Raw genomic sequence first — 144179 nt, forward strand, 5'->3', positions numbered from 1 at the left:
TCAAATAGGAGGTCACTCCCAAGTCCCCTTTGACTTCTGTTACAATCAACTGGTAATTAGAAAAGGTTTTAGGGTTAACGCGCACGCACGCACACACACACTTTGCAAACACATTTTCCCTAGCTACTTTTAAAACGTGTCTTATGAATAAAAAGTTCAATTTCATCAAGCCATGTTTGCAAATGGGCTCTGCTTCAAAGACAACTTTGTTTGCATTTGAGATTACTTACCAGACTGAAAAACATTCCTAATGTGATTTATACAAATGTAATTACACTAAAACATCTTCTGAAGTGAGTTTAGCTCATGTCTGAAAGCAGAGAAAAGCCTTTTCTACCACATAGAATTGCCTACAGCGAAAAATGTAAGAATACAACAGAGATAAGCAACTGGAACCTGGGCCCCTATTCATAAAGCATTTCAGAGTGCTGATCTATAGGATCAGTTTGTTTTAGCCTTTCAGACTATAATGAATATGAACAGGTGGGACCTGATCCTAGATCAGCACTCCTACTTTGAGACTCTTTATGGATACGGGCCCTGGTTTGTTTCAGACCGATGGTCATATGGTTCATACTAGCTAACCCACATCCTGGTCTCTCCACATGTTAGAGATGTGACAGGCTGCTCTCATTATATTCTGGTGACTTAACGCATCATATGTTTCTACCATCCATCTTTTCTGGTGGCCCAGACAGACACCCACGCTAGACTTTTTCTATTCAGCGCTCATAACATGGTCATGTGTGTAAGATGCGGATACGTTGTTCATTCCTTTATCATGGGGGATTGGAGCACTGTTGCATCATAGACCCTATATAGCGGTTTACAGTGTAGTCGGAAAGTATTCAGACCCCTTGACTTTTTCCACATTTTGTTACCTTACAGCCTTATTCTAAAATGTATTCAAATAGTTTTTTTTCTCAATCTAGAATTTTTTGCAAATGCATTAAAAGTAAAAAAACAAAAATATAAGATTTACATAAAGTATTCAGACCCTTTACTCAGTACTTTGTTGAAGCAGCTTTGGCAGCGATTACAGCCTTGAGTCTTCATGGGTATGACACTTGGCACACCTGTATTTGGAGAGTTTCTCCCATTCTTCTCTGCAGACCCTCTCAAACTCCGTCAGGCTGGATGGGGAGCATCGCTGCAAAGTTATTTTCAGGTCTCTCCAGAGATTCTCGATTGGGTTCAAATCCGGGCTCTGAATGGGCCACACCTGGACATTCAGAGACTTGTTCCGAAGACGCACCTGAGTTGTATTGGCTGTATGCCTAGGGTCGTTGTCCTGTTGGAAGATTTTTGCTCTGACATGCACTGCCAACTGTGGGACCTTATATAGACTGGTGTGTGCCTTTCCAAATCATGTCCAATCAATTAAATTTACCACAGGTGGACTCTAAATCAAGTTGTAGAACCATCTCAAGGATGATAAATGGAATCAGGATGCACCGGAGCTCAATTTCGAGTCTCATAGCAAAGGGTCTGAATACTTATGTAAATGTTACATTTCCTGTTTTTTTATATTTTTAAATACAGGTCTAAACCAGTTTTCATTTTGTCATTATGCAGTATTGTTTGTAGATTGATGAGCAATTTTTAAAAATGTAATCAATTTTAGAACAAAGCTTTAACATAACAAAATATGGAAAAAGTAAAGGGGTCTGAATACTTTCCGAATGCACTGTATAATGTCTGCCTCCCAAAGACTCCCTATTTATTGCACTATTTTTGACAAGGGCCCATAGTTCTGGTGAAAAGTAATATGAGGAATAGGGTGCCATTTGGGACACAGGCAGTGTAAGGTCCTACTCGTGGTCAATCCTTGATGAGAAAACATGTCATGAACAATAACATGAAGGGTGTCTGAGGGTCACTCAGGGGATTTGTGCTTACCTTTCAAACACTCAGTACAGAGAAATGTGATGAGAGGACCGGTGCTCACTGGAAGTGTGTGTGGACAGAGACACGGTACAGTTAGCTGATTGTATTGCGAGACAAAGTATATGGTATAAAGCAGCTTGGTTGTCAACTCCTCAAGTCGTCAAGGGCCACACATCTGCAGTATCAATACACCCGATTGCCCAGGTGTAAATGAGACAAAGCAGCAGGAGTGCAGTCCTCAATGAGCGGAGTTTGAATCCCTGGTGTAAGAAGAGAAGTGTTTGTGTATGTTCCTGATAGATGCCTTCTTGGCCTTCGGAGACTCGATGACCAACAGACAATATCAGACAAGGGACCAGGAGTGCATTGGTGAAAAGGAGACTGAAGAAGAGTGTGAAGAGTGGAGGTAGAGAACGGAGAATGAAGAGTGGGTGCCATAGAGAGGGAACAACGCAGTGAAAACAGAGGTGGTGAGGAAATACATGCTCCATTTTATTAGCCCTTCTCGTGAGATGGGACAGAGGAAGTTAATTCATAATCACTACTACGTGTCAGGGGAAGTGATGTCATAATCAGAAGGCGTGGTGTCATAATTCAAAGAGGTGGAGTAAATCACTACAGTGACAGGAGGAGTGATGTAATAACTACTGAGTAATTTGAATTCACACAAACTGTCTACGTGCCTTTTAAGTACTTAAATTCATATTTTTTTTAGCTATAGCAACATCCCCCTGGGCACAGACGTCAATTTAATGTCTTTTCCATGTTGGTTCATCTTAATTTCATTGAAATGGTGTGGAAACATTAATTCAACCAGTGTGTGCCTAGTGGGATATTGTAATTAGGACTGTCAAATGACGAAAAAATGTAATCGAGTTAATTCCAGGATTTGCTGTGATTAATCACAAATTCTGAATTTGCTCAAATTGAGCTGTATTTTACGATTTTGTCTTTGATTTTGTCCAAAGTAACAGTATTCAAAATAAAGTAGATGAATTAAGCACACTTTCTTTAACCTAAATGTCAACTTGTTTTGACATCGCATTGTTTTTAGCTGAATAGGTGATGTATTTGGGATGTTTTCAGTGTATTTTGAACGCTTTCAGACAATGCTATTAGTTGTGAAAAAGAAATGTGTGCACTTAAATGACAAAACATTAACTCGAGTTAGCTGATTGACAGCCTTAATTATAATACATGGGGAAAATGATATGAATGTATAACTAAACACATAGTTGTGTCAAGATAAAGGACGATTGGACCGTTAGTATAGTATATATATATTTTTTGTAATTCTGAAAGAAAATGCTGAAACAGCTCTTCTCTGATTTCTCTCTGAACCTTTGGACATTTCATGCTCAGAGTAAAACAATACACCTTTTCAAACTGGAGTTAAATACTTTGTATAGTACCATAAAAACCATCTCAAACCAATGCTCAGGACTCAATCTGTTATTTATACATGATATTTACGCAAAGATTGAAGTCTCCCTTAATTCTTGCCGGCCTTCTTTCTTTCTCCCTTATTTCTTGCTGTCGGGGCTGAAGACACTTATGGTGAAGTCTGCGCTCTCTGTGCCGTACTTGTTCTTCACCAGGATGCTGTACTTTCCCGAGTCTGTCGTGTTCACCGTGGTGATGGTGAAGCTGGCGTACTTGCCCGACTCGAACTTCATGATGTAGTGGTCGTCCGACACTATCTCCCTCTCGTTCTTCAGCCAGACGACCTCAGGCACGGGGTCGCCTGAAATGTTACAGGTCAGGTTCAGGGCCTGGTGGGAGAGAGAGACGGGATCACATACATATACAGTAGGGTATATCTGAAATGGCACCCTATTCCCTCTATAGTGCACTACTTTTGACAAGAGCTCTGATCAAATGTAGTGAATACTAGGGTACTGTAATGGGACATTTTTTTAGTTCTCCTTTTCCTGTATTTGATATGTATTTGATATGTAATAAACATGATTGTATGTGCGGGGAGATGCATTCCCTTGGGGAATGGAAACAGGAGTTAACATTTTAATCAAAAAGTTAATAATAAAAAACTAATAAAAAGGCACGTGCATGTAAACAAAAACAAAAAAATGATTTGTCAAAAATATACTGGTGTTCTTTTGCCCATCTTCATATTTTATTTCTATTGGCCAGTCTGAGATATGGCTCTTTTCTCTCAGTTGAGGACTTGTGAGACATCTGTTTCTCAAATTAGACACTAATGTACTTGTCCTCTTGCTCAGTTGTGCATCGGGGCCTCCCACTCCTCTTCTATTCTGGTTAGAGACGTTTTGCGTGGTCCTGTGAAGGGAGTAGTACCCAGCGTTGTATGAGATCTTCAGTTTCTTGGCAATTTCTCGCATGGAATAGCCTTCACTTTGTTTCTGGACATTTTGAGCCTGTAATCGAACCCACAAATGCTGATGCTCCAGATACTCAACTAGTCTAAAGAAGGCCGGTTGTATTGCTACCTTCATCAGCACAACAGTTTTCAGCTGTGCTAACATAATTGCAAAAGGGTTTTCTAATGATCAATTTGCCTTTAAAAATGATAAACTTGGATTAGCTAACTCAACGTGCCATTGGAACACAGGACTGATGGTTGCTGATAATGGGCATCTGTACGCCTACGTAGATATTCCATTAAAAATCTGCCGTATGCGAATTGGAGTGGGTCTAGGGTTTCCGGGATGATGGTGTTGATGTTAGCCATGACCGGCCTTACAAAGCATTTCATGGCTACCGACATGAGTGCTACGGTGCATTAGTCATCTAGGCGGGTTACTTGGGCAAGAGTGATCATACAGTCGTTCGGAACAGCTGGTGTTCTCATGTATGGTTGGGTGTTGCTTGCCTCGAAGCGAGCATAGAAGATATTCCGCTCATCTGGTAGGCTTGTGTCACTGAGCAACTCGCAGCTAGTTTTTCCCTTTGTAATGATAGTTTGCATGCTCTGCCACATCTGACGAGCGTAAGAGCCAGTGTAGTAGGATTCAATCTTAGTCCTGTATTGATGTTTGATGGTTCGTAGGAGGGTTCTCCTTGAAAGAGGCAGCTCTAGCCTTTAGCTCAGTGCGGATGTTGCCTGTAATCCATGGCTTTTGGTTGGGGAATGTATGCCGTCGGGACAATGTCGTCGATGCACTTATTAATATGGTAAACTCCTCAATGCCATCGGATGAGTCACGGAACATATACCAGTCTTTGCTAGTGAAAGTCCTGTAGCTTAGCATCCGCTTCATCGGACCACATCCGTATTGAGTGCATCACTGGTACTTCCTGTTTGAGTTTTTGCTTGTATGCAGGAATCATGAGGATAGAATTATGGTCAGATTTACCATATGGAGGACGAGGGAGAGCTTTGTATGTGTGTCTGGAGTAAATTTGTTTTTTTTCCACCTCTAGTTGCTCAGGTGACATGCCAGTAGAAATTAGTTGACAGATTTCAGTTTTCCTGCATTAAAATCACCGGCCACTAGGAGTGCCGCCTCTGGATTAGCATTTTCTTGTTTGCTTATATACAGCTCGTTGAGTGCGGTCTTAATGCCAGCATCGGTTTGTGTTGGACAGCTTCGAAAAATATGGATGAAAACTCTTAGTAAATAGTATGGTCTACAGCTTATCATGAGGCATTCTATCTCAGGAGACCAGAACCTTGAGACTTCCTTAATATTAAATATTGTGCACCAGCTGTTGTTAACAAAGCGACCCACACCACTCCCCTTGAGCTTACTGCCATTCTGCCCTGCCAATGCATAGAATAACCAGCTAGAATATTATCCATGTTTTTGTTCACCAAATATCAGAGAAACACAGGATATTACAGTTCTTCTGTTCACATTGTTAGGATAGCCTCGAACGGAGCTCGTCCCATTTGTTCTCCAGTGATTGTACATTCGTCAATAGAATAGAGGGTAGATTATTTACTCGCCAGCGTAGTTTCATCAAGACAAATGCTATTCAATTACAGTAACGACAGGAGTTATAATTCGTTACTTTACACCTCTGTTTGCACCCGTTAGTCTATAATTATCTGTTGTTACTAAGTATTGACCTGTTTAACTGCCAGTATCAAATGTCTGCCAGTGTTGAAAGTTATGTTAAAAAGTTTGACACCAGACTAGATTCAAGGACACACTGATAATGTATCTGTGACACTGTGTGATTCTGTATTAGCTGATGTTATGATTTCCTACAAGCCTGACAGGCTGGTGTTTACAGAACATTCGGTGCTGTGTGATTAATATATAAAAGGGCCTTCTCAGAGAGGGCACTCTAGACATTTTCTCTGCTTCTGTTCTGGAGGTGCCTCCCTGTTGCAACTTGTATTCAACCAGATTGGCCATCTGTGATTGTTCTGCTCTTTTATTCACTTTGAAAATCCCTATTACAGGTACCATTTCAGATGCAACCATAGTAGTGTCATACACTATCAAGCCTGCATGGCCAGTTTGGGACTGTGGACATGCATAGACAGATACAGATCCATCCAGACACGGTTACCTTGAGCTCCTGTATGGTGACAACATCAGGCAGGCCTCCCGCCACACGAGCACGATCTGAAAAAAGGAGCACCAAAATTAGGCCACTGAGCTCAGATCAGTTTGAAAATATCAGTACCCACTAAAATACAGTGAGCAGTCCTCTCATCCCCATCTTATAATAACGTTTTTAAAAGTTGAGGTGTGTGCTTATGAGACAGAGAGAGTGAGAACTTACTTCTCTCTGCAATAGCGGCCGCTCTGACAGTGGAAGAGACAGAACAAATTGAAGAACAAAGATAAGAGAAACGAATGCAGAGAATGTGTTTGGAGCCAGGAAGCGTGTCTAAGCAAAGACTTCATCTGTCTACCCACTTCCCTTCCTCAAGTCCTATCAGAGACTACCTGCTATTTAAACAGTACATGCAAAGAGAGAGAGAGTGGCTGGGCAAACAGGGAGGAACACCAAAAATAGCAATGACATGAAAAGAAGGACAGCACTTACTGACACGTTCACAACACGTAGATAGGCTTACACAATGTGTTTTTGTTGTTGATGTACAAAAATCCACACATTTTTAGGTCACTTACTTGAGCCTCTGGAACTCAGCATATGCGTCATCAAATGCTGCAATAAAAAAAAAGATGCTTAATAAGCCTATCAAAGCATTGGTGTGGTGGGAAGCTGCCTAATTCAAACCTAGATGTAGGCCGCATCCCAAATGGCACCCTTTTCCCAACATAGTGCACTACTTTTGACCACAGCCTTATGGGCCCTTGTGAAAATTAGAGCACCTATATAGGGAATATAGGGTGAGATTTGGGAAGCAGATGTAGTCTCACCCTGGCCGGCCAACTCCACAGTCCTCTTCAGACCGCCCTTTCCATCGTGGAACTCAATGGCATATTTGCCCTTGTCTTTCTCTGTGGGTTCTATGATCTGTAGCCACAGCTGCTCTCCTACCACACCACTCTTAATGCGGTCTGTGAAGGCTATCGCTGAATCCCTACGAGAGAGGAAAACAGGTCACTGACTTACACACATATAGGCTGCATCAGACACTTTACTTGCAAATATACTCACAAATGCAGACACCACGCGCGTAACGGACTTCACACCGTTTGCTTAGCGAGTGCTGCTTCCTCCTGATTTCGGCTCACACCGAGGCTCAAACCCAGGACCGCTGCCTTGCTTGCACACATGACCGCTCTCCCGAAGCGTCTTAGCGGTCAGCACCACCGAAAAGCTAGCTATTCTGCAGTGCTAGTAGGGACACTTCAGGCTGAGGAGCATGTTTCAAAACATCTCCATGCACTACATTCACCCCCCAAACTTACAACACAGCGGCCTCAGTGTTGAGCTGAGCACAACTGCAAATCCGGGTCACGGCACCATCTGTAACTGACATCACGCTGCTTGCTTAGCAAGTACCGTTTCCTCCTGATTCACCTCACACAGAGGCTTGAAACCCAGGACCTCTGCCTTGCTAGCACACGTGAACGACATCCCAAAGTGTCTTACCAAGTCGGCGCCACCGAAAAGCTAGCTATTTGGCAGTGCAAGTGGGGACACTTCAGGCTAAGTCGTAAGTCTTTCTGTACTACACGCACACACACACACACACACACACACACACACACACACACACACCAGAGGATGGTGGGTTGAGCTATAGGAGGTCAGGCTCATTGTAATGGCTGGAATGGAATTAATGGAACAGAATCAAACACATGGGAACCACGTTGGACTCCGTTTAAATTCATCCATTCCAGCCATTAAAATGTGGCCGTCGTCCTATAGCTCCTCCCACCAGCCTCCATTGACAGACAAACACAGAGAAGTAAGGAGAGTACACACTTGTGGTGCCAGGTGACCTGGAGCGCTTCGTTGTAGTAGCTGACAAAGGAGTACAATCTGATGCCCTCCTCTGTGCTCTGGATCTTCAGTGCGGTGGAGGAGTTGGCTAGCGGAGGTTACAGAGACGTTACACAGTGCAACATTATAGAGAAGTTACAAAGTGCAACATTAAAGACTTTACACAGCACAACTTTACAGAGGGGCACTTTAGGGATGTTTTGAACACAAGTAAAAATTAAGATGATGCGTTTACTACGACAGTGACACATGTTCTTACCGATATGACTGAACATTTCATTCATCAAGTCTCTGAAACCTGGAGAACAGAAATGTGACCATAATATAACTTTGTAAAAATGACAGACTTGTGGCGTTACTGTACAGACAATGAGGTATGGCTTTGAGGGTTTAGTCACCTTGTTCTGTCAGATTCAACGTAGAAGTGTCCTTCCCTCTGTCATCCTTCATAACAATCTCATAGACACCGGCATCCTTCTTTGAGATCTATAAGAGAAGGCTAGGTTTGAGACACACATCTAAAATGCACAGCCACCATTTTGTAAATTAAGAAAATGAAAATCTCAAGCGAAAAGGCAAGCTTTTCTCCCCTGCTATGGGTGCTGCAGGACACATTTATAGGATGCGAAAGCAAAAAAGCATTCTCAAAACAAACAAAAAACAAGAAGATGGCAGAATGACCACTTTTGGCAGGGCTGGGCAATTATTTTCCACGGAGGGCCATATGTTTGCCATAACGGGCCAGAATCATATTACATGATTATACATAATGTGCATGACTGTGTTGACAGATATATCTACTGTAAATCATATCCAGATATAGTACTTATTTAACTTTTTTAACATGCAGAAATAAACCACATCCATGTTCTCCTTTTGATAGGAAGTTTCATTATTAAAACATGCAATGAACTACACTTAGGTAAAAGTACACTGTGCATTCAACACCACGGACAGAACTCTTGTTAACGGGTATACACAAAAACACAAGAAAGGGAGAGCAACATTACATTTAAAACAACCCAATCAGTGTGAGGAATGAAGTCTGATGGGCATTGACTAGAGCAGTGAAGTCAGGTATAGTTTCTGACGTCGCTATGCGCAGGATTGCTGAGAGGTGAGTCAGTAAGAGATGATCTGTGCCTTGACCTGTTATAGTTCCTCACAGAAAATGTCTGTTCATATACATAGGTTGGTGCAAACATCTCCTGAGCATGACTCATAATCTTTGGAAAGTTTTGCTCATCGAGAGATGCATAGAACCTCGTCAGTGACATTGGAGAACTATTCAAAACAATCACTGCAATCAGACTGAAGAACGATCAGCTCAAGTTGCAGGTCAGTGGGAGCGTTATCCACATTGAAGGTGGAAGGAGAGGAAACCAACAGCATGTCATTTTCCAACACTTCGAAATCCTCAAAACGACGAGAAAACTCAACTTTCAAAGCACGCATCAGCGATGTATACTTCTTCCGCTGGTCATCTGATAGGGAACAGACTAGTAGTCGGAAGGTGGGTGAGATTGTTGGCTTCTACCTGATAGGTCAGTAGGAGTCATTTTCCCTTGAAGGCTTTGATAAGGCTGTACATCTGAAGTGAAAAAAGTCCCTTCCCTTGTAGTTTGGAATTGGAGTTTATTCACGAGGGCCATGAAGGCAAAATCAGCCATTCTTTATCTTGCAGTTGAGGGAAATCCACATATTTTCCTTTCATTTGCCAAACTCCTACACCCTCTTAAGCACCTTCCCCAAACTCAGTCATCTCACGTTTCTGTGGTAGGGAAGATCTGCAGGACCCGACTGTCTCTTCAAACAGAGAGACTAACTGCCTGTGGTTTAAAGAATTAGCCACTTTAGTGACTGCATCCACAACATGGCTCGTTTTCAGAACACATTTACAGAGCACCTCCTGATGAGTAATGCAATGCAGGAAAATACTTTTCTGATCTGGGTCAGCTCAGCTAATTGATCTTGCATCCTTTTCAAAAAGGCCAACGTTTTTTTTCCTGTCAAGTTCGGTCACCCGTCAGTGGTCACACTCAAAACGCAGTCCCGGCATTACCACACACTTATATGAAACTCCCCCAATAAATCTTTCCCCGAGGTTGTGCTCTTCATTGACTGCACTGAAGCAAGCTCCTCTGTAATCTCAAAGTCTGGGGTTTTGCCTCGTAAAAATATCAACAACTGTGCCATGTCACGTGCATCACTGCTCTCATCCAGGGCCAAAGGCGGAATCTTGTCTTAAAACTGTTGTTCCATATTCTCAGTGACGATGTCCTCAACACACGCCGCGTGTCACTGTTCAACTTGACAGGGAAACATTTCCAAACAGCTCTTTCTTGTCGGGGCAAAGTATTGTTACCGAGTCAATTAAACATTCTTTAATGAATTCGCCCTCAGCGAATGGTTTGATATGTTTAGCAATTTTGTGGGACAGTACATAGCCATCTCTCGCTATTCCGTCATTTGCTGAATGCAGTTTTGTGAAAAGTCCTTGCTGCTTTTGTGTGCACGAGCGTTGCAAAATAAATGTACACATACGTGTTTTTCAATCATTGCACCCACACTGCTCGCGCCCGCCAATGAGCGTCTGTGTTGCCAAGCGCTAAAATAGAAGTCAGTTCTATTTGTGACGCTGAACCAGTGCAAGTCTTGCCTCTCCAATCTCCTCATTGGCTTTTAGAAGCACACACAGTCAAAACATTTCAGAACACATACTCATTCCAGGGTTTTTCTTTATTTTTACATTGTAAAATAATAATACAAGTGAAAACATCAAAACTATGAAATAACACATATGGAATCATATAGTAACAAAAAAAGTGTTAAACAAATCAAAATATAAGTAGCCACCCTTTGCTTTGATGACAGCTTTGCACTCTTGTCATTCATGGTCGATTTGCTGTAAGGAAACCACTACTAAAGGACACCAATAATAAGAAGAGTCTTGCTCGGGCCAAGAAACACGAGCAATGGACATTAGACCGGCGGAAATCTGTCCTTTAGTCTGATGAGTCCAAATTTGAGATTTTTGGTTCCAACCGCAGTGTCTTTGTGAGACGCAGAATAGGTGAACGGATTATCTCCGCATGTGTGGTTCCCACCGTGAAGCATGGAGGAGGTGGTGTGATGTGTCATCAGGGTGGCTACTTTGAAGAATGTCAAATATATTTAGATTTTTTGGGATACATGATTCCATATGTGTTATTTCAGTTTTGATGTCTTCGCTATTATTCTACAATGTAGAAAATAGTAAAAATTAAGAAAAAAACCCTAGAATGAGTAGGTGTGTCCAAACTTTTGACTGGTACTGTATAAGGATGTTAAATTATTTACAGAAGCGTGGCAAGAATGTGCCCCAAAAGCTGTCAGAATCACCGATTTCTGAAGATGTTAGGATCAATAATTGTTAAATTAAATTTTCATAATAGACGGGTTGGTTGTTTAGCAACAAAACCGACTGGGTTGGCTTAGATTGTTTTCATGTAAACTATATTTAGTCTCCAAACGTTTATTGAAAACATAAATACATTTGCACTTGTGGTCTCAAATACATTGTTGTGTTTGTTGTTTAACTAGCTACAGTAGTGAATCTTTTCCATATTATTAGCATAAACATGACATGAGTCAAAACAAGACATGGTAGCAATAACAAGCTACAACGAGCTGAAACGAGCCACATACGATTCCCCACATGACAACTTCTTGTCATTGTTGCTAGCTTATCTGACAGTTCAGAATCATAACGCCACATGGCTCATTGATGTGCAGGCACGGATCATTTTTGTGACCGTCAGCCAACCCCTCTACAGCAAGGACTGATGATTTGGTTAGCCAAACTAACAAGTCTGTTTGTTTGGTTACAAAGGCAACTACTGTAGCTACCTAGTACATTTGCTAGCTACTTCAGTGGACGTTGGAACACATTTCTAGCAGCAAATGGGTTACATTATAGTGTGGTATACGTTCACCTTCCATGTCATGCATTATTCTCCATAGAACACATAGCTAGCACCTCATAGGGTGGGGGGTTGGGTTAGATGCTGGGACTGGAAATGTGAGAAATGTTGAGAAATTCAGTTAAGAGTGACATATTTGGCTATTGTTTAAAGACATTTTTTTTTTTAAAGATTACTGTCAAATAAACTTCTTTAATATAGTAAACTTCAACCTCTTTAGACCACCTGATGCTCAACTTATCACCAATGAATCTTGTAGCCAGAAGATGGTATCCATGACGTGTGAGGAACATGTACAGTATTTATGATATATGAACATAGACGTGCAATGATACAGTTTCATAGTTACATACAGTATGCAAATGAACAACACATAATGTTTGTATAACATCACTAAAATATTCAATACGTAGTATGTTAATACATGTGCCGTATAATCATTGAAATATGATATTTTCCAACCTTTATCTAGCCTTTAATGTACACAAGAGCCATTCAAATAGTATACAGAAATCTGCAAAACAATACTCTCTAAGCTGTAAAGACAGGTGTTGTGCAGTATGGTCTTACAGTCCCTGTACTTTCTCATGTAGGAGGTGGAAGAAACATTAGAAATCCTCTCACCTGAGCAATCTCCAGGTTGAGAACTCCCTCTGTGAAGGTGAGATTCCCGTCTCCCTTGACCTCACGCCCATCCTTGTACCACAATGCAACCGTCTCCTTCTTTATGTTTCCAACCTGCGGGAGGCGAAAGACACCTATAATGTTCAGGTTGTTGTCCAGATGTTGCCCGGCTGCACCCTGGTAATACCATCTCATCTGGAAAGTTGAGAGCTGAGCTGGTCTATTTTCATAAAACCCATACTTCACTTTGTGTGTTCTTTTCCTACCTTGCACTTCAGGAAAACGCAGCATTCTGGGGTCACTTCATAACTCAAGTACTCAACAAAATGAGGGCCTGCAAAAAACAAAAACAAAACAGGAACTATTCAGTAGTCTACAATTTTGTGTCATAACATACCGCTATTCTATTTTCTTAATTTAAAAAAAAATCCCATACCTTGCTTTCTGTGCCACTCTTTGCACATGAACTCAGACTCCTTCTGCAGTCCTTTGAACACTGGGGAAAGGAAACAAAACTGTATCTACAAATCATATTAATCTTTCTTGTAATATAGTTACTATGATGTGTTTCGTACATTGATGTGGATATTATTTAAACAAATACATTTTTCATTCATTTGTATGTAGTTCATTCATAGTAATCTTTTACTGCCCCCTAGTGGAGTATGTTAAGATCTAACTTCTGATCCATAGTGGGGCTTATTTTTTTCTTTATAACAGAGGGGTGATAGCCTGGTCCCAGATCTGTCTGTGCTATTGCCTACTCCATTGCTGTACTTGTCAAGCCGTGACAAGGAGTTGGCATGATAGCACAAACTGGCACTCAGGCGAGAGTGAGAATGATGGAAGGTGATTGGAGGAGGCGAAAAGGACAGCCGGAGTTAATCCTACCTTCTCCAATCAGCACCAGGCTGGACTGGTTTGTGGCTTTTCCGTCCTGCAGCTGGAAGGTGAAGGTTCCCTCGTCCCCTTGGAGCAGAGACTCCATGATCATCTCAATCACACCTGTGTCCTTGTTAAAGTTCATCTTGTATTTCTGAAAATAAAAAAGGCCACAGACAGAGCATATTCAGTAGTCTAATATACTTTACCTGAACAACATCAATTACAGTAGTTTTTTAAACTCTATTTATTTATTCATCCAAGATGTCTGAGGTCAAGAAGACCCCTTTTAGACACGTCGGAGAGTATTTTTTCATTTCAGTCCCAAAGCGTGCCTACTTACCTCTCCCTGGGAGAGAGTGTTGTCGTTAAACACATATTCTATTTTGCCATTAGCAGAGATCTTCTCAGCCTGCAGCCAGAAGCGAACTCTGCCCTTCTCCTGCAGCTCCACAGCCAGCTCGGTCTTCAAGGGAATAACTGGAGGGGGGGAGGGGGGGGAAGAAGGAAAGTGCAACAGTACGTGAGAGCAGGGACGGAGGAACATGTAATAATGAACAACGGGAAACATTTTTGAAAACGTCGGTAATAATATGTTACTTACTGGGGAATTTGTGGTCATGGCTGATCTCCAGCAGTTTTTTCAACTCTGTCAACAAAAAAAAAGGACAAAGATTAATCAGAGATTAGAAATGAAACCAGAAGCAAATGGAGCTCTGCTAACCTCTTTGCCTGCTAAGTTAGCTTCCAAAGTGATAACGTGGACAGTGTTACAGTACCACGGACACACAGTGGGACTCACCCTCCGCTGAGAGGGTGTAGCTGGAGGATTCGCCATTGGTGACGGCACAAGAGTAAATGCCGATGTCATCCTCAGCAGGCATGTTAAAGATGGCCTTGGACCTGAGGGGATACAATTAACACAGGCTACTGTAGAAACGTTAGCAAACCTTATATTCTTTCACGCACACACACACACACACACTTCTCCCCACTGGTTGCCACAGTAATGCGGGTTTCGTCAGTGATCTCTTTGTAGTTCTTGGACCACACGAATTTGGAGTCTGGAGTCAGGTTTGAGCAGGCAAAGTTCATGGAGATCACGCCATCATCATCAATGTCCACAACAATCTCCGTAGTGCCTGAGAGAGAGAGAACACAACAAGAGTCAAATATGGCTGGAGACTCAATAGACACAAATATGCAAAGGTGCAGGATGACATAAAGGTCTGACTTTACTGGTATATCAATGTCATTCTCTGTCCATCCCTCTCTCCCACCTGCTCTGTTGAGGGGTCTTTAAAATGGTCCTACCTGGTTTGGTTTCAGCCAGGACTGGTTCTGTGGGCTCAGAGGCCTTGCCGACACCTGCCTTATTCTGAGCACGCACACGGAACACATAGGTCTCCCCCTCCTTTAGAATCTTAATCTGTTTATGAAAGAGTCACATTATAGACATGTTAGTCACATACAAACTGATACAAACTTTCTCACATAGAAAAGCAGTAGTGTTGAAAATCCCTTTACACGCACCCTCTAACTGACAAACACCTCCACCAATCACATCCTATTTACATGTCGACTATGTCACCATATTGCATCACACAATCTGGATTCAAATGTTTAATTAGAATGCTCAATGGTATGACTGACTAAGTGGATAGAAATAGTGTAGTTGCCCTTAGACGCTGATCCTGGGTCAATTTAGCATTTTCAACACTAATGGTTAAGGTTAGTATTGGGGGATGGGGAAGCTGAAATCTGTTACAGGGGAAACTTTAGTGATTGGAGTGATTGGAGGGGATAGGGTCCTGACCTTCATGTAGTTGGTGGAGATAGCCTTCTCATTGACTCCTCTCCAGGCCTCCTCCTCAGCATCAGCCTCCTTAATGTCAACGTAGAATCCGTTGACTGGGTCACGGCCCTGGTACACTGGTGGCTTAAAGAGCAACACCAGAGTGTTGGCGCGCACTTCTGTCACCTGCAGATCATGGGGAGGTCCTGTGGGGAATTAGGGGTAATTCGTTTCAGAGTTGAAGAAAACGGACATATCATAGGCTAGTGTCCCAACTCGCACCCTATTCCCTTTGTAGTGCACTACTTTTGGCCAGGGGCAATAGGGCTACCATTTGGGACGTAACCATAGACAAGGTAATGTACAGAAATAATGTCCTATTACCACAAAAGATTATAATACAAGTCAATGATTTCATTTTTTAAAAATGTATTTTTACACGTATCTTTGTACTGTGATGTGTTATTAATTGTTATATGTTAAAGTGTAATTATCATACTTCATCAGGTTTGCAAGTGAATTTTAGTGGCACTACCCACCTGGCACAGCAATGGTCCACTCCTCACAGATAAACGTCTCACTGGGCAGAGACGGGATACCCACACCTGCCATGTTGGCAGCGCGCACTTGGAACTGGTACTTCCTGTTCTCCTTCAAGTCGGACACCTGGACAGACAGTGAAAAATCATTCTCCCTTTTCTCCCGGTATGACAAAAGGTAGCTGAAAATTCAGGTTAAAGAGGGTAGCGAAATCACAAAGAAGCAAAATGGCTGACTCACTCGGTAGGCTCGGTCGCTAACAGCTTTGACATTGGCCTCGTGCCACTTCCCTGGCACCCCATTGATGACCTCACGGTAGTCCACGAAGTAGCCGGTGATGTCAGCACCTCCGATGAAGGTGGGCTGCTTCCAGGCCAACACCATAGAGTCCCGCACGCACTCCAGAACGCTGATGCCATAGGGTGGAGTAGGGGACGCTGGAACAGCAGAGGACTCCAGTTAGCATCATGCTGTGTCAACTCTGACACTATGAAGTCATGGGAGACGGAAGCGTAATGCTCTTGGTTGAGCTTTAGTCTTCCATCACTTAGACCTGCTAACATTCTCTTTTCTTAGAGCAAGTATTGGGCACTCATTCCCTTGTACATTTCTGAACATTCCACTGGGCATAGACGTCAATTCAAATGCTATTCCACGTATTTTCATTGAAATGAAACAGCATTGATTCAACCAGTGTGGGCCCAGTGGGTTGGTTGAAAGTTCTTTAAAATGTCAGTTAACATTATTATGCCATACAGTTTGTGTCACAGATACTTTTTGTAACATAACCTTAAGCTATGGTTCAACCAGACACTGTCATAACACATTGACACAATTTTGGGGACACACATTTCAGGGACCTTGACTGAATGGGACAAAATATTTTAGCCACAGGAGCTGTGAGGACACATATGATCTCAGTGGCTGGTCTTCGTGGGGGGGGATAATATTACATATAATAAATTGACCTGTCACACAGTCGTCACATGGACATGGTGTTCTCCATAATTTGGGGGTGGGGGTATGGCGAAGAATCTGACTTGGAAGTACACTACCAAAAAGGTCTCAGGTCATAGGTGTCCATTTCTGTCTTGTGATTGGCTGACCCACTTCAGAGACACGCTGTGATAGGCTACCTCCAGCTATGTCGCAGTGCCTGTGTGTTCATGTGCACTGATCTCCCAAGGTGACGGTGGGCCAAAAGAGCCCAAAGTGTGTGTGAGCCAGCCAGGCTGCAGTAAGTTGAGAGGTGGTCAGCACAGTGCCTGAACACTGAGGGTGTGGAGGGAGGACCAAAAGCCCCTCTGTGTGTGTGAGGCAGCCCTGTGCTAGAGGTGGCAGGTAGATCGCCTGAACGGCCACGTGACGGTGTAGTTAAACCTGTGAAAGCTGTTATAGAAACTTACCTTAGGGTAAAAACTGAATTTTACCAGTTGAATACTTTCACTATAGATATTGTTTTAATGATTTACCTGTGAATATTACAGTAGAACCACATGCATTCAAACTGTGACCACTATACTAATATTACAGTGGCAGATTATTTTTTCAAAATAGTCTTCTACCTTCTTACCAAAGTGATAAAAATGTTTCATGTTTCAAGACAGATTAATAAAACGGTTTAAAACACGAACAAAAATCCTTGAGGTGAAAAGACTACATTTTTATTTCAGATGATATAAGGGTTGGCGTGGCCTGACTGAGTGTAGTCCCATGTGGCTCAGTTGGTAGAGCATGGTGCTTGCAACACCAGGGTTGTAGGTTTGATTCCCACGGGGACCAGTACAAAAATGTATGCACTCACTACTGTAAAATCACTCTGGATACTAAAATGTACATGTTCTCACCTGAGTCTGTCCTGGGCTGATTCTTTCTCTGTCCCCTGTTTGGCTGAAGCATCTACAGAGGACTTACGTGTTTGCCTGGCCACTGGCACTAACCTCATTGGAGGTCTTGGCCTGACTCTGACCAGGCCACTGCCTCCCTTGCTTTAAATTACTGCAGCCTTGAGGAGCTTGAGCTAGTGGCCACAGGCACACTGTCATTCTGAGCATTGAACTTCAGCGTAGTGTAAGGGGGTTACTGAACAGCCTCATGCGTTCCCGTCCAGCGTTAGTCAGCCCATGTTACCACCCGTTGGTAACTCCCCCTCCGGCAACACACCGTGAGGAGTTAGCAGAGAAAAGCGAAAAGCCATTTTACACGGGCAAAGAAGAACAACCATTCACACAACCAAACGGGCTCAAATCAGAACACTCAGAAGGTAGAGAGAGCAAGAAATGTTACCAATACCCAATCAAATGCAGTAAAATATCTTCATCTGACAGACTATGAAAAATGAAGACAAGATGGCCAACAAGTGACATCTGTGTGAGGAAGCAAGTTGCGGAGTTAAAAGACAAAGCACGAGCGTGTGAGGGGAGAAAGTGAGTGTGTGCGGTCTTTGTGCCAACCCTTCATGAAAAAGCCACACTATATGCCAGTGGATTTCATTATATGCACTACATTGGCCTAAACTGATCAAGTGTATGTACTGGGAGACAACTATTGGAAATTGTTATGAGTAAGATCTATGGTACAGCTATTCTTTCCTAATATATTCTGATAACATGTGTGACAGAAAAGTTCACTAACAAAGGAAGGAAAGGGGATACAACGGAATACATTCAACCGAAAATGTGTCTTCCGCATTTAAAACCAATCCCTCTGAATCAGAGGTGAGGGGGCTGCCTTAATCGACGTCCACATCGTCAGACCCGGGGAGTAGTTGTTGTTGGGGGGGTTAACAATACTAACCTCGCCTCAATTGTGAGTATTATTTACCTTTCATTGTGTAAGACACTACCACAAATGGGTCTAAGCCCATCTACAAACTGCTATTGTTTGTAATGGACTGTGGGGAGAAATCCATTGACCTTGTCACTAAGTGTGGGGAGAACAGAGCCTGCTGCGCGGCACAAAGCTTGCCAATGACTGAGTGACGTCTCACAGCTGGAAGCCTGGTTAGTCACAGAGCAAACTGACATTATGGGACAACTGTGTAAAGGAGCAGGGCTGTCAGGTTTACTATATATCCCTAGCTCTGGTCCAGGGCATTAGTGCGCCTTGTATCACTGAGCCGCACTAATGCCCTGGACCAGAGCTAGTATTCCCAGATGAGAGTGAGTAGAATGGACAGACACACACAGCATAAATCAGGGGGATTGGTGGGGGGGTACCTTTAACAACAGGTGGGGTGGTGGTGGCTGACACATCTTGTGCCCAGGACAGGTAAGGGGTGGGGATGGTTGGTTGTTTGGGTAGGGGGTGGATTGCGCGTGACAGAGAAACCAAGGGGGGCTGGTTTGTAACAACCGCTGAGCTGGATCACACTGACCCAAGTTAGAGGAAGTCTACAACTCCTGACCCTGGCCACGCCTCAGGTTGTGCAGGGAGGGTGGGGATAGATTATGACTCATTGGGTGGGGGGGGGCATAGAAAATAACAGGAGTCTAATGCTGATGGTACACAGAGCTGACAATGTGATGTCTCGATGGACAGAAAAAAATAGAAGGGTACAACACATCAGCTCAACCCATGTTCAGTGTGGGCACATTGCATTTCTTTCATCATGAACATATAAACTAAAGAGTAACAGTGAAGAATATGCAGAAGACTCAATAATCAAATCTCTAAGAGGCTTCCCTGGTCCTACCATAACATCATACCTTACTGTAGATCCCTTCATAGTATTTCATCAAACATAAACAAAAATAGGTTCCTTGTATAGGCCTGTGGCTCGTCATAGTCTTCCTAAAAAACACTACCCATCCTATCCTGTTGTGAGGGTGTGCCATGACACCCTCTGTCTCACTCACCAATAGCAGCCTTCACCTTGATAGCCTCAGACTCCTGAGAACACTCGCTGAGCCCAGCGGCGTTCAGTGCCTTCACTCTGAACACGTAGCTCTCTCCTGTCACCAGACCGTGGCAGACAAACCTGTGAGACAGAAACGCTTTGAGAAAGACATGCTTTTTCGTTTTATACATTTTTGGACATTTTCATTTGAGTGAGGAAATTGTCTTGTCAAACTTGAGCTCAACATAATTTACGGTTTTAAAACCAAATTTCAGTTACGGTCAGCATTTCAGTAAAACAACAATTGAAACAGAGAGGACAGTTAGAAGGACCATTGTACCTGGTGGCTTTGACAGGCTTGTTGTTGCAGGGTTCAAACGTGTTGCTGCCCACGATGCTGGCCTCGATGTAGTATCCCACCAGCTCCTTTGCATTCCTGGAAGCCTCCCAGGACACCACCACGGACGTGTCAGTGTTCCTGGTGGGAACTACATGGCCTGGGGCAGATGGGATATCTGGGGACAGCAGAGGTTTATTCAACTAAGATCAAATGAAAGCACATTAGGATTCCATTTTGAATGAGTGCGTGTCAAATTAGAATTATAATGTTTATTGATAGCTTGCTAGAACCCAGGTAGACTGATAAGGAGGGGATTGCACATTAGGCAGAATCCTAACTTGAGGTATAGATGCATTGATCTAAATGCAGGATGTACAGGATGGTTTGTGTTACATGTGTATATTTGACATTTTATTCATTTAGCAGACGCTCGTATCCAGAGCGGCTGACAGTACAGTAGTGAGTGGATACATTTCTGTACTTTTCCTGTACTGTATAGAATGTTAGGATTCGGTCCATAGGTATTCGTGTTGCAGGGCCGGAGGTTGGTGCCGGTGGCGTGTGAAGTGTGACCTGTGACCCCTCACCCAGCTTGTCCCCGACAGTGGTGGCCTCGGTGGCCTCTGAAGGCTCGCCCACACCAGCGGAGTTGCAGCAGCGCACACGGAATCTGTAGGCCTTCCCTTCAGCCAGGTCAAACAGGGCGTAGCGAGGAGACTTCACCGGGATCTCGGTGTTCACCCTCTGCCAGCTGTCTGTACCAGACACACACTAACCACACAATGCAACACAAAGAAGTTAAGAGTAGGGCTCCAACCCTCCAAAAACCAACCCTCCAAACCTGCAGTACCACAGTATATAATACTCTATTTCCAGATAGAAACTCTGAAATAAAAAAAAATAACAGAATCATGATTACTTATTGAATTATTTTGATATGGTGGTTGTTATGGATTACAGTGATGGTTAAGTTGATCAGATGAGTCACGCTACAGATAAGGTATATGATTTCAGTATTTATTCCTCACCTTCTCCACATAGTACATGATGCCCTCGTGGCCTCGCTCTCCAGGGGGTTTCCAGCTCAGAACCACATAGTTCTTGGTGGCCTCAGTGACCTCCAGTTCTTTGGGTCTGCCAGGGACTACACCCTCTGATGGGAAGTAATGTGAAAAATAATGTATAAGGGGTTTGATCTCAAAGCCTGGTCCCAGATCAGTTTGTGCTCTTGCCTATTCCAGTGTCATTGTTAAGCCAAACGTGACAATTCCACAAGGAGTTGGCAAGAGCAACAGACTGGCAACCAGGCTATTGATCTAGACTAGAGCTTTCATTATCCTTCCAATCAAAGAACACTAGGTCTTTTTTTAGAACTATAGCAGCATGAGAGTATTGATCATCATTGAATAGTGCAAAAGCATTTCCTTCCTACCTGCAGGCTCCTCCTCAGTGACAATGATCTGGCCGGTCCAGGGTGCAGAGGTACCTGAAGGCCATGGGAAGAGGAGAATGTTACTGATGCATAGTTACAAACAAGAATAGATATGCATAATACTAAAACCATTTAGACATCACAAAGTTACATACTCACAACATAAGACTTTAGCAGTACCATAAGACAATGTGAGAGAAGACAGACAGACAGGGAGGGGCAGATGCCAGATCGGAGTGCCCACCATACCTCTCATACGCGTGCGGTCGGCAGGATCCATAGCTGCCACCACCTCAGAGGTGCGGGATGGCCGACTCATGCCAGACTTGTTGACGGCACGCACGCGGAAGGTGTAGGAGCGCCCCTCCACCAACCCCGTCACGGGGAAACGGGCAAACTTAATGGGGGTGTCATTACACTGGCTCCAGTGTGTGGTACCAACCTCACACCTGAACACAGGGCGCAAAGAGACAGAATTCATTCCATCAGACATTCGGTAACAAACTTGGTACAGGCTTCTTCATAAGGCCCGGAGTTAGGTCTATTGGTAAGATCGGGAAAAACTCTGGGCCCTTGTTATAGCCATAACGAGGTCATTTCACATGTTTTTTTAATTTTTTTAAGAGGTCAAGTCACATGATCAGGAAAAACATCTGTCCCTCTTCTTCTAGGTTATCTGCAGTTGTAATTGGAGTGAATGGCGGTACAAGGGGCGCTAAAAAGGGAGAGGAACGTTCTCCTAGCCGTGTCATGATAAGCCAAGGGTTTTTCCCTTCGACTCCACTCTTGAGGTCTCTCATCCGGGTGGCATTGTGGAGCCTAACCTTAAGGTTAGGGGCCCTACCAGAACGAGCATGTAGTGATGGGGGATGGTACTGACCTGTCCACAAAGTAGCCCAGGATGGAGTTGCCACCGTCCACAGCCGGCTGCTTCCAGGTCACGATGACGTAATCCTTATTGGCGTCTTGACACGTCACATCCAGTGGGGCACCAGGGGCTCCCTCCACCTCCGCATCGGCATCTGATACAGGAACATACACATTGCCAGTCAAATGTGCTGGTGTAGTATTTTCTTCCTCCCTTCTCAATAGTTCTCGCTCTCTCTCTCGCGCACACACACACACACACAGTAAAATATCTTATCAGACTAACACAAAACACACAACCAGAGTGTGTACAGAACACAGTTGATGTACATTTCCTTGACTTTTTTGTATTGAGTTATAAGGCATAGAATTACATATTGAATCCATAGTGCATTATAAGATCTCTATAGTGTACAGTACTTTGATTGAGGCTTGTTGTTTTGATGCAGTGCCGACATATAGTGCTGTACCCCGCCTGCTGAACTACGTGGCTCCACAGCTAAGTGCCAGGAATTCTACTAGCCTTTAAGTTAAACACATCCCAGTAATAGCAGCAGCGTGCCTCTCAGTTAAAGAGGACAAGAGAGGTGATGCTTAAAAAGACAGAACACATGCTTTCAATAAAGTGAGAAACAAAATTAGCCACTTATGTGGTCTGGGGACTGTATGTCTATGTATATGTCTACGTTAGCTGTATATACTGTAGGACTATATACTGCCTGGTATTATATTTTACTGTGTGTGCGTCTGTAAGATAGAGAGAGTGAAAGAGACAGATAAAAGATGGAGCGAGAACAAGAAAGGAGACTCAGCAGGCAATTGTCTCTCCTGGAAGAAGAGACATATACAGTATCATCTACCTCTGTTCCCAGCCAAACCCATTTCAGATCTGAGCTCACTGAGAATAGCCTAGCCTTGTCCGTCTCTCGACTGCAATGGGGTCTCTGTGTCCACAGAGAGCGACTGTACATGGCCTGTCCTTCACAGAGCAACCCTGAACCATGACAGAGAGAGCAAGGCCCATTTCCATCCACTCTACAGAGCACAAGTTTCATCTGTTAGCAAGAGAATGAGTAACATGGAACAACAGAGGTCAATACACTCTTAGAAAAAAGGGTGGTTCCAAGAGGGTTCTTCGGCTGTCCCCAATAGGAGAACCCCTTTGGGTTCCATGTAGGAAGCCTCTGTAAAAAGGGTTGTACATCACAGGAGGTTGGTGGCACCTTAATTGGGGAGGATGGGCTTGTGGTAATGGCTGGAGCGGAATCGATGGAATAGTATCAAATACGCCAAACACATGGTTTCCATGTGTTTGCAATTCCATTCGCGCCGTTCCAGACATTATTATGAGCCATCCTCCCCTCAGAAGCCTCCACTGTTCTACATGGAACCGAAAAAGGGTTATCTTATGGGGACATGGTTCTAGATAGAAAAAAAGGTGCTAAGAGTGGACCTTCATGAATAAATTGGCGGCGTCAGTGTGCATCATTTTTCCCATGTTATACAAAACCAGGCCAGAGATTGTGACAGGAGTTGATTGACTCTACTCTAGTCATAATGAGTGAGTTCCATTATATGCGGAGGTAAGTTTAACCAGAGACTGCTATGGTTCAACTCCAATGTATATATAAGAACACACACACACGCGGACCATGATTACATTGTTATCTGGTGCCAGTTGAGATGTCTGTGTGACGTTGACGATAAACTGTTAATCACACTATAGAACATGAGACAGGCCAATGGAAACAGAGTGGCCATACTGTCTGCACTCAAACACACACACACACTGTGAAAAATCAAATCAGTTAAACTTGCGAATCAGTAAACAAGGCATGTAATCGACTGAGGAGTGATAATGTGACAGAGCAGTGGTGTTCAGTTTTGCTCATGGTAAAGGTCCCCACCTCTGACAAAGACGTAAGCAGAATATGTCTCATATTTAGTCTTGGTGGTAATGCGCAGGGTGTAGAGCCCCTCGTCCTCCTTGTTCAGGTGTGTCAGGGTCAGCGTGGCCTTGTCTCCACTCCAGTGCATCTGACACCACTTGGAGGGCTGCAGAAGAACATCTGATAGACAAAGAAGCAAAGGAGCGAGATCAGGTTAAAATGGCTGCCCTACCATCGTCAGGGGCCTTCCTCATCAAGGAGCATCTCAAATAAATCCCATAGCCCAGGGACATATGTATCCACTAGCTCAGAATAGGTGTGCTGATCTAGGATCAGATCTTCTCTGTCCATGTAACCTTATTAAACCTCCGCCAAGAGTTCCTAGATCTCTGGGGCATCACCTACCGTCTCTGTACCACTGCACCTCGGGCTGGTAACGTGCCAGGTTGGGGGAAATGATGACCATGGCACCCAGGCTCATGGTCTCGCCCTCCCGTCCGAATGATACGCCAAACCCGTCCACGATGTGGGTCTCGAAGGTGATGCCATACTCAGAGACGATGCCATCTGACAGGAAGGAGCATCAAGTAACGTAAGGTTAGAGGTCAGGTTGCTATTTTGTTCCCATCATGCAACAGTATGCGTTGTGTGACACACCTCAAATTTAGGAAAAAGGAAAGGGGGATACCTAGTCAGTTGTACAACTGAATGCATTCAACTGAGAAGGTGTCTTCCGCATTTAATCCAGCCCCTCTGAATCAGAGAGGTGCGGGGAGCTGCCTTAATAGACACCCGTCTGCATTATTATTCAAATCAAAAGGGATGGACGAACAAAGAGCAAGTAAATGCTCTTAAAGGGATAGTTCACCCAAATTCCAAAATAACACATTGATTTCCTTCCCTGTGAGTAATCTATGAACTAGGTTAGACAGCAAAGCCATGCATTGGTTTTGTTTACCTGGCCACTGTCTCTTTGCATGTGTCCAACAACCAAAGTCAGTATCTCCTATAGCAGTGTCCACGAGTATCCTCAACAGGACACTTTTTTTGTAACTCTGGAAAAGCACACCTAATTTCACTAATTGAGGGCTTGATTAGTTGACGAATTGAAATCAGGTGTGCTTGTCCGGGGCTATAACAAAAAGATGTACTGTTGGGGTACTGACGAGTTGGGAAACACTGGCCTATAGCATTTTCTCCCATTCACATTTCATGTCCATCTTATAGTAATTTATTGAGCTACAAAATACATTTTAGACACTTTAGGATGATTGATGATGTAACTAAATATTATCCGGTAGCATTACATTTTACCCTTCCCCTCCCAAGAACAAGTGAAATAAAAAAGAACCCTACACAGACTCCGGCCAAGCTCTTCAAACAGACAGAGGCGTGTACAGGGAGACCATGTACCCGAAGGACAACACAAAACCCCCATTAACATCATTAAGTACACTGTTCAGACACTAAAGAGTCACTACAGATTGTGTACAAACAGCACTGGGGAAACTGGGGGAGGGGGTCACATCATGCAGTAGACAGTGATGCACATTTGACATATTAAACCCAGTAGGAGATAAAGACTTGAAACCTAAGTGTCCGATTTTAGAATCCAAGTCCCGTTTATGAATTAAAAAAGGGTAATGAATGTGACTAAACAACTACTAAGTGCAGTAATCTAGTCTCAAATCAATGATCCAGGTTGTAAACTACAGTGTATATGTCTCAATGTATTCTCTATGTCACTCTAGTTTACAGTATTTAACTTTCAAGGCTCTATGACTTGCATACAATTTCAAAAACCATTCACTTGCCAAAATGTTCAGGTATTCTGTTGTTTATGACAAATGTGTTGCTTTTTTTTGGGTCATGCTGAACCATCGGTGGGTCTTTCCCAGGCAATTGAAAGATATTATCACAGGATCTTTCCAAACAGATGCACATAATAGGGATCGTGCACACACATTGAGTGACACTCAGTGAATTCACCAAGTTGACCAAAACGTCATCAAACCAGCGCAGAGCTTCAGTGACCCTGTTACCTTCGTTGTCTGTTGACTTTCCTGCGCCCAGCGTCAAGGGAACGAAAAAGCTGTTCGTGCAATAGCACCCATAGCATCCCCAGGTCCCCCCCACCACCTCCCTCCAACCCCCTCCTCAAAACTCACCACAGTGTTCCAGCTTAGCATACTCTGAATAGGTTATGTTAATACTGTTTAGTAAGGTGGTATGCACACATCCATAAATACATATGGATGGGTATTAATAAAATATATTATTTTATGAGTATATTTTTCCAATAAATTATATTCCTCTGACTTACGTCTGGGCATGGGGAGAGCCTCCTCTACCTCTCCTTTGAATCCTAGAGTAGAATGAACACAGGTACTTAGTATTAGCATGTTATTGTGGTGTTGTACTCAACAGAAATATGTGATCCTTTCACACAGAGTAGACTTGAAACCGGACCGAGTTAAAGCAGCACTAAGAAAGATCGTAAACTAGGTTAAATCACTGTGTCAATGGGGTGATACTGGGGAATATTGTCTAGTTCATTGTGGAAGTACCAGACTTTGAGAACTATACTTTATAAACATACTCTTAACAACGACAGAGGCAAAGGTAGAGAGTTCTCCCCTGCTGTTCATGGCAGAAACACGATACTGTGCAGTATCATCAAAATCACATCTGAAACGAGAAGAGAGAGAAGACCAGCTGAATCAATGTCTCATATACACACACACGTTTCTGTCTCTTAATGGTTCAAGTGTACATAAATACCCCCACCCCTCCCAACTCAGCCATATAAATCAACACACAGCTATGTGAGCTGGGACTGTAAAATGCTCCAGAACTCCAGGCCGGGAATACTCTGGGAATAAATAGACACTGATGTCATAACGTGTCAGGTGGTATGGGTTTTTGTATGAAAGTTATGTGTGGTTAGATTCTGTCACGGAAACATGCTATCCAACTTTCCATGGCGGATTACCTATACTGCGCTTAGTACATACAACACATATGGTTGAGTTTGAGACGATGAGAGAACTTCAAAAGCTGTTCGGTCTGAAACAGCTCGAGACACTTAAGTGTTTAGTCCTTGGTGAAATGACTTAAAAAAACAAGCCACAACAGGATCCCTCTATCGCCAGAGAATTTATCTTTTGACGTCCTCTTTGTTATCAAAAAGGCAAGCAGCGAAAAGGCCCGGTTAATGTATGGCCTTCACCAACAGCTTTCTGGTGTCTGTCGATACACAACAGAGCAAAGGGCACTGACAGATGGACAGGCAGACGGACGGACAGACCGACAGATACAGTGTCAGTCAGAGAGGGGTATTGATTTCACACATTTCAAATCATATTTCTAACAACTGAAATCCACTGTCCCACGAGTTCACAGTGCGAGCCCATCCAAGCATTCCCAGGGTTGTCAGTCTGCCCACACACGCTGGCCTACTATGACCTTTCTTGAGAGGGGTGATTGTATTACACCATGAAGGGGTGAACTTCTACAGGATCGGTGGGTCCCTTGCAGGATGGTTGAGCTAACGTAGGTTAATGTGATTAGCATGAAGTTGTAAGTAACAAGAACATTTCCCAGGACATAGACATATCTGATATTGTCAGAAAGCTTAAATGATTGTTAATCTAACTGCACTGTCCAATTTACAACAATTATTTCAGTGCAATAATACCATGCTATTGTTTGAGGGGAGTGCACAGTTATGAAAATGTATTAATAAACCAATTCGGCACATTTGGGCAGTCTTGAGTCATCATTTTGAACAGAAATGCAATTGTTAATTGGATCAGTCTAAAACGTTGCACATACACTGCTGCCATCTAGTAAATTGCGCCTGGGCTGGCATAACATTATGGTCTTCTCTTGCATTTCAAAGACGGTACAAAAAGAAATACAAAAAATAACGTTTTTTTTCCTTTGTATTATCTTTTACCAGATCTAATGTGTTATATTCTCCTATATTAATTTAACATTTACACAAACTTCAAGGTGTTTCCTTTCAAATGGTATAAATAATATGCATATCCTTGCTTCAGGTCCTGAGCTACAGGCAGTTCAATTTGGGTATGTCATTTTAGGCGAAAATTGAAAAAAAGGGGGCGGATCCTTAAGAGACTTTAGGGACGCGGTGGTGACATCATACTGAAATTATACCATGGCCAGAGATGGCTGTTGTTTAATAGTATCTGTTAATTCACAGCAATGAGCCACCACAGAGAGAAGACCTGGCCCATATGAAGTGTCAAGTTGTTTCCACATATATTCTTCTTTAAAATAACTGATCTCAGTCCTCTTTAAAGTGAACTCTGGGGAAAAAAAAGAAGCAAAATAACTCCATTCTCTTTGTATTCACACTGCCCTTACCTTTGAATGAGGACTCAACTCTTTTGCTAGTTAACTTCACCTATGTTGTGGTCTGAGTCCTGTTTGCATTGACATTGCTATGTTTAGAAAGGAAACTAGATATTTTTCCAACATTCACTCAATGCCCCTCATTTTGGGGCGCCAAGTAGCCTAGCGGTTAGAGCGTTGGGCCAGTAACCGAAAGGTTGCTAGATTGAATCCCTGAGCTGACAAAGTAAAAATCTGTCTTTCTGCCCCTGAACAAGGCAGTTAACCCACTGTTTCTAGGCCGTCATTGTAAATAAAAATTTGTTCTTAACTGACTTGCTTAGTTAAATAAAAAGGTGAAATACAAGGTTAAATTAATCAACAACAAAAAAATGCACTCTGGGTAAATACACAGTGCACGACAAGCCATACCATCAGAACCTGTTATCAGACAGCCAGAGATGTATCTACATACATTTGGGAAGTTAATAGTTTGCATTCAGTTAAAAAAAATAAGACGTAAATATTATATTTAATTATAATTTGTATATGTAAAATGACTGGTAATAGGATAAATGGCAGAATAATAATTGCAGATTAAATAAAGCTTTAATTGAAAATTGTGTACTCCAAATTGTACTGCCAACCTGCACATTTGTTTTTGGCACCAATCTGATGGGTTATAGCAGGGAAAACTGTGTTGCAGTAGCCTAGTGCTAGGTGTGAGAATAATGATAAATTAACCTGGTAAGCTTTGTGTTCACATTCTACTAAAAAAGGGAACCAAACCGGAGACTTCAAGTGAACCGAACTCAGACCAGCCCTCGAGATGGTCTCAGTTTGGTTCGCTTTGGGGTTCTTTTGAGGGGTTTGAGTTCCTTTGGAGCATTCACACTGCACATAAATTTAAGCAAACCACACTCAGTACACAACAATTGGCTGAAAGGAACCAAAGTGTGAAAGCATCCTTAGAGTATGAATGCTGATCTAGGATCAGAGCTCCACTGTCCATGTAATCTAATACATTGTGATCTAAAAATGAAAAACTGATCCTAAATCAGCACTCCTACTCTGGGACGATTGACACATACTGAAAGACCCTGTGGCTTTGGGGGTGTGCCTACCTGTCGATCTCGAGTGAATGCACGTTGTAGCTGCTTTGTAGCTTATACTTGCCGGGGCGGGCCATTGGATCGATTGTCACATTGTTTTTGTACCTTGTTGTGAAATGAGGACAGGAGGAGACAAGAGAAGGCAAGGGAAGTAGAGAAGATTATGAAAAGGAGAAAAATAGAGTTTAAAAAGTACAGATCAGAATCAAGGAGAGACAAGACAGAGAAGCTAGGTAGACACCAGAGATGTATAGTGCGTTTTTTAGTGTTTTAGTGCAATGACATGAGGATAGGATTGAGAGGACAACAATTGCTGATGCTCTATCCATAAGGGATTGATTTGGTGTGTATTGTGTTAGTGATCAGTTGGTCATGTCAAGGTTTATCCAGGGTGGTGTGTGTGTGCGTGCCTAAGTGTGTATGTGTGCAGTACTCACCAGACAACGCGTGGGTCAGGCCATCCAGAGACGGTGCAGTGCAGCCTGACACACTGCTTCTCCCACACCGTGTGGGAGCGAGGCTTAATCACAAACTCCGGGGCATGCATCAGGCTATCCTCATTCATACACTTGTGGTACTCCTCGTTCTCATAGATCTGGGGATCAGTGTGTTCAATTAACCTTTATAGAGCCTTCGTGTGGCATTTATAGAGCCTTTACAATAACACATTCTCAGGTGCAACTGTAAAACACTATACCCCCAGAAGCCTGTAGAAAACATTTGAGGCATTCCCCATGAATTCATAACACATTTGCGATGCATCCTTGAAGCAAACAAAGCATTTACTAGGCATTTGCTTGGCAATTCATTTCTTAGAGCTGAATCCAATAACCCTCAACACATAATCCTATAATGCTCTCTGAACACTGAATGTAGCACCCAGTGGCATGACGTGCTGGCAGAAAAGTGATAGACTAAGTACAGTGTGTGCCCCAATCAAGGGACACTAGCTTTTATGATCCTCCTGAGTGAATGGGGCAGGATATGCCTTGACATAAACATTTGAATGAGGGACACAAGTAACCTTCCAAGGGAAGGGGAAGCAGAGTATAATTAATCCATGGAAAGAAACATTGCTCTTATGACAATACATTTCCTGTGATACTTTGCTAATAGATTTCTTAAGGTATTCTCATCTATGATAGTCATTTAGTGATTATTCTCCTCTGTGATGTCACAAAGGTGAAAAGGTCGTTATCAATATCATGTCATAGTGTAAAACAGTGCAGAGCGTTTGATTTGGCTGCTGGGGGCCAAGGAGACCCCAGCTCCGCTAAAACTATTGATAACTACGTGCCGTTTAAGGGATTGTTAAATAAATGTTATAACTACTTGGTTTTAATATCACCTTGAAGAAGAGTATAGTCAGAACTACGTATTTACGATTATTCCACATTTAGCTCTATTATACTGCATGCTTTTCATGACCAGTAAACATTCATTTATCATTTCTTTTCTATTTTAGAAGCCTTTTAAAACCTTGAATACATTACAAGTTTGCATTTACTGCTGTCTAATAAACAAAATGTTGATCAAATTAAGATCATACATTTATACTCTTCTCATTGTCGATGAGGGAAATAATGTCGCTCTGTGGTGTAACAAGAGAAGGTATTGTTCAGTCGGAAGTCAAACTACCCCATTATGATGTTACGAGGGAGAGCATTATCCAGCATTCCCCAATGTGATGTCACAAAGGAATTCCGGCATCTACTGTAGGGCTGCACATGGGCCAAAAAACCTAATTGCGATTTGTATTACCGAATATTGCGATTGGACATGCGATATCATTCCAAACACGTCGGCGAACTGTTGGAATTCTAGAAATACAATTATTTATATTTAAAGAAGCAATGTTCATGTTTGGAACAACACAGGGGTTTGATTAATCTCGCCTGGCACCTGTGTAGGCGTGATTTGCACCGGACAATAGTTGATTGCATTAGTTTTGGAACTGGGCTGACTCCCAGGCGTGAGCCAGGTGCCCAGTTCAAAACACACCGCGAAAATCGGCTCAAAACAAAGTGACGTAGAAGCAAGTGGAGTAATGAGTAGGATTCTCACTCAAAGAATTTTGAATTTTGTGTTTTCACATGCAAAAGTGATTGCCCTCAAGCTTTATCTCCCTTCCAAATGAAAACGAGTTAGAATTTTCATTTATTTTTTGGAAAAGAGATGGTGTATGTTTCTGGGCGATGCACCATGCTGCCTTGTTGACAAAATGTCAGAGCGGCACAGATCTGTTTGATTTGAGAATGGCGCTGACTGCGCTGCTTGAGTGACAGGGGGTGGGGTTTTGTGTGACGCAGCTACAAGAGGGAAGAGTGGGTAGCTGCAGTCCAATATTGCAACCGGAGTATGGGAGAGTGGGTGTGTCGAAAGGAAAGTAGTGGGCATGTGGAAAGAAGTGGGTGTGTCGAAAGTGCTCTGCTATAGGTTAGACGGTTTTGATTGAGCTGTGTTTTTTGTACTTACGTTTCTTACCATTAAAACAACCTTACATTGATCTACCATACCGCGAGAGATTGTACCTCTGTTTCGAAGCCAGAGGATGAGTCAGACTTCACTGTTAGTTTAACACAAATAATTATAAACCTATACATGTTTTTATTAAAAGTACTGATGGGTGTACTGTTGCTTCTTGAGTTTGCTTACTTTGACTGTTCCCTTGATTTAGGGTATTAGGTAGCTACTTCCCACGCCATTGCCAGACGGTAGTGCTTGTCAAGCTGGAGCGAAGGGCACTCTGTCCCATTTATTAGTAGGCTGTATGTAATCAAGGTGACATCTAGATGGTTATCAATATTAGTTATTTCTTGTGTAGGCTGCTAATTCTACTTGACATAAGATAATGTGAGAAAAAAAAAATTGGCACATTAGCTACCGCCGGCAACACGATCGTGATACCCAGTAAGAAGCAACTCGGTTCGCTCTGCAGCCTAATCAAACCCATAAAATAGTCTTGAGGGGCAACAAATATGCCCAATTAGCTGATTCGCTTTCCATACACCCACTCCTTTCGACACACCCACTCGCCAATACTCCGGTCACCAAATTGGGCTGCAGCTAGAGGAGAGCCTGTTACATGCGGCTGAGTGGCGTTTCAAAATATTGAACACTTCTGCAAAATGGATAATGCACATGTAAACATTGCGATTTTGATGTGAATTCGATTAATTGCACAGCCCTACTGACATCTATGACATGACAAAGACTCAATATTCCCATTATGATGTCAAGAAGGAGCGCATTATGCCGCATTCCTCAATGTGATGGGATAAAGGAAAACTTCCCTCTATGACATCAAACTCCTGCACTAACCCGCTTGCTCAGGGAGATGTGCTCGGCTGATTGGCGCGTGGACACCTTCCTAGACGTCTGCTCCGTCCTCTCCATCTCTAACCCACTGGTGAACAGATTCCTCCGGGCCATGTATCCAGCACTCTCCTTCATCCGGGCCTCCTCCGTATCTGAAAGCCCACTGGCATACTCCTGACTAAGGTGGTCGGAACAAAAGCCAGGGAGGAGAGTGGGCAGTGGGGTCATTTTCATGGTCATTGGTCAGAATCACTCACTGAAATCAAAATGTCCCTGACTTCTCCGCATCGCTAAGGCTCATAGGTGGTTGATTCGTTTACCTGCCCCTGAAGATGGGCACTACATAGCCGATGATCTGGTTCTCTTTGTCCATAGCCAGGTAGGTGGGCTTGGCTCTCTTGGGGATTGGGCTCAGTCTGCTCTCCTCCAGCCCAGAGTACGATGCACTAAGTCTAAGACACAGGATAATGTCAATACAGCAGTGTCAACCTAACTCAGTGTAATAACATCAAGTCATGCCAATGTAATCTGAAGGGCTGGATGAGGAGGAGAAAGGTTGTATTATTGGGTATATTAGTCATCAACAACGGAGGGTGGCTTGGATGGGTTTAGCTGTGTTTCTAATAAATATCTCAAACTGTGCAAAGAAGAAAGAGAAAACCCTTTGCACAGCAGAGCGATGACTGCCAACAAACCTGGTCTAGCTATAAGAGATATGCATTGCTTGTTCATGCTGTGTAATGACATGTCTGCAATGACAAAATAAAAGACTGAATTAAGACCGGGTCGATCGTCTGTAGTCACCAGTGTGCAGTTTTGAAACATCAAATTCTTTAAACATAGGACCAACAAAAAAAAAACTTTTAAAAAAGACCAATGAGATGGAATGAATCTAAAAATGAAACTAAACATTGTGGTCATATGAGAGTAGGTGTCCTGTCCTGTGAATTTTAAAAAATGGTGGCGATCATGACCAAATTTGCCCTCATGTACTGAACAAGCTTTTGAATGTTAATCTCCTTGATGTTCCTCACTTGAGGATGATAAAATCCCCAAAAAATAAACTCAGCAAAAAAAGAAATGTCCCTTTTTCAGGACCCAGTCTTTCAAAGATAATTTGAAAAAATCCAAATAACTTCACATTGCAGGCAATCAACGCTGTGCGTTACAGGGAAGACATCCTCCTCCCTCATGTGGTACCCTTCCTGCAGGCTCATTCTGTCATGACCCTCTAGCATGACAATGCCACCAGCCATACTGCTCGTTCTGTGTGTGATTTCATGCAAGACAGGAATGTCAGTACATAGGCAAAAAAAAAAAAAAATCTAGACAATATGAAACAGTGCCATATGTATCTCCTATGTGTGCATACAATGTACACTGAGTGAACAAATCTTGCTCTTTTCATGACAGACTGACCAGGTGAATTCTATGATCCATTATTGATGTCACTTGTTAAATCCACTTCAAACCAGTGTAGGTAAAGGGGAGGAGACAGGTTAAAAGGTTCTTATTCTTACTCATATTTTGTTTAAACTGCATTATTGGTTAGGAGCTCGTAAAGTAAGCATTTCACTGTAAGGTCTACCGCCTGTTGCATTCGGCACATGTGACTAATAAAAGTTAATTTGATTTGAAATTCCAAATCTGTCCCTCATACCATCATGGCTACCTAATCACCACCAGCTTCCTATTGGCTCATTTATCCCCTCTCCTCCCCCTGTAAATCTTCTCCAGGTCATTGTGGTAAAAGAAAATAAGTAATCTTACCTGGTAAAATAAAGATCAATACATAAATAAATGTTGATAGATTACGATAAGGATGAATGGGAATGCAGGCAAGGCAATCCCCATTCAATGAGTATTCCTTATGGAACAATTGGTATGTCTGCACAATACCAGGAAAATCTCCATAACTTCTGTTATGTCACCATCAAACTATATTAACAGCAAAAGGCTATTCAATTCAAACATCAACAGGGGCGAAAATGTCACTTACTGAGGCTTTTTGGTTTGATTTGAATCCGTCTTGTCAATACACCATTTCTATTCCCTGCCATAAGTACATTTCTATGTGACAAGGTAGAGTACTATGGTTCAACCAATGATGTCACTAATCATAAGGCAGGGAAAGCTGGGTAAATTCCTGACAGCATGAGGTTCAACCATAAAGGCCCAAATGAGGCACCATTCGCTTCACAGACACCCTTTGACCTCCTATGCACACTGTCAAGGCCAGTGTATTTAGAGATGCCAGGTGTTCATAAGAGTGAGACCGCCAATATTTCAACACATCATTCAATATAGTCACAACCACTGTTGTTAGGCCGGCCATAGATTGTCAGAATAGTCTCGTAAATACTCCTATATGTCATCAATAATTCCTTAAATAAAATAATTCAAACAGCAAATAACAAACCACTGAAAGAGATTAATGACCGCTGAATTCAACAGTTCTGGGAAATCCACAGGTGGAAAAAATCCACACCCCAAAAAAGGTTTTATGGTCACATACACCTGATAGGTGCAGTGAAATGTGTTGATTTACAGGGTCAGCCATAGTAACTTCACAGATCTTCATTGTAAAGGGTTTAAACACTGTTTCCCCTGGAGAAAATGTGGGTTAAGTGCCTTGCGAAAGAGCACATCGACAGATTTTTCACCTTGTTGGCTCGGGTATTCTAACCATCGACCATTCAGTTACTGGCCCAACACTAACCACTAGGCTACCTGCTGCTGACCCCAAATACAACTTTAACTCATAGCCAACTTCAAACCATGTCTCCAGATCACAACGCAGTAGAAGGCTCTAAGAGAAGCATGCTAAAAAGCCTTATGCACTCACGCAAAATAGCATATTTGTTAAGTGCGAGAGGAAGCCCCCAATGGATGTACTGGCTGAACAATGAACCAAAGTCATCGATCCAAGATGGCGTAGCAGTCGGAGGTCGGTTTTGTCTTGTCCCGTGTATATATCGTTTTCTTCGTATATATAATTTATATTTTTAATCTCAATTTCCATCTACGGACTGAACAGAGGTAACCCGCCTCTCCCAATGTGGTGCGGATCTGAACCCCCATCAGAAGCTAGCCAGCTAACTAGCTACTAGCTAGTAGTCAGTTAGCCACTGCTAGCAGTCATCACCATTAACTCAGACATCAGCCAGCCTCAGCCTGGTCAATTCCAGCCAGTCTGCACAGCATGATATCAACCCAGAGCATATCTGGACTGCCTTTTGTCTACCACATCTCCGGATTCCTACAGCAAGCTCTGAACCTTTACACCGGATCATAACAGCTAGCTAGCGAGTGGTTACTCCTGACTAACGCCTCTGTCCCGAAGCAAGCACCAGTTAGCCTGGAGCTAGCCTCGAGCTAGGCCCATCTCCCAGCTAGCCGAAGAGATCCTTCAGCCAATTCCTGGACTACAATACCTCCTTTGCCAATTGGCCTGGACCCTTTACTGCCGACACGAAGCCCCACCGATCCATCACGACTGGTCTGCCGACATAACCGTCTGAGGGGGTTTCAACAGGCTCTTCCGTTGCGAAGTCACCCGGAGGCCCATCTGCTAGCCTGCTAGCCCCGGCCTGCTAGCTGTCTGAATCGGCGTGTCTCCAGCTCGCCTAGCTACTCACTGGACCCTATGATCCCTCGGCTACACATGCCTCTCCCTAATGTCAATATGCCTAGTCTATTGCTGTTTTGGTTAGGGATTGTCTTATTTCACTGTAGATCCGCCAGCCCTGCTCAAAATGCCTTAGCTAGCCCTTTTGTTCCACCCCCCACACATGCGGTGACCTCACCAGGCTTAAATGATGCCTCCAGACTCTCATCGTCACTCAATGCCTAGGTTTACCTAAATTGTACTCACATCCTACCATATCCTTGTCTGTACATTATGCCTTGAATCTTTTCTTCTGCGCCCATAAATCTGCTCCTTTTACTCTCTGTTCCAAACGTACTAGACAACCAGTTCTTATAGCCTTTAGCCGTACCCTTATCCTACTCCTCCTCTGGTGATGTAGAGGCTAACCCAGACCCTGCAGCTCCCAGCATCACTCCCATTCCCCAGGCGCTCTCATTTGTTGACTTCTGTAACCGTAAAAGCCTTGGTTTCATGCATATTAACATTGAGCCTCCTAGTGCAGAGATAGGCTGCAGAGTTCTGTCATACTATCAAGGTCTGTGCCCAAACAATTTGAGCTTCTAGTTTTAAAAATCCACCTTTCCAGAAACAAGTCTCTCACCGTTGCCGCTTGCTATGGACCCCCTTCAGCCCCCAGCTGTGCCATGGACACCATATGTGAATTGATCACCCCCCATTTATCTTCAGAGTTGGTACTGTTGTTAGGTGACCTAAACTGGGACATGCTTAACACTCCGGCTGTCCTGCAATCTAAGCTAGATGCCCTCAATCTCACACAAATTATGAAGGAACCTACCAGGTACAACCCCAAATCCATAAACACAGGCACCCTCAGATATAATCCTGACCAATTTGCCCTCTATTTACACCTCTGCTGTCTTCAACCAGGAACTCAACGATCACTGCCTCATTGCCTGCGTGCGTAATGGTTCTGCGGTCAAACAACCACCCCTCATCAATGTCAAACGCTCCCTAAAACAATATACTCAGTCAGTTAGGAAAGCAAAGGCTAGCTTTTTCAAACAGAAATTTGCATCCTGTAGCACGAATTCCAAAAGGTTTTGGGACACTAAAGTCCATGGAGATTAAGAGCACCTCCTCCCAGTGGCCCACTGCAATGAGGATAGGAAACACTGTCACCACCGATAAATCTACAGCAATCGATCATTTCAATAAGCATTTTTCTACGGCTGGCCATGCTTTTCACCTGGCTACCCCTACCCCGGCCAACATTTCAGCACCCCCTGCAGAAACTTGCCCAAGCCCCCCCTTCTTCTTCACACCCAAATCCAGACAGCTGATGTTCTGAAAGTGCTGCAAAATCTGGATCCCTACAAATCAGCTGGGATAGACAATCTGGACCCTCTCTTTCTAAAATTATCCGCCAAAATTGTTGCAACCCCTATTACTAGTCTATTCAACCTCTCTTTCGAATCATCTGAGATCCCCAAAGATTGGAAAGCTGCCGCGGTCATCCCCCTCTTCAAAGGGGGAGACACTAGACCCAAACTGTTATAGACCTATATCCATCCTGCCCTGCCTTTCTAAAATCTTCGAACGCCAAGTTAATAAACAGATCACCGACCATTTTGAATCCCACCGTACATTTACATTTTACATTTAAGTCATTTAGCAGACGCTCTTATCCAGAGCGACTTACGCAATCTGGTTTCCAAGCTGGTCATGGGTGCACCTCAGCCACGCTCAATGTCCTAAACGATATCATAACCGCCATCGATAAAAGACAGTACTGTGCAGCCATTTCATTGACCTGGCCAAGGCTTGCGACTTTGCCAATCACCGCATTCTTATCGGCAGACTCAATAACCTTGGCTTCTCAAATGGCTGCCTCGCCTGGTTCACCAACTACTTCTCAGATAGAGTTCAGTGTGTCAAATCGGAGGGCCTGTTGTCCAGACCTCTGGCAGTCTCTATGGGGGTGCCACAGTGTTCAATTCTCGGGCTGACTCTTCTCTGTATACATCAATGATGTTGCCCTTGCTGCTGGTGATTCTCTGATCCACCTCTATGCAGATGACACCATTTTGTATACATCTGGCCCTTCTTTGGACACTGTGCTAACAAACATCCAAACGAGCTTCAACGCCATACAACATTCCTTCTGTGGTCTCCAACTGCTTTTAAATGCTAGTAATACTAAGTGCATGTTCTTCAACCGATTGCTGCCCGCACCATCCCGCCCGACTAGCATCCCTACTCTGGACTAGAGGTCGCCCGATTAATCGGAATGGCCGATTAATTGGGGCCGATTTCAAGTTTTCATAACAATCGGAAATCGGTATTTTTGGGCGCATATTTTGCAGATTAATATATATATATTTTTTTTACACCTTTATTTAACTAGGCAAGTCAGTTAAGAACACATTCTTATTTTCAATGACGGCCTAGGAACGATGGGTTTAACGGCCTTATTCAGGGAAAGAACGACAGATTTACACCTTGTCAGCTCGGGGGATCCAATCTTGCAAACTTTGTTAACTTGTCCACCGCTCTAACCACCTGCCTCTCATTGCACTCCACGAGGAGCCTGCCTGTTACGCGAATATAGTAGAATCCATGTTAAGTTGCTAGATAGCATTGAACTGATCTTATAAAAAACAATCAATCATAATCACTAGTTATAACTACACATGGTTGATGATAAGCTGGGGGGATGATTTAACAAAAGCGCGAAAAAGGACTGTCCTTGCTCCAATGTGTACCTAACCATAAACATCAATGCCATTCTTAAAATCAATACACAGAAGTATATATTTTTAAACCTGCATATTTAGCTAAAAGAAATCCAGGTTAGCAGGCAATATTAACAGGGCAAAATTGTGTCATTTCTCTTGTGTTCATTGCACGCGGCCAGGGTATTTGCAACAGTTTGGGCAGCCTGGCTCATTGTGAACTAATTTGCCCGAATTTTACATAATTATGACATAACATTGAAGGTTGTGCAATGTAACAAGAATATTTAGACTTAGGGATGCCACCCGTTAGATAAAATACCGAACGGTTCCGTATTTCACAGAAATAATAAACGTTTTGTTTTCGAAATGATAGTTTCCGGATTCAACCATATTAATGACCTAAGGCTCGTATTTCTGTGTGTTATTATGTTATAATTAAGTCTAGGATTTGATAGAGCAGTCTGACTGAGCGATGGTAGGCACCAGCAGGCTCGTAAGCATTCATTCAAACAGCACTTTCATGTGTTTTGCCAGCAGCTCTTCGCAAGCACAGCGCTGTTTATGACTTCAAGCCTATCAGCCTAATGGCTGGTGTAACCGATGTGAAATGGCTAGCTAGTTAGCTGGGTGTGCGCAAACGTCACTCGCTCTGAGACTTGGAGTAGTTATTCCCCTTGCTCTGCAAGGGCCGCGGCTTTTGTGGAGCGATGGGTAACGCTGCTTCGAGTGTGGCTGTTGTCGATGTGTTCCTGGGGCGAGGAGAGGGACGGAAGCTATACTGTTACACTGGCAATACTATAGTGCCTATAAAAACATCCAATAGTCAAAGGTATATGAAATACAAATGGTATAGAGAGAAATAGTCCTATAAATACTATATTAACTACAACCTAAAACCTCTAACCTTGGAATATTGAAGTCTCATGTTAAAAGGAACCACCAGCTTTCATATGTTCTCATGTTCTGAGCAAGGAACTGAAACGTTAGCTTTTTTACATGGCACATATTGCACTTTTACTCTCTTCTCCAACACTTTGTTTTTGCATTATTTAAACCAAATTGAACATGTTTCATTATTTATTTGAGGATAAATGGATTTTTATTGATGTATTATATCAAGTTAAAATAAGTGTTCATTCAGTATTGTTGTAATTGTCATTATTACAAATAAATAAAAATTGTCCGATTAATCTGTATCGGCGTTGAAAAATCATAATCGGTCGACCTCTATTCTGGACAACTACAAATACCTAGGTGTCTAGCTAGACTGTAAACTCTTCTTCCAGACTCACATTAAACATCTCCAATCCAAAATGAAATCTAGAATTGGCTTCCTATTTCACCGCAAAGCCTCATTCACTCATGCTGCCAAACACACCCTCGTAAAACTGACTATACTACCGATCCTTGACTTTGGCGATGTCATTTACAAAATAGCCTCCAACACTCTACTCAGCAAACTGGATGTAGTCTATCACAGTGCCATCTGTTTTTTGTCACCAAAGCCCCATATACTACCCACCACTGCGACCTGTATGCTCTCGTTGGCTGGCCCTCACTACATATTCGTCTCCAAACCAACTGGCTCCAGGTCATCTATAAGTCTTTGCTAGGTAAAGCCCCGCCTTATCTCAGCTCACGGGTCACCATAGCAACACCAACTAGTAGCACACGCTCCAGCAGGTATATTTCACTGGTCATCCCCAAAGCCAACACTTCCTTTGGCTGCCTTTCCTTTCAGTTCTCTGCTGCCAATGACAGGACCAAATTGCAATGTAGTTTTTTTTAATCAAATCACTGAAGCCTTATATCTATCTCCCTCTCTAACTTTAAGCATCAGCTGTCAGAGCAGCTTACCGATCTGTGTACCTGTACACAGCCAATCTGTAAATATCACACCCAACTACCTCATCCCCATATTATTGCTTACCCGCTTGCTATTTTGCACCCCAGTATCTCGACTTGCACATCATTATCTGCACATCTATCACTCCAGTGTTAATGCTAAATTGTAATTATTTCACCTCTGTGGACTATTTATTGCCTTACCTCCCTACTCTTCTACATTTGCACACACTGTATATAGATTTTTCTATTGTGTTATCGACTGTAAATTTGTTTGTGTAACTCTGTGTTGTTGCTTTTGTCGTACTGCTTTGCTTTATCTTGGCCAGGTCGCAGTTGTAAATGAGAACTTGTTCTCAACTGGCGTACCTGGTTAAATAAAGGTGAAATAAAATAAAATAAAATATCTTAATAGGGAAACAAGTCCTCAAGGAAGTAAACCATTAAAACTGGGGTTTAGACAACTAGGGCAGAGAATCTACACCACAGCTCACATTCCTAAAGACATGTTATGCATGGGTCAGGATGTTATTTCAGTCTATAGGTCATGGCAAAGGTCAATAACACTTCATTATGCAACACAGTGCATTCCTTTAAAGCTTGATTATACCCGGCCTGCACCAAACATTTATGACGACAGAGCCGATGTGAATCTGAGATGTTCTATTTCTGTTTAACTGAACTATAGTGGGAACTAGGAGAAGGTTGTCTTAAAAGAAAAAAAGTGCATTAGTTCAAAAGCAGACAGAGCAGTGTGCAACAGACACCGATATACACAGTATCCATGAAACAGGCTACTTGGGACTTCATGCAGGATTCACAGACATTATATTTGTGGAATGGTTTTAGAGAAAACAGATAAGGTTGAAGAATGTTACTGGGAGTGGTCAAACATTAATACCGCAAGTATAGAAGCAGGAAGTAGAAGAGTAATTATTTAACGCAGAGAAATTAGGGTTACTAAGCATGACCGACTGATTTGGAGGCCATGTATGGCATGGGAAAAGTTGCCAAAAGTATGAGATAGGAAGTAAGGTGGGTGGGGGTGATGGGGTTACAAGGGCAGCAGGGCCATCTTCTGACACCAGCATGGAGGGGATGCATGGATATGGGCCAGAGCTACTGTGCTGCAGGGCATCCTGTTCCTCCTTACCCCCTGCTGGCACTGAGACTGGCACTGGCTCTGCTGCGGGTGGCATAGCTGCTGCTGCTCGACTGGTACTGGCTAACAGCCGACTCCACCTCCTTGCTGCGGTAGCAACGGTCATAGTGGCGGTGCTGTTTCTGGTAGAAAGGTATGGATCCAGACATCCTGCACGGTGTTCCTGGCACGAGCACTGAATTCTCAGTCTCTTGTAGTCTGCCTAGCTAGTGTCTGAGAATGGTTTTGTTCAATACAGTTAAAGCATTGCTTCGAAATGTACTTTTGTAAGCTATTAGTTGTTTTAATGTTTCGGTTTCATTTACAATTGGTCTTGATGATACTTGTTGTTATTGTATTATGTTACTTGAAATAATCACAGAGGAAAGGTCATGACCTTCATTGTCTCTATTGGATTGGGGGGGATTATATTGATTGTGCCAAATCAATATCTTCATGCTCTGTACAAAAGTGTAGCCTACTATCAACATCAGTGCATAAGGAATAAAATACACAACTTTTTCTGATAGTAAAATTAGCCAAATTGATTTGGTAGATGTAGAATTCAAATATGTTGTGGGTTTTTCCAAATAACTTGACTGGTGTAGCCTAGGCCTATTTCCTATGAATGGAAATCAATACATTTCCAGATTCCATTGCTTTGAAAATACTTTATGGCTGTTCTAAACGGCAATAAGCATAGGATGTTAACTGACATGAGTGGAGGGCAACAGGTGCACTGGTTCAGTAGTTGTTCAATCCAATAGGGCATGATTTTAATATGAGAAGAGCCTGTGAATCTGAAATTCCTAATTGCAGTGTGCGACTGAGGCTGGCATAGCACAGGATTCACATTGCAAACAATCACACCATCAAAATGCACACTAAACATAAAATACTCAACAACGAATTATGAAAAAATGACCTCTGGTTACTTCTATTTAGCTGATGAATCAGAAATCGTATCAGATACTCGTATCGAGATAACTTACCTAGGCCCAAAAACCACCAACTGCTGCAAGCAAAGGAAAAAGTGATCCAACTCCAGGTGTAAGTCAACGAAGCTTGATATCCAGGCAACGCCGCAGGTAGGTGCGGTAGCAGAGGACAGGGCAGCCGTCTACACAACAAAAATAATATTGGCACTCTATGGAATAGCCAAACCGCAGTTACGTCCTTTTATGGCGTGGAGACCCGATAAATATAGACGAGTGCAGAGCGGATTGAAGCTATCGCAACTCCAGGAAGAGAGCGGCAGACCCAACTTAGTTCCAGCGACGTTTGAATATGTTGGTCATTGACGAGTGCGACTATTTGCAACGCCAAAAAATGACTCTACCTACCTGTTGGCCTATATTTTAGACAAGGCCTACTGTACAAACAATGTTTAGCCTTTCATCATCAGTCAGTGTTACTGTATTTTTGACACCACTTATTGGAAAGAGTATAGCCAAACTCATCATCAGTGTCCCAATAATGGAATACTTTATACATTTGGTATTTAAACATGGGTATTTCCTCTTACAGAAGACCTTAGATGTATTAATGACTATCAGGGTTTTTGTCATTGTATCATATTCACATTTAGAAACTTTAGGCCTCACACCTCAACATCTGGTTGCCTGGCAGCCCTATATACTACTCTGATCAATCTCATTGGGCTGACCCCATAACTTGGACTTTATCTTAAAAAGGAATAAATGGTGTAATTTCCATCTCATATTGTGCCAATGTTCGATATCCTACACTTCACTAGCGGTTATCTTGGCTGCTCACAATATCTAAGAGAGCTTCAGATGTGTCTGTGACTAACTATAGCCATGCTATTGTTGCCTGTGTCACATATAACAAATGCCAGTTAGCATTGTATGTGCTTGCATGAAAGAGAGAGAGCACATCCCCATGTTTTATCGTGTGGGTGGAGCCCTACTCCTTGCCTTTTGACCCTGCATGTGAAACTGACAAATGTGACATCCTCTGAGTAGTGATTGAATACTAAGGCTCCTGCTTTGATCTAACTTTATTTTCGTTTCAAATATTTTTTTGAACACACACAAGAAGGGTGTATAGGAAAACAAGACAGGTATACAATTCTTATCTAAACATAAAAGAGCAGACAGGAACAACAAGACCCAGAGTTCTACAAATAATACAAAACACGACATACAGAAGGACATGTAGAAAGAAAGAGGGTAGATGTCACCCCCACACTTATTCCCCTCCCCCCAACTGCTCAAAGGTAGATTAAAATATTACAATTGAGAGTGGGTTAATAAGTACAAATTCACAGCGCCGACTCATCCAAGTAGGAGAGGAAAGGCTGCCAGATTTTATCAAATGTTGATAATTTATTGTTCAGAATATATCAAAGGCTCCTGCTTTGTTATGAGGCGATGAATGATCTTACAGATTACAACAAAACACTATAAAACCACTAGTCTGTGATTCTTTCTTTGCTTGAACAACTTTCCAAGACCGGTCATCCACTTTTAGCCTTTTCCTTATTCCTTACATCACTATACACATGTCTTCGTAATGCTATTTCCAGAATACAGATCATTGAATGCATTTTTTGGTATCTTCAGTAGTTCCTACTGATAGAGAGAGCATTGACCAATCAGACACTTATGGAGGTACATTTACCATAGAACGTCATATTGAATCACATATCTCTATGGTACATACAACATAACAAAAGACCAGCTGTCTTTGTGTGACTGAACATCAAAGGAAATTGTCTTGCTTTTCAATAGGGTTTCAACTAAAACTACAGTAATTTACTCTAATCTAAAGATAACCCCCAATTACCTGACAGCATGGCAATCATAACTCATATGGAGGATATTTTCCTCAAAAAATTCTTCACTCTTCCATTTAAAGCTCAAGTGCCTTCCCAACCAGGAATGTGGGCTTTTGACTTCATCCTATCACAACCTGCAGTAAATCATTGGGATGATCTACTATGTTCTGTGTCCCAACTTGATTTAACTAGGCAAGTCAGTTAAGAACAAATTCATATTTACAATGAAGGCCTACTCCAGCCAAACTCCGATGACACTGGGCCAATTGTGCACCGCCCTATGGGACTCCCAATCACAGCCAGATGTGATACAGCCTGGATTTAAACCAGGTACTATAGTGACACCTCTTGCACTGAGATGCAGTGCTTTAGACTGCTGCACCACTCGGGAGCCCAAATGGCACCCCTATTTCCTATATAGTGCACTACTATTGACCAGTGGGTAGGAGTGGGTGTGTTAGAACATGGAAAGTCAGAATGATTTCATGTGAAACTCCTACTGGAAGTTGATTGATTGTAATGATGAATGGAAACTTTGTTTTAGTCCCCCCTATGAGACTAGTACCCTCAAGTGGTTGAATATGGGCAGTGCAATATGAGGTCATGTTTCCAGGCAAGATTCTTTGATTTTGGTCAGACAGGAACAACACACAAAATCCACTAATCAATGACTTATTAATGAACTGAATCAAGTGTATTCGTATTGGTTTAATGGTCTAGAGATTTACTATTATTTTATACATGTTAATGTTATTGTTTGTCTTCATGGATCCTAGAAATACTTGAAAAAATGTATTGTTGTTACTTGTTTAGACATAGCCTAGAGCTTGTTTTTTTTTGCGAATGTGAAACCATGTTAAGCTCTCCTCACCATCCCAGTTTGGAGCAGCGACCCTCTGTCTCCTTTCAGTAAACATGAACACATTATGGTCTCAAGATGAGTTCGCCATTGCTCATTCCTGTCATTGTAGTGGTTCCCATCTGCTGAACTTGCTGATGAAGAAAGTGTTATACTGTTCAACAGACTAAGAACCATTCCAGCTCTCTTGGGAACAGGCAGAATGCATTGCTTTTTCATTTGAAAGATGGTTATTGGATCATAGTAGTAAACTAGCAGTAGCTCATACCATGAACAACCAAACTTATAAGTAGTTAAATAGCACTATTATGGATAATTCTGGTCATCTCTGTATACCCGTCGCAAGAACCACTAGTTGATGCTTATTTATAAAACCCTCTTAGGCCTCACTCCCTGCTATCTGAGATATCTACTGCAGCCCTCATCTTCCACATACAACACCCGTTCTGCCAGTCACATTCTGTTAAAGGTCTCCAAAGCACACACATCCCTGGGTCGCTCCTCTTTTCAGTTCACTACAGCTAGCGACTGGAACGAGCTGCAACAAACACTCAAACTGGACTGTTTTAGCTCAATCTCTTCATTCAAAGACTCAATCATGGACACTCTTACTGACAGGTGTAGCTGCTTTGCGTGATGTATTGTTGTCTCTATCTTCTTGCCCTTTGTGCTGTTGTCTGTGCCCAATAATGTTTGTACCATGTTTTGTGCTGCTACCATGTTGTGTTGCTACCATGTTGTTGTCATGTGTACTGCCTTGCTATGTTGTTATCTTAGGTCTCTCTTTATGTAGTGTTGTGTTGTCTCATCGTGATGTGTGTTTTGTCCTATATTTATATAAACTCAGCAACCACAAAATAATGTCCCATTTTCAGGACCCTGTCTTTCAAAGATAATTTGTAAAACTCCAAAGAACTTCACAGATCTTCACTGTAAAGGGTTTAAACACTGTTTCCCATGCTTGTTCAATGAACCATAAACAATGAATGAACATGCACCTGTGGAACGGTCGTTAAGACACTAACAGCTTACAGACAGTAGGCAATTAAGGTCACAGTTATGAAAACTTAGGACACTAAAGAGGCCTGTTACTGACTCTGAAAGCACCAAAAGAAAGATGCCCAGGGTCCCTGCTCATCTGCGTGAACGTGCCTTAGGCATGCTGCAAGGAGGCATGAGGACTGCAGATGTGGCCAAGGAAATAAATTGCAATGTCCGTACTGTGAGACGTCTAAGACAGCGTTACACCGAGGCCTGTACTCTGGAGCGGGATCGATCTGTAGTGGAGGGTCCATCATGGTGGGGCGGTGTGTCACAGCGTCATCGGACTGAGCTTGTTGTCATTGCAGGCAATCTCAACGCTGTGCATTACAGGGAAGACATCCTCCTTCCTCATGTGGTACCCTTCCTGCAGGCTCATCCTGACTGGTGGCATAGTCTCCAGCATGACAATGCCACAAGCCATACTGCTTGTTCTGTGCGTGATTTCCTGCAAGACAGGAATGTCAGTGTTCTGCCATTGCCAGCGAAGAGCACGGATCTAAATCCCATTGAGCACGTCTGGGACCTGTTGGATCGGAGGGTGGCGTCTAGGGCCATTCCCCCCAGAAATGTCCGGGAACTTGCAGGTGCCTTGGTGGAAGAGTGGCGTAAAAGCTCACAGCAAGAACGGGTAAATATGGTGCAGTCCAAGAGGAGATGCACTGCAATACATAATGCAGCTGGTGGCCACACCAGATACTGACTGTTACTTTTGATTTGACCCCCCCTTTGTTCAGGGACACATTATTCCATTTCTGTTAGTCACATGTCTGTGGAACTTCTTTTGTCTCAGTTGTTGAATCTTCGTTATGTCCATACACATATTTACACATGTTAAGTTTGCTGAAAATAAACACAGTTGACAGTGAGAGGACGTTTCTTTATTTGCTGAGTTTATATATATATATATATTTATTAATCACAGTCCCTGCAGGAAGCCTTTTGCCTTTTGGTAGGCCATCATTGTAAATAAGAATGTGTTCTTAACTGGCTTGCCAGGTGAAATAAAGGTACAAATAAATAAGTAATAATAATTATGTTTGCTGTTCCTTTGGCCTATGACAAGGGGGTGGGGCTCAACTAGTGTAGAAGTGTTGAAAATGGCTTAACTATAATCATTCTATTTTTGTATATGTTTTGTGAAATCCGAGTTTTAATATAATTAAAATCGTGTCACCAAAGCAACGTTATCTTACTCATGATTAGGCACAGGAAGATGCATTTATTTTCTCCGTATTTGGGCATATGTCAAGAATGTCTTTTGAGAAAACACCATTACCTCGTGGGTGTTTTACCAAGGTAAAAATGAAATGATTTACGAGCATTTACATAAACTATGTATAGTCAAAGCTAAAAAAAAAACAAATCTTAAAGACATATCTAAATATGTATTTTATTGTACGGTGCAAAATATAATTGAATACAAATACAAATGATTTAGACATTGTAAAGTCCTCCCCATTTCCCGAAGTTGGTTTGGCCTGCATTTCCTGTGCGAAACCATTATTAGGAAGTTAGGGCGGTGGTTGAGAGAGAGGGTAGCACGGGCTAACTGACTATCAATTTTTTCGGAATTAGGTAAGTCTTATATATGCTTATTTGAACGTAAGAAGTATTATTTCACTTGTTAAGTCCATGCTACTTTTGAACTGTCAGTTATATAGCTTAAAATGTCGAAGCTACACGTGTGTTACTATCAATGTATGTGTTTTCTGGCTGATTTAGCTAGCGGGGTTAGTAAGCTAGCTATATCGGCTGGTTAGCTGCCAAATTTACAGTATTTCCTGCATGGGGAGAAATTAACATTTCGTTCTAACTAGCACATTTATCGTTTTAAATGACATATAACAGACCGTACGGTAGCTGGGTAAGTATTATTATAACGACGCAAATGTGTACCAAAACCAAGTAACTAGCGTAGCGGACGTCCTGGGATTCGTAATGTTATCTCAACAATGTCGCTAACGTCACCAGTGTGTTGCTACCCGCATGAACAGTGGAATTGGTGTTTGCCTTCAAAATAAAAGTTCCCCATTGAAACTGATGCAAACGGATAAAAATTGTGGAATCATGACACAATTGGACTTGATCATACTACCTACCCAAGGTTGGCATGTTATAAGTTCAACAAGCTACCGTTAGTTTGACCCCATAAAATAAAATCTGAAATCGCGCTGTGGGTGTATTTTAATTCAGAGTTGCATTGAGGTCATACTTCTATGCACTGTACAGTCTGTGCACCTATGAAATGGGTTATCAGCCTACTCAGTGACACTCAAGAAACACAACTGTAGAGTTTACGCACATGTTAGCGTCTGCTCTTATAGCCGGACATTGACTGTGGAATGCACATTGGTTGACTGAGTTTATTTCGCTGATTTCAGTCCCACAATAAGAGTTAAGATGCAAATACTTGTGGAAACCCTACATAGTTCTGTGTGTCTGCGTAGGGTGATAATCAATTTCATGGGTGCACATAGGTTAGGGTGTACATTGCAATATTAATGTTCCATACACAGGCTGACTGGGGTACCTCAGGATTTCGGCAATGAGTCAGATTAACTTGTGGATTCCATTTTTATGTCGGTCCAGTATGAAGGAAGTTGGCATTGGCTCACGAAACTATCTCTAACTAGTGTTAGAGGTCCATGGGTATCTGCTAGCATGACTTCCAGTGGCTGTTTCAGAGTCCGGCAATAAGAGCTAAAATGCTAATATTTGTGTAAACTCTACAAAGTTGTGTTCTGTCACTGGGTAGGCTGATACCCCATTTAATTGGAGAACAATTCATAGGTTAGTCTGTAGAGTGCTTATAAGTATGCCCCCCAATGAAATTCTGTATTCAAATGCAGTGGGACTAGATCATGATTTCATTTGTCATATTCTAACTATTTCTATAACTCTAAACAAAGTTTGAACGTTATCTAGTCCTATTGTGGCATGATCACAGTTGTAGCTGTTTGCATCAGTTTCAATGGGTGTCTTTTATTTTGAAGGCTAACTGCAGATTCCAGTATTGTTGTTCATGCTAATGTTGTTCAGGACACAAGTCCTAACGTCAGCTGTCTATCTGTAGCTTATTGCTCATAGTCATTCCAAATTTGTGAATTGATATTTGTGCTTAATGTTCATTTCTACGATACTATCTACATGACTTTAGGTTACGCAAGTATTAACAGCTGGCAGCAGTTTTTGGCCCCATTCATGACAGCCCTAACTTGGCTAAGTTATTTCTCAAAATATCATATAGAATGTTAATGATGCCTAGACTGTCACTAGATTTCTCACCTACCCTCAATAGAAAAGGATATGTGGTCTTGGAAAGAACTTCAGCCTGAATTCAGTCCCCCTATCATTGTTCAACCTCAAATTAGGTCACTGAATCGGTTTTATCCAGCTGTGTTGCCATAATAATGAATCAATGGCATGGACCACTGGCTCCCTCTTACTTGCTAGGAAGGGAGGCATATTCGAGGCAGGGGCCTTCTAACTCTTCGAATAAGACTGTGTTGAACTTGCCTGAAAAGGGAATTCTCACATCTGTAGTTTTTCCTATCCTGTGCAAAGGGAACAGCTATAAACAAACTTCACAGCAGTAGAACATTTCCATTTATAGCACAGTGAGGACACATCTCCGGGGAATAATTTGCCAGAGTCTGACATAGATTAGCCCATAGCCACAAAGCTGGGTATGACTAGTCAAATCTTATTTTGGGTAATGACACGAGCCAGGTTCCCTGTTTGTTTTTGTAGACCCTTATGTATCCTCAAATGTTAATGTCCCTAGAATTGAACTTCATTGACATCATAACATTATTTCTAAGTCTGATTGAAAGGGCAAGTAACTTTTTAGGATTTTACAATTCTGGTGCTATGGTATTATTCAGGAATGTTCTCTTTTCAGCCTCGCAGGTAAACAAAACAGCCATAATGTCGAGCAAAAGGGCCAAGGGAAAGACCACCAAGAAGCGTCCCCAGCGCGCTACCAGCAATGTGTTCGCCATGTTCGACCAGTCTCAGATCCAGGAGTTCAAAGAGGCCTTCAACATGATCGACCAGAACCGCGACGGGTTTGTCGACAAGGAGGACCTGCATGACATGCTTGCCTCACTAGGTGAGTCTCTGAAGCCCCCCTTAGCTGAGCTGAAAATCTGTCCATGGTTTTCTCTTGAACATTGAGTGAATTAATGTGAAACTGAGGCACTGGATGATTTGTGATATCTCTTGAGTGTGCTTGTGTTGGACTCCCTTTTAAATGATTGCATATCTCTTTTGTTTAATGCTTAGCGTTAAACTTTGTAGTGTTTGGCCCCAGTCAGTCTTGCTGAAAGGGTGTAGGTTTGTTATGTAAGGTGATGCAGTATATTTACCCCCAGGCTAAGGTTGGGTTTGTCTCCCACCTGGTAAGTTGGTTTTAGAAGAGAGGCATTCCATTGAAACAGTCGCGCATTCACAAAAAACATGCATTTTTCCAACATTCCCTACTACCCTGTTACCATTGTTTTATATGATTGAAACAATTTATGCTGATATTATTGTAAAACTAACGGCGTTGAATGCAATCTGTTCTAATGTGGCACTGTTTGTTCTTTAGGGAAGAACCCGTCTGATGATTACCTGGAGGCTATGATGACTGAAGCGCCTGGGCCCATCAACTTCACCATGTTCCTCACCATGTTCGGAGAGAAGCTCAACGGCACAGATCCTGAGGACGTCATCAGAAACGCTTTTGCCTGCTTCGACGAAGAAGGCACAGGTAAGCCTATAACAAATCATTGGGTTTTTCTTCAAGGAATTATTCCAAGTGGGAAGGAATATTGTCAGTGTCAGCCTGTGTTGATTCATACTGTTGTAGAGACTGATAATGGATGCTGTGGTTGTGTAGAGAACTTAAGTTTTATTAGTCCTATGCATGGTCTAACGAAATGCTAAGTTGCAAGTTCCTTCTCGACAATGCAACAATGACAAGTAAATGGCAGTAGAATAAAATAAGTTACACAGGAAGGTGCCATTTACAGTCAAATATTTCCAAGTGTAGTGGGGGGCAAGTGTGTAAATTGAGCAGTATAATTGTCTGCTGGCGGCAGTTGTGGTGTTTGTAGCATGAGTGTGCGTGCTACAGTGCAGAGAATCAGAGCAGGTGCTCAGTCCGGTTCAAGTGCTCAGTCAAATGGCTTGTGGATAGAAGCTCGCTGAGCCTGTTGGTATCAGACGTCATTCTTAGATGCCATCTGCCTGACCGGTAAGGGTGAGAATGTGTTTGTGGGGTTCTTGATGAAGATACAATTCCTGATGAGTCTGTCTTAGCTGCATAGACTGGATTTTTGGGCTGTCCTGGTAACATCTGGTCCGGTGGGTAAACCATGACTCCCAGGGGTTTATTCCCAAAATGATTAAACCAGAGGTGTATACTATGAAGCAAGCTAGATCTACTCAGGCTTTTATAAAGCTAGCCAGCTTCAGTTAGCTACACATTCCAGGTCAAGCTTCAGCCATACTACAATGGATGAGCAATATCCATTGTAGTATGGCTGAAGCCTGACCTGGAATTCTTGTATTTCTAGCAGGCTTGTAATTAATTGTGGGTGCATGTTGCACATGGCTAGTCGAACAACTTTTCGTTGAGACAATGTTGAAACATCAATCCATGGGCCACTCTGTCATTTTAATTTGTGGTGTTAAATGGGCTTGTAGAATTGCTGTTTTTTTTTTTTTTTTTTTACTTAATGCTGTCTTTGGCGTGCTTTTTCCCACTCCTTTCGCTCCTATCTGTGGAACACGTTGTGGCCATAGACATATCTATAGAAGGGTTTGGAACCTCCAACCCTGGCAATTTTAATAAAACTAGCCATGGCTGCCAGTCTTGATTTGAATGCAAACTGCCATCGATGGGTTATGTCTGGTTGGTTGGCTGTCAGTTATCCTTTCGCACATTTCTAAATACAATAGTGTGGAAAAACAGTTTGGAATGCAAATGCTGCCATTCAATGTGTAATGGGTATTTTAACAAATATTTTTACTTTAAATTGTAAATACTCTATCAGGTGTCTTTCTCAAATTAAGAGGATGATGACTATCTTTGCGAGAGGGAGGGTATCTGATTTCATTGGTCCCCAACTCATGGCTAAGAATTTATTCAGGATAAAGGGGGTTAGCCCGGAGTTAAACTGCCCCAGGATTTGTCATAGAAATTTACTAGGCTAAAAGGTGAGGGCTCTGGTCCATATGGGAAATTCATGCTTACAAATACACATTGGGCATTTTTGTTTTATTCCTTTAGTATCCCTACCCCGAAACTTAATTTCAAAATATCACCCTTGAGCGGGCTGTGGATTGTAAATACAGAAATATGCTTCTGTCAACTTCGATAAAATGTCTTGGTTAATGTTATTGTTTCATATTGGGTTGGCCAGATGCTTGGCATTTAAAAATAAAAAATGCTGATGGGTTGGTTGAGTCAACAAATGAATAACCCATGCATCACCACCCGATAGGAGTAACCATGACATGGGCATTTTTGCATACCTGTCTCACTGCATCACCCTGTCTGTCCTCAGGTGTCATCCAGGAGGAATACCTCAGAGAGCTGCTGACCACAATGGGTGACCGCTTCACAGACGAGGATGTGGACGAGCTCTTCAGGGAGGCACCCATTGACAAAAAGAGCAACTTCAACTATGTGGAGTTCACACGCATCCTAAAACACGGAGCCAAGGACAAGGATGATTAAGGCCACAGCCATGCCAGTCGTATTATGGTTTCTCTCTGACCCCTCTACTCTATTACCCCCAGCTAGACCATCTTGCTGCATGTATCAGCTCTAATAAATCCATGTTTAGCAAGGTGAAATCATGGCTTTGACCGTATCTGAGGTCTCATTTCAATACTGCCAGATTTGCACATCTGTATTGAGAATTGTAGCGGGTGATGGTGAATTTGAAAAACGGTGTACTTGTCTGTGACGTGAAATGGAAAATACAACTCTGGAAGCAAGCTCCTATGCTACTCAAATGGTCTGGTCTAGCTGAATTTTTACATTTTATAATAAATATAAGCTTTAAATAAATGACTATCAACTTGTATATTGCTCGTTTCTTTACCCTATTTAAATTATGAATTAACTGTTGAAATAATATGCTATGTTTAGTAAGCAGATGGTTCCCTTCCTCCTGTGCTGGTATGTTATTTCCCAACAAGGAATTTTCTCAGTCATTACCCTTTCCACCTAGCGTGTGTGGACGTGTCGAAGAGGGTTACAGTGACTGGGTTGGTTTGAAATTCCTAGATAATACTAAAATCGGTTAACTCTATATACAGTCATCTTAAAGATGGCAACCACACATTTCATAGGAATATCTAGGAAAAAGGATTGGTCAAAGATCTGAATTAAACTGCCTGTGTAAATGCAGCTTGGATGTTGTCTAGATACATTAGTGTAGTATCAGATCCTCGTCATTAATGAATTCCTAAAGATGCACATAGCAGCAGTCAATCATCTGGCACTGTTACAGCAAAAAAGACCAAACCATAATGTAACATTTGTTGCTTTACTAACAATCATTACCGCTTGCACTTAACTGTTTCTTCAATTATTTTGTTGCTATACTTAGTGAAATTTACGTTAACTTTCTCTAACACTTAATCTAACTTCAGTGAGCCTATTTTGGTAACTCTGGCATTGTAGTGCCCCCTAGTGGCTTAGTGAATGTTAACCCAGCCCATTGGTTAAATTAAAGGGGCCAATCACTACTGAGCACATGCATTACAGAACCACGCTGGACCAGTGGCTAGATCTTACACGTGTTTTGCGGCATCCCCTGTTAGATTATGGGTTGCACTGTAAAAGCTGACATTTGTATGAATTTTCTAACAGTATGACTAGGTCATGGTATGTTTAGTCACATGTTGCTTGTGGTTTCATAACCACCAGCAAGCAAAGGTTAATTTATGGAAAACACTTGAATCCAATGTGGGGCGGCAGGGTAGCCTAGTGGTTCGAGCATTGGCTGTGCACCTTTGGCCAGGCACTGTTGGCCCTGGAGGGCCCGGGCTGTGGGATGCTGGAGCAGGTACAGAGGCAGGAGCCAGGCCAGTGGAGCCTAGCAGAGCTCACTGCTGTATACGGACTGCTGCAGGCAGGAGTTGGGGAGGAGGGCAGCTACCAGGACCTCCTAAACGCTATGCACACTTCTTCTTGGTGGAGGTCATGGAGAGACACGTGCTCAAGATGGCTTTTACTTCCCACCCAGAGACAGTTACCAAGGTGATGCAGTACTCCTCAACCTGCTGCACTCCTACATCCTGGTAGAGAGGTTCCCTGTCAACTTTGTGTCCAAGGTCTTCAACCTCTACTTCCTCCAGAAAGTACAAGGTACTCTCATTGATAAGCCCACAGGGCAATTCCACTGTAACGGAATTATGCTGAGACTCACTTTAAAATGTATACCAAACAAAAACCATTGATTTCAAAGTTTAACAAACAATACTACTTTACCCACAATGACTACTTTGAACAATTTACACATTAAATAAAATAAAATATTTAAAATGTGATAACATAATTACGGTAAAATCAATTTTATTCTGTTACCAAACTTTGTATCTGCACAGTTCTTCCTGTAAATGTGTTTGTGTAAAATTGTCTGGAAATTGATAAAAGCTAGTCATTGTGCATAGTTATATGGTTTGTTAAACATTGAAAGAAATGTTTTTGTTTGGTATGTTTTTTAGTTTTTTACCCTTTTTCTCCCAATTTCAATTACAATCTTGTCTCGTTGCTGCAACTCCTCATTGGGCTGGGGGAGAGGCAAAAGTCGAGTCATGCGTGCTCCAAAACATGACCCGGCAAACCGTGCTCCTTAACACCCGCTTAACCCGGGAGCCAGCTGTGCCAATGTGTCGGAGGAAACACTGACGACCAAAGTCAGCCTTCAGGCGCACGGCCCGCCACAAGGAGTCGCTAAAGCGTGATGAGCCAAGTAAAGCCCCCAGCCAAACCCTCCCCTAACCCGGGTGACGCTGGGCCAATTCTGCGCCGACCTATGGTACTCCCGGTCACGGCCGGTTGTCACACAGCCTGGGATTCAACCCGGATCTGTAGTGAAGCCTCAAGCACTGCGATGCAGTGCCTTAGACCGCTGAGCCATTTGGGAGGCTTGTTTGGTACATTTTAAACAGAAAAATGTCCATTACCATGGAGTTGCCCCACACTTACTTTACTCTTCTTCATAATTGCAATTGTTGCAGTATCTTTGGTTTAACAATTGTAAATTAATTTGTGTTCCAGAGCAAGGCATGGGGGTTGACCGGATTGTACTGGCCCAACTGACCCAACTCTACATGACTGTGAAGCTTGAATGCCCTTTCTATGAGGTAACGAGTTACTACAAATCAATATTAATTACAGTTGAAGTCGGAAGTTTACATACACATAGGTTGGAGTCATTAAAACAAATTTTTCAACCACTCCACAAATTTCTTGTAAACAAGCTATAGTTTTGGCAAGTCGGTTAGTACATCTACTTTGTGTATGACACAAGGAATTGTTCCAACAATTGTTTACAGACAAATTATTTAACTTATATCATAATTTGTATAATTTGTACCCACTGTATCATAATTCCAGCAGGTCAGAAGTTTACATACACTAAGTTGACTGTGCCTTTAAACAGCTTGGACAATTCCAGAACATTATAATGGCTTTAGAAGCTTCTGATAGGCTAATTGACATCATTTGAGTCAATTGGAGGTGTACCTGTGGATGTATTTCAAGGCCTGCCTTCAAACTCTGGGACCGAGAGACTGGGACCGAGAGACAAAAAAAAAAAACAGCTTCTATCTCAAGGCCATCAGACTGTTAAACAGCCACCACTAACATTGAGTGGCTGCTGCCAACACACTGACTCAACTCCAGCCACTTTAATAATGGGAATTGATGGGAAATGATGTCAAATATATCACTAGCCACTTTAAACAATGCTACCTAATATAATGTTTACATACCCTACATTATTCATCTCATATGTATATGTATATACTGTACTCTATATCATCTACTGCATCTTTATGTAATACATGTATCACTAGCCACTTTAACTATGCCACTTTGTTTACATACTCATCTCATATGTATATACAGCACTCAATACCATCTACTGTATCTTGCCTATGCCGCTCTGTACCATCACTCACTCATATATCTTTATGTACATATTCTTTATCCCCTTACACTTGTGTCTATAAGGTAGTAGTTTTGGAATTGTTAGCTAGATTACTTGTTGGTTATTACTGCATTGTCGGAACTAGAAGCACAAGCATTTCGCTACACTCGCATTAACATCTGCTAACCATGTGTATGTGACAAATAAAATTGGATTTGATTTGATTTGAAACTCAGTGCCTCTTTGCTTGACATCATGGGAAAATCAAATGAAATCAGCCAAGACCTCAGAAAAAAATTGTAGACCACCACAAGTCTGGTTCATCCTTGGGAGCAATTTCCAAATGCCTGAATGTACCACGTTCATCTGTACAAACAATAGTATGTAAGTATAAACACCATGGGAACACGCAGCTGTCATACCCCTCAGGAAGAAGCTGCATTCTGTCTCCTAGAGATGATTGTACTTTGGTACGAAAAGTGCAAATCAATCCTAGAACAACAGCAAAGGACCTTGTGAAGATGCTGGAGGAAATAGGTACAAAAGTATCTATATCCACAGTAAAACAAGTCCTATATCGACATAGCCTGAAAGGCCACTCAGCAAGGAAGAAGCCACTGCTCCAAAGCCGCCATAAAAAAGCCAGACTACGGTTTGAAACTGCACATGGGGACAAAGATCATACTTTTTTTGAGAAATGTCCTCTGGTCTGATGAAACAAAAATAGAACTGTTTGGCCATAATGACCATTGTTATGTTTGGAGGAAAAAGGGGGAGGCTTGCAAGTCGAAGAACACCATCCCAACCATGAAGCACGGGGGTGGCAGCATCATGTTGTGTGGGTGCTTTGCTGCAGGAAGGACTGGTGCACTTCACCAAATAGTTGACATCATGAGGGAGGAAAATTATGTGGATATATTGAAGCAACATCTCAAGACATCAGTCAGGAAGTTAAAGCTTGGTCGCAAATGGGTCTTCCAAATGGACAATGACCCCAAGCATACTTCCAAAGTTGTGGCAAAATGGCATAAGGACAACAAAGTCAAGGTATTGAAGTGGCCATCACAAAGTCCTGACATCAATCCTATAGAAAATGTGTGGGCAGAACTGAAAAAGCATGTGCAAGCAAGGAGGCTTACAAACCTGACTCAGTTACACCAGCTCTGCCAGGAGGAATGGGCCAAAATTCACCCAACTTATTGTGGGCAGCTTGTGGAAGGCTACCCGAAACGTTTGACCCAAGTTAAACAATTTAAAGGCAATGCCACCAAATACTAATTGAGTGTATGTAACCTTCTGACCCACTGGGAATGTGATGAAAGAAATAAAAGCTGAACGAAATAATTCTCTCTCCTATTATTCTGACATTTCACATTCTTAAAATAAAGTGGTGATCCTAACTGACCTAAGATGGGGAATGTTTACTAGGGTTAAATGTCAGGAATTGTGAAAAACTGAGTTTAAATGTATTTGGCTAAGGTGTATGTAAACCGCCGACTTCAACTGCTTCAATGATAGCATTGCCACTTCTGCTCAACTGCAGTGTTGCAATCTTAGCACACTATCCTCTGATTCACCATTAACACCCAGTATTAACCCCAGGGCCCAAGGCTCCTTCCTATGTACCGTGTCAAGTTTGTCCTCACTCCTGGTCGGTCTCTGGAGATGCCGGTTGACGGACACCTCTACAACTATGTGAAAACTGGACTAGTGGATCTACTAGGGGCCCGTGCTTACTTCACTTCCAGAGTTCTCACTCCATACTGCTACACACTCGGTAATGCAGACGGCACATTTTAAGATACAACACATGTAACCTTTAATTCAATGCTTCAGACAATGTTATGGTTATACCTATACTGAAAATAAAGGTGCGAAGACAAATCCGGCCCCTATGTTTGTTTCAGATGTGGAAATAAAGCTGGATGAGGATGGATATGTATTGCCTGCCAGTGACATCGACGATATCTTCAAGAGGTAAAAACAATGTATTTTTCCACATTTTGTTACATTACAGCCTTATTCTAAAATGTATTCGTTTTTTTCCTTTATCAATCTACACTCAATATCCCATAATGACAAAGCAGTACATTGTTGAAGCACCTTTGGCAGCCTCAAGTCTTCTTGGGTATGATGCTACAAGCTTGGCAGACCTATATTTGGGGAGTTTCTCCTATTCTTCACTGCAGATCCTCTCAAGCTCTGTCAGGTTGGATGGGGAGAGTTGCTGCACAGCTATTTTCAGGTCTCTCCAGAGATGTTCAATCGGGTTAAAGTCTGGGCTCTGGCTGGGCCACTCAAGGACATTGAGACTTGTCCTGAAGCCACTCCTGTGTTGTCTTGGCTGTGTGCTTAGGGTCATTATCCTGTTGGAAGGTGAACCTTCACCCTAGTCTGAGGTTCTGGAGCAGGTTTTCATCAAGGATCTCTCTGTACTTTGCTTCGTTCATCTTTGCCTCGATCCTGACTAGTCTCCCAGTCCATGCCTCTGAAAAACATCCCCACTGCACGATGCTGCCACAACCATGCTTCACCATAGGGTTTCATCAGATCAAAGAATCTTGTTTCTGATGGTCTGAGAGTCTTTAGGTACCTTTTGGCTAACTCCAAGTGGGCTGTCACGTGCCTTTTACTGAGGAGTGGCTTCCATCTGGCCACTCTACCATAAAGGCCTGATTGGTGGTGCTACAGGGATGTTTGTCCTTCTGGAAGGTTCTTCCATCTCCACAGAGGAACTCTGGAGCTCTGTCAGAGTGACCATTGGGTTCTTGGTCACCTCCCTGACCAAGGCTCTTCTCCCCCAATTGCTCAGTTTGGCCGGGCGGCCAGCTCTAGGAAGAGTCTTGGTGGTTCCAAACTTCTTCCATTTAAGAACGATTGATGCCACGGTGGTTTTGGGGACCTTCCAATGCTGCAGAAATGTTTTGGTTCCATTCCCTAGATCTGTGCCTCGACACAATCCTGTCTCGGAGCTCTAGGACAATTCCTTCGACCTCATGGCTTGGTTATTGCTGCAGATGGACTCCAATTGAGTTGTAGAAACATCTCAAGGATGATCAATGGAAAGAGGATGCACCTGAGCTCAATTTCAAGTCTCATAGCAAAGGGTCTGAATAAGGTATGTTTTTTTATATTTGCAAAACAATCTGAACGTGTTTTTACTTTGTCATTATGGGGTACTGTGTGTAGATTGATGAGAAAAAATTATTTCATCCATTTTAGAATAAGGCTGTAACGTAACAAAATGTGGAAAAGTCAAGGGGCCTGAATACTTTCCGAATGCACTGTAGGTGATACAATTGTTCTACTATAGCTATTTTATTCAGGCGCATGCGCTCTGTTACTTTGTTGTGTACTTGCAGGATAGCCACAAGAGGTTTACTGTGAACACAAGACAGCTGCTGGGAAAAGAGGCCATGAGGCTCCTGGGATATGAAGTTGTTCAGGTCGGCAATGCATGCCGCAACCCTCAATACCCCATTTCACTGATGATTTGATCTTTTTGAGTGTTCTGTCTGCTGTAAATTCTGATTTCAGCCCCTTTGCTCGTGTTCTGCCTGTCTCTAGGCATCTACTCTTTCAAAAAAAGAGCATTTATTTGGATCTACTCTTTGCTCTCAGTGCTCCATCTGTAACTAATAGAAGTCTGTTTTTGTAGATTGCTTACTATGAATTTGAGAAGCTTCGGAACAAGACCGAGGTTGTTGAACATCTTCACAAGAACATCTTCCCCCTCAGCTACAGGCTCAAATAAGGCCTTTGTTGCTGTCATACAACTATAACACTGCGCTATACAGTTTGGGCACTGTTTTTGTCATCTCAAAGTGCCACATTGTCCAACATTTCTACCTGAAGAGAAAGCATAAAGAAATCATGTATTTATATCTTTTGAGTAATTGTAATTCTACACACTACTAGTGTTCTATTGTAGAGTGAAATTACTTATTTAGTCTTCTCTACTTTAATCCACCATGATGGACCACCACAATTTGAAATATATAATACATGTATATTTATTGGTAGTTGGCAATACAGTGCTGCAGTAGAAAGTTAGAACATCTAAATACCAAGAATCACCTTGGAGGGGGAAAAAAGTACATTTGTTCATACAAAGAACAATAATTTTGAACATAGCCAAGCATCACTATCGATTTTTGATTTATATTTTTGACATTATCAGTTATTCAATTAAGGTAACCTAATTAAGGCAAGTTGTTTCTCTCTGTCCACCACCATGTAATGCATGTCAGTCGGATATACACTGAGTATACAAAGCAGCCTCTTTCCATGACAGACTGACCAGGTGAATCCAGGTGAAAGCTATGACCCCTTATTGATCTGTGTAGAGATGAAGGGGAGGAGACAGGTTGAATAATTATTTATTTTGGGGGGGGATTGGGTATGTGGAGGGGGCACGCAATTCAATATTAGGAAGGTGTTCCTAATATTTGGTATATTCAGTGTATGTTGTAAAAAGGCTATACATAAAAAATAAAAAAAAGAGTTGGGATTGTTGCCATTGGTTTCTGCCTGCTGTCCATCCATTATGTAGCAGGGATCTGTGGCAGGCCAAATTCATCCACCAGAACTCCATCCTGTAAAACAGACAATAAATGACAATTTTGTAGGAAACTCCAGTTATATCTAAATGGGTGCAGAATGTGTCTTCATCCAATGTAATGTCCTAAAAACTAAAATGAACCCTTCGAACAATGCATCCGTCTTCTGTATTGACGAAACAGTGTCAGTTGTGATTGATTTTTAACATAATGCCCCAGTGAATTATTCAAGACTAAACTGGGTAAACATGAATACAGTGGTCAGAGAGAGAGAGAGAGAGATTTACCCGGTTTGGTGCCCTGTCACTGGGTATTCCCTCTGGGATGGAGGGGGCAGTGCTGGCCTCATCCAGGTAGGAGCTGTCATCATCAAGCAGGAGCTCATCTCCCAGGGCATCCAGCTCTGGGATCACACGCACACAGCCATTGATGCGCAGTTATTACATGCAGTCTATTGACATAAGGACTGCATTGACTGCTGTTGTATCACTGTGCTGAAGTAAACAGCACTTTACCTTGGCCAGGTCACAGTTGTAAATGAGAACTTGTTCTCAACTAGCTTACCTGGTTAAATAAAAGGTGAAATAAAAATAAAAAACAAAACTCTGTAGTGCGGCGGGAAATGATGAAATATTGACCTACAGCAATGTTCTAATATAGACCTATCCTGTACTGGAGCAACACCAACCGCGTACTGTCTCCCTTGTGGCTGTGTCATACTCTTACAGCACTGACCTGCTTCCAGGTCATCATCATCGATCTCTGGCGTCCCGTAGCTTCTGCTCATCGCCTCCTGCACCTCGTTGGCGTCCTCCATCATGTCCTCCAGCTGGTCTTGGAGATCCTGCATCAGGAAAACATGGAACTCTTAACCCAAACATCTCTCAATCACAATAGGCCATTCACGTTACCCGGATGAATTATGACCCAGATCAGATGGCTGAAATATGTTGAGTCTTTCAAGACGAGGGTCTGTAGTAAAACTACTGCACTTCTACGTTAGACCACCAAATGGTGTTGTAGTGTATCAGGACTCGAAAAAGACAAATACCTCAATCTGATCGATCTTCACGTTCTTGTATGCCGCCTTCATCTCTTTGGCTCCAATTTTCATGGCATCAACCTATAATGCAAAATCTGAGATTTTTAACCCAGAGAACAGCCTGGCATGACAACTACAGTAAATTGTGACTAAGTGCTATAGTCAGTACATTACTGTGGCCCCTTACTGTTGTTTTTGTGTCTTTGAGAGTTTGGATTGTGTAGTTAGCCTGTTCCATGTTGAAGGACTGCTGTGTGAGGTTGTCTCTCTGGCCCTCGTACCTGAAAAACAAGATTGAAATACAGATGTTTTTATGCGCTCATATCATGACAGTTTACTGCACCTTGATGTGGTTCATTAGGTTAATGTGATATGTGTCCTGATTGATTTGTGGTTATTGGTGCGTTGACAGACTCCCTTCATAAGTTACTCACATTCTTTTCTGCTTCAGTACCCTCATCGCCTTCTGCTTGACCATGTTCTGATGAAAACATTAACAGGAAACAATTCACGTGACATCAGACCTAGCTAGATACTGCTGAGAACAAGTGGGGCCATACTTGTGTATTGTTATGTTCAAGAACAGCATTAGCCTCCACGTGTAATAGAATGACTGAGGTAAACATATCTGTCTACTATCACAGCTCATCATCTGCTTCACTCAGGGTAGGGTTAAATCTTACTTTTGAAGGGCCATCTCTCATCTTCTTCATCTGATCCTTGTACTTGACCAGTTCAACATCTAGTCTGGCAATCTTCTTGTCAATAGATTCCGCTCGCGAGTCAACCTTATTAAGAGAGAAAGAACGGGCACAAGTTAACCATGTAGACTGTTTTCATATTTTAATGATCATGTAAGAGTCAAACATCTTTGTATGTTGGTAACAGAAAAAGTTATTTGAATACATATTGGTAATTATAATGATTTTTTTTTTTTTTTTAATCAATGTTATATTTTCCTTCAATCAATTTTATAGTCAATAGCACTAGCTTAACACCGGATTTGGTCAAACATAAAACTGGTTGGAGCAACACTCTTTTACCGTAAATTGGAAACCAGCATCACCCTACTGAACTCCCTATTGACGATTGGTCATCTAGCTAATTAGCTAGCTAAGTCACTTGGACACTGTTAAAACGCGAATCAAACTAACTTTCACGATAACATTAAGTAGCTAAAGAGTATTTTATGAGCTATAGGTCTTCAATGGGCTGTCACAACTTTCTCCCATTGTTGCTAGAACAATCAGCTGTCATTCAGTTAGTTAGCTAGCTAGCCAGCAAGCCAACTTATTTTGTTTGTCATTGACACTACTCTGCAAGTTATTTCCATATATACTTACATTCCCTATGCAGTCTGTGAGATTTGGTGGTGGTCCCTTCGGTTTTCCTCGGCCGAAAATACGGTTCATTTTGAAATAAATATCCAATAACTCAAAACAACAAAGAATCTACCTGAACGTCAGGGAAAATAAAGCAAACCCGGAAGCAACATAGAGCTGACGTCACATACTTCTTCTTCGATTCGGTTTCACAGCGGTTGGCATCCAAAAAATGTTGCATTTCTGCCACCTACAAAACTGGTGTATAACGCCCTTATACTGCAGCATACGACAATTTATGCACTACTCTAACACTGGAAACCTGCCTCTCTCGAACCGGACATTTCTGATTCCCAGCCCCATGGGCACCCCTACAATAAACTGGATACATGAGATTTTTAACAACGCTTTTTTTTCTGATAAAAACGAGTTTATTGCACGCCCACTTTTCGCCTGGGAACACGTTATTGTGACCCACAGCTTGATCGATGGCTGGCGCAAAGCCATCAAACATTTTATGGTCATGGTTAAACATATTTTTTTCAGAAAAAGGTGTAAACCTGAACAAAATGCATGTCCCTGTTCTCCCGAATACATTTTTTAATTAAGACCGAGTTTTTTTAACGATTTGTTGTTTCTAAATGGCTGCTGGATAATTTGATATGCACCGAAATCTGTTTGTTCGTAGGCATCAAATTGAGCGAATGCTGCGCAGGTTCACTGAGTTGCAAACCAAATGGACAGGTCCAGTTCCTTGATCTGTAGATCTGACGCAGTTGCTACCTCAGATTATGAACCTAACAAGTGTCACGAATGAGTTATGTAAGTACCCACAGAAGGCCACAGGGCGGAGCAAGAGCGCTTATAAAGCCATACAGTTTTTTTACCTTGAAACCCCTAACTCTAGGTATAACCTATTTTAGCCCTAACCCTGACTTGTAACCCAATGCACCTATATGTAACAACAGTATTGCTTCCGTCCCTCTCCTCGCCCCAACCTGGGCTTGAACCAGGGATCCTCTGCACACAGACAACAGTCACCCTCGAAGCATCGTTACCCATCTCGCCACTTGCAGAGCAAGGGGAACAACTACTTCAAGGTCTCAGAGCGAGTGACTTCACAGATTAAAACGCTATTAGCGCGCACCACCGCTAACTAGCTAGCCATTTCACATCGGTTACATATAGCTGTAATGGTCACCATTTTTCTAACCCTAAACCTAACCCTAAACCTTGATTGACATAAAATAGCATGCAACAAAAGACTATATGTCCCATGATTTTCTAAAATGGTCATTCATTACTTTACAGTTATACATATATTGTATTGGTTTTGGGAGAGAGAAAAAAATGAAGGAAAAAGGAAACCGCCCACCTCTCTTTATAGTATCACTGATCTTTAATAAGCTTACATATCGGCCTCACTGCCTTCCTCAGAGCTTTTGTGAATTTCTTAAAATTAGCACCCTTATGAAGACCTAGTCCCACCCACATTCGTTCTACGCATCGAAAGGGGTAGGTGGTCTTTTGAATTTAGAGAGAAAAAAAAGCAGGTATTGAACCCTGGCCAAATAATCACTAGTCAGATGCGCAAACCTCAACTCTAATATACATGCATTATGTAAGCAGCTTAATATCTCATAGAACCGTAATAGAAAACACAAAAGACAGCCCTCGAAAACATTACATCATGCAACCCTCGCAGATAACAAATTTACCTCAACATGCCCTTTGCTTGCCCGAGAAGGCAGAGGTGGTCGCTGCAACTGACAGCACGAGCTTTTGGCGGGGCTTGTTGAGCTGGCTTCTTGTGCGAGAAGGCAGAGTGGCTAGATCATGTTGGTTGATGAATTTGACAATGAACGTAATGGGATAATACGTTTCTCGACCAGTTGACTGAATTAATGTTCAGGATTATTGATAATAGTTATTGAAATATTAATCAAGTATAAGTATTCTATTGTCCAGCCTACCTACAATTAACACATACCACTGCTTTCCCCAATGCTACACATTCCTTTGTCTAAAGCCAGTGGGGCCTGTGGGGCAGACTTTGGAGCCCCACCTAGTATTTATTTATTTAGCCTGTTTTGCATGTTATTTTGGTAGAATGTGTCACATATCAGTTAGCAAACAATGTAAAATAAATCATTAAGGTTAATAAAGCCGCATACAACTTGGTCTCTTTTGCTTCCTTGAGTAAGGCAGCTCCAAAATGCAGGTGTTACATCCTAGCTCAGTGCTTTCTGTGGAGGTGGGGCAGCCAGCGGAAAATAGGTAGTGTAGGGGTTGGTAATGTTCTCTAGTTGCGCCTTGATTGGCTTAGTGTTCTGTCACTCATGGAGACACTACGTCACCACAAAATCTACGGGGAGAGCTTGCCCCTTGGGTGCTGCCATAGAGTTAAATTAGAAGTGCCCATCCAAGATGGCTCAAGGTCATTGGCCATAGATAAAATGACGTCAAATCACATTATATCTACAATAGCTTTGATTGGACTGACCATGTCAACATCGTACTTTCAAAATCTTAGCTAGAAAGCTACTGGCAAATCCTTTTCAATCCTTGTCACATGAAGATAAATAATTCAGATAAATTATAGATAAAACATATCGGTGGTCATTGGCCATTGGATATAAACATTACATTAAGTTTTAAGTCGCAAATTCAACAATGAGTGCTTTGAAAGGAATCAGTGGCTAACTGCAAGCATTGCAAAGAAATCACTAGCCTGCTATTCAGTGGATTGAGCGTGTGGTCCAAGTTTGGATTTAATGGTCTCTTTTCCAAACTTGAAAGGATAAACATTCAACAGTGGCCATGCTGTCAATCCAGCATGACTTCTGCTGCGCTCAAAAAAACTGGGAAATCTCTGACTTCAGAGAGTTCAAGACAACTGGGAACTCGACTGGGAAAATACGTTTTGAATGGTCATCCAACTCAGAATTGCAAGTCAGGAACTCAGGCCTCTTTCTAGAGCTCTGACCTGAAGATCACTGACGTCATCATGATTCGACCTTGTTTTTTTTTCAGATTCTGCCATTAAGCTCCCGAAGTTGCCAGAAATGGGCTACACCAGGGGTCGGCAACCTTTTCCATTTGCAGTGCCAATTTGTCTTCCCTTTTCTACTGATCTGCGTGCCAGTTATGATTTTCATATGCACATTTTCGTGGAGCAGTTTATTTATTTTATAATAAAGTCTTCGTATCTCAAAATCATTTATGTAATTAATACAAATTTTATCTAAATCGAAATATCTAAGTACGTAACTTTGTTGCCATCTTTGTGAAAATAGCCTACATAAATCCAACAAATAAAAACATTGCAGCCTGCAGGTAGAAAATGTCCTGATTAAAAATAAATCACATTGGCTACACATGGCCTGTCTGCTAGGAACTTGAAACATTGTATCAACTTGGTCCAGCCTGAAGCATGTGCTAACAAACTTGCAACATTTTATAAAATTGAGCTCCGGGCCTCACAGGTGGCGCAGTGGTTAAGGGCACTGTACTGCAGCGCCAGCTGCGCCACCAGAGACTCTGGGTTTGCGCCCAGGCTCTGTCGTAACCGGCCGCAACCGGGAGGTCCGTGGGGCGACGCACAATTGGCCTAGCGTCGTCCGGGTTAGGGAGGGTTTGGCCGGTAGGGAAATCCTTGTCTCATCACGCACCAGCGACTCCTGTGGCGGGCCAGGCGCAGTGCGTGCTAACTAAGGTTGCCAGGTGCACGGTGTTTCCTCTGACACATTGGTGCGGTTGGCCTCCGGGTTGGATGGCACTGTGTTAAGAAGCAGTGCGGCTTGGTTGGGTTGTGTATCGTAGGACGCATGACTTTCAACCGTCGTCTCTTCCGAGCCTGTATGGGAGTTGTAGCGATGAGACAAGATAGTAGCTACTAAAAACAATTGGATACCATGAAATTGGGGAGAAAAAGGGGTAAAATTCACACAAAAAACAACAACAAAATTGAGCTCCGGACAGACACAAATGTAGGCTATTTGCGCATGGGATAAAAAGTAATACATTTTCTTCCCCTTTCATGCACAGTGGTTATCAAAAGGGAGAGAGCTGGAAATATATATTTTTTAAATGCTACACTGAGGAACTATTGTCATTCTCAATGGATGTAAAAACAGATTTAGTTTACTTTTTGTTTGAGGTGAAGAAAAAAATACCTTGAGAAGTTCCACAGCCCATTAGTGGTGGTGAGTTAAGTCGATCATAAATACTATCAGATCCACAAATGGGCACATTTATAAGCCTACACATAGTACCAATCAAACGTTTGGACACACCTACTCATTTCAGGGGTTTTCTTTATTTGTACCATTTTCTACATTATAGAATAGTATTGAAGACATCAAAACTATGAAATAACACATATGGAATCATGTAGTAACCAAAAAAAGTGTTAAACAAATCAAAATACATTTTATATTTGAGTTCTGCACACTCTTAATACAGGGTTCTACCGCGCTAATCATAAAAAGGCCTAGATTCATAAAAGGTCCAATGGAAACAAGTCGAAGAACCCTTTATGGTTCTAGTTAGAACGCTTTTTTGTCTGAATGTAGTCCCTCTCTAACTGGGAGCCCAGACAGCCCTAAGTGCTTTTAGTAATGTGGGTGTATTTACATACAGTGCTTTCAGAAAGTATTCACACCCCATAACCTTTTCCACATTTTGTTGTGTTACAGTCTGAATTTAAAATGTATTAAATTGAGATTGTGTCACTGGCCTACACAAAATACCCCATAATGTCAAAGTGGAATAATGTGTGACATTTTTACAAATTAATAAAAAATGAAAAGCTGAAATGTCTTGAGTCAATAAGTATAACACCTTTATTATGGCAAGGCTAAGTCAGGAATAAAAATGTGTTAACAAGTCACATGATAATTTGCATGGACTTACTCTGTGTGCAATAATAGTGTTTAACATGATTTTTTAAATGACTGTCCCAACACATACAATTATCTGTAAGGTAAACCCAGATTCAACCACAAAGACCATGTTTTTTCCCCCAATGCCTTGCAAGAAGGACACCTATTGGTAGATGGGTAAAAAAAAGTAGGTGAAGTTCTTAACTGTACTTTGGATGATGTATCAATACACCCAGTCACTACAAAAATAGAGGTGTCCTTCCTAACTCAGTTGCTGGAGAGGAGGGAAACCGCTCAGAGATTTCACCATGAGGCCAATGGTGACTTTGAAACAGTTTCAGAGTTTAATGGCTGTGATAGGAGAAAACTGAGGATGGATCAACAACATTGTAGTTACGCCACAATACTAACCTAAATGACAGAGTGAAAAGAAGGAATCCTGTAAGGAATACAAAATATTCCAAAATATGCATCCTGTTTGCAATAAGGAACTAAAGTAAAACTGCAAAACGTTTGGCAAAGAAATGAACTTTATGTCCTGAATACAAAGTGTTATGTTTAGGGCAAATCCAACACAACACGTCACTGAGTACCGCTCTTCATAATTTCAAGCATGGTGGTGGCTGCATCATTTTAATTAAACGTCTTTTTAATCCCAGCCCCCATTCCTGCAGGAGGCTTTTTGCCTTTTGGTAGGCCGTCATTGTAAATAAAAAATGTGTTCTTAACTGACTTGCCTAGTTAAATAAAGGTTCAATTAAAAAATCATGTTTTGGGTATGCTTGTCATCGGCAAGGACTAGAACGTTTTTTTTATTATAAAAAGAAACAAAGCACAGGCAAAATCCTAAAGGGAAACCTGGTATAGTCTGCTTTCCAACAGACACTGGGAGACAAATTCACCTTTGCTTACCAAGACGACGTTGAATGTTTTGACTTAAATCGGCTTAAAAATGTATGGCAAGACTTAAATGGCTTTCTAGCAATGATCAACAACCAACTTGACAGTGCTTGAAGAATTATAAAAAATAATAATGTGCAAATATTGTACAATCCAGTTGTGGAAAGCTCTTAGAGACTTACCTGGAATTGACAATAGACCCACCTTTGGAAAGTTGACACTGCAAATGCTCTCAATGAACTAGACTGTACTATATGCAAACTGGAAACAGCATATCCTGAGGACGCATTTATTGTAGCTGTGGACTTTAATGAAGGAAATCTGAGGAAATCGCTACCGAAATTCTGACCAATAGGAGTCTATGCTTCAAGATGTTTTGATCACGACTTTAAATAAGTTAATTTATCCTACCCCCACTTGTATCAATACTTTTTTTGTTGTCACATTTGCTGGATGTCCTGTGGGTGTTAGACCATTCTTGAAACACATGGGAAACTGTTGAGCGTGAAAAACCCAGCAGCGTTGCAGTTCTTGAAACAAACCTGGCACCTACTACCATACCCACGTTCAAAGGGACTTCAATATTTTGTCTTGCCCATTCACCGTCTGAATGGTACACATACACAATCCAATAGGCAGGTAGCCTAGTGATTAGCATGTTGGAGTAGTAACTGAAAGGTAGCTGGATCAAATCCCTGAGCTGACAAGGTAAAAATCTGTAGTTCTGCTCCTGAACAAGGCAGTTAACCCACTGTTCCACAGTAGGCTGTCATTGTAAATAAGAATTAGTTCTTAACTGACTTGCCTAGTTAAATCAACAACAAAAAATTGTCTCATGTTTAAAAATGCTTTTTTAACCTGTTTCCTCCCCTTCATCTACACATTATTGAAGTGGATTTAACAAGTGACATCATTAAGAAGTGTATTGCTCCAAAATCTGCACAATTTAAATTATTTTATTTGTTTAACGGTAGGCTAAATTCAACTAACAATAATTGAAAGTCGCATTCACAATGCTTTTGGTAGTAGTGACATGTCTGCTGCTGGGGTCTGACTCCCTTTTATGGCTTGGGCACACTCTCCAAATGCAGCTATGAGGCTATTGTTAAACAAGGATGTCTGGGCCATCTCAACTTCCCTGTCTGCGGCACTGGCTGCTGCCTCATCTCCACGCATGAGGCCTCGGTCTCCCTCAGGTATTCGCTGCTTGTGCTCACAATGTGTTTTCTCTTCCCTGGGAAAATATATAGGCAGAAGTAATGTCATGTACAGTACAGGAGTGATACGGTACAGAGAAAATATTTAAGCAGAAGTAATGACATGTATAGTTCAGGAATGATAAAGCACATACTCCCAAAGGAAACCTGAGGGCAGCCAGTGTGAGTGCAGTTTTGTTCTCCATCCATGTATTGTTTCATCAAATGTATTGAATATTATCCAGCAAAGGCCAGTGTGGGACCAACCAAATCTACCAACCAAATACACCAATTATGCTAATAATAAATGTCCTGGGTCAGAATATGATTCATTTAATAATTGTGACAGTTTTATAAATATAAGTTTTATACAAAAATGATTAGTGAGCCCCCCCTTCTATTTTGGGACTGCAAGACCTGGCACACTAGCCTGCCAAAATTAAGGAAATTAGAAGGGGGGGAGGATTACGGCAAGGCTATTTTCTTCCCTGTCAAAATTCTCCCTCCTACCTCCTAATTTCCTTAATTTTGTGGCTAGAGTCAAATACTCTCTGTGGCACACATCAGAGTCAAATACTTTCCATAGAACAAACTTCACATCAGGATGGGCAACCGAAATTAATAATTGATGCATGTGTGTTATATTAAACATAGAGGAGGGTGTCAAATGTAGGCAAAGCAATAAACATTTCAGAACAACTACTAGTCGAATAAGACATGGGAGAGATGACGATTTTTGGCAAAGAGATTTATTTATAGAATAATACACTTGAAACAAATAGCCAAACCGAAAACTGCAGACATTACTAGTGCCTCCCCCGCGATCAAACCGACATAAAAAATACAATGAAACGCAGCGTAACGTGATCAGAAATCTCAACTAGCCAGCAGGTCGCAGCAATGAAGAATTGAGTGCGTGCGCGTTCACGTGAAGGTGGGAGGGATTCTGACAGGGGGGGGGGGGGGCTTTTCGGCACAACACCAGCTACCACCCGGTACACTACTCTCTAACTTAGAGACTGCTGCCCTATGTACAGTACCAGTCAAAAGTTTGGACACACCTACTCATTCAAGGGTTTTTCTTTATTTCTACCATTGTCTACATTGTAGAATAGTAGTGAAGGCATGAAAACTAGGAAATAACACATATGGAATCATGTAGTAACCAAAAAAGTGTTAAACAAATCAAAATATATTTTAAATTCTTCAAAGTAGCCACCCTTTTCCTTGATGACAGCTTTGCACACGCTTGGCATTCTCTCAACCAGCTTCATGAGGCAGTCATCTGGAATGCATTTCAATTAACAGGTGTGCCACGTTAAAAGTTATATTGTGAACACCCAAGGGGTGTAAGGGTGGGAAAGGCAGAAATCACATGCCACATCTCCAGGTCCAGCATAGCACGGAGCAGCTTGGAGTCCTGTCTTCTTAAATAGGTCTGTCTGCAGACCTCCTTTGGATCATCCTGATCCCATCAGCCCTCAATACAGCTCCTACAGTAACTGTGCCCACAGGGGATAGCCTTCAGTAGATCCAGATAGACAGAACAACAGAACTGGTCCAGCAGAATTCCCCGTTGAGCCATTTGGACTGTTGTTCACTCTCATACAGACAGAAACAGAAACTCTTAAGTTTTAGAAGGTTTGTAGGAGGGGGAGAGACTTTCTGGTTCTGCCAGGAGGTGGAGTTTGTTAAAGGGAGGGAGAGTGAGCAATGTAATCCAACACAAACATGAATATCCTGTGGCCTACGGGTCTAAACTGCTTCTTCACATACAAAATGGGTTCGAATCTGACCCACCACTATTTCAGCACACACTTCTATCTTTCCTCCAGAGCTACTCTACACTCTTAAAAGAAAAGGTTCCTGGAGTATTCTTTTATGGGTTCTTCAAATTGAAACTGTTGGGGAACCCCTATAAGTTCCTCAAAGAACCCCTTTAAATGGATCCTCTGAGAACCTTTTGGGGTACATTTTTTTGAACTACTAATGATAATATGCATAACAATAACAACAATAACACAATCTTTTAGTTGTCAGTGTTTACCATTTTAGTGGCAAAGCAGAATTTAAAAAAAAATGAAATATGAGGTAAACTTCCAGCAGAGCCCCAAGTCACATGGTATATCCTCTGGCTTGTTGATGTTGATGTGTTGATGTTCTCCGTATCCACAGCCAGAATGATTTCGCAGTGCATGGTGATTGAACAGGTTTCCTGTTATATTCATCAGTGTATGGAGGGTGAAGTCTGTGAATCCCCCCGCAAATTGTATTATAGAGATGTTCAACAAAACATGCACATGACAGTATGTATTACCTGCAGACAGAGACACAAAAGTGAGCAGTTCAGTCATCTGCACCCAATACAGCTAGCCTTCTACATATTCTTATAGCCTACATATTCTTACCTGTTTTTTTGTTTGGTATCCTTTGAATTTGGTCCTTTTTCTGTTTTTAGAAAGATTTGTAGATGACTGGAGGCTGCAAAGGGGGGACCAACTCCATATTACAGTTTTTCTCAATTGCTAAAACACAATTTCTGAAACCTTGCTTCCATTTCCTGAAAACATTCAACACAAAACCTCATCTTCAAGCACTATTTACATAACCTCTGACTCCTCTTGCAAAATGAAACATTCGCCTCAAAACAGTTTTTACCTGTGTTCAAAATCAAACACTGCTCTCAAATCATAAACAAAGTGATCAAAATGATATACACTCTCAAGCAGTCAGTAAACAATACACCGAAAAATAGAAAACACATTGTTCAGAACATACAATTCTCAGGGAGAAGTACATTTTTTATCAAAAAATATATTCATATTTTTCCGTCATTGTCTTCTGATGAACGGAAACATGTTCTATCATAGTAGCTCAAAATTGATCAGATATTACTACTCTGCTTTGCTCTTTGCAATTTAGTTTTTTGTTCTTCCTCCTCCTTGTACCCCTATTTGTACAGTACTGTACCCTGCATCTCACAAACTTGTCCTTTGTCTCTGTGATACTGTAATTCTTGTTCTTTGTTGATATGAACCTGCAACCAGTCAAAATCTATTGAGCAGTCAGTACTGTTAATAAATGGAAAGCAAAATGTTCAGGGCCATACAATTCATCCATTGTACAGTATACAGCCTACAATGCACTGTACTACAGTATCCATTCTCAGACTTTCTCCTTCCCACCTTCAACAACCTGTTTGCTCTCTGAACTGGCTTATATTTGTTGTGTCGCATCATTTGAAACAGGTTAAATCAATTTTGAGTGGTTGTGTTCAATCAATGACATATGTTCTCTATTTGTATTTGATTGTTGCCACTTGTGTTTACCAGTATGGATGACATGTGCATTAGAGTGCAGAATGTGTTTTGAGAATGAGAATGTGTCTAGAGTTTTGCGGAAAAATCAAAGTGAGATCTGCAAATGGTGTTTTATCATGTGAAATGGTTTAAGGTATTGACAACAGACTGCATAATTAGCTAAATGAGTGTAGGCAACTGAGAACTTTGTTCAGCCAATGGGTTTTTAGTGTTTTAGCAGTTGAGAAAAACTGTAAATGCCCATGATTTTGGAATGAGATGTTCGATGAGCAGGTGTCCACATACTTTTAAGAGAGTAACGTTTGCTTTCCAACAGGTGACGCTCCAGTAACACACATTATGTGCTCCAGAACTATTACAGCACCCTATTCACATAATACGTTTTGGCTCAAAGTGTAAATGAAACAAGTTATCCATACCTGAACTACATAATAGCCAGAAATAACTATACTGGATGTTGAAACAATGCGAATGACTGATTGGCCTCTGTGTGCAGAATGCTTTGTATCATCTACCTGATTGTGATCAACCACTTGAAAGTTGTTAGCCTACATAAAATGGATCATATCTAGATCCATTGTACACCCAGGTTTGACATGTCATTGTGCTGATGTCTACATTGTTGGAGTCTACTAGACAAAAATACGGTGCTGTACACTAGTGCATTATGATAAATCCAATACTATTTAAATGTCAGTTCTCTTGAGTCTTGATAAATCTATCCTTTATTCAAAACTAGTGGGAATATAGATAGCCTTTTCCTATATGTAAAAAATGTTTTTATATGAATGTAGCTATTTTGAGCCATTTAGAAAGCCTCTTGAACATTATGGCAAAATGTAGATTTCCTCCTAAATAGACATATCCAAAAGTAATTATTTTTTTGAGATTGTCAAAAACAATAACTAGTAATGCTGCATAGTTCCAGAAAGGTTTGGAATTCACCTTTCTGGTAAAAAATAGTTATAAATTGCTGAGGTATACTCACTCTTGATAACACAAACTAAAATATTATAAAAATATAAAAAATAATATGTATTTTTCCCCTATTCAACAAAAGTAGTGGAATAGGGCTTGAAATTGCAGATTTTTTATATGGTTACAATCAAATGATAAAAAACTAACTAAGATTTCACCTTTCTTTTAACTGTAAAATAAATATGATCATATTTAGTGACGAATTTCATATAACTGACGACAGGGCATTTTCTGCCACTCTGTCCTCTGAGCGACGCAGAGATACCATTCTGCAGACTTGTTACAACTTCATCTTTACACACAGTGATTTTGTCCCTCTGTGGCCAAGAGAAAGTGTTCGTGTTCAATTCTACGAACTTATTTAGTATTTTTTTCATGTTGAGAGCTCTAGATCCGTCTGGTAATATCACAGCAAGTTGAAGCCACGATTGCTGGATTTGCTAGACTGTTCCTTTTAATGTGCCATCTCCCAGGCCAGGCTCCATCGCTCAGAGGCAGAGGAAATCCATTATTTGTGTGGATTTACCAAGAAATGTGACACATCACTTCATATGCAAATGTCGGGTTTGAAACCTGACACTTCAAGTCAGGTCCATTGACAGTGGTAGTGGAAAGCAGACAGATGGGGCTTTCTGGCACTATACGGTACTGGACCCTGCGATGTTCACAGAGCGCTTTGTACACCAAAATGCCAGTCGGCACCGGTCCAGAACTGCTCAAAGTCCCATTACTAGGGGACTTAACACCAAAGAGTTAAAAGGTTAATTAAATGTCCACATGCAAATAGCCCTTGATATCTATGATATATTTGTAATAGTAAAAGGGAGAAGTTAATTGAGAGATAAAAATGATTAAAAGCTCGTCCCAGTCAATGAGATGTACTGTAGTAGATGAGATGACATTATGTTTTTATTTCATTAACTTTGTGCGCACACACACACACACACACACACACACACACACACACACACACACACACACACACACACACACACACACACACACACACACACACACACACACACTACACACACACTACACACAACGCACTCACGCTGCACCACTGACTTCAAAAGAGACATGGAGATAAAACAAAATGTATCTCAGACACATCAAGCCTCCCATGCCCTTTAAAGCTTAATTATACCTGTTGGAGTGTGTTGGAGTGTGTTGGCCTAATTGCACTCCTTCAGCTCCTTAGATATAGCAGACATATCCCCACAGGATCTGTTCACATTTGAAGAGACGCTTCCTTAGTAATGACTTTAATACTGAGTACTGCACTGAGCACCTTCTGTACATTTGACAAAAAACTGAACCAGTGAAGGAGGTTATGAAAGTGATATTTACAAAAATTGCAATGACACACGAGGACAAGTTCTATGATCATCACTGTTCTTCTTTTTCTGAATCATATCCCAAAGTCTTTTGTTGTCAGTAACTCTAAACGCATTTTAAAATGTTTTGTTCTTCCGTGTTTTCACAGGTAGAGAGGCTCTTATATAACTGTATGCATGTGCCTTTGTGATGACTAAAAGGTGATGGGGGGGAGGGGGGTGATCGCTGAACTAAGCTCAATCACAAGCTATATTCTTCAAGAATCAATGGTTATATATCATTCATTTAATAGTCCCAAAAAAATGGATGTACCAATCCCAGATTGCACCTTTAAAACTGAAGAGGAATGTATTTATTATGTACTGTACGGCTCTGAGAATGAACCACTTGTTATATCACATGCTATACGAATGCTATAGCTCTAAGAATGAATGACATGTAAGATACACAGTACATCTTAAAGTCATTGAATATACTGTACATTCCAAAGGGGTGGGCGTTAGAACATTTACAAAAGGAGTTGACTATCAAGCATTTACTTCCCTAACGTTGCTTGATCGAACAATTCAACTCTTAGGTTTGAGTTGAATTTATGTCCTGTTTGCAATGCTTATTGACATGATTGAAATACGGGTACATTTGATTGTAAAAAATGATGTCTGTGCAAAGATATATACATGTACCATACATACAGTATTTATTTATGTATATTTTATCATACAGTAATCTGAATATTCAACCACGTGCATGACAAATTCAAATAAACCAGTCTTTATTTTCTTAGATTGCATATACTTAGTTTCTCTACTGTAAGAATATGAATATCCAAATATGAATATGTGCATCCAGGCGCAAGCTATATAAACAGCACATGATTGTTATCCTAAAATTAGCAACTTGACATACAGGAGATAGCTCCAGATGTCAAAGATATGTAAGCCCTGTGTCAATAAATAAAATAAAAAACATTCAAATCCAGGATTTCCACAAGAGCCTGTCTCAAGTCACCTACAGTAAAGGTGTCCGCATACATAGGTTTGGTGTTCGTCTAGCAGAACTCAGCTAGGCGAAATTAACGTCTGTACTCGCATACTCCCTAAAGACCTTCACTTGAAAAAAAAAAAAAAAACGGCAATATTACTGTTGTTTGTCCCTCTTGGGCCACCGTAGCAACAACTGTTTCGATTGGAAAGCATACGGTAAGCTTAACCCTTCATTTTCTTAACGACCATGTTCCCAGTAGGCAAAATCAGTTGAATTCACATTTCCAACATCTTTTCAAACAAACAAAAAAAAAAAATCAACAAATTTAGCTCAAGGGGAAGTTAGTTGACACCAGTTTCCATGTTGTAGTATCAAATCTTAACTTTTGCCTGGAGATGTATCCCACTGTCTCCTGAACTGTAAAAGGCACATATGGCCTAGAAGTATACAGAAGGACAAATCTGTGTCTAAAATAGCAACCTATTCCCCAGCGTGTAGAAAAAGTACCCAATAGCCATACTTGATAACTTAATGGAAAGTTACTCGAGTAAAAGAAAATTCCCCCAGTAAAATACTACTTGAGTAAAAGTCTAGAAGTATTTGGTACTAAATATAATTAAGTATTAAAAGTAAATATAATTTCAAAAATATACATAAGTATCAAATGTAAAAGTATAAATAATTTAAAATTCCTTCTATTAAGCAAAGCAGGCGGCACCATTTTCTTGTTTTTATTTTATTTATGGCAAGCCAGGGGCACGCTCCAACACTCAGGCATAATTTACAAACGAAGCATGTGTTTAGTGAGTCTGACAGATCAGAGGCAGCAGGGATGACCAGGGATGTGCTCTTCAGTGTGTGAATTAGACCATTGTCCTGTCCTGCTAAGCATTCAAAATGCAACGAGTACTTTTGGGTGTCAGGTAAAATGTATGGAGTAAAAAGTATATTATTTTCTTTAGGAACGTAACGAAGTAAAAGTTGTCCAAAAATATAAATAGTAAAGTAATGTACAGATACCCCCAAAAAACGACTTAAGTAGTACTTTAAAGTATTTTTACTTATGTACTTTACACCACTGCTATTTCCTATATTCTGTAGTGTACTACCTTTGACCTTTGACATACTGTACTTTTGTCAAAAGTAGTGCACTTTATAGGGAGTAGGATGCCATTTGGAATTCAAAGAAAGAGACAGAAAAATATGTAGATACAATATAGATAGATATATTATTAATGGGAAAAAAAATAAACAGTCAATAAGATGTAAATAAATAGAGTACCACTACATACATTTATAGACAATAGCAAATAAAACTTGTAGCACTTAACATATTTTAGAGTGAATTCTCACCAGTATCTATATTACAAAGTAAAAATGTTTAACCCATTCTATGTCCCTGAGGATTTCACCTTTAAACAATTATAAACGATATTCTGAGTGACGCTCATATTTAGCAAATCTTTTGCCTCAACCAACCCAGCATCATGCAGAGCTGTGGCTCAACTCCATAGAATACACCAGTGGTCACCAACCGGTCAATCGCAATCAACTGGTTGATCTCCAAGGCATTCGTAGTCGATCGCTAAACATTTGGGTAAAAAATAAAAATGTTTCCTGTTTAGCGCTATTGGCGGTAGGTGCACTTGATTCAGCAGCCCTAGCGCCAGGAAGGCAATGTGTTCCCATTTTGAACCATTTCATGCGTCTGAAGTAGAACTCCACATACCCAGCAGGCCCAGAGAGCAAATCAAGTGCACCCATAGGCCTACCGCTGGCCAATCAGTTAGCTCAGATCACCATGTCTGCATAGTTTCCTCAAGCCATAGGCTGTAAAAATAAGCCTTGTGTGCACAGCAAAGTTGATACTGTGAGATTTAAAAGCTTTTAAAACCAAGACTAGAGAGAGACAATGAATGCAGCAAAGAGCCGCTGTTTTTAGACGAAAGTTAATCTTTAAGTTGTTATTCAGCACTGTCAACACAGCAATGTTCCATACTTTTTTATAAGCCATAAAATGCACGTTCTCCCTAATTCCACTCACACTGCAACCAGCACTGCAGCTGCAATGAATGAGTATAGCAAAGTGTTTTGATAAGCTTGCGTTTTATTATTAGATCTTATTAGTAGATCTCGGCTTGATTTTGGACTCTAAAGTGATCTTGACTCAGAAAAGGCTGGTGACCGCTGGAATACAGCCTTTCCCTAGCCCCGAATCCGAAGGTTTTTGTGTGCTCATCCCAAAAGGGTGTTGGAATCCCACAGGAGGTAATAGATCTCTGCACATGCACATTTTGGTTGGTGGAGACAGACATGACAAAATCGAATAGCCAAAAAAATGGATGTACCAATCCCAGAATGCCCCTTTAAATCTCTTCTCCAATCATTATTGATGTTTTGTCATAAACACGTCTCAAGATAGCTATTTAATTAACATGTCAAACTCATTCCATGGAGGGCCGAATGTCTGCGGGTTTTAGCTCCTCCTTGTATTTAAATGATGAATTAAGGTCACTGATTAGTAAGGAACTCCCCTCACCTGGTTGTCAAGAAAACAAAAAAACATCCATAGACACTTGGCCCTCCGTGGAATGAGTTTGGCACCCCTGATTTAATTTGATGGCAGGGGTAGAGGAGGGATATTGCAACTTGCAATCCATTCAGAACTGTGCAGGAGTAGAGGAGCCTAGGACAATGGAAAACAGAGTATAGGAAGGAAACAATCTCCTTAGTCATACCACTTCTCCAAGAAGAAGGCAGAACTGTAAAACAGAGAGCATGCATAAGGTGCTGGCACTCCTTTCCAAAGATAGAGAATTGCTTTGTTCACTAGGGTATAAACCCTGCATGATGATATAGCTGTCAGGACTGGTCATAAGCAGGGTGTAACTGCTGACCGTAAAGTCATCGAGGGGCTCGAAGATGAGGGGAAGGCCCTATTCCCTTTCTCCGTGTAGACGGAAGAGGGAAGGGTAGGCAACATAGGAGGGAAAGCATACGGCATCACCCAATTATTCCTGGGTGTGTCAGCTGAGCTCTTCCACCCCAAATGGTGTGTCACCGTTTTTGGGGGATGGGGTCTCCCAGGGCCCCTCACATGGTCGTGGCTTCTACCAGGCTGCAACAAGTCAGTCTGGATAGATATGGGAAGTGAGCTCTCTCGGGAGAGAGCAGCCAGCACTATGACATAAGACGTCATGCAATATAGCAGGAGGAGGAAGGAAACAGCTGCAGCGCAGCGTCCTAATCATGGGCAGTAGGACAGCTACGTAATAAATATGTCTTGGCCCTGCTTCATGGAGGAGTGTTGTCAAGAGCGAAGATATATCCTCAGCCACTTGCTCCCGTAAGATTGGGAGGCAAAGCAGATAGTGGCCCGGCTGCGTGAACCAATCGCTGTACAAAATGGGATAAGGAAAAAGCTAAAGCTGTGTGAAAGCTTTGTGGGAGTGCCAGATAGCTCTGACGCCTGCACAGAGAATAGGGGTTTGTCTTAACGGAGGCATGCCTTCCCACTGCTGTGGAAACTTCAAAGGGGGGAAGAGGTGGCAAATGTTAAACCTGAAGATAGAGGGTAGGGCAGGGAGCCCTAGGTTGGCCGACCCTTCTTACCTCCCGTAGGAGGGTTAGAGAGGTGGATCCTCGCTGCGGCTGCAGCATAGGACTGCTTCCCTAAAGATTTGGCCTGGTTCAGGTGCCTAGCCTGAGTTTTGGCAGACTGACCATCTCCCGAAAACATCTGAAACCCTACCTTCAAAGATTATCTTAAATAATCCCTCAGCACCCCCTTCTCCTGCTTTCTTGCATACCAGTCAAAAGTACCAGTCAAAAGTTTGGACACACCTACTCATTCAAGGGTTTTTCTTTGTTTGGACTATTTTCTACATTGTAGAATAATAGAAGACATTACAACTATGAATAACACATATGGAATCATGTAGTAACCAAAGAAGTGTGAAACAGATTAAAACATATTTTACATTTGAGATTCTTCAAAGTAGCCACCCTTTGCCTTGATGACAGTTTTGCACACTCATGACACTCTCTCAACCAGCTTCATGAGGTAGTCCTGTCCGGGGGTGTCCTCGGATGGGGCCACAGTGTCTCCTGACCCCTCCTGTCTCAGCCTCCATTATTTATGTTGCAGTAGTTTATGTGTCGGGGGGCTAGGGTCAGTTTGTTATATCTGGAGTACTTCTCCTGTCCTATTCGGTGTCCTGTGTGAATTTAAGTGTGCTCTCTCTAATTCTCTCTTTCTCTCTTTCTTTCTCTCTCTCTCGGAGGACCTGAGCCCTAGGACCATGCCTCAGGACTACCTGACATGATGACTCCTTGATGTCCCCAGTCCACCTGGCCGTGCTGCTGCTCCAGTTTCAACTGTTCTGCCTTATTATTATTGGACCATGCTGGTCATTTATGAACATTTGAACATCTTGGCCATGTTCTGTTATAATCTCCACCCGGCACAGCCATAAGAGGACTGGCCACACCTCAGAGCCTGGTTCGTCTCTAGGTTTCTTCCTAGGTTTTGGCCTTTCTAGGGAGTTTTTCCTAGCCACCGTGCTTCTACACCTGCATTGCTTGCTGTTTGGGGTTTTAGGCTGGGTTTCTGTACAGCACTTTGAGATATCAGCTGATGTACGAAGGGCTATATAAATACATTTGATTTGATTTGATTAGTCACCTGGAATGTATTTCAATAAACAGGTGTGCCTTGTTAAAAGTTAATTTGTGGAATTTCTTTCGTTCTTAATGCGTTTGAATTCATTAGTTATGTTGTGACAAGGTAGGGTTGGTATACAGAATTTCAAGAACTTTAAAGGTTTCTTCATGTGCAGTCGCAAAAACCATCAAGTGCTATGAGGAAACTGGCTCTCATGAGGACGGCCGCAGCAATGGAAGACCCAGAGTTCTGCCACAGAGGATCATTAGAGTTACCAGCTTCAGAAATTGCAGCCCAAATAAATGCTTCACAGAGTTCAAGTAACAGACACATCTCAACATCTGCTGTTCAGAGGAGACTGCGTGAATCAGGCCTTCAAGATCGAAATGCTGAAAAGAAACCACTACTAAAGGACGAGTCCAAATGAGAGATTTTTGGTTCCAACCGCTGTGTCTTTGTGAGTAGGTGAACGGATGATCTCCGCATGTGTGGTTCCCACCGTAAAGCATGGAGGAGGAGGTGTGATGGTGTGGGTGTGCTTTGCTAGTGACACTCTCTGTGATTTATTTAGAATTCAAGGCACAATAAACCAGCTTGGCTACCACAGAATTCTTCAGCGATACCCCATCCTATCTGGATTGCGCTTAGTCCCACTATCATTTGTTTTTCAACAGGACAATGACCCAACTCACCTCCAGGCTGTGTAAGGTCTATTTGACAAAGAAGGAGAGGGATTGAAGTGCTGCATCAGATAACCTGGCCTCCACAATCATCCGACCTCAACCCAATTGAGATGGTTTGGGATGAGTTGGACCGCAGAGTGAAGGAAAAGCAGCCAACAAATGCTCAGCAAATGTGGGAACTCCTTCAACTGTTGGAAAAGCATTCCTCATGAAGCTGATTGAGAGAATGCCAAGAGTGTGCAAAGCTGTCATCAAGGCAAAGGGTTGTTACTTTGAAGAATCTAAAATATATTTTGATTTGTTTTACACTTTTTTGGTTACTACAGTTGAAGTCGGAAGTTTACATACACTTAGGTTGAAGTTATTAAAACTCGTTTTTCAACCACTCCACAAATTTCTTGTGAACAAACTATAGTTTTGGCAAGTCGGTTAGGACATCTAGTAATTTTTTCAACAGTTGTTTACAGACACATTATTTCACTTATAATTCGCTGTATCACAATTCCATTGAGTCAGAAGTTTACATACACTATGTTGACTTTAAACAGCTTGGAAAATTACAGAAAAGGATGTCATGGCTTTAGAAGCTTCTGATAGGCTAATTGATATAATTTCAGTCAATTGGAAGTGTACCTGTGGATGTATTTCAAGGCCTACCTTCAAACCCAGTGTCTCTTTGTTTGACATAATGGGAAAATCAAAAGAAATCAGCCAAGACCTCAGAAAAAAATTGTAGACCTCCACAAATCTGGTTCATCCTTGGGAGCAATTTCCAAACGCCCTGCACATGGGGACAAATATCATACTTTTTGGAGAAAATGTCCTCTGGTCTGATGGAACAATAATATAACTGTTTGCCCAAAATGAACATTGTTATGTTTGGAGGAAAAAGGGGGAGGCGAAGAACACCATCCCAACCGTGAAGCACGGGGGTGGTAGCATCATGTTGTGGGGGTGCTTTGCTGGACGAGGGACTGGGACTTCAGAAAATAGATGGGGGAAGGAAAATTCTGTGGATATATTGAAGCAACATCTCAAGACATCAGTCAGGAAGTTAAAGCTTGATCGCAAATGGGTCTTCCAAATGGACAATGACCTCAAGCATACTTCCAAAGTTGTGGCAAAATGGCTTAAGGACAACAAAGTTAAGGTACTGGAGTGGCCATCACAAGGCCCTGACCTCAATCCTATAGACAATTTGTGGGCAGAACTGAAAAAGTGTGTGCGAGCAAGGAGGCCTACAAACCTGACTCAGTTACACCAGCTCTGTCAGGAGGAATGGGCCAGAATTCACCCAACGTATTGTGGGAAGCTTGTGGAAGGCTACCCGAAACAGTTGACCCAAGTGAAACAATTTAAAGGCAATGCTACCAAATACTAATTGAGTGTATGTAAACCTATGACCCACTGGGAATGTGATGAAAGAAATAAAAGCTGAAATAAAGCATTCTCTTTACTATTATTCTGACATTTCACATTCTTAAAATAAAGTGGTGATCCTAACTGACCTAAGACAGGAATTGTACGGAATTGTGAAAAACTGGGTTTAAATGTATTTGGCTAAGGTGTATGTAAACTTCAACTGTGTGTGTATATATATATATATATATATATATATATATATATATATATATCAGACTCTCGACATTGCTCCTTCTGATATTGCTTATATTAAAACATGTTTTTTTACTTTTTGGAACTTGCTAGGGCTTGCTAGGTGGTCAAAGCAACACCGTTTGTAAGAACAACATGTAGATGGCAGAGGCTAGCTAATTAGAAGTCTTGCGGCTGGTGGCTAGGAAATAGTAGCTCATGTAAACAGCGTAATAAGCTAGATAGTTAGAAGCCTTGTGGCTAACAGCTAGCAAAAATGAGCACATTAGTACGCTAAACCCAAGGCTAGTTGGGTGTTAGCTTGCAGCTACCTCTTGGTGAAGGTGTGGTGTGGCTAGCTCAGTGCTGACCGAAGGAAACTAAGTGGGGGCACTAGACAAGAGAAGGGAGCTAGCAATGCTACCGTGTTGCAGGTAGGATCTGCTATTGAGGTTAGCTTAGCTCTCAGCGAGATAGCCAAGTTAGCCTTGAGGTGCTCACCTCATTCACCACTCTATGGCTCGGTCTCCAACAACCACTTTTGATAGGTTCTTCCGAGAATAGGTGATTCTAGCGAATCCCCATTGTGAGATAGAAACAAATAACTGAAAGAGAAACAATGGAACATCAGTCATCTAGTCTGAGCTATTTACAAAGGAACAGTAGCACTGCTGTGCTCACATTCCTGATATCGCCTGGGTTAGGCCCAGATCATAAGAGTCTTCCTTTCCAACTTGAGAAATGAAAGACACTTCCATGGCTAGTCATGCCGGCTTTCTAGTCCCGTGTGGGTTCTCCAGTGGAACTGGGGCCTCCGGGGACCTTACGGTGCCTTTTGTACCCGACCCCTTGTCCACCTTCTTCAGCTTTGTCGGGACGCAGAAGTCCCTGAAGCATCTCTTGAAGTTCTCATCCAGGAATGCGTAGAGGACGGGGTTGAGGCTGCTGTTGGTGTAGCCCAGCGCTACGCAGAAGAAGTAGGCAGCCATGACGGCGGTGGTCTCTGGAACGCTCACGAGCGCCTTGACCAGGATGAAGATGTGGATGGGCGTCCAGCACACTACGAATACCACCACCACCACCATGACCAGGCGGGTGATGCGTCGCAGGTTGCGGTCCTTCTCCCGGGAGCCCGAGAGGAGACGCACGCTCTTGAGTCGTAGCACCATCAGGGAGTAGCACACGGTGATGATGAGCACGGGCACCACGAAGGCAAACACAAACACACAGATCTTCATCAGGGTGTCCCAATACACGTATGGCTCCGGGAATTGTAAGGCACACTCCGTGGTGCCTAGAGGGAGAGAGACAGAAGCATAAAGTAACCAGCGCAAACTGTGCATAAAATTTTCATGACGTTCTCTTCGGAAATGTGTGCGTGTGTGGATCCATGCGCATGCATTCTTTTGTGTGCGTGCTTCATGACTGTGTGTGTGTCTGCATGCTTTCTCACCATTGTTGGTCTGGGTGCCCCCCAGTAGCAGTGCTGGTATCCCGGCTGCCGACGACAGCATCCAGATACACACGTTGATCATCTTGGCATTGATGGGTGTTCGGAAATCCAGGGCTTTGACCGGGTGGCACACGGCCACATAGCGGTCAACACTCATCATGGTCAGGGTGAAGATGCTGGTGAACATGTTGTAGTAGTCGATGGATATGAACACCTTACACACCACCTCGCCAAACGGCCACGAGTTCAACAGGTAGTCAGTGCTCTGGAAAGGCATTGTCGTGGTGACCAGGGCGTCGGCCAGAGCCAGGTTGAATATGTAAATGTTGGTGGCCGTCTTCATCTTTGTATACCTGTTTCAAAAACAGCATAGAGTAAAGAATGTAGGGTAGAATGTGTAAGGTCCATACCTGAGTTTAAATACTATTTGAAATCATCTATCTGGGCTTGATTGAGCTTGCCTGCATGGCACAGTGGAAAGAATAGAATAGTGACGAGTGCTAACCTCGTCCATCTGGCAGACTAGAACCGTCTTTTTCAAATCTCTCCTCAGGGACCCCCAGACATTTGACTCATGGGTAACTGGAAGTCAACACAAGTGGGTGTATGGAAAGCGAACAGCTAAATGGGCAGAATTTAGAGAACGTTTTGCATGGCTGCAACTGTCCTGACAAAGCATCAGTATCACCACACAGGAACTGACCAATGAAAACACATTCAGAAACTAAAAACAAGGCCGCTCAATCAAAACAGTCTAACCAATCAAAGAGGGCTGATGTTACACCCATCGCCGATGATCCACCCACTTATTTTGCCACGCCCACTTTATTCACACCCCTTGAATTTTATTGTTTACAGCCTGTATTTCATTTTTATTAAATTGAGATTTTGTGCCAGTGGCCTACACACAATACGCCATAATGTCAAAGTGGAGTTATGTTTTTAGAATTTTTTACAAATTAATAAAAAATGTGAAGCTGTAATGTCTTGAGTCAGTAGGTACTCAACCCCTTTGTTATGGCAATCCTAAATAAGTTCAGTAGTAAAAAAAAAAAAAAAATGTGCATGTCAAATAGTTGCATGGACTCACTCTTTGTGCAATAATAGTTTAACATGATTTTTGAATGACTACCTCATCTCTGTGCCCCACACATACAATTATCTGTAAGGTCCCTTAGTCGAGCAGTGAATTTCAAAGACGGGAGGTTTTCCAATGCCTCGCAAAGAAGGGCACCTATTGGTAGATGGGTAATACAAAATTAATTACACTTTGGATGGTGTATCAATAAACCCAGTCACTGCAAAGATACACGAGTCCTTCCTAACTCAGTTGCCGGAGAGGAACGAAACCGCTCAAGAATTGCACCATGAAGCCAATGGTGACTTTAAAGTAGTTACTGAGTTGGATGGCTGTGCTAGGAGAAAACTGAGGATGGATCAACAACATTGTAGTTAGTCCACAATACTAACCTAATTGACAGTGAAAGAAAGAAGCCTGTACAGAATAAAAATATTCCAAAACATGCATCCTGTTTGCAACAAGGCACTAAAGGAATACTGCAAAAAATGTGGCAAAGCAATTCACTTTTTATCCTGAATACAAAGTGTTAAGTTTGGGGCAAATCCAATACAACACATTACTGAGTACCACTCTCCATATTTTCAAGCATAGTGGTGGCTGCATCATGTTATGACTATGAATGTAATCGTTAAGGACTGGGGAGTTTTTTTCAGGATAAAAAAGAAACGGAATGGAACTAAGCAGAGGACAAATCATAGAAGAAAACCTGGTTAAGTCTGCTTTTCACCAGACACTGGGATATGAATTCACTTTCAGCAGAACAGTAACCTAAAACACAAGGCCAAATATACACCGGAGTTGCTTACCAAGACGACATTGAATGTTCGAGAGTGGCCTAGTTACAGTTTTGACTTAAATTGGCTTGAAAATCAATGGCAAGACGGCTGTCTAGCAATGACCAACAACCAACTTGACAGAGCTTGAAGAATGAATCAAATGTGCAAATATTGTACAATCCAGGTGTGCGACGCTCTTAGACTTACCCTGAAAGACTCAGCTGCAATCGCTGCCAACAGTATTTGAAAGATTTCGAATGGTTTTTGAACCCAGGCGATTATTGTTATCGACAGCTGATGAAAGAACGAAATGAAACCCAAAGGAAAACTTTTCCATCTGTTAAACCTTTTACTGCAGTGGGCTAAATCAGGGTCACACAGAGGATTTCTTGGTAGTCTTAAACAGATCTACATTGACACAAAAGTATACACCTCACACACAGGTTATGGTCTTTAAAAAAGAATACACATGTACCATGTCAGATAGAGAGTTGAAATGTATTACATTTTGAGTTTCTATCCTAATATTAGACATTATATACATCACAAAAGACTGAAATATAACCAAACCGTTTGACAGAGAAATACTGGATTTTCAGCATTTAAAAAATAAATAATGTTTATTAATGATGAAAAATATGAATAACGTTCCACCCATGAGGCCACTAGAGGGCGATTTTGTCATTCGTCCGCAGGAATAAGTGTCTATCTCGCCATCCTCTGACCTGGTGATTTTCATTTCTATTGATAATCCCAACAACACGGGGCAGACTAAAAGTAATACAAAATGATCATACAAGGTCATTTGATATCTCTGAAAAACTATATCTGTAACTAGGGGAGAAAATGACACTTGGCAGGGCTAGCTTAGCAGCTGTCATACTTTTAAATGGTGTCCCAAACACGTAAGTGATCTACATTAAACAATTTATACTTTAAAGTGGCAATCTGCGATTGGTAAATACATTGACTTTCAAATACATTATACACTGAGTGTACAAACATGCTCTTTCCATGACATAGACTGACCAAGTGAATCCAGGTGAAAGCAATGATCCCTTATTGATGTCACCTATTTAATCCACTTCAAAAAGTGTAGATGAAGGGAGGAGACAATAATGATGTTTAAGCCTTGAGACAGTTGAGGCGTGGATTGTGTATGTGTGCCATTCACAGGGTGAATGGGCAAGACAAATCATTTAAGTGCCTTTAAAATGGGTATGGTAGTAGGTGGTAGGTGCCAGGCGCACTGGTTTGAGTGTGTCAAGAACTGCAACGCTGCTGGGTTTTTCACGTTTTTCAAGAATGGTCCACCACCCAAAGAACATTCAGCCAACTTCACACAACTGTGGGAAGTGTTGGAGTCAACATGGGCCAGCATCCCTGTGGAACTCTTTAGACACCTTGTAGAGTCCATTGAGGCTGTTCTTAGGGCAAAAGGGGGTGCAACTCAATATTAGGAAGGTGTTCCTAGTGTTTTATACACTCAGTGAATATTGCCATTGATTCTTGAAGAAAATAGGACAACTTATAAATGTCTCAAAAGTTTAATTCAACTGTCAGTAGCTGTCTCAACTGTCTAAGCTTCAAAACAAAAAATGCTGATCTCATGGATGGTCAGTCCTTGCATCCATCACTCTCTCTCATATGAGTGTGGTTACATTTCTCAAGCCCCATTCCTCAGCTGTTTACCCCATAAAGGGGTTGGGTGTCCCTTTGCTGTTGTTTGAATCCCAGATAATCTTTAAGATCTGAAATGGCTATAGCCATATATACAGTGCATTCGGAAGGTATTCAGACCCCTTGACTTTTTCCACATTTTGTTACGTTACAGCCTTATTCTAAAATGGATTGAATATATTTTCCCCTGTTGAATCTACACGCAATACCCCACAATGACAAAGCAAAAACGGGTTTTTAGAAATGTTTGATATGATATTTACATAAGTACTCAGACCCTTTACTCTGTACTTTGTTGAAGCACCTTTGGCAGCAATTACAGTCAAGTCTTCCTGGGTATGACGCTACAAGCTTGACACACCTGTATTTGGGGAGTTTCTCCCATTCTTCTCTAAAGATCCTCTCAAGCTCTGTCAGGTTGGATGGGGAGCATTGCTGCACAGCTATTTTCAGGTCTCTCCAGAGATGTTTGATTGTGTTCAAGTCCGAGCTCTGGCTGGGTCACTCAAGGACATTCAAAGACTTGTCCCGAAGCCACTCCTGCGTTGTCTTGGCTGTGTGCTTAAGGTCGTTGTCCTGTTGGACAGTAAAACCTTCACATTAGTATGAGGTCTCGAGTGTCCAGGAGCAGGTTTTTATTTTTTTTTAAATATAGTTAATTTTTGCATTTTCCAATTAAGAACATTCAAAACAAAAGTGAAAAGATATTAGACAACAATATGACAAAGTGACAGTAACAGACGAGTGTAAAAAAAAAAAATATATATATATACAAACATACAATAAATAAGTCATAATAAAGAGTAAAATAAAAAATTATAATAATGAGACATTGGATCATATACCTGCTGTATTCTACATATTATACATTACGTGTGAAACATCATGTGAGGATTATATAGAGATTCAATCAATGTGATGAAGGGTGAGATTCTCCACATAGTCAATAAAAGGTTGCCAAATTCTGTAAAATGTCTCTAACTTAAGCAGTAAGTGATTTTCTCCATTGGGATATAACTATGAACTTCCGATCGCCACATTGCAACTGGCAGGGGGGAATCCCATTTCCATTTCAAGGCAATACATTTCTTGGCAATCGCTAGCAATATTTCTGTTAGCTTTATAGTATGGCTTTGCCTAAGATTCGAGTTAGTAAAGTTACCCGGTACACAGACCTCCGGGTCTAAAGGGAATGCAACCCTGTGAATTGAGGATATGGCATCGCATACCCCCTGCCAGAAACCGTGTAGTTTTGAACACTGCCAAGTGGAATGGAGGAATGTTCCTTCATTTGAGCCACATCTAAAACACAGGGAGTATATAAAATTACTATTCTGGAAAAGCATAGGAATCAATCTATTGTTCCATAAATGGGTTTTAGGGGAAAGAAATCCCTCTCGTCTGAACAGCTCATGCAGTTTGCACCATGCCAGGACAGAATGTATGATTAAAGGGTTGTCTGTGATGGTTTTTATAGATTTTCTGTCCCATTTGTAAAACAATTCTGCCCCAGTGTCATCATTTACCTCAAACTTTTCAATGTTCAATCATGAGGGAGAGGGACCATTGTCAAACCTCTGAGCCAGAAACCTAGACTGTGCAGCCCAGTAGTACATCTGGTCAGCTTGTCGAGAGAGGAAAAGAATGCTGCGGGCACAGGGATAGAAACAAATATAGAAATCTGGGCAGGACCTTCATTTTAATTACATTGATTCTACCCAGTAGAGTGAGAGGCAAGTCCATCAATTTACACAGGTTACCCTCCACCTTTTGCAACCAGCCGGCCAGAATGAGTTTATAGCGGTTCTTCAGGTTACCATCCACCATTATGCCCAAATATGTGAAGCCCATAGGCGACCATCTAAATGTAAACTTGTGCTTGATGGTATGGTGGTCAAAGACAGATAACGGTAATATTTCCCTTTTTATCAAAATTGACCTTATATCCAGAGAAAGAACTATAACACCGTAGTAGGATCTGCAAGTGAGAGAGGGAATGTTCTGGGTTCGTTAGAAATAAGATAAGGTCGTCCACAAAGTGTGATATCTTATGGGTATGGGGGCCCACCTCAAAGCCATGTATGTCAGGGCACGTTCTAATAGTCTCAGCCAATGGTTCGATGGCGAGGGCAAAGAGGTGGGGGCTAAATGGGCAACCTTGTCTGTTCCCTCTATAGAGAGGAAAAGAGGAGGAAGTAATCCCATTGATAGTAATCCTAGCTTTAGGAGATTTGTAGAGTGATTTTATTAAATGTACAAACACGGTACCTAAACCAAACTTTTCCAAGCCGCGAAAGAGGTATGGCCATTCAACCCTTTCAAAGGCCTTTTCGGTGTCGAGGGAGACTGCGACACTAGGTATTTTGTTTTTGTTAGCAAGGTGAATTCTATCAAAGAACCTTCTGAGATTATTGGAGGACAATCTATTAATTATGAAGCCAGTCTGATCCGGGTTGACCAACAGGGGAAGACATGACTCCAGTCTCTTAGATAGCATCTTGGTGACCAGTTTACAATCTGTGTTAAGGAGAGAGATTGGTCTATAGGAGGCACACTTTAGCAGGGTTTTCCCTTTCTTGTGAAGTACAGTAATCACTGCTTGAGAGAAAGACTCTGGAAAGCAGTTGTCCTCCCCGGCTTTTTAAGTACCTCCATAAAGGTAGGGGACCAACAGCTCCCTAAATTCTTTATACAACTCGAGGGAAGCCATCCTTCCCAGGAGATTTATTAGAAGGTAAGGATTTAATGGCCTCCAACAATTTAGGAACTGAGAACTGTTCACTCAGGCGCTCTCTGTCTTCCTCTGCCAGGCATGGGAGGTTGAGAGAGGAGAGAAAGGAGTCGATCTCTGATAGATCATCGCTTGATTGGGAAGTGTAGAGGTCTTCGTAGTATTTCTTAAAAGTATCATTCATTTCAGTAGGGGCGAAAGATATCTCATTAGTAAGAGTTTCTATAGCATTCATTGTCCTCTTACTTTTCTCTGCTTTCAGTTGCCATGCCAATACTTTGTGTGCTTTCTCTCCAAGCTCGTAGTAACGCTGTTTTGATTTAGTGAGGGCCCTCTCAGCTTGATATGTGTTCAGAGTATTATATTTCAGTTTTTTATTTACCAAAAGCCTGTATAGATCTTTAGCCAGGCTTCTTTGGTAGGTTCTCTCTAGCTCAGAGATTTCAGATTCAAGGACATTCAGTTCCACACCGTGTTTTCTCTTCAACCCTTTAGTATAGGAAATGATCTGTCCCCTCAGATAGGCTTTTCAATGTGTCCCAAAGAATGAAACTGTCAGGAGCGAAGGGTTTATTTGTCAAAGTAAAAAATATTGATCTGCTCCTTGATGAATGGACAAAATTCAGGTTGCTTCAGGAGTGTAGAATTTAGTCTCCATCTATATGCCCCATTTACCTTGGTAGGAATGGAGATTGATAATACCAGAGGAGAATGGTCACTAAGCAATCTGGGGAGATACTCGATATCTAACACTCTATGAAACAGTTGGGTCGATAGTAAAAAAGTTATCTATGAGTGTGTGTGTGTTGTGTGGGTGTGAATAAAAAGAGTAGTCCCTATCCAGTGGGTGTAACTGTCTCCAGATGTCTAGCAAATTAAGATCTTTCATGAATTGCATGGTGAGCTTGCCGGCTTTGGTAAGAAGTGAGGCTTTATCAGAGGACCTGTCAATAACTGTATCTAAACAAAAATGTAAATCTCCTCCAACCAGTAGCTATCCTGGTTGAGCAGCCTGAAGGAAGACATATGGTCATCGAAGTTAGGAGCATAAATATTCAATAGGGTCCAAGACTCTGAAATCATATGCCCCTGCACCAAAACAAACCTGCCAGAGGTGGTGAGAGAGATGGTGTTGTTGACGCAGAAGGGGATGTGTCTACTTATCAAAATTGCAGTTCCTCTTGCTTTGGGGTTAAAAGAGGATGCAAAAACTTGTCCTACCCATTCCCTCTTCAATTTATTGTGTTCACTGGCTGTAAGATGTGTTTCTTGTAAAAACACAATGTCAGCCTTTAATTTCTTAAGGTATGTATAGACTCTTTTCCTCTTAATCGTGCTGTTAAGACCTTTAAGACCTTTTGGATTAAGCATAGGTTGGATTGCAAATATATAACCGAATGGGAATCTCTCGTATGTAAATAGGTAATGAGAATCTGTCTCCTCACCACGCGCTCTCACCACTGGCGTCCCCCAGGGCTCTGTTCTAGGCCCTCTCCTATTCTCGCTATACACCAAGTCACTTGGCTCTGTCATAACCTCACATGGTCTCTCCTATCATTGCTATGCAGACGACACACAATTAATCTTCTCCTTTCCCCCTTCTGATGACCAGGTGGCGAATCGCATCTCTGCATGTCTGGCAGACATATCAGTGTGGATGACGGATCACCACCTCAAGCTGAACCTCGGCAAGACGGAGCTGCTCTTCCTCCCGGGGAAGGACTGCCCATTCCATGATCTCGCCATCACGGTTGACAACTCCATTGTGTCCTCCTCCCAGAGCGCTAAGAACCTTGGCGTGATCCTGGACAACACCCTGTCGTTCTCAACTAACATCAAGGCGGTGGCCCGTTCTTGTAGGTTCATGCTCTACAACATCCGCAGAGTACGACCCTGCCTCACACAGGAAGCAGCGCAGGTCCTAATCCAGGCACTTGTCATCTCCCGTCTGGATTACTGCAACTCGCTGTTGGCTGGGCTCCCTGCCTGTGCCATTAAACCCCTACAACTCATCCAGAACGCCGCAGCCCGTCTGGTGTTCAACCTTCCCAAGTTCTCTCACGTCACCCCGCTCCTCCGCTCTCTCCACTGGCTTCCAGTTGAAGCTCGCATCCGCTACAAGACCATGGTGCTTGCCTACGGAGCTGTGAGGGGAACGGCACCTCAGTACCTCCAGGCTCTGATCAGGCCCTACACCCAAACAAGGGCACTGCGTTCATCCACCTCTGGCCTGCTCGCCTCCCTACCACTGAGGAAGTACAGTTCCTGCGCAGCCCAGTCAAAACTGTTCGCTGCTCTGGCCCCCCAATGGTGGAACAAACTCCCTCACGACGCCAGGACAGCGGAGTCAATCACCACCTTCCGGAGACACCTGAAACCCCACCTCTTTCAGGAATACCTAGGATAGGATAAAGTAATCCTTCTCACCCCCCCCCTTAAAAGATTTAGATGCACTATTGTAAAGTGGCTGTTCCACTGGATGTCTTAAGGTGAACGCACCAATTTGTAAGTCGCTCTGGATAAGAGCGTCTGCTAAATGACTTAAATGTAATGTATGTAAATGTAATATTTCAACTTTAGTTTGAACACTGAAGTGACCTATGTGTCTCTTTAGGAAAGAAACAACAAAAAACATGGAAAAAGAAACAAAAACAGAAACCCCATCCACCCCAATTGTCAGACTAAAAGCACAATCCCAACAATCAAACATGAATACAATTGTAGAGATACGTTGTTTCTCGCTATCCATCTTGCTCAAGTGCTAAACCTTGGCGTAAACTAAAACCTGCAAGCTCTCTAAGTTGAAAACAAACGTTGTGAATAGACATTTATGGCTGAATATTTACTGCCCACAGTAAGGGCTGCTTGAGTCTCTTTTCAGGAGAGGAGAAACATAAATGGGGGGGGGGGGGAGTAGTGGGCCTAAGCCCACTCATTTGCTTTGCCCAGTGGATATTGACTAAACCAAAATATACTCTCCTGTAAATGTAATAGGACTCACCCCGGGAAAAAAAACAGTTAGTTGAAAAAGTACAAATCAATTATAGCAATTATAGCGGGGTAAACGGATTCAAATTCCAAGAAGATATCAGCAGTCCAGTCCCAGGACAGCACGGAAAAGAAAAAACAAACAAAATGTATCTTATCCCCTAGAGAGACCATCCTGATTCAGAAGTGGTTCAGTTCTTTGAGAAAAGTGAGCACTTCTCCTGGTGTGTTGAAGAGATGGCTTCGGCCTTTGTACTGAACTTTCATCCGCTCAGGGTGGATGAGGTAGACGGTGATGTTCTTCTCCTTCAGTGCTTTGGTGGCAGGTCTGAAATGCTTGCGACGTCTGGCGAGATCCGCGCTCATATCCGGGAAAAGGCTGACCCTCTTGCCATCGATGGTGATGTCCTCTTTGGCTCTTGCGAGTTGCAGTATCTTCTCTCTGTCCTGGAAACGGAGGAACCTGATCAGGATGGCTCGTGGAGGCTCATCTGGCCGGGGTTTCGGTGCTGATGTTCTGTGGGCGCGTTTGATTTCCAATGGCTTAGTGACGTTGATTATGCCTAGGACATCCGGGATCCATTGAGTGAAGAAACGGACCGGGTCACGGCCCTCGCTGTCCTCTTTCAATCCCACCACACGGATATTACTACGTCTGTTCTGGTTCTCCATCTGGTCTACCTTGTTTTTGAGGTAGGCATTGTCCTTTTGCAGTTGTATCAGAACCTGGTCATGTCGAGTGATGGTATCCTCAACTGTGCTAATGCGCAACTCAGCCTCAGTCGTTCTCAAAAGGAGATCATTCATGGAGGATTTCAGGTTGTCAATGGAAGAATGGAGTTCAGCCGATTTCTTGTCAATTTTCAGAGAAAGACCTTTGTTACCATCCTGAATTTCCCAGAGGAGAGTAGCAAGCATGTCGGCAGGCTCGCAAGAGGCTGAAACTGTCGTCTGAGTTATGAGGGCTAATGCTAATCTTGCTAGCTGTAGCGTTATCTTGGGAATCAACAACGCTTAGGTCGTCCTTCTTGCCTCTCGGCCGGAGGTCCATGGCTCTTTGGGAAGGTAAGTTTTTGACAATTTATCAGCCGATGTTAGAATATTGTTTCAATGTTGTTATTTAGGTAATAATGGAATAACTTTGAAGAGCTCGGTTAGTCAACGTCTGCTCAGCTCCGCGGCATCACGTGCTCCCTGGAGCAGGGTTTTAATCAAGGATCTCTTTGTACTTTGCGCCGTTCATCTTTCCCTCTAATCCTGACTAGTCTCCCAGCCCCTGAAAAACATCCCCACACCATACTTCCATACTTCACTGTAGGGATGGTACAAGGTTTCCTCCAGATGTGATGCTTGGCATTCAGGCCAAAGAGTTCAATCTTGGTTTCATCAGACCAGAGAATCTTGTTTCTCATGGTCTGAGAGTTCCTTAGGTGCCTTTTGGCAAACTCCAAGCGGGCTGTCATGTGCCTTTTACTGAGGAATCGCTTCCATCTGGCCACTCTACCATAAAGACCTGATTGGTGGAGTGCTGCAGGGATGGTTGTCCTTCTGGAAGGTTTTCCCATCTCCACAGAGGAGCTCTGGAGCTCTGTCAGAGTGACCATCGGGTTCTTGGTCACCTTCCTGACCAAGGCCCTTCTCCCCCGATTGTTCAGTTTGGCTGGGGTCCAGCTGTAGGGAGAGTCTTGGAGGTTCCAAACTTCTTCCATTTAAGAATGCTGGAGGCCACTGTGTTCTTGGGGACCTTCAATGCTGCAGACATTTTTTGTACCCTTCCCCAGATCTGTGCCGACACAATCCCGTCTCGGAGCTCTTCGGACAATTCCTTTGACCTCATGGCTTCGGTTTTGTTCTGACATGCACTGTCAACTGTGGGACTCTGTATAGACAGGTGTGTGCCTTTCCAAATCATGTCCAATTAATTGAATATACCACAGGTGGACTCCAATCAAGTTGTAGAAACATCTGATTCAATGATCAATGGAAACAGGATGCACCTGAGCTCAATTTCGTCTCATAGAAAAGGGTCTGAATGCTTATTTAAATAAGGTTTCACTGTTAGTTTGTTTTTTTAAATTAATTTGCAAACATTTCTAAAAACCTGTTTTCGCTTTGTCATTATGGGGTATTTTGTTGTACATTGATGAGGAAATGTATTGAATCCATTTTAGAATAAGGCTGTAATGTACAATTGTGGAATAAGGGAAGGGGTCTGAATACTTTCTGAATGCATTTTACATACAGTATAGCGTTATAGACTATTGGTCAGTTACCATACACATGATCCACTAGAAGTTAGTTGAGCCTGTTGCTTTTTTGGATCAATACCTTGGACATGCTCCCATTTCACACTGTCATTATTCCTATCATCGACAGATTCTACACTTACCATTGCCGTTTTGAAAATATAACGCGGTAGGGATAATAAGGAAGGCCAAAACATCTGCTATGCGGATGTCGGCCAATGCTGATTATCAATGGTTAACGCTCGATCTGATTGAATCTAGGCCTGTACGACAATTAAATCACCGCTCTGATAGCACATTTCCTTCTAATGAGAAGGGAAAAATCAGTCAATCAGATGAAAAAAATATGTCAATTGTAAACTGAGCTGGCTACATAAAACAGAGAGCTGAGAGTATATCGCTATTTACTAATCAATGGAATTAACTTGGCGTGGTGACAGAAAGGCCCTGTGGATGACAGCCCAACGAGCATGTTCTGACGCAGACATTCATGGATGTCTAAAATACGGAATTCTGCTCACCGGAAGATAATGTGCAATCAATCTGATTTGAGGTAATTGTCTCTAGTCTGGAGTGCTTTGTGAGGCGTTGGTGCACTGCGTATGACACCAGCACTGTTTTATCTGTTTTACACACCTTAAATAAAACCCAACGAGGTGCAAGCAACCCTATCAACATGATAGAGCGCCACTGGTTGTAAATGCAATTAATGCGCTTTCTCTCTGCCCAAAGAACACTATTTCTCATAGGCTTGGCACATTTCATTTACACATTTAGAACACTTTTCAACATTGCCCCCAACAGATGTCGCATTCCAATTGTAAAAAGTCCCAATAGTAAAAAAAAGTATTTTCCTTCCAATAGAGCTGTACAGTATGTCATGATTGAAACAAAAATAATCAAGCCTAACAAATCATATAGTGATTGTACATGTACTATTAGGTTTAAACATGCACCTGCCACTGGGTGGCTCACAAGTGTTGCAAATGTTTCAAAACTTCAGTTTTTAGTTTAATTTTGTGTGCGAAAATGTGGTAAGGTGTTTGCATTGGGCATCTTACTGAAATGTTGTATTTTTAGCATACTTGGTGTAACCCTTAATTTGCCTAAACTCTTTGGCAATAGCCTATATATTGGCAATTGATATCAATGCAATATTGAGATGGGTGTGCAAATCAATTATAATAAACCTTACCTGATGATAACATACATGACGAGGCAGTTGCCCACCAAGCCCACCACAAACACCACGGAGTACACAGCTGTGATAATGGGGATTATTGGGGACATTGACTCCTCTTCCCCGTCAGAGTCCAAAGTCAGATTGTGACCTGCTGCAAATCCAGACTGCGAAGTAGAATTCATATAACAGTCTTCGCCGAGCGCCAAGTGGCACTTATCGTCTTTGAAAATTTCAACCGGGGTGGCTTCCATTTTTGGTTATGTTTGACCACCTAACGAAAAGGAGAAAAGGGCATATGCCTTTGACTGGCTGTTGGCTATGCGTGAAGTAAGCCCGAAAGAAGAAAAAATAACGGTAAGAAAGTTGAAGATATGCGTCAAATTATTATAGTTTGTAAATTAAACCAACTTTTTATTATATGCCGTTCAAATTCATATATATATACAGGTCAAATCAATCCTGTTTTTAATGTGATATTAACAATTAAAACGTAATGCATAATGCGTAATTACACCCACCCGGGCCCTCGGCAACTTACCCTCTGGATATCAGTTCCTTCTGTTCCTTTTTTGTGTTTGTAGAATATGGAATTTTTGCTGAACAAAAATATATTTGCTGTTGGATTTCAGAAGGTAATGGCTCGCCAAACTTTGTAGAGTGGAGAATGTGAGCAACAATCACAGCACCGCGGCTCGGCGGAGACTCGAGTCACTCCCGCTCAGTAGCCTACCCAACAACCCCCCCCCCCCATCGAGCCCAAATATGACATCAGAGAAGTGACAATAACCCCAAGGCATAGTTAACGTCCCGACGTAACCATATTGTTCGATGTAACCATGGACTAGCCCACAACTGTGAGAGGTAAAGTGCGCAAAGAAAATACAGACATCCATTTCCTTATTACATGATTTAAATCACAATAATAGTATCTTTATCATATCAGTTATATCACACTATATAATATTCTTTGCGCAAGTTATTGACCATGAATAATATATATATATATATATATGGAACCTTTATTTAACCAGGCAAGTCAGTTAAGAACAAACTCTTATTTTCAATGACTGCCTAGGAACAGTGGGTTAAGTGCCTGTTCAGGGGCAGAACGACAGATTTGTACCTTGTCAGCTCAGGGATTTGAACTTGCAACCTTCCGGTTACTAACCCAATGCTCTAACCACTAGGCTACCCTGCCACCCCTATATCATTCCAGCACAGAACCAATCATTCATTATTAGCCACACAAAATACCCTCTGACAAAGATGATGTCCTGTATGTACGCTATGTGATTATGCACTGTGACCAATTATATGCTGTGCCATATGAATATGAATATGAATATGTCCTGAAATGCATGTACAAGCTGCAACTGATGTGAGTGGAAATGCTGGGTCTCAGTCTCGGTTTGTAGTCTTCTTGGTAGCCTGAGGGATGCCAAGGTTCCATGAGCTCTAAACACTAATTACAGCTAATCAGAGGAGAAAGCAAATGAGAAAGTCAAACCTTGTTAATACAGCCCAAAATGTTCCCACAGTGATTTACATAGTGGATATGATGCACGATAGGTTCTCGGTTCAAATAAGTTCAACAGATACACAAACAACAGGAAGCAGATTGAAGCACGTAAGCACAGGTCTTTCAAATGTTTAGCAGTCATCATATCCATAGATGTCTATAATTGATTGGTGCACTTTTATTCTGTATTGCTTCAGTACTGATGATTACTGAGTCATACTCTGACTTGACTTAATCCTCTTGGCCCCCTTGGGTGCATAGGGCATCCACCATGGCCCCCCCAAGAGCTTTTAGTCATACTCTAAAGTGTCGTATTTGCAAGGCCCCTTTCTCTCAAAAAAATAAATTCCTTTGGTTGAACAGATCGTCTCGTATTTTGTTCAAGCACTAGTACAGCAAAATGCTTTCCTGGAAGTTACATTTTATCTGCTGGGATAGGGGGTCATTCTAACACATTTCTCAGAATTTCTTTGAAAGGGTTAACTAGTTTGTAGCTTGTAAAAAAAAAATGGTAATCTGTCATGACATTTCAGCAACACTATGCTATACAGGTATAGCATTTAATTGTGTTAATGACCTTTTTTGAGAAAATATATGAAGAGAACACATAAGTACTCAATTACTACATGCATTGAGGTTACCAGTCAGTTCCAGGTACTCACATAGCGTGTTCTACTGCAATGGCTGAAATGAATAAGGGTTATTTTGAAATGTAATATAGTTCTTGGAAATGACATTGCCATTTATTTTCCCACTGTATCAATTGTCAATGTGAATGTCTTGTCAGTTCAATATGGATCACTTCCCATGTCTTGTTCTTCTGGTAGGTGTTGATGTAAGGCTCAAGTCATCTCTGGATTGAAGCTCTGAAATCTTCCTGACCTTAAGGAAACTATATTTCACAGCTTACATCACAAATGGCTCTCACAGCGTCAGGCAAATCAGACACATGAAAATGAATGATCGTGTCACCTGGCGGAGTCTACCTGAATTTGTGACAGTGGACATTTGATAAAGATATCCCCAAAAGTAAGCCAGGCGAAGAAGCCCAGATCGCCATTTCTTAGGTTGAATTCCAAATGGCACCATACTCCCCATGGTGCACTACTTTTGACCAGAGCTCTATGGGGAGCCCTATAGGGAACGGGATGCCATTCGTGACGCAGACTTACTCTGCATTTGACCTGTGACACCATCTTCATCCAACACAACGGACTCATCAAGATAGTATCAGTGGCTCCACACACCATCAACAACCGTGTGAAGACCTGCAGAAAGGAACAGAAAATCCTGTACTTCTTCACCCCTGAATACGGAATTGTTGTAGATGTCACCACTGCAATGGATATCTACTCCTTTGGGATGTGTTGCTTGGAGGTGGCAGTGTTGGAGATCCAGGGAAACTGAGAATCTTCCCATTTCAGGAGGGCATCAACAACGTCATACAGTCACTGGAAGATCCCCCCCTACAGGGAGTTTATTCAGAAGTTTCTGGAGGCTGACCTTAAGAGGCCTGCAAGCCAGAGAGCTGCTTTTCCACCAGGCTCTGTTTTAGGTGCCCCTGTAGAAGCTGCTAGCTGCACACAGCATCGTTAGCCACCAGCATATGATCCCTGAGAATGCCTTAGAGGAGAACACTAAGAACATGGACCCCAACCTCATCATCGCTGAGATAAAGGCAGGCGTGCAGGGCAAATCACCCATCTACACACAATACCCCATAATGACAAAGTGAAAACATGTTTTTAGACATTTTAGCAACAAACAAACAAAATGAAATACCGAAATATTTCATTCACATAAGTATTCACAACCGTGAGTTAATAGATGTTAGAATCAACTTTGGCAGCAATTGCAGGGTAAGTCTCTAAAAGCTTTGTACACCTGGATTGTACAATATTTTCACATTATTATTTGAAAAATTCTTCAAGCTCTGCCAAGTTGGCCGTTGATCATTACTAGACAGCCATTTTCAAGTCTTGCCATACATATTCAGGAACACTTGAATACTTGGACACTCAGGAACATTTAATGTCATCTTGGTAAGCAACTCCAGTGTATATTTGGCCTTGTGTTTTAGGTTATTGAATTTGTCTCCCAGTGTCTGTTGGAAAGCAGACTGAACTAGGTTTTTCTCTATGATTTTGCCTGTGCTTAGCTCTATTCCATTTATTTTAATCCTAAAAAAACTCCCTAGTCCTTGCCAGACAAGCATACCCATAACATGATGCAGCCACCACCATGCTTGAAAATATAAAGAGTGGTACTCAGACATGTGTTGTGTTTGCTCCAAACATAACGCTTTGTATTCAGGACTGTAATGCCCGGGGTGTAGTGGAGGAAGGAGTCAGACGCAGGAGACAGAGAGTTCAGAGTAGCGCTACTTCTTTATTCACCAACCAGGTGAAAACAGACGCCACACCAACGACGACAACGACCGCTGAGCGCCACCCGAACGGGAAGGGGAGCCACCTTCGGTAGGAGTCGTGACAAGGACATAAAGAACATTTCTTTGCCACATTTTTTGCAGTTTTACTTTAGTGCCTTGTTGCAAACAGGATGTGTGTTTTGGAATATTTTTATTCTGTACAAGCTTCCTTCTTTTCACTCTGTCAATTAGGTTAGTATTGTGGAGTAACTGCAATGTTGTTGATACATCCTCAGTGTTCTGCTGTCACAGCCGTTAAACTCTGCAAATGTTTTAAAGTCACCATTGGCCTCACCAGTCCTCCCTCGCGTTATACAAGCATTTTTCTACACCCGCAATACTATCTGCTAAATATATGTATACCACCAATAACATTGAATTTGATTAAAACTTGATTTGATTTCCTCGCCAGCAACTGATTTAGGAAAGACACCTGTATCTTTGTAGTGACTGGGTGTATTGATACACCATCCCAAAGTGTAATTAATAACTTTGCCATGCTCAAAGGGATATTCAATGTCTGCTTTTTTATTTTTACCCATCTACCAATAGGTTCCCTTCTTTACGAGGCATTGAAAAACCTCCCTGGTCTTTATAGTTGAATCTGTGTTTGAAATGCACTACCCAACTGAGGGACCTTACAGACAATTGTGTGGGGTACCAAGATGATGTTAAACACTATTATTGCACACAGAGTGAGTCAATGCAACTTACTATGTGACTTGTTAAGCACATTTTTACTCCTGAACCTATTTAGGCTTGCCATGACAAAAGGTTGACAACTTATTGACTCAAGACATTTCAGCTTTTAATTTTTAACTTAATTTGTAAACATTTCTAAAAACATGATTCCCCTTTGACATTATGGGGTACTGTGTGTAGGCAAGTGACACAAAATCTTAATGTAATCCAGTTTCAAATTCAGGCTGTAACACAACAAAATGTGGAAAAAGTCAAGGGGTGTGAATACTTTCTGAATGCACTGTAAGCTGTGATTTGTTAGCCAATGATAATGTACAGGAACTGTCTGTTGAGCTGGTCCAACTGGGCTTCATCAGCAAGGTGGGCCAGAGAAGGATGTACTAGAAGAGGCCTTCACCAAGTTCTTCAGCAGGAACGGTTCCCTCAACCCTGCCACTGTGCCTTTACAGGGCTGCCAAGTCAGTCCCTTTCTGTTTAGTTCCCTCTATACAGTAGCAACATCTTTTGGGAAGGAAGCCAACACAGTTATCATATGTCAGTATTACTTGTTAGGGCGGCAGGTAGTCCAGTGCTTAAGAGTGTTGGGCCTGTAACCGAAAGGTCGCTGGTTCCAATCCCTGAATTGACTTGATACACACCTGTCCATGTTTTCTTGAGCAAGGTACTTAACTCTAATTGCTTCTATAAGTCACTCTGAATAAGAGCTTCTGCTAAATTATTAAAATGTAAATGAAAAAATGTACAAATCACTTGTTCAGAATATATATCCAGAACTGTATCAGGGAGGAGGTCAGAGATATGGCAGTATGGTGCCAGGACAACAACCTCTCCCTCAACTTGAGAAAGACAAAGGAGTTGATCGTTGACTACAGAAAAAGGAAAGCAGAGCACACCCCCATTCACATTGACGCTGCTGTAGCGCAGCGGGTCGAGAGCTTCAAGTTCCTTATTGTCCACATCACTAAGGACCTATCATAGTCAAAACACAACAAGATAGGAGGCTGAAAAGATTTGGCTTGGGACCTCAGATACTCAAAATGTTCTACAGCTGCACCATCGAGAGCATCCTGACTGGTTGCATCACCGCTTGGTATGGCAACTGCTCGGCATTCGACCACAAGGAGCTACAGAGGGTAGTGTGTAGGGCCCAGTGCATCACTGGGGTGGAGCTTTCTGCAACCGAGGACCTCTATACCAGGCGGTGTCAGAGGAAGGCCCAATAATTGTCAAAGACTCCAGCCACCCAAGTCTTAGACTGTTCTCTCTCAGCTACCGCACCAGAAGCAGTACCGGAGCACCAAGTCGGAGAACAAAAGGCTCCTTAACAGCTTCTATCCCCAAGCCAAAAGACTGCTAAACAGTTGATCAAATGACTTCCCAGACTATTTTCATTAACTCCCTTATTTTATTCGTATTTATTTTTTGCACAGGCTTGATGTACACTCACTGGACTCTAACCACACATTCACATATACTACACTGACACACACATGGACACAAACAGAAAACACACACACACACATGCATATTGACACACACACACACACACACACATACATTCACATACATTCACATTCCTTTACTCTTCACATACGCAGCTGCTACTCTCTGTTTTATTATCTATGCGTATTTACTTTACCCCTACCTAAATGTACATATTACCTCAACTACCTTGACTAACCCGTACCCCTACACATTGACTTGGTACCGGTAGCCCTTGTATTTAGCCTCGTTATTGATATTTGATTGTGTTACTATTTTTCCTTGAGTTTATTTAGCACGTTTTTCTTACTTAAAAAAAAAATTGCACTGTTGGATAAGGGCTCATAAGTAAGCATTTCAAACACCTGTTGTGTTTGGCGTATGTGACAAATTACATTTGATTTGATTTGACAACATTCACGGCGCATAAATCAAAACCTCAACAGGAATTCATTGTTTTGACTCGTGTGCCAATGATTAATATATGTTTGTACAATTCATTTGCAAACACCTTCGATTGCACTATAAAATAATGAAGGGTTCTTCTTACAAATCATAAGAATGTGGTACTGCTGCAGTGTTTCACATGCCATGATTCATGCCTTATGTCTATCTTCCAACAGTCCTCATGTGTGTTTGTTTGATGAAGATTAAGGATGATTGACAAGTATATCTGAACAGAAAAACAAATATGTTCCTGTGAGCATTGGGAGCTGCATTACCAAGGCTATGGATTAAATGCACAAAGACCAAAAGGTTGAAAAATACATTGATTATAAAGAGGTTTTAAGAAATACAGTGAAGAGATTCTGTTTTTCTAAATAGAAAGCGTTATATTCTCAGTGAACTAAAATCGTATTGATTGTCATTGTCATGTAATTGATCAATCCATGGAACATAAAATGATGAATTGACATTAAATGTGTCAATGAACTATTTAGCCTAGCTAAGATGTTTCCATTGTATTTGTTGATGTTTAAAATGCCAGGTTGCCCCTTTAATCTTTCAAACCATATTTACATCTCTTGCACAAATATTGTAGTATTTGCTGACTGGTTGGTATAGTCCACTGACTATGGGTTTCAATCTCATCCCATTGGGCACGACTGGTTGAATTAACATTATTTCCATGTCATTTCAATTAAGTAACATTGAACCAACATGGAATAGACATTGAAATGACGTTTGTTACTAGCGGGCTGGAGTACTCTGCCAGTGTGAATACAGTAATCCAATTTGGAGAACAGCTTACATTTTTATCCTCCCACAAATCTACTGCTGCTGGAAATTAATTTATCATCTTGATGTTTATTGAAACAGTGTGGGTCAAAGATCAATCTCAATCTGCTCCAGTCATTTGATGATTGTATCTAGTCCCTGGAAGAATTGCAGTGAGATCCCAAATTGAGATGTACATTTTGTGTGTGTTTGGCGTGTGTGTGTGTGTGTGTGTGTGTGTGTGTGTGTGTATGTGGCATGTGTGTGTGTGTTGAGTTCTGTCTTGATTTCTTTTGGGAGTATACCAAGACCCTTGGGAGTTTAGACCATGTCTTGTTTTTCCCTATTCTCCTCTGTCCTTCAGAGGAACCGTGAACATTCGCTCCACATGCTGTTTGTACTTACGCCATGCATCTGGTAAGTTTGTAGACTCCCAGTCCATTCGAGGTGAAGGAACTCCAGAAAAATCCATCTTGTAAGACCTTTTACTCTGACACCATGTCTTGTTTTAAACACTTTGTACAAAATAATAAAATGCAGTACTACAGGATATTTCTTAACGTAGCTCTTTATTAGCTAGCTATAACTGGCATGTTCACGTATCGCCAAACAGGATCAAACTGACCATGACCTAACCATTTGGGTGGTCTTAACCAATCATAGCACAGTATGATATGGCGGTAAAATGCATCCAATTACAATTCAGTATGTTTACACATATGAATATTACACATCTGTCTGCCTGTCTATGACTCACCTGGAAAATCAATGCTGCTTCAGCTCAAGTCAAACACCAAATATATTTACTTTAACCAAATAAATGTTTTATTTGTTTGTGACTTTTTGGGTGAAAATAGTTTGAGGTTGTGAGCAGTTCAGTATCGCTTGGCCAGACATACTCCTATAGCTGCAGATGGTATAGCAAGACTGAGCAGTTTTAATTCATCAATATTTTCATCAGATTTCTTTCGGTTTAGTATCGGTATTGCGGAAGTTAAGATGTCGCTGGCTACTTTTTGCTATGGTTTGAATCACTGGAGACTGTCAAGTGAAGAACTGTTTCTTGACAGAGCTGTCAAGAAATCCGTGTCAAATTGCCTTGATTAAATATGGAACTCACTGCTGTTTTCTGTGTGGAGCTCCTTCCAACAATGATATCGATTGGCTATCTTCCAATTCAATTGGAAAATGCTGGCATGTTTTATAGCCATTAGGCCTGAATGCGTCTTCGCAACAGGAATGGTTGGTTGACATGAAGAATAATCTACAGGCATAATCTCCACCAACCAGTCTCCCACGTAGTATGGAGTAGAGTAAGAAAATCTTAAGCATCATCTACTCTTGAACGAATGAGTCTAAAGACAAAGACACAACAGGAGGAGATGCTTGACTTGCATTACGACACACGAGTTGGATAAAATAAAACAGCTGAGAATGTCACCAAGACATTCATAAGTACAGTATGCAGACATCTTTCACATTTACCAACCTGTAAAATGCACTAACTTACAGTACACTGTATATCAAAAATCCATAACAAATCAATGTCTAAACTAATAACGACAAAATGCCCAGTAAACAAAGCAATATGTGTGGTTGTGGCCATGACCCGGGTGAGTTTAGCCTTAGTGCAGCCAGTCAGCAGGGCTTCTTGTTTGATATGTGGCCCTGAAGAACAGGTGATCATCTCTCCAAAACGCTGACGGTGCATTATGGGATGCCTGGACGTTTATGGCTGGTGCTAGAGCCAATCGGACCATAGAGTGCATGCCCACTGCACAGCACACAATACATCAACAATTGAGGGAGAGGGATGGAGGGAGAGAGAAAAGGATGGATGGGGAGGGAGGAGAGCAAAAGTTAGTGTGGGACCAGATAATTATCAGCAAGGGGACAGGCCTTGGGGTAGATCAAGCAGAACTGCAGATCAAAGATAGAGAGGGAGAAAACGAGAAGGGGAAGAGGGAGAGAGAAAGACAAACCATGGGGCATCATTTACCATTTTCAGATCACGGTGTGTTTTCCTCCCAAAAACCTCAACATTACGTTTTTCTCCCCAGGACATTACCCATCACTTCTCATCCATTTTCTAAATTGGTTTACAGTTCTGGAGGCTGGGAATTACAGGTGACTTTTACCCTGACATTTGAAAATAACTCCTTCTCCGTGATCTATTTGTCCTGCAAAACACATTTTCTTCGACACAAATGGCATTCAGGGTCGAGAAAAAAACGTGTCGAAGTTAGTCTAAACGTAGTGATCAAATACACAGGGTTGTATTCATTTGGCACCAAACAAAAGAAAACGTACTGAAACAGGGAGGGACTATGTAAACATTTCCAATAACAAACACTTTTTTCGTTTCCGTTGTAAAAAGTTTTGCTACGATGTGCCCTATTGAATACGGACCTCGTTTTCATATGCCATACCAGCCTAATGGTTAACAGTAACTGTCCTAGGCTGCGGTCAAACTTAAAGTAGACAGCCCTCTGCCCTAAACCCTCAGTCCTTGAATGACGTTTTACATCGTCACATCCGAGTGTACCTTAAATGTCACTTGAACAAGCGAGAGAGAGTGCTGATCGGAGAGGCAACGTCCTTGGTGGAAATCTTGAAGTTGAGCTTAAAAACAATCAACCTAAAGCTATTAATGTACCTAGCATGCTAGCACTCCTGTCAGGTAGCTAATTACCCATAGCTGGCAAGCTAGTTTTATAGTTTGGTAATTTATTCCAAAACATTTCAGAATCCCCAAATATATGTTTATGAAGCTCAGGGCGAGACCCAGACCCAGACACAGGGAGCAGATGGTTAGAGTCCAAGATGTTTATTAACAATCCATAAGGGGTAAGGCAAGAGAATGGTTGTGGACAGGCAAAAGGTCAAAACCAGTTCAGAGTTCCAGAGGTACAGAATGGCAGGCAGGCTGGAGGTCAGGGCAGACAGAATGGTCAGGCAGGCGGGAATGGAGTCCAGAAAACAGGCAAAGGTCAAAACCGGGAGGACTAGTAGGAGAGAATGGAAAAGCATGAGCACGGGAAAAACATGCTGGTTGACTTGAACATACAAGACGAACTGACACAGAGAGACAGGAAACACAGGGATAATAAGGGACACCTGGAGAGGGTCGAGACAATCACAAGGCCAGGTGAAACAGATCAGGGTGTGACAGCCCCCCCCAAGGGCGCCACCTGGCGTCCTACCTGGACACATACCTGGTTGACCGGGGTGTCGGTGGTGGAAGTCGGCGATGAGGCCTGTATCCAGGATGTCTCTAGGGGGAACTCAGCACCTCTCCTCTGGGCCATAGCCCTCCCAGTCAACCAGGTATTGGAAACCCCTGCCCCGTGGTCGAACACTCAGGTGGCGTTTTACCGTGTATGCCGGATGGCCGTCAATGACACAGGAAGGGGTGGGTGGGTCTGGGAAAAAAAGACAAAGAATAGTGAGACACGGGCTTAATCTTAGACACATGAAAGGTAGGGTGAATACGGAGGGTACGGGGTAACAAGAGACGGACAGCAGTGGAACTAAGGATTCTAGAGATGGGAAACGGACCTTGAAACGGGGGGACAGTCTGCGAGACTACCCGAAGGGGCAGGTCCCATGTAGACAGTCATACCCTCTGCGCTAGCGGGGAGCTGGAGTTTGGCGGCGGTCCGCTTGTTGACAATACCTGGAGTTGGTCTCGAGAAGTGCTACCCGAGCTCTTCTCCAGGTACATCGACAGTGGCAGATGAACATCTGGGCCAAGGGTACATTGACTTCTGGTTCTTGTTCTGGGAAGAGAGGAGGCTGATTCCCCTTCTGAGTGCTCCATGGGGTGAGTCCCGTGGCAGACGAGGGAAGGGTGTTCCAGGAATACTCCACCCAGACCAGTTGACTGCTCCAGGTAGTGGGATTGGTTGGCTGGCCGAAGCCCCAATAAGAGTGCAGAACGCCTTCCAAAACTGAGATGAGAATTGAGGACCCCGGTCGGAAACCATATCCACCTGGAGTCCATGAATCCAGAAGACGTGCTGCACCATGAGCTGGGTCGTTTCCTTGGCAGAGGGATGTTTGAGAAAAGGGATCAAATGAGCAGCCTTAGAGAGCTGATCCACTACTGTCAGAATGATGGTGTTGCCATCAGACAGGGGAAGCCCAGTGTCAAAGTCCAGAGAGATATGGGACCAGGGACGATGAAGGACCGGTAGTGGCGGAAAAAGGCCAGAAGAGGCTTGCCATGGAGTCTTATTCTGGGCACACACCGTGCATGCGGCGACGAAGGCAGAGACATCAGGAATCATTGTGGGCCACCAGAAACATTGTCGGAGGAATGCTAGGGTACAGCGAGAACCTGGATGACAAGTTAGCTTGGAGGAATGAGCTCATTCCAGAACCCGGGACCGGACTGAGTTAGTGACAAACAGCCAAACAGTTAGCCGGGCCCCCTTCAGGTTCAGGCTGGGAGCATTGTGCCTTGTGAACCAGGGTCACAATACCCCAACCCACTGTGGCTGCAAGGCATAAGTTAGGGAGAATGGTTTTGGAGACCGAGGGTGTGGCAGAGGAACTGTATAGGCAGGAGACAGTGTCAGGCTTCACATTTTTTGTCCATGGGCAGTAGGAAATGGTGAAGTTGAGTCTAGTAAACAAGAGAGCCCACCAGGCCTGCGGTAGAAGTTTGAAAAAGGAAACGTTGCAACTGCACCCTGGACTTAGTTTGAGGCCAATCCACCACTACTTTCCCCTTTCCAGGATACATCTGGACATTACCCTCAGCAATGACATATCCCAGAAAGGCGATTGTAGAGCGGTGGAACTCATACTTTTCAGCTTTCATGAACAATTGGTTCTCCAGGAGGCACAGAAGGACCTGCCTGACATGAAGAACATGTTCTTGGGCAGACTGGGAAAAAAACAGGATGTCGTCAAGGTAGACAAACACAAACGGTTTAGCATGTCCCGGAGAACAGCGTTTACAAAAACGTGGAAGACAGTGGGGGCATTGGTGAGTCCAAACGGCATGGCCTGGTACTCATAATGTCCGCTGGCTGTGTTGAAGGCTGTCTTCCAGTCATCCCCTTTGCGTATCCGAATCAGGTGGTAGGTAATCCGAAGGTCCAGCTTGGAAAAGATGGTGGCCCCTGGAGAGGTGTGGTAGGGGGTAACAATTTTTAACAGTAATGTCATTCAGTCCCTGGGAGTCAATGCACGGACGCAGGGTCTTGTCCTTCTTCTTCACAAAGAAAAACCCTGCGCCGGCAGGTGATGCAGACAGACGGATGGCCCCAGTAGCCAGTGACTCTTCTATGTACTCCTCCATAGCCTTAGTCTCCGGCACGGATAGAGAATTTAGCCGACCCCGAGGTGGTGTGGTGCCTGGGAGAAGATCAATGGCACAATCATAAGGACTGTGCGGAGGAAGGGAAGTAGCACGTGCCTTACTGAAAACTTCAAGGAGGTCATGGTACTCAGTGTGAATGGCAGAAACATCCGAAGCCTTGCTAACGTCCTGAGGAAGATGTCTCGGGAAGGCTGTGCTGCTTGAAGACAGTGGGAATGGCAAAATAGGCACCAACCCAGGATGGAGCTCATGGTCCAGTCAATAACAGGGTTGTGTTTTTGGAGCCAGGAAAATCCCAAGACAACAGGAACACAGGGATATTCAATGAGGAGGAACTGTATGGTCTCACTGTGGAAACCTGAAACCCTTAAACGGGCACAGTACTATGGGTGACTCCACCTATTGAGCGGCCGTCCAGTGCCCTAGCATCCATGGGAACCGAGAGAGGTAGACTGGGAATACCAAACTCAGTAGCAATAGTAGCATCCATAAAACTTTCATCAGTCCCAGAGTCAATGAGCACTAGGAGAGATTTAGATTGGTCTCCCCACAGCAAAAGCACACAAAAAAGGTGTGCAGTGATGGGAATTAGGGAACTCCCAGTCTGGCTCACCAGAGTACTTGTACCCACCAGAGACAAGGGTTTCCTAACAGGGCAGGTAGCTATATAATATCCTGCCCCTCCACAGTACAGACAGCAGTTAGAACTCAGCCTACGTGAGCGTTCCCCAACCAAGAACCTGGCTCTTCCCAATTGCATAGGCTCAGGAGTATCCAACTCACCCGTCGTTGATGATTCACAAGGGAACTCGGGTGGCTTCAGATCCTCTCGGAAAAACTGCCTTTGGGAACTTCTGGATTCCTTTGAAGGGTAGCGAGCCATAGCGGATGTGTGCCCGAGGCCAGACCTCTCACTCCTGCGTTCCCTTAAGCGTCCATCAATTCTAATGGCTAGGGCGATGAGGGAGTCGAGGTCCACCGGCAATTCCTGAGCAGCTAGCTCATCTTTTACCACCTCAGGTAATCCGTGAAGAAAGGTATCGAAAAGAGACTCCGGATTCCAGGCACTCTCGGTGGCCAACGTGCGAAAATCAACCACGTAGTCTACCACACTACGGGAGTTTTGACATAATTCAAGAAGTTTACTGGCTGCCTCTCTCCCGGATACCGGAGACTTAAGTACCTTCCTCACCTCTGCCATGAAATCCTCCAGATGACAACAAATGGCGGATTGTTGCTCCCAAACTGCCGTAGCCCAGGAGAGCGCCGTTTCTCGACATTAGCGTAATAATATACGCTTTCTTAGATCGGTCTGAAGGAAACGAAGATGGCTGTAGCTCAAAAATAATAGAGCACTGAGAAAGAAAACCCCGGCAGGTACCAGGATCCCCAGAATTATCGCTCCGGAGGTAAGCGGGTTCTCAGGGAGCCGGGGTAGGCTGTACAAACTCACCACAAATAGGGAAAAAGTTACTGGATGGTTGGGGAGTCTCAGAGATGGCAGGCTGCCTCTGAGCTAACTCCCTGATTTGCTCCACTATATCCTTAAACCCTTGGTCGTGGCATTCCGTCAATGGGGCGGCAGGGTAGCCTAGTGGTTAGAGCGTTGGACTAGTAACCGGAAGGTTGCTGACAAGGTACAAATCTGTCGTTCTGCCCCTGAACAGGCAGTTAACCCACTGTTCCTAGGCCGTCATTGAAAATAAGAATCTGTTCTTAACTGACTTGCCTGATTAAATAAAGGTAAAATAAATAAATACAATTAAAAATGAACGGAGCCATGTGTTGCTGCCTTGCTATGTTGTTGTCTTTGGTTTCCCTTTATGTAGTGTTGTTTCTCATGTCGTGTACTATATTTATGTCTTTTTTATCCCTGCCCCCGTCTCCGCAGGAGGCCTATTGCCTTTTAGTAGGCCGTCATTGTAAATAAGAATTTATTCTTAACTGACTTGCCTAGTTAAGTAAATAAATAAATAAACACTTCGCAGCCACCAGAGTTTGACACGTGACTACAGTTTGCATTGAATTGTGGGTCATATCAACCCCACAAGTGATCAAAGTTCTTCTCTCGCTCCCTTGAGCTAAATCGAGGGCTGAGGGCGCAGCGTTTGTGAATTGGACCTCCAATAAAACTGCATCTGATTTTGACGGGGATTCCCCTGAGGGAAAGTGGCTAGCACGAGGGCTGAGGGGGTAAAAATAACATGTTTGGACTGCAGCTCTAGTTTGAAGAGTTGTTGACTCCAGTCACACATTTGATGACTTGAGAATCGACTTGATAGAAATAAAATAACTTCAGACTTGACATGGACTTGAAGGCTCAACACTCGGGCCTCGACTTGGACTTAAGAGTGATGACTTTATCTAGACAGGTTTTGTAATGTTTGGTCACTCATTTTGTGGCACAGAGTCTACATGGATTACGCAGCCAGAGACAGAAGCCAGAGACAATTACTAACATAGGCCTACTGGTATTTTGGTATGTAACAATTTCTTGAAAGTGATCATTTACTTATGAAGCTTGCATTTGGAATTAGTTTGAAATGAATTATTACAGTGGCGAAGAAGCACCAAAGGCACGGCTCTTCACTTGCGCTCTCCAAACCCCCGCCAGTGGAGAGTGCTTTTTTTTCTCTTGTTGAAATTTTGTTCTTGCTTTCACACGTTTAAATGCATATGCCCTGTGTGGTAAATCTGAATTCCATCTAATACCACAAGAGGCGATCTTTGCTTGTATATCTTGATGGGGCAAACTCTCCCCAAAATGTGTAGATGCATGTCAGAAAAGCCATTACCCAACACAATACTAAACAATACATAACGATGACAAACGGTGCCCACAAACTGTTAGGGCCAACATAAAGCTGTTCCAACAGTAGAGCTTTCTTTTCAGCATCAGGGAGATAATCCTTACCACTGCTACACCTGGCTATCAGCAGAGCCTTGTCTGGCAGCAAAACAGTTAATTCAGCCTCATGTACTGCCTTTTGAAAAAACATAGCTGATATGGTTGACTTGCTTAAACAAATGTGGTTTCTACTGACACCTGAGATGTACAAACTGTGACATAAGGGAACAATGAGCAGATAAGAGGCGATCCGTAATTTCGATTTAGACATTAATGAGCGAGCTAGGACTGACGTAGTCAATATAACTATTTGTTCAGCACTTTCGAAATGTACAGCAACAGAATTCAAAACATGGGCTGTTCTTACAGCATTCTCTCTGTACACCAAGTGAGAACCGTAGGATAATTAAAGGGGGCATATAAGCAGACGATGAAAGCTCTTACAATATTAAATAATTACATTTCTCTAAAACAGGCTATAGGCTACATGTGCACCAAGTCAGAACAGTAGGCTAAGTTATGAGGGACTCACCTTGTTGTTCTGTGCTCACTTGAATAGGAAGGTGGCGCAGCGGTCCTTCTTGTGGGCAAATTTTGTCATTTAACTTTGTCATCAAAGTCTGGCATTCTCTGGATGAATGGTGCTTTCAAGACAACTGGGAAATCAGAATCATGATGTCAGTGGTCTTCAGGTTGGAGCTCGAGAAAGATGCCAGAGTTTCCGACTTGGAATTCAGAGATGAATGACCTTTCGAAACTTATTTTCCCAGTCGGAGCTCGTTTTTGACTTGAACTCACTGAAATCGGAGATTTCCCAGTTCCGAGTTTCCAGTTGTTTTGAACGCGGCAGAAGTCATGCTGGATTGACAGCATGGCCAATGTATTCAACCTTTTCTGGCCCATGTTGCATGTGAATGTTTATCCTTTTAAGCTTGGAAAACAGACCCTTAAACCCAGACTTGGACCACACACCCACTCCACTGAATAGCAGGCTAGTGATTGCTTTGCAACACTTGCAGTTAGCCACTGATTCCTTCCAAACCACTCATAACAAGCAACTTGTTATGTAATGTTCCTGTCTAATGGCTGATGAGCACCGATACGTTTTATATACTTTCTCTTCATATGACAAGGATTGAAAAGGATTTGCCAGTAGATTGTCGATGAGATTCATAACGATGACTGCTTGTCTAGCTTGCTAGCTAAGATTTTGTAAGTATGATGTTGACATGATCAGTCTAATCAAAGCTACGGTAGATATAACGTGATTTGACGTCATTTTATCTGTGGCCAATGACCTTGAGTCTTCTTGGATGGACACTTCTAAAGTAACTCTATGGCAGCACCCAAGGGGCTTACATTTTCAAGCTCTACCTATACATTTTGCAGTGACGTAGTGTCCCCATGAGTGACAGAACACTGAACCCATCACAGCGCAACTAGAGAACATTACCAATCCCTACACTCCGTATTTTCTGTTAGCTCCCCCACCAACACAGAAAGCACTGACCTAGGCTGAAACATCTGCATTTTAGAGCTGCTTTACTCAAGAAAGCAAAAAAGAGACCATGTTTGTATGAAGCTTTATTAACTCAATTGTTTTTTAAAACATTGTTTTCAAACTGATATGTGGCACGAATGAATGCTAAAATAACATGCAAAACAGGCAACAACAGCAACCCCAAAAAATATAGAGTGCATTCGGAAAGTATCCAGACCCCTTGACTTTTTCCACATTTTGTTATGTTCCAACCTTCTCTAAAAACACACAATACCTCATAATGACAAAGCAAAAGCAGGTTTTTAGACATTTTTGCAAATGTATAAAATAACACTGAAATATCACATTTACATAAATATTCAGACCCTTTACTCAGTACTTTGCTGAAGCACCTTTGGCAGCGATTACAGCCTCAAGTCTTCTTGGGTGTGACACTACAAGCTTGGCACACCTGTATTTGGAGAGTTTATCCCATTCTTCTCTGCATATCCTCTCCAGCTGTTAGGTTGGATGGGGAGTGTCACCGCACAGGTATTTTCAGGTCTCTCCAGAGATGTTCGATCGAGTTCAAGTCCGGGCTCTGGCTAGGCCACTTAAGGTCATTCAGAGACTTGTCTCAAAGCCACCCCTGCGTTGTCTTGGCTGTGTGATTAGGGTCGTTGTCCTGTTGGAAGGTGAACCTTCGCCCCAGTCTGAGGTCCTGAGCACTCTGGAGAGGGTTTTCATAAAGGAGCTCTCTGTACTTTGCTCTGTTCATCTTTCGCTCGATCCTGAGTAGCCTCCCAGTCCTGGCCACTGAAAAACATCGCCTCTGCATGATGTTGTCACCACCGTGCTACACTGTAGGGAGGGGGCCAGGTATCCTCCAGTTGTGCCACTTGGCGTTCGGCCAAAGAGTTCAATCTTGGTTTGACCAGAAAATCTTGTTTCTCATGGTCTGAGAGTCCTTTAGGTTTTGCAAACTCCTAGAAGGCTGTCATGTGCCTTTTACTGAGGAGTGGCTTCCGTCTGGCCACTCTACCACAAAGGCCTGATTGGTGGAGTGCTGCAAAGATGGTTGTCCTTCTGGAAGGTACTCCCATTTCCACAGAGGAACTCTGGAGCTCTGTCAGAGTGACCATCGGGTTCTTGGTCACCTCCCTGACCAAGGCACTTTTCCCTCGATTGCTCAGTTTGGCCAGGCATCCATCTGTAGGAAGAGTCTTGGTAGTTCCAAACTTTTTCCATTTAAGACTAATGGAGGCCACTTTGTTCTTGGGGACCTTCAGTGGAGCTCTATGGACAATTCCTTCAACCTCATGGCTTGGTTGGGAGCTTATATAGGCAGGTGTGTGCTTTTCCAAATCATGTCCAATCATTTTAATTGACCACAGGTGGACTCCAATCAAGTTGTCGAAACATCTCAAGGATGAACAATGGAAACAGGATGCAACTGAGCTCAATTTTGAGTCTCATAGCAATGGGTCTGAATACTTACATAAATAAGGTATATCTGCCCCACCTGCCATGAATGACGGGTCGCCACCATACTACAATAATTGCTAGCGTTTCATCATTCCATCCCTCTACTGTTTATTTGCAACAAGTAGACATGTCTGTTTCATATTTGATAGGCCTATGATACATTTTAATTTAGCCAACCATTTCCTATACGCTGAGTGGTCGTGATGTTTGTTGTGCACATGAACGTTCACGAGACTCATGAGGTAGAAGTTATGTTTATTTAATTCAATGTATGGTTTTCTTTGTTCATATTTCCCGGGTTAAGTTGGAGGTCCGTGTGTCTGTGTCCTAGGTCTGTCATTCTGGTTGTGCATAATAGGAGCGTGTAAGCCTCAGTCCGCATATAAATAGGCTACGTGGCCTGCCCTCCACGCTTTGGAGTCAGAACGTTGAATAAGATCAAATGATTGTTCCATGTATGCATGGTGTTGAAATCTCATTAATAATCATTAAGTCTGATTAAGACAAATGTACCAATCTAACAATGGATGTGGAAATTGCGTTTTACATTGTAAAACCAGATTATTAGTTGTAATTGCCAATTGGGTAATTGTATGGTCCTGGGGGCCAAGTGATTATTATGTAGGCCTACCTGTTTGAGCTCTTGTTAGACAGAATCGATTTGGTTTGTCAAGGAGAGGCTGTACAGTCTTGCCCTCTACCTTTGTCTGTTCAGATAGGACAGGTTAAGGCTATTTCTTTTGGGCTATTGCCTGTGTATACTATTTGGTCAATATACTTGCATATTTTGTATGATATAGCACTTTGGATCACCAAGACCTGTAAATAAATCTACACGCTGAGCACGTCAACCTGCATTGCATTCTGCTGATTTCCTGCCCTTATGACTGTTACAAGGTCCATATTTTACAATTACATAGACTAATCAAAATGTGTTGTAGACAAAATAATAAATAGCAAAGATTTTTAGTTGAAAAAGTCATTGCATGTTTATATATTTTAATAACTTGACTTGAGACTTGACTTAAACTCGTGACTCAACTTGACTTGCTCTTAGAATGTACGACTTGGACTTGATAAACTATATTTTCAGAGTAGCTTCCCCAACACTGTCTATATCACGGGTCTACTCTTCCCCATTATTTTTATTTCTACTTTGCACATTCTTCCATTGCAAAACTACCATTCCAGTGTTTTACTTGCTATATTGTATTTACTTTGCCACCATGGCCTTTTTTGCCTTTACCTCCCTTCTCACCTAATTTGCTCACATTGTATATAGACTTGTTTTTTTTTACTGTATTATTGACTGTATGTTTGTTTTACTCCATGTGTAACTCTGTGTCGTTGTATGTGTCGAACTGCTTTGCTTTATCTTGGCCAGGTCGCAATTGTAAATGAGAACTTGTTCTCAACTTGCTTACCTGGTTAAATAAAGGTGAAATAAATAAATAAATAAAATCATGGTCTATTCCATGCAAAAGGGCACCAACATGTGAAGTTTATAGAAGCATATCAAATTTGGTGTCTAATGAAAGCTAAGAGTCTATATCTTTGGGAAATTAAGACATAGATACATTTTTTTAAACACTTTCCATCTCCAAAATTAGGAATAAGCAAAGGCTTTGATTTCTGGTCACACAGATGGAAAAGGGTTCTTAAAAAACATCTTCTAGAAAAATACTTAAAACGGTATTAGAAATACAAGTACATCAACACACAATAATGTTGAAGTACAGACCCCTGCCAACTAATATCAACATTTATATTTAATTTTTCAGAATTATTTCCCTTCTGTAAATATAAAAAATATTGTCTAGTGTCTTGTCATTCTGTTACCAAAACCCCATGTCATAAATATATTTTCTAATCTCTCTTCCTCATGAAGGGAAAGGATCAGTAAAGTTCATAGAAGTAACAAGTAAAGGTAGAACTATCAAAAATGTAACAGAGTGACCGAGAAATCTGTAACAGAATGGATGCAATTGAATTGGCCACAAAGGGAAATCATAGTAGACACAAACCACAGTTGCAGTAAAGCAATTTTTTGGAATTCAAGAAGTGGCTCAGTTGGTAGAACATGGTTCTTGCAATGACAGGGTTGTGGGTTTGAGTTCCATGGGAGACCAGGACAGAAAAAAGTAAAACAATTTATGCAACTGTAAGTTGCTGTGGATAAGAGTGTCGACAGGATGACTAAAATGTATTCATTTGAAAAATGATTTTTTTTGGTGGATACCAATATACAGCACCTATGATCCTCCCAGGCCCATGTTTGTCAGGGGGACCCTGGGGAGGAACGGCAGGGGGTCTGTGGCTGGGCCAGATAAAAAGAAAAGAAAACATTTCATTTAGTTTTGTATTTATGAATATTACTAACAACAGGTTAAACACATTTTGGCCAAGGCATCTGTGTAATATGTTTACAGTGTGTAATACAATAAAATGTAATATTATTTATCTACAATTTATGTTCTTAAACCTAGGCAACATCAGCCTGGGAGGCTCACAGGGATATTGGTATTCACATTACTCCACTATTATTTACAGTTGAAGTCGGAAGTTTACATACACTTAGGTTGGAGTCATTAAAACTCATATTTCAACCACTCCGCAAATTTCTTGTTAGCAAACTATAGTTTTGGCAAGTTGATTAGAATCCCCCAAAAACTTTTACACTGCATTTCTGCCCTGCCACAAAAGGACTGGCTGGAATCATGTCAGTGATTCTCTCGTTAACACGGGTGTGAGTGTTGACGAGGACAACGCAGGAGATCACTCTGTCATGCTGATTGAGTTCGAATAACAGACTGGAAGTTTCAAAAGGAGGGTGGTGCTTGGAATCATTGTTTTTCCTCTGTCATCCATGGTTACCTGCAAGAAAACACGTGCCATCATCATTGCTCTGCACAAAAATGGCTTCACGTGCAAGGACATTGCTGCCAGTAAGATTGCACCTAAATCAACCATTTATAGGAGCATCAAGGAGAGCAGTTCAATCAATTGTTGTGAAGAAGGCTTCAGGGCGCCCAAGAAAGTTCAGCAAGTGCCAGGACCGTCTCCTAAAGTTGATTCAGCTGCTGGATCGGGACACCACCAGTACAGAGCTTGCTCAGGAATGGCAGCAGGCAGGTGTGAGTGCAGTGAGGCAAAGACTTTTAGAGGATGGCCTGGTGTCAAGAAGGGCAGCAAAGAAGCCTCTTCTCTCCAGGAGAAACATCAGGGACAGACTGATAGTCTGCAAAAGGTACAAGGATTGGACTGCTGAGGACTGGGGTAAAGTGATTTTCTCTGATGAATCCCCTTTCTGATTGTTTGGGGCAACGGGAAAAAAGCTTGTCTGGAGAAGACAAGGTGAGCGCTACAATCTGTCCTGTGTCATGCCAACAGTAAAGCATCCTGAGACCATTCATGTATGGGGTTGCTTCTCAGCCAAGGGAGTGGGCTCACTCACAATTTTGCCTAAGAACACAGCCATGAATAAAGAATGGTACCAACACATCCTCCGAGAGCAACTTCTCCCAACCATTCAGGAACAGTTTGGTGACGAACAATGCCTTTTCCAGCATGATGGAGCAACTTGCCATAAGGCAAAAGTGATAACTAAGTAGCACGGGGAACAAAACATCAATATTTTGGGTCCATGGCCAGGAAACTCCCCAGACCTTAATCCCATTGAGAACTTGTGGTCAATCTTCAAAAGGCAAACAAACAAACAAAAAACCCACAAATTCTGACAAACTCCAGGCATTGATTATGCAAGCCATCAGTCAGGATGTGGCCCAGAAGTTAATTTACTGCAATCTAGGGCAGATTGCAGAGGTCTTGAAAAAGAAGGGTCAACACTGCATATGTTGACTCTTTGAATCAACTTCATGTAATTGTCAAAAAAAGCCTTTGAAACTTATGAAATGCTCATAATAATACTTCAGTATTCCATAGTAACATCTGGTAAAAAATATCTAAAGACAATGAGGCAGCAGACTTTGTGAAAATTAATATTTGTGTCATTCTCAACTTTTGGCCAGGACTGTATATTACATAAATACACTGTAATTTAAGCATGAAAAAATGCTATGTTTTCTCACTGCCTCATGGAAGAACGTGTGGAGTTGCAGGATATTTGTGACTAGGGGTCAGTATTTTCATTTTTGGAAAAATAACGTTCCTAAAGTAAATGGGATATTTTGACAGGACAAGATGCTAGAATATGCATATAATTGACAGCTTAGGATAGAAAACACTCTAAAGTTTCCAAAACTGTAAAAATATTGTCTGTGAGTATAACAGAACTGTTATTGCAGGCGAAAGCCTGAGAAAAATCCAATCCGGAAGTGCCTCATATTTTGAAAGCTCTGCGTTCCAATGCGTCCCTATTGAGCAGTGAATGGGCTATCAACCAGATTTTTCTACGTATTCCCCAAGGTATCTACAGCATTGTGACATAGTTTTACGCATTTATGTTGAAGAATACCCGTAAGCGGCTACATTGTGTAAGTGGTCACCTGATGGCTCTCAGAGTGATTCTCACGTAAAATATAGAGGTAGCCATTTTTCCAATCGGTCCTACTGAAAAACCAATTGTCCCGGTGGATATATTATCGAATAGATATTTGAAAAACACCTTGAGGATTGATTATAAACAACGTTTGCCATGTTTCTGTCGATATTATGGAGCTAATTTGGAATATTTTTCGGTGTTTTCGTGACCGCAATTTTCGGTCGATTTCTCAGCCAAACGTGAAGAACAAACGGAGCTATTTCGCCTAAAACAAAAATATTATTGGAAAAAATGAACATTGGTTGTGTAATTGGGAGTCTCGTGAGTGAAAACATCCGAAGCTCATGAAAGGTAAATTATTTAATTTGATTGCTTTTCTGATTTTCGTGACCAAGTTACCTGCTGCTAGCTGGACATAATGCTATGCTAGGCTATCGATAAACTTACACAAATGCTTGTCTTGCTTTGGCAGTAAAGCATATTTTGATAATCTGAGATGACAGGGTGATTAACAAAATGCTAAGCTGTGTCTCATTATATTTCACTTGTGATTTTCATGAATAGGAATATTTTCTAGTAATATTTATGTCCGTTGCGTTATGCTAATTAGTGTCAGTCAATGATTACGCTCCCGGACCCGGGATGGGGTGTCACTAGAGATTAATAAGCACACACTTTTATCCAAATCGACTTAGATTCATGTTAAAGCTGCAACATCAGCAAATCTCTCTGCCCCATGACAATGGGCTCATTTGAGCGGTAAGGCTGAAGCAATCGACTACAGATGAAAGTCGAGGAGTGAAATCGGGGGAGGTGCATCTGCGACAGGCAAAGGTCGGACAATGATGTGCTTTGCCAACAACAAGGCTCAATGCAAAATACCAGCGTTGCCATTGTTTATGGTTGTTCTTTATAATGTCGAAATAAACTCTCCAACCCCCATATCACACACTCACAAACTAAAATCATGTGTGTACAATCAATTAGTGAGATCCTCATTCATACATTCATTTACATACACTGAGTGTACAAAACATTAAGAACACCTGCTCTTTCCATGACAGACTGACCGGGTGAATCCAGTTGAAAGCAAAAATCCCCTATTGAGGTCACTTGTTAAATCCACTTCAAATCAGTGTAGACGAAGGGGAGGGGACAGGTTAAAAACTACTTTTAATCCTTGATACAATTGAGAAATGGATTGTGTATGTGTGCCATTCAGAGGGTGAATGGGGCAAGACAAAAGATTGAAGTGCTTTTGAATGGGTTATGGTAGTAGGTGCCAGGCGCACCGGTTTGTGTGTTTGTGTCAAGAACTGCAACGCTGCTCTTTTTTTCCTTCTCAACAGTTTGTATCAAGAATGGTCCACCAACCAAACCGTGGGAAGCTTTACATTTACATTTACATTTAAGTCATTTAGCAGACGCTCTTATCCAGAGCGACTTACAAATTGGTGCGTTCACCTTAAGACATCCAGTGGAACAGCCACTTTACAATAGTGCATCTAAATCTTTTAAGGGGGGTGAGAAGGATTACTTTATCCTATCCTAGGTATTCCTGAAAGAGGTGGGGTTTCAGGTGTTTCTCAGGAAGGTGGTGATTGACTCCGCTGTCCTGGCGTCGTGAGGGAGTTTGTTCCACCATTTGGGGGCCAGAGCAGCGAACAGTTTTGACTGGGCTGCGCGGGAACTGTACTTCCTCAGTGGTAGGGAGGCGAGCAGGCCAGAGGTGGATGAACGCAGTGCCCTTGTTTGGGTGTAGGGCCTGATCAGAGCCTGGAGGTACTGAGGTGCCGTTCCCCTCACAGCTCCGTAGGCAAGCACCATGGTCTTGTAGCGGATGCGAGCTTCAACTGGAAGCCAGTGGAGAGAGCGGAGGAGCGGGGTGACGTGAGAGAACTTGGGAAGGTTGAACACCAGACGGGCTGCGGCGTTCTGGATGAGTTGTAGGGGTTTAATGGCACAGGCAGGGAGCCCAGCCAACAGCGAGTTGCAGTAATCCAGACGGGAGATGACAAGTGCCTGGATTAGGACCTGCGCTGCTTCCTGTGTGACTTTAGAGTCAGCTTGGGCCAGCGTCCCTCTGGAATGCTTTCGACACCTTGTAGAGTCCATATCCCAACGAATTGAGGCTGTTCTGAGGGCAAAAGGGGGGGATGGTCTTAATATTTTGTACACTCGGTGTACAGTATATCCACTGTATACATGAATTTCTGCAAAGTTGGTTCCTGTTTCAGGTCTGTCTTTGGTCACGTTCGGGTCAATCAAAAACATACTAATGATTGGATGACAATAGAGTCTCTCACAATGCAGGCGAGGGCTGCAGGAGGAAGTTGGTGAAGAGCAACTGTAGGAACTTGCAGTCGACTACAGTCAAAACTTTGTGACCTTTGATCACAGGATTTTTGTAATGTTCATCTAGTCGACATGTAGAAGCAAATCAGACAATTAATAATGCTATTAAGATGACACCGACAGATATGGCAGCTCTGCTTCTAGCTCCTAAGCATCTTTGCAGTATTTCGTTTTTTTTGTGTGTTATTTCTTACATTATTAGCCCAGAAATGTTTTTGTGTTATTACATACAGCCGGAAAGAACTTTTGGATATCATCAGCGTTACGACCAGGAATACGACTTTCCCTAATTGGATCCTTTGTTCGTACCCCCAGGGCAATTTAACTTATTCCAGTGGCTGCTCCAAAACACAGCAGGCGACTCATGATTAACTACTCATGGTGTGATTGTGATAACATACAGAAACTCAAGTCCTTTTGTTCACCCGACCTAAAATACCTCACAATCAAATGCCGACCGTATTACCTTCCATGAGAATTCTCTTTGGTTATGGTCACATCCGTGTGTATTCCCCCTCAAGCTGATACCACGGCGACCCTCAAATAACTAGACTCGACTACATATCCTTAGGACGCATTTATTGTAGCTTGGGATTTGAACAAAGCCATTTTTCTTCTGCAAATCTGATCATGACCCCATTTTGCTCCTCTCTTCCTATAGTAAGAAACTCAAACAGGAAGTACCCGTGCTAAGGTCTATTCAACGCTAGTCTGACCAATCGGAATCCATGCTTCAAGATTGTTTTGATCACCCGGACTGGGATATGTTCCGGGTCGTCTCTGAGAATACCATTGACGAATACACAGATAAAGGGAAAGGGGGATACCTAGTCAACTGTACAACTGAATGCCTTCAACTGAAATGTGTCTTTCACATTTAACCCAACCCCTCTGAATCAGATACGGTGACTGAGTTCATCGGGAAGTGTATAGGAGATGTTGTAGCCACTGTGACTATTAAAACCTACCCAAACCAGAAACCGTGGATAGATGGCAACATTCTCACAAAAATGAAAGCACAAACCACCGCATTTAACCTTGGCAAGGTGACTGGGAAAATGGCCAAATGCAAACAGTGTAGTTATTTCCTCCGTAAGGCAATCAAACAGGCAAAACTTCAAATTGGTTAACTTGGGTCAAACGTTTCGGGTAGCCCTCCAAAAGCTTCCCACAATAAGTTGGGTGAATTTTGGCTCATTCCTACTGACAGAGCTGGTGTAACTGAGTCAGGTGTATAAGCCTCCTTGGTCGCATACGCTTTTTCAGTTCTGCCTACAAATTTTCTACAGGATTGAGGTCAGGGCTTTGTGATGGCCACTCCAATACCTTGACTTTGTTGTCCTCAAGCCATTTTGCCACAACTTTGGAAGCATGCTTGGTGTCATTGTCCACTTGGAAGACCCATTTGCGACCAAGCTTTAACTTGACTGATGTCTTGAGATGTTTCTTCAATATATCCTCATAATTTCCCTCCCTCATGATGCCATCTATTTTGTGAAGTGCACCAGTCCCTCCTGCAGCAAAGCACCCACACAACATGATGCTGCCACCCTCGTGGTTCACGGTTGGGATGGTGTTCTTTGGGCTTGCAAGCCCCCCCTTAATGGTCATAATGATCATTATGGCCAACAGTTCTGTTTTTGTTTCATCAGACCAGAGGACAATTCTCCAAAAAGTACGATCTTTGTCCCCATGTGCAGTTGCAAACCGTAGTCTGTCTTTTTTATGGTGGTTTTGGAGCAGTGGCTTCTTCCTTGCTGAGCGGCCTTTCAGGTTATGTCGATATAGGACTCGTTTTACTGTGGATATAGATACTTTTGTACCTGTTTCCTCCAGCATCTTCACAAGGTCGTTTGCTGTTGTTCTGGGATTGATTTGCACTTTTCACACCAAAGTACTTTCATCTCTAGGAGACAGAACTTGTCTCCTTCCTGAGTGGTGTGACAGCTACGTGGTCCCATGGTGTTTATGCTTGCGTACTATTGTTTGTACAGATGAACATGGTACCTTCAGGCATTTGGAAATTGCTCTATTCTATTCTACTGTATTTAAGTCAATGCCACTACGACATTGCTCAATCTAATATTTATATATTTCTTAATTCCATTCTTTTACTTTTAGATTTGTGTGTGTTGTTGTGAATTGTTAGATTCTACTGCACTGTTGGAGCTAGGAACACAAGCATTTCGCTACACGCGCAATAACATCTGCTAAATATGTATATGTGACCAATAACATTTTATTTGATTCTATCCCCATAATGCAACACACTGAAATGCGATGTCACCGACTTGACAAAGTGATCAGCTCGAATGTGCCGAAAATGTATACAGGGAAATTTCTGTCATCGTGTTTCTTGGGCGGGCCAAACAGTGTGATTTTCAGGATGGAAAATGCATTCAGTGTAACGATGAGCGCTGAGATTCGGGAAGAAAGTTCAGGGAGTGAGTGTTTTAATAAATCAATGGACCATAATACAAAACAAGAAACTCGAACAGCACACAGACATGAAACAGAAACAATGACGCTTGGGGAAGGAACCAAAGGTAGTGACATATATGGTGAAGGTAATCAGGGAAGTGATTGAGTCCATGTGAGTCTGACGACACGCAGGTGAGCGTAACAATGGCAGCAGGTGTGTGCCATAATGAGCAGCCTGGTGACCTAGAGGCCAGAGAGGCAGCACACGTGACATTCGTCGTAACCTTAAATGACTAAAACCAGATATAAACAATGTAGAAAAGATAAATCACCAAAAAAAAGCTAGACAGTCAAGGAGAATTGAAAATTCCAAAAACAATGAATTTAGCAGTAATGATTTTGTTATTATATTTGAGCAAAATAACTTAGCATTACCATGTCACAATGCATACAATTGCGGGAAATTTGCTTTAAAACTTCACAATGGTCTCTCAGCTCCATGCCCGAATATGTATAATCGCACAGAATTAACTTTAAAATGGGAACATTTCCTCTCAGCTCTATGGCAGAATGTGTAGAATTGCAGGAAATTTACTTTAAAACTCACCTAAAAATTTACTTGGAATCAAAATGTTCTCTCCGATGCTAGCAGCTTTGAAAATGTTCCTTCCCAGAGCCTGAGACTTGGTTCATCTGGCCATGCACTCCCAAAATCATAGTAAAGCTCTGTGTGTGCTATTTGTATCTCACTGGAGTTGTGTTCTGAATATGAGGGGGGTCCCTGATGAATTTGCTATCACAAAAGAGGTGATAGCAAAAAGTTTGAGAACCCCTGCACTAATTGTCCACACCTGATCTTAATGAGGACTTGTTTCCTTTGAAATGTTTGCTGCGTTCTAAGTAAAGTTGGGAGTTATTTTACTGCTTAACCTGGCGGTATCATGTTTCTATAACTAAATAGATTACAAATATAAAAAATGCAGAGATCTTTTTCGAACTGTCACCAGCTGTGTTTAGTATGTTAGGTACGGAGAATGTGATTGGCAGATGTGATCAGAAGAAATGGTATCTGTCACGCTCGAGGGCACCAGACTACCCATCTTTAAGCACACCTGCGCTTCATCACCGGTCACCATCACACGCAGCTGCGCAACATTGGACTCACCTGAACTCCGTCATGATTTGGTTGCCTCCCCTTTATCTGTCTGTTTCCTCTGTTTGTTCCCTGTGTCTGCATTGATGTCATTACTTTGTCCCCTGTCCAGATGCTGTTCCTGTCTGCAATTTATTAAATGTTTTCCCTGTACATGCTTCCTGTCTCCAGCATCGATCCTTACAGTATCTGGATAGTACACACGTTTTGATTGGTTTGCTGTTTAGTACTTGGCAGCCTGTCCAGCTAGCAAACATAAAAGTAAGTATTTTGAAAAAAATAATAATCAAGAATTGACATTGCCAACAAACAAAAATGTGTTCAGAAGAAGTACATTACACAATATGTAAAAACCAGCTCCTCCCTTGTTAGGGACCGATAATCTCAGAAACTAAAGCAGATAAAATGCTTCAATCTACCGCCTAAAATAAATCAAGCAATCCCATTCCCATTCATACTGCAGCTACTACAAGAGTGCTGCTGGGTGACTAGAGGCAAACATCCATTCTGAAGGATGGAAAGAGTATGGAGGCCTATTAGAGCCGGCCGGTAACCTTAAATTTAAATGGATTGTTACGTTTTTTATTTAAGCAAGTCAGTTGAGAATAAATTCCTATCTACAATGACAGCCTACCGGGGAACAGCGGGTTAACTGCCTTGTTCGGGGGCAAAACGACAGATTTTTACCTTGTCAGGTAAAAATAACCATAATATAATAATGTGCCAGAGAGCTGGGAGAGCACAGGCTTTCCAAATGGCTGTACATTTATACTGAAATACTAGTACCTGAATGAGGAGAGAAGCAGTGTGTTATTGATTACCATATTTAAATGACGGATGGCATGGTGGGGGAAAATATATACATTCTAACACTTATGCACTCTCTGAGGTGATATGGATTTGACACTCAATACCGGTGGAGGCCTAACACTTCACTTCAATGGGGACTTGACAACCAGCACATGTGGATTGAACTTTACACATCTAACATCTAGTGACATTTCTGTCATGAATACCAGAGAGTATAATGACCTGAGTTTTATCTCGAGAAAAAGTGGCAACATAAAAAGGTCAGGGGTGAAAGTCTCTCTCTTTTTCTCACTATACTTCTATCTCTCTTTCTTTGTCTCCAATTAGCAGTTACTTCCAGCTATGGCATAATGATGGTATGGGGTATAGTTTCCATCTAACTCACACATCCTTTGATCCCAATAGGTCTTCAAATGCTGCTGAAAATACAGACTCATTCAAATTCACTGTGTATACAGTTGGAAGTATACAACCACATCAACACATCACTTCAGTGCAATTTAAAAAATATTTGTTATATATTTAACATTTATTTAACTAGGCAAGTCAGTTAAGAACAAAGTCTTATTCACAATGACGGCCTACCAAAAGGCAAAAGGCCTCCTGCGGAGACGGGGGCTGGGATTAAAAATACAAAAATATAGAAATATAGGACAAAACACACATCACGACAAGAGAGGCAACACAACACTAAACAAAGAGAGATCTAAGACAATAACATAGCGAGGCAGCAACACATGACAACACAGCATGCTAGTAACATAACATGACAACAACACGGTAGCAACACAACATGGCAGCAGCGCAACATGGTAGCAGCACAAAACAGGGTACAAACATTGTTGGGCACAGACAACAGCACAAAGGGCAAGAAGATAGAGACAACAATATTTCACGCAAAGCAGCCACAACTGTCAGTAAGTGTCCATGAATGGTCTTTGAATGAAGAGATTGAGATAAAACTGTCCAGTTTGAGTGTTTGTTGCAGCTCGTTCCAGTAACTAGCTACAGCGAACTGAAAAGAGGAGCGACTCAGAGATGTGTGTGCTTTGGGGACCTTCAACAGAATGTGACTGGCAGAATGGGTGTTGTATGTGGAGAATGAGAGCTGCAGTAGATATCTCAGATAGGGGAGAGTGAGGCCTAAGAGGGATTTATAAAGAAGCATCAACCAGTGGGTCTTGCGACGGGTATACAGAGATGACCAGTTTACAGAGGAGTATAGAGTGCAGTGATGTGTCCTATATGGAGCATTGGTTGCAAATCTGATGGCCAAATGATAAAGAATATAAAGCCGCTCGAGAGCACCCTTACCTGCCAATCTATAAAGTATGTCTCCATAATCTAGCATGGGTAGGATGGTCATCTGAATCAGGGCTAGTTTGGCAGCTGGGGGGAAAGAGGAGCAATTACGATAGAGGAAACCAAGTCTAGATTTAACGTTAGCCTGCAACTTTGATATGTGCTGAGAGAAGGACAGTGTACCATCTTGCCATACTCACAAGTACTTGTATGAGGTGACTACCTCAAGCTCTAAACCCTCAGAGGTAGTAATAACACCTGTGGGGAGAGGGGAATTCTTCTTACCAAACCACATGAACTTTGTTAAGGAGGTGTTCAGAACAAGGTTAAGGGTAGAGGAGAAAGCCTGTTGGACACTAAGAAAGCCTTGTTGTAAGAGCATTTAACACAAAATCCGGGGAGGGGCCAGCTGAGTGTAAGACTATCATCTGCATATAAATAGATGAGAGAGCTTCCTACTGCCTGAGCTATGTTGTTGATGTCAATTGAGAAGAGCGTGGGGTCGAGCCTTGGGGTACTCCCTTGGTGACAGGCAGTGGCTGAGACAGCAGATTTTCTGACTGTATAAACTGCACTCTTTGAGAGAGGTAGTTAGCAAACCAGGCCAAAGACCCCTCAGAGACACCAATACTCCTTAGCCGGCCCACGAGAATGGAATGGTCTGCCGTATAAAAAGCTTTGGCCAAGTCAATAAAACTAGCAGCACAGCATTGCTTAGAATCAAGGGCAATGGTGACATCATTGAGGACCTTTAAGGTTGCAGTGACACATCCATAACCTGAGCGGAAACCAGATTGCATACCAGAGAGAATACTATAGACCGAATTACAGTCAGTTGATTATTGACAAGTTTTTCCAATACTTTTGATAAATAGGGCAAAATAGAAATAGGCCTATAACAGAAATAGGCCTATAACAGTTAGGATCAGCTTGATCTCCCCCTTTAAATAAAGGACGAACCGTGGCTGCCTTCCAAGCAATGGGAACCTCCCCAGAAAGGAGAGACTGGTTGAAAAGGTTGGAGACAGGCTTGACAATGATAGGGGCAGCAACCTTAAAGAAGAAAGGGTCTAAACCGTCTGACCCAGATGTTTTTTGGGGTCAAGGTTCAGGAGCTCCTTTAGCGCCACGGACTCAGTGACCGCCTGCAGGGAGAAACTTTGTAGCGGGACAGGGTAAAAAGAGGGAGAAGCATCGGGGATAGTCCCATTATAAGGGGTGGGAGATGAGGAAATGTTGGAAGGGCAAGGAGGCATGGCTGAGTCAAATTGGAATCCTGACTTAATGAAGTGGTGATTAAAGAGCTCAGCCATGTGCTTCTTGTCAGTAACAACCAAATCCAACATTAAGGGACATGGGCAGTTGTGAGGAGGAGTGTTTATCATCCAGGTCTTTAACCTTTTTCCAGAACTTCTTGGGGTTAGACCCACAGAGAGAGAACTGCTCCTTAAAGTAATTCACTTTGGCCTGAACCTGCTTTTAATTCTCATTTTCTTTAACATATCAAAAAAGAAGCATCTTCGACTGAGGTGATCAAGCTGATTCTATACCATTTTACAGAGGCCAGTCCATGAAGGAGGGCTTGCTCATTAATGTTTTTTAGCAAGCGTCTATGACAAATCAGGACAGGTCGTTTCACTGAGCAGCCGTTACGAACACAGGCTGTAAAACAGTGATCACTAAGGTCATTACAGAAAACACCAGACTGATACCTATCAGGATTATTTGTGAGGATAACGTAGAGGAGAGTAGCTTTTTCTGGGTGTTTGGAGTCATAACTTGTGGGATTGGTAATAATCTGAGAAAGATTTAGGGAGTCCCATTGCTTTAGGATTTGGTCAGGTGGTTTAAGCATGTCCCAGTGTAGGTCACCTAGCAGGACAAATTCAGACTTAGTGCAAGGGACCAGGAGAGAGCTTAGGGCAGGTAGGGTTCAGGCCGGTGCTGATGGAGGACGATAGCACCCAGCAACATTCAACAAAGAGCTATTTGAAAGTGTAATGCTTAAAACCAGTAAATCAAATTGTTTGGGGACACACTGGGTGGAGACAACCGAACACTGAAGATGATCTTTCTTAAAGACAATGGCTCAGACAGTTATTCATCTCCTAAAATGTGTATCTTGTAACAGTCCTGGACTGTTAAAGCAGATGAGCACAACGGCAAAACAGACTTCAATTTTCCAAATTAGAAAACACACTCACACATCTGAGTTTGCTTGTTGTGGGTGGGAATAATTTGATGATATCTTCGACTGCACTAGCCAGAAAATCCCAAAAGCTCTGACAAAGGCCAACAGGACGATACGTATGCTTAAATAAATTAAGTGATACTGGCAAGAGTCTGTAATCACAGTTCACAGAAAGCCTCCCCACAGCAAGCCCAACTGCTGTCCAATCATTTCGGTTTATAATGCTTTGTTTTCTAATCCACCCTTCACTGTACATATTATTGTAAATTGTGATTACATTTCCTACAGTACATGACATTTTAAGAACATGATCACAGGGGACATCTTGAGGAAACACCATTTGCGGGCCCGTCTCTTTTGTGTGTACTGCTCAAAGAAATATTATTAGTTAAATAGTCATTTTATTTCAATGGGACTGGCTGCTCCTATAGTCTCATCTTAATCCCCTGGGCATTCAGCTCATTATATAACATTAATAAATAATGCCGGACAACTGATACATACAGAGACCAGTGTCAAAAGCTACACAGACCGGAGCCAAGACGAGATGAACCAATGATATCCACAACAACCCTGACTTTCCCCTGACCCCTCGGTGCTTTGGTGGTTCCAGTTGGTCTGCATCTTAATGAATAGCCCTCTATTCCCTATATAGTGCAATACGTTTGACTAGAACCCTATGGGTTACCATATTAGCCCTGGTCAAAAGAAGTGCACTAAATAGTGAATAGGGGGCCATTTGGGACGAAGCCTGCTCTGTAACAATAAAAATGCACTATCTTGAGTTCATATGCATGACAAATCGAATCGAATCAAATGGAAGAAATACTATGCATGTCATCATTTGTATGGGGTATGTTGAGCCATTGGCTCAACTTGCCCCTGGTCAAATGGCACAATTTACCCAACAGCAACCATTTTGACTATATTAGCCCACACAGCTATAAGGATGCACTTTCTTGCTAGGGTTAGGACCTCTATTGTAGTGTATAGAGACCCCAACTGATGTACAGTCTTAAAACTATCTACTTTGGTTTAGATACAAGCATCATGAAACCAATACATTAATTCAACCTACTTTGCTTGCTTCACAGACTCCATGACATGATGATCTCTTCCTAAATATTTGGTCACGGTATTCATTTTGTCTATGTTCCTAGAAACAAGGGGTGGCTCAACTAACCCTTTGGCACGGCATACCCCACCCGCCCCTACTGTCTTTAAGGGATAGTTCACCCAAATTACAAAATATGATATTGCTTTCCGTACTCTGTAAACAGTCTATGGAAAAGGCAAGACAGCAATCCATGCTTTGTTTTTTTTTACCTGGCCACTGTCTCCAAGTGCTAACCAATATGTCATTTTTTTTATTTGGGTGAACTATCCCTTTAATGGTGTTTCTTGAATTAGACAGAGAGAGGAGGGTAATATGAAGAGGAGTCACAGGACTGTACATGCAGTTACTCCCTATCTAATGTATTGTTACAGCATGAAGACAAACAAATCAAGTTAAGAATTTTAAAACTTATATTGAAGGACACTCTTTCACACATCCAGCAATGATTAAAATGTAAAAAGGCGAAGGTGTGGGAGGTAACAGTTATAGGCCTAAATCATTCATGTCCTGTTTAGCGCTCTCAGATATGCATAAAGTCATGTGCGTGTCTACTACTATACACAGATGGATGTAAAGGCAGAGAGCTCAGTGTATAACAAATGTTGAAGTGTTATGAATGTAGAATTGGCTATGTTTTTTTATGGTGGATGGAGGGGAGATGCAACACCTCCAGAATCTCCAGTATAGTCAAATCTAGTAATCTATACTGTATTGAGTAGAGTATGTCATTTCACTGACATTCTGTCAAGACGATGTATAATTATGATGATAAATAGGCATACTATATGCACAGATGAGTCTCTTTTGAACCATGTATCAAATGAATGGCCATAGAGTCATCATCTAGTTTTGCTTGGGTTACAAATGATGTTGGAAGAATACCTCCCCAAACTGATTTTGATACGGGAGGGGTGACGGCATTTGGCAAAGGCATAAAGCATTTTTTTATCGTTCATGTATCCACATTTAACCGGTTTTCTGAAGGATTCCGTGAGCAGATTGCAAAATACTGTAAGTCTCGACAAAAATAAACAGCTAAACTATCCATTTTGTAGCCCATTCGGTATCGTTGATTTCCTGCATAATTTAGTATAAAGATAATTAAGAGAATAAATAGACTTTTATAAAGGCGTTACTGAATGTTTAGAAATCTAGCAGAAAAAGTCTACTTAGTATGGAAACAAATGAGTCAACCTATAAAACCAGACAATCTCTATCTCTGTGGAATACTTTTTGACCAATCACTGCACTGCCACATGGGCAGTCTAGTGAAACTTTGTTTTCATTTCAAATCGTTCTACTTGTGATGTGCTAGATGCCTATCTTAAGATTGATATAAAAATAAATCCACTGGGGCTGATTTGCTTGATCCTTTTCTAGCTTCAGCTTTCTGCTCCCCTGATTGCGAAGTGCTGTCCCCAGGTTTGGAAGACGATCCATGTGCTCCGTCTCCACAAAGGTACAGTAATGACCCCTACGACCTAAATAATTATCGTCATATCTTAATTGCCTTGCCTAGCAAAACCTTTTGAAACCTTAATCAACTGTCAGCTTAGATCCTTCATAGCTTAGTATGTATTCTAAGTGATCACCAGCCTGGTTTCAGGCCGGGTCATGGCACCATCTCTGCTGCAACCTTGGTGTTAAATGATGTGGTAAGGGTATGGATAGTCAGGTTTCAAGTCAGGTTTCAAGTCAGGTTTCCTTTATATTACATAAGATGTCCAACAAGGATCGATTTTTGGTCTATTTGCAAACAATGTTGGTCTATTTGCACAAAATAAAAAACATACACCTGTATGACACTGTTGTGTTTGCTATTTCCCCACAGTTGACCAAGCTCTTTCAGAGCTTCAATCGGCCTTCATTGCTTTGCAGAAAGCCTTTGCTGAGCTGAAATTAGTACTTAATGCAGGTAAAACCATGTATATATTATTCTTATTCTCCAAATCATGTAAAAATGTAGGCTGATAGAGCAATGTGCAGATGTACTACTATACACAGATAGATGTAAAGGCATTTCATCTGCTCTGTTTAACCTACCCTTTGGAATGACTTCAATAGCAACAGTGAATCTAATGTAGTACGTAATTTCATATTCATATTCACAAAGCTCTGACGAAGGCCTTGAGGAAGATATGTCTCCTGACCCCTCCTGTCTCAGCCTCCAGTATTTATGCTGCAGTAGTTTATGTGTCGGGGGGCTAGGGTCAGTTTGTTATATCTGGAGTACTTCTCCTGTCCTATTCGGTGTCCTGTGTGAATCTAAGTGTGCGTTCTCTAATTCTCTCCTTCTCTCTTTCTTTCTCTCTCTCGGAGGACCTGAGCCCTAGGAACATGCCCCAGGACTACCTGACATGATGACTCCTTGCTGTCCCCAGTCCACCTGGCCGTGCTACTGCTCCAGTTTCAACTGTTCTGCCTTATTATTATTCGACCATGCTGGTCATTTATGAACATTTGAACATCTTGGCCATGTTCTGTTATAATCTCCACCCGGCACAGCCAGAAGAGGACTGGCCACCCCACATAGCCTGGTTCCTCTCTAGGTTTCTTCCTAGGTTTTGGCCTTTCTAGGGAGTTTTTCCTAGCCACCGTGCTTCTACACCTGCATTGCTTGCTGTTTGGGGTTTTAGGCTGAGTTTCTGTACAGCACTTTGAGATATCAGCTGATGTACAAAGGGCTATATAAATACATTTGATTTGATTTGATGATTTGATATGTAAAGCTTGCAGTGCCTTGCAAAAGTATTCACCCCCTTGGCATTTTTCCTATTTTGTTTTCTTACAACCTGGAATTAAAATAGATTTTTGGGGGGTTTGTATCATTTAATTGACACAACATGCCTACCACTTTGAAGGTGCAAAATATTTTTTCTTGTGAAACAAACAAGAAATAAGAGAAAAAACAGAAAACTTGAGCGTGCATATCTATTCACCCCCCAAAGTCAATACTTTGTAGAGCCACCTTTTGCAGCAATTACAGCTGCAAGTCTCTTGGGTTATGTCTCTATAAGCTTGGCACGTCTCACCACTGGGATTTTTGCCCATTCTTCAAAGCAAAACTGCTCCAGCTCCTTCAAGTTGGATGGGTTCCGCTGGTGTACAGCAACCTTTAAGTCATACCACAGATTCTCAATTGGATTGAGTTCTGGGCTTTGACTAGGCCATTCCAAGACATTTAAATATTTTCCCTTTAACCACTCAAGTGTTGCTTTAGCAGTATACTTAGGGTCATTGTCCTGCTGGAAGGTGAACCTCCGTCCCAGTCTCAAATCTCTGGAAGACTGAAACAGGTTTCCCTCAATTTCCCTGTATTTAGCACCATCCATCATTTCTTCAATTCTGACCAGTTTCCCAGTCTTTGCCAATGAAAAACATCCCCACAGCATGATACTGCCGCCACCATGCTTCACTGTGAGGATGAGGTTCTCGGGGTGATGAGAGGTTTTGGGTTTGCGCCAGACATAGCATTTACCTTGATGGCCAAAAAGCTCAGTTTTAGTCTCATCTGACCAGTGTACCTTCTTCCATATCTTTGGGGAGTCTCCCACATGCCTTTTGGCGATAACCAAACTTGTTTGCTTTTTTTTTTTTTCAAGCAATGGCTTTTTTCTGGCCACTCTTCCGTAAAGCCCAGCTCTATGGAGTGTATGGCTTAAAGTGGTCTCTTTGTTGCCTCTGATTAATGACCTCCTTGCCTGGTCTGTGAGTTTTGGTGGGGGGGCTCTCTCTTGGCAGGTTTGTGGTGGACTTGGTTTTTTACCAAATAGGGCTATCTTCTGAATACCACCCATATCTTGTGACAACACAACTGATTGGCTCAACCACATCAAGAAGGAAATAAATTCCACAAACTAACTTTTGTCAAAGCACACCTATTAATTTAAATGCATTCCAGGTGACTACCTCATGAAGTTGGTTGAGTGAATGCCAAGAGTGTGTAAAGCTGTCAAGACAAAGGCTGGATATTTGAAGAAGCTCATATATAAAATATATAATATAACACTTTATTGGTAACTGCATGATTCCATATGTGTTATTTCATAGTTTTGATTTCTTTGCTGTTATTCTACATTGTAGAAAATAGTACAAAATAAATAAAAACCTTTGAATGAGTAGGAGTGTCCAAACGTTTGACTGGTACTGTATATATTTCCCCCAAAATATTTGGGAGATTGGAAATGATGCAGACAATTACATTGATGGAAGTCACAATCTCTCTGCATTATTAAAGCTGATCTACCCCCTAAAAAATAAATGCAAAATAAATAAATATACATTTGTGTGTCCCCCACTTCTAAAACCAAAGTTGCGCCCCTGGATGTCACCATAAGGCCAATGGCGACTTTAAAACAATTACAGGGTTTAATGGATCGGATAGGATAAAACTGAGGATGGAAATACTCCACAATACTAACATAATTTACAGATTGAAAAAAAGGAATTCAGTACAAAATACAAATATTTCAAAACATGCTGTTACTGTAACGGTTTTCTTTAGGTGAAGTAGAGGCGGACCAAAATGCAGCGTGGTGGTTATTCATGTTCTTTAATAAAAAAGATAAACACGAACACTACAAAACAATAAACGTGGAAAACCAAAAACAGCCCTATCTGGTGCAAAACACAGAGACACGAACCATCACCCACAAACACACAGTGAAACCCAGGCTACCTAAATATGGTTCCCAATCAGAGACAATGACTAACACCTGCCTCTGATTGAGAACCATATCAGGCCAGACATGGAAATAGACAAACAAGACATCCAACATAGAATGCCCACTCAGATCACACCCTGACCAACCAAAACATAGAAACATACAAAGCAAACTATGGTCAGGGTGTGACAGTTACGGCTCTTGTTGGCGGTAGGAAGAGTAGACCAAAAAACTCTCAAACAAAATAACGAAAGTGCACAGTTCTGTCAGGCAAAGACACTAAACAAGATCCCACAAACTCAGTTGAAAAACACGCTGCCTAAGTATGATTCCCAATCAGAGACAACGATAGACAGCTGCCTCTGATTGGGAACCACACTTGGCCAAAAACAAAGAAACAGAAGACATAGAATTTCCTACCTGAGTCACACCCTGACCTAACCAAACATAGAGAATAGTAGGGATCTCTAAGGTCAGGGCGTGACACATGCATCCTGTTTGCAACAAGGCACTAAAGTAATACTGCAAAAAAATTACAATTAACTTATTGTCCTAAATACAAAGTGTTATGTTTGGGGCAAATCCAGTACAACACATTACTAAGTCCAACTCTCCATATTTTCAAGCATATATAGGTGGCTGATTCATGCTTGTAACCGTTAAGTACTGGGGAGTTTTTCAGCATAATTTTTTTTTTTACAAAATTAACCTAAGCACAGGCAAAATCCTAGAGGAAAACCTGTTTCAGTCTGCTTTCCACCAGACACAGGAAGATGAATTCACCATTCACATTCAGCAGGACAATAACCTCCCTTCCAGGCAGCTGTAATCCCACAACCTCCCTCTTTGGTTAACCTCCCTACTCCCATCCCCAGGACTGGCCTGGGACACTCCTGCCCTTCGTGGCAGCCCCAACCCTGCAACAGGAGCCACACCAAGGTTTCCTGTGCACACCCAGAATGGGGCATTGGTTGACCAGTCTCAGCTCACTCAAAACATAGCTGCAGATGACCCTGTGCCTGGTAGCTCTTATGGGAATTAGCTAAATACCCCTCTGACTTTAAATCTCATAGGGGGCTTGGGCTAATGCATCTAAATGTGCAAAGTATGATAAACATTTTGGACACAATTGACATTTGGGTACAGGACTCGGTTTCTGACATCCTGGAAACATGGTTAAATGGTCCTATATCATTTACCCCCCCCACACACACCTCAGATAAATGTAAGAGTGTATGCATTGATTCAATTGATCTCAAAACCCATACTTCCAGGCAGCTGTAATCCCACAACCTCCCTCTTTGGTTAACCTCCCTACTCCCATCCCCAGGACTGGCCTGGGACACTCCTGCCCTTCGTGGCAGCCCCAACCCTGCAACAGGAGCCACACCAAGGTTTCCTGTGCACACCCAGAATGGGGCATTGGTTGACCAGTCTCAGCTCACTCAAAACATAGCTGCAGATGACCCTGTGCCTGGTAGCTCTTATGGGAATTAGCTAAATACCCCTCTGACTTTAAATCTCATAGGGGGCTTGGGCTAATGCATCTAAATGTGCGAAGTATGATAAACATTTTGGACACAATTGACATTTGGGTACAGGACTCGGTTTCTGACATCCTGGAAACATGGTTAAATGGTCCTATATCATTTACCCCCCCCACACACACCTCAGATAAATGTAAGAGTGTATGCATTGATTCAATTGATCTCAAAACCCATACGGCTAAATGTGAAAAACCTTGTTAAGTTCTCATTGATTGATTTATTTCTTACTAATAACCCCCAAAATATTTTTTTTACATGACATGTTCTGCTCTGATTTACCCACTATCTCCTGTATTCCTGACCCTGAGTTGGCTCTAGAACATTTCTCCTCCATATTTATTCCTCTGGCAGATAAATATTTCCCTTTTAAACATTTCAGTCAAAGATAGATCTAACCTTTTATTTTCTTCTGAGCTATCTGAACTCATTCAGATGAGAAATCAGGCCTGGGCCAAAAGCAAGGAAAACTGACTCTGTAGTGGACTGGCAACTTTCCGTCAATTGAGAAACAGATGTACTATCTCGATTAAGAAAGATAAATCAAGATATTTTTTTAAGCTCTATCTCTGACTCTGCTGGTAATCCTTCAAAATAGTAAATGCACTGAATCATACATATTCCTCTTCTTCCCTGCCTAAGCAAGTTCTGTCTGACTCTGGCATCATAACGGAGAAGAATGAAATGTGATGCTTTTAATCATGATTGTATTTCGGCAGGCTTTTTATTTGAGAGAGACTGTGGTTTAATTGACCCTGGTCAGTCAATCGGCTGCTCTTCCCTCTCCAGCCTCTAGCTGACTAGACGTTTAACCCGTTTCTAGTGAAACTTTGTTTTAATTTCAACAATTTACTATCTCTGATGTGCTAGATGCCTTGCTTAATATTTATGTTTTTAAAAAATCCACTGGGTTGATATGCTTGATCCATTTTTGCTGCAGCTCTCTACCCCCCTGATTGCTGAATCATTAACCCATATTTTTAACCTGACAATTATATCTGGTACGAAGGTTTGGAAGGCGGCCCATGTACACCCCCTTCACAAAGGTGGTGACCTAAATAATTATAACTCTATTTCTAAACTTTTTTGCCTAGTTCAAATATTAGAATCCTTTATTAATTCTCAACCAAGATCTTTCTTATTTTTCATTTATTTTAAATGTACATCAGTCGTGTTTTAGACCAGGTCATAGCATTATCTCTTCTGCATCCCTAGTTATAAATGATGTGGTTAACTGTAATAAATAACTGAAATATTACATTTACATAAGTATTCAGACCCTTTACTCAGTACTTTCTTGAAACACCTTTGGCAGCGATTACAGCCCTGAGTCTTCTTGGGTATGATGCTACAAGCATGGTACACCTTTTTTTTGGGGGGGGGGTTCTCCAATTCTTCTCTGCAGATCCTCTCAAGCTCTATCAGGTTGGATGGCGAGCATCTCTGCACAGCTATATTAAGGTCTCTCCAGAGATGATCGATCGGGTTAAAGTCTGGGCTCTGGCTGGGCCACTCAAGGACATTCAGAGACTTGTCCTTTGCCCCAGTCTGAGGTCCTGAGAGCTCTGGAGCAGGTTTTCTTTAAGGATCTATCTGTACTTTGCTTCATTCATCTTTCCATCGATCCTGACTAGTCTCCCAGTCCCTGCCACTGAAAAACATTCCCACAGCATAATGCTGCCACTGCAATGCTTCACCGTAGGTATGGTGCCAGGTTTCCTCCAGACGTGACATTTGGCATTCAGGCCAAAGAGTTCCATCTTGGTTTCATCAGATCAGAGAATCTTGTTTCTCATAGTCTGAGAGTCCTTTAGTTGCCTTTTGGCAAACTCCAAGCGGGCTGTCATGTGCCTTTTACTGAGGAGTGTCTTTCGTCTCGCCACTCTACCATAAAGGCCTAATTGGTGGAGTGCTGCAGAGATGGTTGTCCTTCTGGAAGGTTTCCCCATCTCCACAGAGGAACTCTGGAGCTGTGTCAGAGTGACCATCAGGTTCTTGGTCACCTCCCTGACCAAGGCCATTCTCCCCCGATTGCTCAGTTTGGCCAGTCTTGGTGGTTCCAAACTTCCTCCATTTAAGAATGATGGAGGCCACTGTGTTCTTGGGGCCCTTCGATGCTGCAGAAATGTTTTGGTACCCTTCCCCAGATCTGTGCCTCGACACTGAGAGTCCTGCCTCGGCGCTCTACGGACAATTCCTTTGACCTCATGGCTTGGTTTTTGCTCTGACATGCACTGTCAACTGTGGGACCTTATATAGACAGCTGTGTGCCTTTTCAATCATATCCAGTCAATTGTATTGTCCATCACAGGTGGACTCCAATCAAGTTGTTAAAACATCACAAGGATGATCAATGGAAACAGGAGGACCCTGAGCTCAATATCACCTCTCATAGCAAACTGTCTAAATACGTATGTAAATACCTTTTTTTCTTTTCTTTTGAATACATTTGCATACATTTCTAAAAAGCTGTTTTCGCTTTGTCATTATGCGGTATTGTGTGTATATTGATGAGGATTGTTTTTATTTAATAGATTTTAGAATTAGGCTGTAATGTAAAAGGGTAGTGGTCTGTATACTTTCTGAATGCACGGTATGCCGATAATACTGTTGTGTATGCTATTGCCCCCATGGTTGACAAGGCTCTATCTGAACTACAGTCTGCCTTCATTGTATTAGAGAAAAGTTATTGACCTGAAATTAGTATTGAATGCAGGTAAAACTAAGTGTACGTTGTTCTCTAGAGCGCATAAAAATAACTATATTGATCATGTCCCTGCTTACAAATATCTGACTATCTGGATAGATGAAAAGCTGTTCTATTAAAAACCTGTTGATGAGTTAGTAAAAAAGCTTAGAATAAAAATGGGCTTATTCTATAGAAATAGGTCTTGCCTCTCACTAAATAGTAGAAAGTAGATTATTCACTCTACATTCCTATCTGTCCTAGACTATGGGGACATCATCTATATGAACACAGCTGTCACTTCATTAAAGCCATTAGACATAGTTTTTCATGGCGCACTGTGCTTTGTTACCGGCACAATTTTAGAATTCTTCGCTGCATTCTCTACCAGATAGTTGTTTGGCCTTCTTTGATGTTCAGTGGGTTGATACATTGCTCTGGTTTCATTTATAAAGCCCATTTACAAAAAGACCCACTAACATCATTACTTAACTTTGGACATACGAGTTACCACACCCGGGCTCAGGGATGGCTAATTCTGGATATTCCTTTGGTCTCTACAGAGCTAGGTAACTCAGCTTTTAGTTTTCCTGCACCTTGTTTGTGGAACAATCTTCAAACTGTTCTTAAATGTGATGTTCTGGTGCCTTTAAGGTCATTCAGAAAGCTGGTTGAGAACCTTATTACCGATGAATGTGTTTGTTTTTTATGACCATGTTTTTCTTTCTGCTTTCATTTTATATTTATATTGATGTGTGTATTTTCTGTAATGTATGATGAGGGGGTGTTCTAGTCAATTATTTCTATGTTTGGGATTGAGTATGGTTCCCAATTAGAGGCAGCTGATTATCGTTGTTTCTAATTGGGGGATCATACTTAAGGTGTCCCTGTTCCCACCTGCTTTTGTGGGATATTGTTTTGTGTATGTGCTTGTAGCACCACTAATGTCACGTTTCGTTGTTTTATTGTTTTGTTTGGAAGTTTCGCTTTATTAAAATATGTGGAACTTTAATCACGCTGTGCCTTGGTCCGTCCATTTTCACGAGCATGACAAACATTTGCTGACAGGTGATTCTAAAATGTTTCGACTCAGGGGTGTGAATACTTATGGAAATTAGATATTTCTGTATTTCATTTTCAAGAAAATTTCAGAAAAATGTCTACAAAAATATTTTCACTTTGTCATTATGGGTTATTGTTTGTAGATGGGTGAGAATTTTTAAAAATATAATCCATTTTGAATTCAGACTGTAACACAACAAAATGTGTAATACGTCATGGGGTAAGAATACATTCTGAAGGCACTGTATGTAATTTACTGTCATGAATTATTACATTTTAAAGGATAATAAGGTTGGTGGAACCGTTCATAAGAGGGTTCTAGAAAGAACACTCCAAAGATAAAAGCTTCATAGAGGGTTCTAGGAAGAACCTTTTGAAGGCTAAAAGGGCAGATCACTTCAAAGAGGGTTCTAGGTAGAACCATACAGGGCGTTCTTTGAAGAACCCTACACAGAGGGTACTAGGTAGAATCCTCTGCAAAGGGTTCTTCCTAGCACCAACAAAGGTTGCCCTTTGGGGTCAAACCAAAGAACCCTGTATAGTTCTACTTAGAACCTTTCTTTCTAAGAGTGTATGGTTGTGTATAGTGGTGTGAATAATGTATATTGATGTGTATTGATGTGTATGCAGGGCTCATCTGTGAAAGAGACCTTGATCTCAGGATAACCGCCTGCTGAAAAGAATGAAAATAAATGGTGGGGGTGGGTCTTAGAAAGTTTCTGTTAACAACACTGTAAATCAAATAGACTTGGGAAGGTGAACATTAAGCAGGGCTGGAGAGAAAGTGGCCACATTTTTTACATCTGAGTGATGATGAGAAGCCAGCCTATGGTTGTGTACCAAGATTGTACCGTATTCCCTATATATTTGCACTACTTTTGACCAGGACTCATAGG

General features: G+C 42.1%; 3 protein-coding genes and 1 pseudogene across 3 annotated transcripts; 1 reads left to right on the forward strand and 3 right to left on the reverse strand.

Annotated features, from left to right (window-relative positions):
• Window positions 1-2355: 2355 nt before the first annotated feature.
• Window positions 2356-43787, reverse strand: LOC115105169 (M-protein, striated muscle-like). The gene is made up of 37 exons (XM_029626857.2): window positions 43520-43787; window positions 42540-42761; window positions 33517-33648; window positions 33200-33374; window positions 30316-30473; window positions 29891-29983; window positions 27010-27098; window positions 26734-26775; window positions 24816-24977; window positions 24429-24590; window positions 22535-22676; window positions 21904-22103; window positions 21655-21708; window positions 21251-21375; window positions 20810-20993; window positions 20223-20397; window positions 19902-20023; window positions 16285-16481; window positions 16044-16170; window positions 15526-15710; window positions 15024-15138; window positions 14695-14851; window positions 14512-14612; window positions 14314-14358; window positions 14053-14189; window positions 13719-13863; window positions 13264-13323; window positions 13094-13161; window positions 12828-12941; window positions 8640-8727; window positions 8501-8539; window positions 8224-8329; window positions 7209-7372; window positions 6957-6993; window positions 6604-6626; window positions 6388-6443; window positions 2356-3659 (listed from the first exon to the last, which is right to left on the reverse strand). The coding sequence occupies exons 2-37, from the start codon at window positions 42695-42697 to the stop codon at window positions 3411-3413; spliced, it is 4386 nt and encodes a 1461-aa protein (XP_029482717.2). The 5' UTR covers window positions 42698-42761; window positions 43520-43787; the 3' UTR covers window positions 2356-3410.
• Window positions 43788-48708: 4921 nt separating this feature from the next.
• LOC115105170 (myosin regulatory light polypeptide 9-like) lies at window positions 48709-54309 on the forward strand. The gene is made up of 4 exons (XM_029626859.2): window positions 48709-48805; window positions 51132-51341; window positions 51822-51983; window positions 53785-54309. Exons 2-4 carry the CDS (start codon window positions 51158-51160, stop codon window positions 53955-53957), a joined length of 519 nt encoding a protein of 172 aa, XP_029482719.1. The 5' UTR covers window positions 48709-48805; window positions 51132-51157; the 3' UTR covers window positions 53958-54309.
• Window positions 54310-61382: 7073 nt separating this feature from the next.
• LOC115105171 (charged multivesicular body protein 5-like) lies at window positions 61383-64497 on the reverse strand. Its single transcript, XM_029626860.2, has 8 exons — window positions 64332-64497; window positions 63672-63776; window positions 63423-63469; window positions 63176-63269; window positions 62998-63069; window positions 62682-62790; window positions 62234-62349; window positions 61383-61982 (listed from the first exon to the last, which is right to left on the reverse strand). The coding sequence occupies exons 1-8, from the start codon at window positions 64398-64400 to the stop codon at window positions 61932-61934; spliced, it is 663 nt and encodes a 220-aa protein (XP_029482720.1). The 5' UTR covers window positions 64401-64497; the 3' UTR covers window positions 61383-61931.
• Window positions 64498-84913: 20416 nt separating this feature from the next.
• LOC115105172 (delta-type opioid receptor-like) lies at window positions 84914-99242 on the reverse strand (annotated as a pseudogene).
• Between the last annotated feature and the right edge of the window lie 44937 nt (window positions 99243-144179).

The sequence above is a fragment of the Oncorhynchus nerka genome, linkage group LG22 (assembly GCF_034236695.1).
Source record: "Oncorhynchus nerka isolate Pitt River linkage group LG22, Oner_Uvic_2.0, whole genome shotgun sequence".
In the NCBI taxonomy this organism is placed as follows: Eukaryota; Metazoa; Chordata; class Actinopteri; order Salmoniformes; family Salmonidae; genus Oncorhynchus; species Oncorhynchus nerka.

Excerpts from the sequence above, each read along its gene's own strand:
- LOC115105169 (XM_029626857.2), bottom strand. The coding sequence starts at position 42,697 with ATGTCTGGATCCATACCTTTCTACCAGAAACAGCACCGCCACTATGAC. Across the intron at positions 30,474-33,199 it reads ACATCTCCCTGAGCAAGCGG|ATCTATGAGAACGAGGAGTA; the intron begins GTTAGTGCAGGA and ends ACTGATCCCCAG. Across the intron at positions 20,398-20,809 it reads CACTGTCGGGGACAAGCTGG|ATATCCCATCTGCCCCAGGC; the intron begins GTGAGGGGTCAC and ends TGCTGTCCCCAG.
- LOC115105170 (XM_029626859.2), top strand. The coding sequence starts at position 51,158 with ATGTCGAGCAAAAGGGCCAAGGGAAAGACCACCAAGAAGCGTCCCCAG. Across the intron at positions 51,342-51,821 it reads TGACATGCTTGCCTCACTAG|GGAAGAACCCGTCTGATGAT; the intron begins GTGAGTCTCTGA and ends TTTGTTCTTTAG. Across the intron at positions 51,984-53,784 it reads CTTCGACGAAGAAGGCACAG|GTGTCATCCAGGAGGAATAC; the intron begins GTAAGCCTATAA and ends GTCTGTCCTCAG.
- LOC115105171 (XM_029626860.2), bottom strand. The coding sequence starts at position 64,400 with ATGAACCGTATTTTCGGCCGAGGAAAACCGAAGGGACCACCACCAAAT. Across the intron at positions 63,070-63,175 it reads TCAAAGACACAAAAACAACA|GTTGATGCCATGAAAATTGG; the intron begins GTAAGGGGCCAC and ends TTTGCATTATAG. Across the intron at positions 62,350-62,681 it reads TGATGATGACCTGGAAGCAG|AGCTGGATGCCCTGGGAGAT; the intron begins GTCAGTGCTGTA and ends GTGTGATCCCAG.